The sequence below is a fragment of the Tachyglossus aculeatus genome, chromosome 25, assembly GCF_015852505.1.
Source record: "Tachyglossus aculeatus isolate mTacAcu1 chromosome 25, mTacAcu1.pri, whole genome shotgun sequence".
Classification (NCBI taxonomy): domain Eukaryota; kingdom Metazoa; phylum Chordata; class Mammalia; order Monotremata; family Tachyglossidae; genus Tachyglossus; species Tachyglossus aculeatus.
The window spans coordinates 17420023-17564201 of record NC_052090.1 but is presented as its reverse complement, the minus strand read 5'-3'; the positions used below and the strand labels follow the sequence as shown (position 1 = coordinate 17564201).

At 43.7% G+C, this 144179-nt stretch overlaps 1 protein-coding gene across 1 annotated transcript; it reads right to left on the bottom strand.

Annotated features, from left to right (window-relative positions):
- Window positions 1-56129: 56129 nt before the first annotated feature.
- On the bottom strand, window positions 56130-130077 carry LOC119945434. Its single transcript, XM_038766525.1, is given in 14 exon segments — window positions 56130-56986; window positions 71688-71946; window positions 86347-86486; window positions 86786-87055; window positions 92012-92198; window positions 94784-94876; window positions 95868-95927; window positions 97380-97427; window positions 98144-98221; window positions 99037-99053; window positions 99696-99727; window positions 101045-101180; window positions 129601-129698; window positions 129700-130077. Coding segments are annotated over 14 exon segments (1701 nt in total). The 5' UTR covers window positions 129852-130077; the 3' UTR covers window positions 56130-56855.
- Window positions 130078-144179: the final 14102 nt, after the last annotated feature.

The following is a 144179-nucleotide window of genomic DNA, read 5'->3' as shown; positions in this document are numbered from 1 at the left end:
TATATGTTGTTAGTGTGAGTTTACATATGGTAGTGATGGAAGTCTCTCTCTCCCTCATAATTTCCTTTAGAAAATGCTCTTCTAATTCTAAATTAGGCCCTCAGATCCATCCTTATTACACTTTGATGCTCAATTATTTGTGGGTCGAAAATGTACACATACATCAGTAAGGTATATAAGGTATACCTTGCTCAATTTATCACTTTCTCATTCTTTTCAATCACAGTTATATTTACTTAGTGCAGAGCCCTATACTAAGCACTTCAAAGAGTACAATAGTATAGGTAAACGCAATCCCTGTCTTTAAGGATTTTATAATCTAGCTGGGGAAATGGACCTCAAAATAAATTACAGGTAGGGGAAGCAACAAAGTATAAGGCTATAAGCATAAGTGCTTTGAGGGAGGGGGTACCGATTTAAATGCCTGGGTTATGCAGAAGGGAGGGAGACTAAGGTGGGGAGATGAGAGGTTAATCAGGGAAGGCCTGAAAACATTTTTGCATTTCTTTTCCAAATTTTCTGTAATCCAAGGACACCTTTCTGGCTATAAAGTAATCAGGATTGTGCAGAAAGATCGTGGTGTTAGTGAGGCAATTCAATTGGAACTTTGGCTTAGTTTTTTCCATTTTCTTATATTTGCCTGCATCTCTTTTCATCCTGATGTGCTTTATAAAGGACATTCAAACAAATGTCTAAAGATCTAGTGAAACACATTTTCAAATAATATGGGGGCGGGGGGGGGGGGGGAACTATAGCAAACAGGTGAGACTGCAGTAATCAGGAGAGGGATTGTTGTCCTTAAGCGAAGATTTAGGGAGATGGGAGAGATTGAGACAGATCCCTGCAAATGGCACATCTTGGTATGTGGCAAGGTGAAAGACCTTACCACTGGCTTAAAGGCTGTCTCCTACTTACCCACTTTCTTCTCCCTCAACACTTCAGCTCTCACCCTTTGTTCCTTTCAAGCTAACATGATCATTAAACTTCATTCTTGGCTCTCCTTCCTCTGAGCCCTTGCTCACTCTCTTCTTCCCATGCGGAATTTCCTCCCTCTTCAAATCTCCCAAACCACATCCCTCCCCAGTTTCAAAGCGTTCTTAAATCACATCCACTCCAGGATCTTCCCTTAATCATTTCTCCTCCTATTTGTTAATTATTTTAGTGCCCGTCTCTCCTGCTAGATGGTATTGTGTGTACTAACTGTATTGTGTTCTCCCAAGTACAGATTAGAACGCAACCCACACAATAAGTGCTCCCTAAAAATGCTATTGATTGATAAATAGTAGAGCCTTTACTTGCACACAGTGGAATGTGGGTGACACCAACTTCTTTCAGCCACACACAAATACACATACAGCTACGATTTAATAATAATAATAATGTGGTATTTTTTAAGCGCTTACTAGGTGCCAAGCACTGTTCTAAGCACTGGGATAGGTACAGGGTAATCAAGGTTGTCCCACGTGGGGCTCACAGTCTTAATCCCCATTTTACAGTTGAGGGAACTGAGGCCCAGAGAAGTTAATTGACTTGCCCAAAGTCACACAACTGACAAGTGGCAGAGCCGGGATTAGAACCCACAGCCTCTGACTCCCAAGCCCGGGCTCTTTCCACTGAGCCACGCTGCTTCTCTACCACCACTAGCATAATCACGAAGCAGCTAGGCACACGGACTCATAAAAATCTCTCTCACTGCCTTAAATCCTCAACTAGAAAGCCTGGCAGGATGTTTAAATGGAAAATAAGAAAACGTCTTGAAGAGTGTGATGGTCATATCACCACATTCCACCTGCTGTATGATTAGATGTGCGCACTGAGCTTCTCGCTTGTTTTTCTTTCCAAGCAAAATCACCCATGCGTTATGAGTCTGGAGGGGCATAAACACTTTTTTTTTTTTTCAGTGCCAAGCTGCCCTTTCCCCAATTCAAATCAGCACCTGACAGCACACAAACTACTCCGCCTAGCTGAAGCAAAACTACTTCAAAACAGCACCTACCTAAAGATTAGCCAGCACTCTAAGGTGCCTTGGGTAGCAGAAAGAAAATTGTAGGACTAATAAAGATTAGCAGAGGTTGACAGTTGGACAACCTCTCATCTTCCATGGAAAGCTGCTATAAAGTTACAGATTGAGTATGAATATAAGAGAAGAGTGTGGATCAGTGCTCTTACTGGGTCAGACAAATGCATATCCAGCCCTGTGCTTTGCCACTGCTTGGATGAACTGCGTGATGATAGTCCAGCCTGACGTACTAAGATTTATGGATTTGCCAGTAACATCCCCCTTTCTCTCTTCCTCCCCGCCTGCCTCTCCCCAGACCCCTCTTATATCCTTGACTTCGAGCTGCTCTATTTTCACTGGCTCTTTTTCTCCTGTGAAATAAAATGATCTTTGAGACACCTTTCGGGAATTGCCTCTGAAATATTCAGCCCATTCTTCTCAGCATAAACTCTATCTAAATTGCTGGTAATGTTATTTTAGGCCTGCTACCTTTAAAAAAATACAGTGCAAGCCGGTAGGGTATTAATAGAATGAGAATGGCAGACCCAAACCGTATTAACTTTCCCTCCGCTTTCCCCAGCCACAGAATTTACGAGAGCCCTGAACAAAAACTCCAAGGAGCAAATACGCTTCTAATCTGCACAGAACATGGTTGATGAGGGTGATAGAAAGTCATGCATATTTATAAAAAAAAAACTGCTTTGCTGGGTATACTGCCTTCCTAAGGCAAAAGCCATTTCTGCTCTTTCCAAATAAAATGCTAGCATTACGTAGGGAAAGTTGACAAGCGTACATTTGTATGGTTCTACTTGGAACCAACCGGTAATGAGAAACAGACTTTGTAGTTAAGAAAAGAAAGTGATTATTGGAAATTGACGAACTTGTCCTGGCTTCCTGCATGATCCTTTATCATTCTTCCCCAAGCCCTGTCACCTATTGTTGGGAGGGGGGAAGATGATCATCTGTTCTCTCCTGTCTACTGCCAGAGAAGCAGTGTGTCCTAGTGAAAAGAGCACAACTTGGGAGTCAGAAGATCTGATCTCCACCACTTGTCTACAGTGTCACCTTAGGCAAGCCACTTAACTTTCCTGTACCTCAGGTCCCTCATCTGGAAAATAGAGATTAAATATCTGTCTCCGTTCGCCTAAGACTGCAAGCCCCATGACTGCACTATATTAACCCCAAGCACTGTGCTAAACTCTGGGTTAAAGTAAGAACTTACCAACAACTCAACTATCATGATTATGATTATTATGAGCATTATTATTGCAGAAGGCCACCATAAGCGCTCAATAAATACGATTGAATGAATATACCTGGGGTAACCTGAAAGGAAATATGGGAATGGTGTGTTTCTTGGATTTGCTTAACTCCCATGTCTGGTGGACCACACAGTATAGTGTGTGTGTTTGTGTGTACGCACATGCACATTGTAGATCAGGGCAGATGTGCCCTTCCTCTTCAAACACTCAGGCATATTTACCGAGCGCTTACTGTGTGCAGAGCACTTTACTAAGTGCTTGGGAGAGTCCAACATCAATAAATGTGCAACGGCCAGGACACTGCCTGTTTTAACAACCCTGTTCTCATTCCCAATTTGAGGGAGAATTGCATTCATGCAAAGGGATAAATCATTTCCACCCATCCCTCACCTTTCTTTCAAGGATTTCCAGGTATTTTTTATGCATTAACCCTCCCAAGAATATTGGCCACAAAAATTTCAATATTATAAGTCTCATTGAGTAGGTGAGCAAAAAAAGGATTAAGGCTGCTTAAATAACAGTGTGTCCATACAAGCCAGGTGCAATTTTGAGCCAATCTGTGTCTGCACTTTTCACTCCTTCAGCAATATTGGAATTTTAGCTAAATTAAACTTTATCAAAAATAGGATAACTTTTTTATAAACCGGTTCCCATAAACCATTGTTCATCTTAAATCCATCATTTCGAAAGCAGACTTTGCCAATGAGCACTCCTTATGGTTTAAAATGGTGGTAGAAAAGCATGGGCCCTTTTTTAGTTTCCCTATCTTCAACAATGTCTTCCTTTCTTTGGTCTGTTTACCCATTCTTTCTTTTGTGGATCGTTTTCACTGCAGGGTGACAGAAGTGGCCCCAACTATAAAGAATTGGACCTCCTTGCTTTTTTGAAGGGCTGTAATAGATTCTTAAGCAATCCCGTTTATTAGAATGGCCATCCCATCTGCCTCTCAAATTCAATCAAATGATCAAACAGTTGGATTTCCAGGCTGGGTTTCAATCCTCTTCTAATACTGTATTTGTCAAGGATTTGGATATGTTAGCACTTCGATGACTCTTTGCTATTTGCTATCCTCAGCTATGTATTTTCTACTGTATTTTCTACTATATGTTGCCAACTTGTACTTCCCAAGTGCTTAGTACAGTGCTCTGCACACAGTAAGCACTCAATAAATACGATTGATTGATCGATTGATTATTGCTTCAAAAACAGGGTCATGACTTCAGAAAAAATACAAAATGAAATCCCCTTTCATTAATTTTGTTTCTTTCCTGTTGCATTGCATATTTGTATCTTTTCATTCATAATTTATAGTTAGGAGATTTTCTTTGAAGCGGGTTTTCCAGAACTCTTCCAAAATTAACTCAACCTTTGTTGACATTTATATCTTCTACAAACAGAGGAAGGGATATGAAATCAGGCATTTCTCCTTTGGCAAGTAAATATAGGATGACTATTTGTTTTTGAAAAAGGAGTTAAACAAGCCCTAGGAGAATTTTAGAAATATAGTTTAGTTTTTTCCACAAGCCTTCTGCTGGCCTTATTTCTAGAAAAAAAAAAAAGAAGTGGACTTCATCTTTTGGCTGTTGCATATTGCAGGCAGTGAACCTGCAGAATGGTTCTGGCCAAATCGGGTCACACCCCCAAAAGGATACTGTCTTTGCTTTCATTGAAAGAAAGTTGAGTTATGTTTTTAATCATTGGACGTATGACAGGAACATGAAACAGAAGCCTAGATTCCAGAGACGTCATGACATGGGGAAACTCTGCCTAATCATCTGCTGGCTTTGCCCTCTGTTCCTGGATCAATCAATCAATCAAATAATAGTCTATATTGAGCTCATATGATGTGCAGAGCGTACTGGATGGGCCTGGGGGTCAGAAGGTCATGAATTCTAATTCTGTCTCCACCACTTGTCTGCTGTGTGACCTTGGGCAAATCATTTCACTTCTCTTTGCCTGTTATCTCATCTGTAAAATGGCGATTGAGTTGATCGAATCATCTTTGATGATTATAAATGCTTGAGGGAATGGGCTTGTGTCTGATTCGATCAACTCAATCCCCCTTTTACAGCTGAGATAACAGGCAAAGAGAAGTGAAGTGATTTGTGTGCCGAAAGTCACACTGCTGATAAGTGGCGGAGCAGGATTAGAACCCACGACCTCTGACTCCCAAGCCCATGCTTGGGAGCCACACTGCTTAGTATAGTGCCTGGCACATAGTAAACACTTAACATATACCGTAACACAACAAAATGAGTTTACAGTCTAAAGAGGGAGACGGACATTAATATAAATAAATAGTTTATAATATATAATTTAACGATATGTATGACTACGTCATATAGAGATTTCCAGACCATGTCGGATCTTCTACGAAATATACAAAAAAAATACAAAATATGTAAACGGTCCCTCTGAGTTTGGGCAGACACCAGAAAGACATGCTATAGCATTATATTTTATGACAACTGATTCAGTAGTTTAGCCACTCTGCAAAATTGGGGTCAAGCCCAAGCTGATTGGGAAGCAAAATAAAATGAGGTCCCTCTGAGGAAAAAAGCCAGGCCTGCTGCTAAATGTTGTTCTGTTCCAATCTCGGTACATGGCTCCAAAAGTGGTTTGGGGGCTGAATGGTCCCCTACAGCTCAGCAATGGGGTTTTCTAGCCCACAAATCTAAAAAGTAATGACTTTTTATTGTAGTTTCCCAGTTTTCTGTAAATGGAAAACAAAACCCAAAGGAACTGGAGAAGCTTTTGTTTTGACTGGAAAGTTATTTGGCATTTTTTGCAAGTTGTAAGCACATTGGTTTTAGATCAGGATAGAAAAGTGTCTGAGATGGCTGATTATTTTGCTTTTATATAGTGTCTCCTCTGAGGGGCCCAGGGCCCCTCCTTGCAAATCCAAATGGGAAATCAGGCAGAGAGCACAGGCATTTGAAAAATCACAGCCCATTTCTAAGTAATAACCTATGCCTGCATCCTCAAAAAAGCCAGCCACTCCAGGCACTTGAATAGCTGTCTCACATGAGTGGATAAAATAGTAAGGCGGGGGACAAGGTTTTTGATGATTTTCCCATCTTTAAGGAGGATATCTTCCTCTGAGGTTGGGGATGAGGCAAAAAAGGATTTGGGAAATCAAATTTCCTGTCCTTTCCTCTGTCATTTTAGGTGTCAAGAATATCAAATAAATATTAAAAAGCACAAACAAGATCACTCAGAGAGTAGGGGAAAATAGTCAGTGGAGAGAGACTGGTCAGGTTTATATTAGCAGATTAAACCCATCTTCAAGAAAATTATTCCTTGGCCTAAATGATCTGGGTGGCTCATTGGAAATTGCTTATGGGCCTGAAATATTTGATAATTGACAGCAAAGAGTATTTTAGAGACATGAATCATCGAGAATGTTTTGCAGATGCAATGAATCCTCCAGCACTTATATCTCTGGGTACCATTTATTTGCAGTGTATGTCATTTGTGTCTTTTTAGTGATTTTTATCTCTTTGATATGTGTGGATCTTCATTTATTCTGTTTCACCCAAGTAGATTGTAAGTTTCTTGAAGGCCTGGAAAATGTTATCCATTTTTAATATCTTGCTTGCAAAATGTGTGGGTTCCTTTTACAGGCATAATGACAGTTAATTGGAAAGAATTTCCTTTCAGAAGTCTTCCCCTTTCCAACTCCCTTTAGTTTGACTGGAAATCTAAAATGCCAGTCCTACTCCTTGCAATCTGGTCCCTTTGACAAGAAAAACCAAGTGGTTGACCACTCTGAATCCAAAATGAAGTACTTTAACACTGAAAACAATGAAAAAAACTTTAAATGATAAACTACCAGATGGTCAAGGGACGTTTTCAGCAACTTAACAGCACTGGAGTGGAGTGTCAGCCGATACTTCCTCTATAATGTTCATGATCCACTTCTGCCCAACATATGCAGCAGTTATACAGGGCTTTAAATAACCTTTCAGTGTTTGTCCTTGCTGCTTCTGGTTTTTGCAGACATCGACATCTGGGTTCCAACTGTTGGCCCATCAGACCCTAAGTTTATATGGCACTAAAATGTGTTATTTCATGGCACAGATCAGTACACTAGCTTTCTAGAACAACGAGCTCTTATGACCTGCTCTGGGCAATAGATTGTTAAACAGTGCATTATAATACATCACATTTCTGTTTCTTTATCGTTTAGTCAGTCTTGGTAGAGATAGTCTTGGTTTTTATTCATTCATTCATTCAATCATATTGAGCGCTTACTGTGTGCAGAGCACTGTACTAAGCGCTTAGGAAGTACAAGTTGGCAACATGTAGAGACAGTCCCTACCCAACAACGGGCTCACAGTCTAGAAGGGGGAGACAGACAACAGAACAAACATGTAGACAGGTGTCAAAGTAGACAAATCAATCAATCAGTGGTATTCATTGAGTGCTTACTATGTGCAGAGCACTGTACTAAGTGCTTGGGAGAGTACAATAAAACAGAATTAACAGACACGTTCTCTGCTCATAATGAGCTTGATTGATCTAATTCTATGAGGACTGTTTCTTAGTTTTAAAGAGAAAGACTAACTCTACCAGAGACTATAAGCAGGCTGGTTAATGAGGCCGTGAGTTGGCAGAGCAATTGAACTGAGGAACAGGTAGGAGGGTTAAGGGGAAGGTTTGTTTTGAGGCCATTTTGGTTTGGGACTACATTTTCAAGAATCCCTTGATAACTGCAGAACAACACATCTCTACTCTCAGGTCCAACGTGATTTCTGAAAGAACACATCCCTTTGGAATACATCCCAGATCGTCTTGAACTTTAGTCCCTTCTCCTTTGTTCTCCCATATTCTCCTTCCCTCTTTCCACCTGCACATACTCTCAGGCAGTCCCGTTAGAAAGCTGGGATGAAACGCCAAGAAACCACAAGTTTCTGGCTCAGTCAAACTAGAATACATGGCCACTGTAAACGGACAGTCGAACTGGTACTTTTTGTTGTGCTCCTGCTGTTTACAGAGCTCTGTACTAAGTGCTAAAAAGAATACACCAGAAGCTGAAAACGCAATCCCTGCCCTCAAGCTGCTTGCAGTCTTGATCCCAAAGATAGTGTGTTGACTACGATGTAATAAGTAGAAACTTTAAGACTCTTTGACTCCAGGGCTAAAACATTCAGGAGTATTTAGTTCACCACCATCCTCCCAGTCCTAGAAGGTGTCACCTTTGACTCCTCATTGTCGTCATCTCCCACATTCAATCTACCTTTAAATCCTGCCACTCTTTCTTCTGCAGTATTTCCCAGATCCATTCCTTCCTCTCCCCTATGGCAACCACTACTCTGGTCCAAGCTCTTGTCACCTCCTAGTTAAACTACTGCCTCAGCCTCCTTACTGGCCTCCTTGCCTCCGGCTTCTCTTTTCCTCTGTCTATTCCACATTCAGCTTGCCCAGATCATCTTTCTAAGTTCCCATTCAGAACTCATCACTTCATTACCCCCAAAACACTGCTGCATCTCCTCCTTGCCTTTCCACTACCTTTTGCTGTTCCTAAACTCACACTTTTCTCCCCTTTCTAGATAACTTCCCAACGGTACTTTATTCTCCACTTTTCCTCGGCATGCTATTCTCTCTCAAATCAGCCAAATAGAAGCCCTCTCCACCTTCAAAACCCTCTTAAAAAGCCACTTTCTCTAGAAGGAATAATAATAATTATAGTAGTTGATAAACACTTACTCTGCCAAGCACTAAGCACTGGGGTACATACAAGTTAAACAGGTTAGACACAGTCCCTGAATCACATGGGGATTAACAATATGAGCCATCCCCATCTTAATCCCCTTTTTTCAGATAAGGGAACTGAGGGCCAGAGTAATTAAGTGACTTGCCCAAGGTCATATGTGGTGGAGCTGAGATTAGAACCTTGTTCCTTCTGACTTTCAGGCTTGTCAGAGCCTATCCACTAAGCCACACTGCTTCCCAGTCAGAATTATCTGAGTGATCCCCAGCTTCCTGATATATCAACCTATCAGCCACCCTGAGCACTGCTATATCTATCAGTTTACTTTGCCCACTTGTTCATCCAGTGCTTAGTACAGCGCTTGGCACACAGTAAGTGCTTAACAAATACCATTATTCATTTTTTGTTTACATTTTGTTTTTGGTTGTATCTGGCTTCTCTCTGGTACCACTGAGTGAATGTCTCTCCACCTCCTGCACCGATAGATTAAATCATAAGTTTCTTAAGTTTCTGGTGCTTGGCCAAAAGTAAAAACTTAATAAATAATAATCATTTATGGTGATAATAATAGTAATGCTTTTAATGGTATTTATTAACTGTTTATATTAAATGAAAGATATAAGAGGATCAGGTCCCACAGTCCTCATTACTTATGGGGCTTATGGAAGGAGAGCAATTATCCCCTAAAGATGAGGAAATTGGGGCACACAGTGATTAAATTATTTGCTCAAGGTAACAGAAGGGCAGGGACATACCTAGGTTAGATCCCAGGTCTCTTGATTACCTGTCCCGTGCTCTTTGCATTAGGTTATGCCGTCTCCCCTTTGTTGCTTCTTTAAAAAACCTAAACCAAAAGGAAGAAAGCAGAATAGAAAATTGCAGTGTAATTCACCATATGCTTATGAATGTCTGTGTACAGTTCCTCTGGAGAAGATGACTGCTGGAATCAGACGATCTTTGATCAGTAAAGGACCTCGAGGTCATTGATCTGAAATTGACTGAACTCCATGTGCAGACTTTCTGTGAGGTTTGATGATAAACTTCTCTGTGGGAGTACTGTAAAGAGAAAAGCCTCAATTTCTGGGTTAAACTTAAGAAATTAAGAAAGATGCGGAAGCAGATCCGTTAGAAGTTCCCTCCCCCAGCTCTCCTGCCAACTCTAACCTTTAATTAGAGTCTTCTGGTTTTGAGGCTATGCCTGAGGCTTATTTGTCAGAAAACTCTCATTTAAATTCTAATCATTGTAAGGTTGTCTCCAAACATGATAATGAATGATAACAATCTTGCATTTTTCTAATGCCTCTATCATAGGAATAGATATTTAAGGGCCCTGCAGATTTTTGCAAAACGCACATGTAAATAATATGCCCAGGTGTCACTTTGTCCTCTACTAAAGAAGGCCATACTGAGGGCAACAGGGCAGTGGTTAAACACTGCACTGAAATTCTGAGCAACAGGTCCAGGCAAAAAAAAAAGATTGGGTGGGAAATCTCACTGGAACATTTAAAAGGATTATTATTACAGATAGTCTTTTTTTGGCTAATCTAAGGAGTCAAAAAATACCAGTAAATTGTTTACTAACAATTTTCTCCTTTTGCATCTCTGTCAATTGGTTGCATTTTTTAAATGCCAGTGGTGTGCAGAGACTAGGAGTTTGGTATAGTAGAGATAGGAGACCTAGCCCCTAACCGGAGCTGACAGGGGTGGCAGACACATAATATTCAGTTAAATTAATGGTATGTATTGAGTGCCTACTTCAGACAAAGTGCTTGGGAAAGTACAATTCAACAGAATAGACACAATCCTACATTGAGGAGGGAGAAGTTCTTTAATCTGTCCATCTGTATTTACTGAGCACTCAGTGCATGCAGAGCACTGTACTAAATGCTTGATAAAGTACAATTCAGTAGAGTTGGTAGGGATGCTGCCTGCCCACAAGGGGTTTAAAGTTTAGTGGGGGAAAACACACATTAAAATGAATTAATGATATGTAAATAAGTATGGTGGGGCTGAGGGTGAGTTTAATATCAAGTACTAAAAGGGAACAGATCCAAGGGCATAGACACTGCAGAAAGGTGAGGACACAGAGGAAATGAGGGCGTAAGGGAAGGCCTCTTGGAGAAGGTGTGTTTTTTATAAAGTTTGAAGGTGGTAAGTGTGGTGGTCTGTCATATATGAAGGTGGAGGGAGTTATTTAGTATAGGTTATGTAATCAATACATGCAGGAGTGCCAAACTACTGAGATGATTCTTGGGAGGATAGTAATAATATTAAACATGGACTGTGTGCAGAGCTCTATAGTAAGCTCTTGCCAAGGGTTGTTGGGGGGAGGGAGGGATCTGGGGAGAAGAAAAATTAATTGGGGAAAGTTTCCTGAGGAAGATGGAACCTTTGAACTTGGAAAATGCCATGTACGGTCTAGCATATTTAAAGGGGCATGGAAGAAGAATGTGAGAAGCAGAGCGTAAGAGCTGGAAAGTATTGTTATTATTATTATTATTATTAGGTATTTGTTAAGCTCTTACTATGTGCCAAGCACTGTTCTAAACACTGGGGTAGATACAGGGTAATCAGGTTGTCCCATGTTGGGCTCACAGTTTTAGTCCCCAGTTCCCAGATGAGGTAACTGAGGAATGGAAAAGTTAGGTGGCTTGCCCAAGGTCACACAGCAGACAAGTGGCGGAGCCAGGATTAGAACCCATGTCCTCTGAATCCCAAGCCCGTGCTCTTTTCACTAAGCCACGCTGCTTCTCTAGAAAGTAGGAGCTAAGACGATCGGTAAGAGGGAAAGAGGTCTGATTGAGCACCTTAAAACCTCAACAGTTTCTGTTTTCAGTGGAGAGAAATAGATAACCATTGAAAGCTTTTGAGTCCAGGAGAGATGTTTGCAGAAGGATGTTTTAGAAAGATGATCTGAGCAGTAGAGTTACCATATAAACTGGAGAATGTAGAGGCTGGAGACAGGGAGACCAAGGACAATGCTGATGGAGTAGTCTAGCCAGGGTACAATAGATAGGGGAATATTGCGGATGAAAAGCTGATAGTATTTAGTGACAAATTGAATGAGAGAGTTGAAAGAAATTCTCTCTGCAGCTGGATTCCCAGATTTGCTCATCCCAAGTCTCTGACAAGACCTGAGCTTTTCCAATCCGAGCTGGGAAGACTCAAAATTGTGGCTTTCTCGATCACAAGATCTTTAAAACCTGTTTTTGTCCCCTAGTGTCTACTTTTTCTATCTTACTCTCCCATGTGCTTAGTCCAGGGCTCTGCACTGTGTAAGCAGCATGGCTTAATGATAGAGCACGGGCCTGGGAATCAGAAGGACCTGGGTTCTAATCCCGGATCCTCCACTTGTCTGCTTTGTGACCTTGGGCAGGTCACTTAACTTTTCTGTGCCTCAGTGACCTCATCTGAAAAATGGGGATCAAGATTATGAACCCCATGAGGGACAGGGATTATGTCCAACCTGAGCATCATCATCATCATCATCAATCATATTTATTGAGCGCTTACTGTGTGCAGAGCACTGTACTAAGCGCTTGGGAAGTACAAATTGGCAACATACAGAGACAGTCCCTACCCAACAGTGGGCTCACAGTCTAAAAGGGGGAGACAGAGAACAAAACCAAACATACTAACAAAATAAAATAAGTAGAATAGATATGTACAAGTAAAATAAATAGAGTAATAAATATGTACAAACATATATACATATATACAGGTGCTGTGGGGAAGGGAAGGAGGTAAGATGGGGGGAATGGAGAGGAGGATGAGGGGGAGAGGAAGGAAGGGGCTCAGTCTGAGAAGGCCTCCTGGAGGAGGTGAGCTCTCAGTAGGGCCTTGAAGGGAGGAAGAGAGCTAGCTTGGCGGATGGGCAGAGGGAGGGCATTCCAGGCCCGGGGGATGACTTGGGCCGGGAGTCGATGGCAGAACAGGCGAGAACGAGGTACGGTGAGGAGATTAGCGGCGAAGGAGCAGAGGGTGCAGGCTGGGCTGTAGAATCTGATTAGCTTGTATCTACACCAATGCTCAGAGCAGTGCTTGACTCATAGTAAGCACTTAACAAATGCCATCATTAAGCTCTCACCAAATACTGATTGATTCAGTCACATTTATGAAGAATATAATGTGGACACATCCTAGGGGATGACTAAAGGGAACATCCATGAGGAACTCTATCAGCCTTCAAAATACCTTGGAATAAAGAAGGCCTAATTGAAGTAGTGAGAAAATGTTAGCCAGAGGCCAGAAGGAACATGGAGAACTCATTCCATCTATTCCCCTACCTTCATGATTTTACTGTACAATACTGATTAGATAATAGTACACAGGTGCTAAATAAATACCAAAGATTGGTTCACTTACTTAAGAGTATGCCCATAAGAAGACTCTGGCTGTAAACTCGTCATGGGCAGGGAACGTGCCTGTTCATTGTCACTGGACTCTCCCAAGCACTTGGTACATTGCTGTGCCCACAGCGCTCAATAAATGTGATTGATGGAGATTCTTGTCCACTTGTTCAGCACCCTTCTCCTTCACCAAATCCTCTTCTATAATTCGTTGTTTGCTAGCTGATATTTCCTGATGGGTGAGTGACGACATATACATGGTATGAGGAGTGAGCAGTTTCTGTGTTCCAGAAATTTCTAGGTATTTTCCCCTTTCTGTGTGCATGGCCAACCTAAACTTGACCAGGATGTGTCAGGTATTTTTGATTGCCGTCAGTGACCACCCTACTCAAGGCCATCTTTCTCCCCTTCCCTTCCCCGTCATCCCAAGGGAAGAAGACCTTCACAAGATCCTGTCCGGCAAAATAGAGGGAAATCCCTTAATTCTCAACATGGTTCCTTTGAGGTTAAAGTCAGTGTCATTATCTAGCTCTCTTCCTCCCTTCAAAGCCCTACTGAGAGCTCACCTCCTCCAGGAGGCCTTCTCAGACTGAGCCCCCTTTTTCCTCTCCTCCTCCCCATCCCCCCCGCCCTACCTCGCCTTCCCAGACTGAGCCCCCTTTTTCCTCTCCTCCTCCCCATCCCCCCCGCCCTACCTCCTTCCCCTCCCCACAGCACCTGTATATATGTTTGTACAGATTTATCACTCTATTTATTTTACTTGTACATATTTACTCTTCTATTTATTTTGTTAATGATGTGCATCTAGCCTTATCTCTATTTATTCTGATGACTTGACACCTGTCCATATGTTTTGTTTTGTTCTCTGTCTCCCCCTTCTAGACTGTGAGCCCTTTGTTTGGTAGGGACAGTCTCTGTATGTTGCCAGCTTGTACTTCCCAAGGGCTTAGTACAGTGCTCTGCACATAGTGAGCACTCAATAAATACAATTGAATGAGTGAATGATCTTTAAGCTGTACAGTAATTTGTTCTTTCACTTCTTCTTACATCGCTTATCAGGAATTGTTAAGGAATCACCTTACAATGGATAGCCGTTATTTTTGCAATGATTTATGCAAGACAGCACCTCTAATTACTTCCTGAAAGTCCTTTCATTCCTTGGAATGATGATCATCTATTCCTCTCTCTGCAGCTGTCTGCTTTTGAATGGCCTCACATCACGGAAGAGATGGCAAGCCATAAATCTGCAGCCCTCCCCAGCTCCATCCAAAGAGTTATTGACTGACAAATTGCCACCTTATGGCAAGCTCCTCAGAAGAAAAGCATCAATTTTCACCCGGACCAGGAGTGGACTTTGGTAAGTAAACTTTCAACAATATTTTTAGAGCTCTGAGCAAAGGAAAACCCCTGCCATTTGAGCATGGGCTCTGAAGAGGCCAAAACATTCTGTCGAGGTGTTCCTCTTTGTTAAATTTCCAACGAGCTTGAGGTCTTTTGTCTTATATTTTTCTCCTACATCCTGTAGATTTCACAGAGTTGGTAGAGTCCACTGTAAGCTTATGGGTAGCTGGATTGCCCGAGACTCCCTGGTTAAATGTATCTCTGGCAAGGCAGAAAGGTCCACAGCTGCTACCCTCAATTAAGTTTGTCATTATTCCCCGGCCAAAATCCCGTTGGCTCATTAAGGGTAATTGGTAACGGCCTCCTGATTTCCTTGGTAGGCAGGCGTTGGGGGGTAATTTAAGCAGGAGCTGAACGAAGGTGAGAGATTGAGGCCAATCTGAGGGCGACAGAAACCACATGCCCGTAATTGACACAAAGGAAGTTCAATGGTTTTGTTTGAAGTTCCCAGAAGCTCAGTTTGGGGAGTTATGGGGACCCAGGCTTTTCAAGTATATGATTCTAGGCTGATCTAACTTGGAATTCCAGTTTGAACTCTGGCCAAAAGGCATCACTTCACATTTGAAGCTCAAATGAGTGATGTGGATTTTCAGTTTTATTTCAGTGCAATAAACGGTTCTCATAACCGCTGTGGCATACTGTTTTCTGCTTTCTCAAAACTGGAGGGGAGTGATTTTGAGAGAGCTGAGTGAAAGAATGGATCCCCGACAGCTGTGATCACCGTGATGTCTAAGTTTCTCTGGAGTAAATAGGGAATATTTTTTCAGTTGCGGGCAAGATTGCTTCTTCTGAAGTCGGTGTATGTTGGAAACACCTGATGGGTGTTTTTTAATTCCCTGTTCCCTCCTGTGGTCCAAAATATGTGGTTATCTTTTGTCTGAATCCCTAAGTACTTAGGGTGTTAAGTAATAGTGATTAAGCAGTCACAGATATTGCCTGTGCAGTGGAAAGAGATGGGGTTTCAAAAGAGATCGAGGGGGTGTGGAGTGGGTAAGTGTGTGTGAAGTCCTCCCATTCCCTTGCTTTTTGGAAATGAGCAGGCAAAATGTTTGTTTTCTGTCTACCTTTTTTATTGTTTGTCTTTAGACTTGAAGATGCTGAAAACCAGGATTGGGTCTATTCAGTTTACACACACATTGGCATGTGTGTGTGTTTGTAAATGGCATAGATTGTCATATACTGATATGTCAGTGCTTAGTACTGTGCCTGCACCTAGTAAGCACTTAACAAATACAATCGTTATTTGCAAGTATATGGAATGTATGTAAGTAAATGGAATAGGTAACTTATAAGCAGCATAAGTATCATATTGAAAAATGGTGCTACCAGTGTGGAGGTCCTATTCATGTGGGTGGATATGGCCAAAATAATAATAATAATAATGATAATGGCATTTATTAAGCGCTTACTATGTGCAAAGCACTGTTCTAAGTGCTGGGGAGGTTACAAGGTGATCAGGTTGTCCCACGGGAGGCTCACAGTCTTCATCCCCATTTTACAGATGAGGTAACTGAGGCACAGAGAAGTTAAGTGACTTGCCCAAAGTCACACAGCTGACAATTGGCAGAGCTAGGATTTGAACCCATGACCCCTGACTCCAAAACCCGTGCTCTTTCCACTGAGCCATGGATGGAAACACCTGCCCACATTGCTTACAAATAAGAATAAGCGGCTATTGCACTAATGGGTTTTTCCCTATATCAGACCTGTCTCTGCTTTTGACACCACTTTTTCCCATCCAGTCCTTTGTAAAATTTCTTTTCTAGGAGAGCAACACCTGTGCCAATTTCTGTGTGCCAAGATTGTCCGACTGCAGGAATGGTCTCCTAACGGTCCAGTGCCTTGTGCCTTTGAGGAGACAGTGCTTTATTTCTAAATAAAATCTAGTGAAGCACTGTGTTTGGAGGGCATTTCTGATTCTGCATTTCAAGGCAAACTACTCCAGGTCACCAGAACTGGAGCAGAGAGGACCTTGAAATCAACAGGAAGGACTTTTCTAGCTTTTGAGAGCAGGTGGGTCAGGGAAAGAAAATAAAGGTTGGTTTGGTGGTTTCATTTGTTGTTGTGGAACTTCAAAATCCTAGCTGTGATTTCCTATTCTTTCTTGTAGCAATTAGGAGATGCTTACATGGTCAAATCATCGTTTTCATAGAGATAGGAGTACCCAAAAGGGATAGTGTAGGGTCATGATGAAGCTAAACAGATACTAAACCAAAATAATTGATGACCAGGAAAGGCTAGTGGGTTATGGAATCTGTGACAACAGCTCCGGAGAGACAGATGTATTTATGAGGGAGAGCTAGAGCCTGGGAGGGTCTTTTGCGGAGAGGAAAGATGTCCAGAGAACCAGCGAGGGATCTAGTTGTAGGGAATCTAACTCTTCTGCACTCACCTTTTTTACCTGGCTGTCCACTACCAGATTAATTCCATCAGTTCCTAAATCCATTTCTTTGGGAGCAGCTGGGTGACAGTTTTTATTGGGAGTCTATAATCCTAGGAATTTCCTTCCACTTTTCATTCATTCAGTCATTCATTCATTCAATCTTATTTATTGAGTGCTTACTGTGTGCAGAGCACTGTACTAAGCGCTTGGGAAGTACAAATTGGTAGCATATAGAGAAGGTCCCTACCCAACAATAGGCTTACAGTCTAGAAGGAGGAGACAGACAACAAAACAAAACAAGTAGGCATGTGTCAATACCATCAGAATAAATAGAATTATAGCTATGTACACATCGTTAATAAAAGAGAGTAATAAATATGTATAAATAAAAGAGTAATAAATATGTACAAATATATACAAGTGCTGCGGGGAGGGGAAGGGGGTAGGGTAGAGGGAGGGAGTGGGGCAATGGGGAGGGGAGGAGGATAGGAAAAAGGAGGGTCTCAGTCTGGAAAGGCCTTCTGGAGGAGGTGAGCTCTCAGTAGGGCTTTGAAGGGAGGAAGAGAGCTAGTTTGGTGGATGTGTGGAGGGAGGGCATTCCGGGCCAGAGGTAGAACGTGGGACAGGGGTCGATGGCGGGACAGGCGAGAACGAGGCACAGGGAGGAGGTTAGTGGCAGAGGAGCGGAGGGTGCGGACTGGGCTGGAGAAGGAGAGAAGGGAGGTGAGGTAGGAGGGGGTGAGGTGATGGAGAGCTTTGAAGCTGAGAGTGAAGAGTTTTTCCTTGATTCGAAGGTTGATAGGCAACCACTGGAGATTTTTGAGGACGGGAGTGACATGTCCAGAGCATTTCTGTACAAAGATAATCCAGGCAGGAGAGTGAAGTATAGACTGAAGCGGGGAGAGACAGGAGGATGGGAGATCCAAAACGAGGCTGATGCAGTAATCCAGTCAGAATAGGGTGAGAGATTGAACCAGCAAGGAAGCGATTTGGATGGAGAGGAAAGTGTGGATCTTGCGATGTTGTGGAGGTGAGAATGGCAGGTTTTGGTGACGGATTGGATGTGTGGGGTGAATGAGAGAGCGGAGTCGAGGATGACACCATGTTTTCTGGCTTGTGAGATGGGAAAGTTGGTAGTGCCGTCCACAGTGACGGGAAAGTCAGGGAGAGGACAGGGTTTGGGAGAGACGATAAGGAGCTCAGTCTTGGACATGTTGAGTTTTAGATGGCAGGCAGACATCCAGATGGAGATGTCCTGAAGGCAGGAGGAGATACGAGACTGGAGGGAGGGAGAGAGAACAGGAGTGGAGATGTAGATTTGGGTGTCATCAGCATAGAGATGATAGTTGAAGCCGTGGGAGCAAATGAGTTCACCAAGAGAGTGAGTGTATGTGGAGAGTCACTTAATGGTCACTTTTTTTTGTGGCATTTATTAAGTGCTTAATCTGTGACCACTGCTTCATTGAGGTTTTTACATTTCTAAAAGAGGGGAAGAACACAAACAGGTGATGAAATGTGAGTTGCTCTGGGTAAAGCACATCTGAATCTCAATCTGCCACTTGTCATGAAGAAAGATTTCATTTTAAATTATTGGTAAAATTCAGGGCAGGTTCATTCTTTAAATTCAAAACTGATCAGCAGTGAATGTGGGCTGGGGCTCCCCTGTGGCTGGCACAGGGGCTTGGCCAGATCTCAGTAGTGTGGGTTGAGGTGAGGGCCACCCAGAGCCATGGTGCCACGCCTGGCTATGGGGTGCCAGTCCCCAGTTGGCCATGGGCAATGCTGTGAGCTCCTGTGGTAAGCCTGATGAGGGTTCAGGTGGGGCATAGGAGCCATTTTAGGGTGTGAAAGAGGTGTCTTGACCTCACCCCCTGTTTCCAGGTGAGTCAAGTCTAGCCTGAACATCTCTACCCATGAATCTCACCATAAGTATTCGAGTTTGCTTGCCTAGAACTAATTCAAGAAGAGCCCATTTGTTTTGCCACATTTAAACGCTCTCCAGGGTCGATGAGTTAGATGTAGAATTTGGCCCAGTTTTTATCAGATTTGGAAAGATGGCCCCTATCAAAGTGTCCCTTTTAAGAATAGACATTAAAAACCATTCTGAGAAAATGTGAACTGTGGCAAAGGTGTTCAGCGAGGAGAGAGATACTTGTAAAGTTCTTAACACTCTCAAAGAGCATTTTGGTAAGTGAGGAGAAGGTGACCAATAATGGATGGATAAGCATTTCCCCTAAGGGGTAGGAAGCAACTTGGTAGCATCAGGTATCAATGGACCCTGTTTTGTCCATTATCAGGAGAGTAGAGAAGAAAGGCATTGAACTCCTCATTCTTCAGGGACAGAATTTAATAAATATAGTGACCAAAAAAAGGAATGCAGGCACACCCAAGATCTTGCAAATCTGTCTCCCCAAGCTTACCTATTTCCAGAATATATAAACCCCCTTCTGGAAAACAAAAACATATAAAAGCTGTTGAAAGCAACTGTAGAATGCCATAAAAAGTAAATATGGCTCTTTATTTTTATCTCCATCCAGGGAAGTTAATATGAGTGAGAAGGTATTTTCTCAGGCAGGCCTCATCTTCAGACCTTTCTTCCTTTCTCTCTGGTTGACCCCCACAAATATCTCTGAATCCAAAATTCCTTTTTTTCATTAAAAAACTAGTACAGTGTTATCTCTCAGTGGCTAAGAATTACAAAAGAAGCACTTTTTTAAAGAAGGGGAGAAACTTTATTGATACTCCTTTTAGGGCATCTGGAAAAAAAATCGAACCCTTATTGTTTCACAAAACTCTCCCATGAAAAATGCCTCCTATCAATTTGCTAGTTATGATTAGCAGTGGGACAAACCATATCCCAATTCTAGTGCCTCTCAAAAAATGTCAAAACAAGCCTCCAATTGGTAATCAGAGAGAGAGTGTGTGCCTTTTTCCAATGAAATTTGATGAATTACTGAATGCCGTAAAACATTAGACTAGGCAATACTGTTCAGTGGAATATTTTACCCTAAATAAATCTTTATGAGTTTTGAGGAACAAATAATCGAGGTAATTTATATATTTCGCTTAGTGATCCCTTGCTGAGAAATTCCATTTGGAAATAATTGTCCTCATTTACAGGGTATGTATCAATTAATAATGATGGTATGGCATTTGATTAAATTAGTGTTGATATAGCAATGCCATGATATGCATTTATAAAATTAAAGTGATAATCAACACTTAAAATGCAATTTTATTAGTACAGCATGGATTCAGATGCAGCATTGAATCACAGGGATAAGACTGCTAATTGGCCCTTTAACAAACAAAGTGTAGACCATATTTTGTATTTTTAATTAGTATGCCATAATTTTTCCCTCATTTGTCTGGAAGGGAATCCATTCAGTTATTTTTTGCTCATTATCATCAATTGAAAAATAAAGCCCCGAAGTGAAAAAATGAGAATAAATCGCTCCCCCCTCCCACAGAGTGTTTCAGGAACTGATATTTTTTGGCATGGGTAGCTTGGAAGGTTTGAGTTTCCATTTTCTTTGAAAAGCAGTTTTCCTGGGCGTGTTTCTCATAGATTTTCTGAGTGGAAATCCCTGGGTGTGTTTAAATACTCCAATTCTGAGTTTGGGATATGGAGAGAGGAAGAAAAGAGTATTTTTTTTCCCAACAAGGAAAAATCACGTACGTCCTGCTGAGACTTTGACCTGAGTTCTGGTTCCAGTTTCAGACCTCACATTTGGGGGTGGATTAGAGGGGCTCTTGTGAAGAGAATACAACTACTATTGGGATCTAAAAAATGCCTAACCAAAATTAAACTGGGAGGAGGACAGAGGAATAGGTGACTGAATAATGAGAGACATGGTACCCTGCAACAAGCAGGGAAAAATTTGCTTTGTCGATAATGATCATCTTAATAATTGTAGCAATTATCGAGTGCCCGTTTGGTGCAAATCACCGTACTAGGTGCTTCGAAAGAACAGAATAATCAAGTGTCATGTTCCCTGCCCATGAGGAACTCACATTCTAGCAGGGGGAAGATGAACAGAAAAATATTTACAGTTATGAGAGTGGCCAAAATGAATAGAGAGAGCAGACATATAAATGAACATGTTGGTCTTTCTGTGCTACTGTAATGCAGTGGAAGGAAGTTAAACTTCAGGAAAATTGCTTTAGCAGTCATGAGTGAGGCAGTTTTCTCTGGGAGATTCACTTCTTGAGCTGTTTTGAAGACAGGTCAGAGAATGATAGGGGTACATTAGAATAGTTTTAATTGCACCTAAGCTGAGGCTGGGAGAGGGCTCCCAGGGCCTGAAAATAATAATAAAGATAATAATAACATTGGTATATGTTAGCTCTGACAATGTGCCAAACACCAAACTGGAGTGAATGCAATAGAATCAGATCAGGAATAGCCCAATTGCAATGGGGACTATAGAAATCTGTCATATTCTCATACCCTGTCTGTTAGGTTTTGTATTTGTTTTGTCAAGTTGATTTGGTAGATATAGAGGAACAAGAAAAGAAAAGAAAGTTTGTCTCACCAATTGAAAAAATATTTGAGACATAAAACACACAATCACACACACATACACACATATATGCACACACACAAATGTTAAATGCTACATCGTAGGATATTTTTAAAGGGATCTTAAGCTGTTGAGAAAAACAGCCTGTTGAGTTTCTTACAGATCATAGTAGAGTATTCAGTATGCATTGAGGCAGAATTAATTATAATAATAAAACCCTAAATCCATTTTTATTTTATTTTTCCTTGTGAATTTACAATCTGAAGCTCAGTGGTGGTGGGATATTTCAAATTATTTGTTAATTAAAATGGGATTTTTTTTTCCCCCCGGGACAGAACCAAAGTAGTAGTAGTTGCACACGTGTGTGTGTGTGTGTGTGTGTGTGTGTGTGTGTGTGTGTGTGTGTGTGTTACAGCTGGGGAAAGCCACAAGTACTTTACATCAAGTACGATGATTGGTTTGCGGGGTTTGAGAGAGAACTGAAGTGGTATCAGTAGGCATTTTATCCATTGTTTGTGGGAAGATAGATTTTGTTTTAATCATGCCCACTTAATGAGCTCTGACAAATTGGTGCAGTTTATAAAGTGTGAGCCGGCCCTCAGAGTTGAATTATTACCTCTCATGCATATTCATAAGATGGAACTTCTCTTCGTTATAACCCAGCCCGACTACTGAAACGATAGCCAACAAATACAAACACAGTCCTCTGAAGGGTGTGTTTATGGCCATCTTACTCTTTGCTGAGGGGGTGGAATGGTTGAGAATTCCTGGTGGTACTTGAATTTAATAAACAGCTTGTGAAAATGAATACAGTCGCTGAAGAAGTAGGCCACATCTGTGTTTTCCTGGCTAAAGAGAAAAGAGTAACTAAAGGCAGTAAGCCAGTAATGCAGGAAAAAGTAAATAGCAAAACAGATAAATCACTTTCCATAGAAGAGTAATTTGCTCAAGAAATGCTGAGATAAAAGGGCTAAAGTTTCTCAATGGGGAAAACGGCCATCATGAGTAACATTAATGAGAAGTGTGATTTATTAACAAACTCCACAGTTCACTGACCACTAATGGCAGTACAGTTGTATTGGTGAAAGAGAAATGCAGTCAGGTTCCTAGAGCTTTCTCTGCATTATGCTCCACTTCCTCTTTAGATGGTTTTCAGGAGTTTCCCAACCTCAAACAGGGACACTTATTTGTTCACCTGGGTGAACTGATTTTGGTGACTTTCTTTGCCCTTTGCTTAGTCGTTCCTGTATAAGTCTTTTTTGGGGTCAGTGCAGAATCTCTGCTGTACAAGATGTATCTGCATTTAGCCTTTGCTGCCTAGGCTAATGGGTTTTCTTGCCATTTGATTCTGGAGCATCAGGAGCCACTGAAAAATACATGATTCAATTTTTTTTTCAAATCAAGCTTCCAATATGTGCTTCACCTCCAGAAGCTGCCTCATAACTGTTCATTGGAACAGCCTTATGTATAATTCATCCATAGGTGCTGTTTCATTTTCAGTTTACATGTAAATCCCCAATATTTTATGCAAAAACGCATCAAATTTGGGAGCTTGGGGTCGCAGTCCCTGTCTGGTAGTTTGTGACCACGACACTCCCCAGCTTCTTCCTGCCTCGGGTAATTTGAGGATTTCTCTCTGCCCCGTTTACCCAAATTCTGGTCACAGGACTCTCTGGGTCACAAACAACTGTGTCATTTTCAGTGCGAATGCTTAGTGAGGACCCTTTCACTAAAATTTCTCAAGACATCAAACCCTGTTACAGGCTGAAAACTCCTCTTTCTAACCCTCTAATGGAAGTCACAGCCTTTCCAGAGTGTTTGTTCTGCAGAAGAGGGAGACATGTTCCTAGGTGTTGTTCCACCACAATTTGTATTCAAGATGAGTTTAGAAACTTACCTTTTTTTTTTTTTTAAGAAAAATGATTTGGCATCTGCCTATTTAAAAAAAAAAGATTCAAGAAATCAAGGCAGAACAGACGATTTAGAGGCAGCCCGTGCTATTAATGAACATCTAGTCCTGACCATCTATAAGCCTCTAGCATCAGAATCACACTCCTGCAGCACCTGGCAAAGTCAATTTGCAAATATCTTCAGCTCTCTGCTTAGACTCTCCCCTATGGCAGTCCAGCAGTGATGTTAGATTCAAAGCAAAAAAAAAAAAAAAAATCACAAAGAGATTTCAGTAGCCTGTAGGTAGAAAGAAGATTCTGTGTTGCATCTACTTGCCTTCTGGGAATGATGAACGAAGAGGGATTTGATTAATTGTGGCAAACTGGGACTAGAGGGTAAATGTCTTTTAATATACATGAAACTTCACGAATACCCACTTTGATGGATTGGGTGAGAAGTTAAAACTCAGACTCAACCCTCAAAATCTTCAAAAGTAGTTCGCCCATTAGTTTTCATTTAATCGGGTAGAGATGTCTTTTTATAATTTATATTCTTGTAAAGTTGTCTTCCCTTCGTTTAACATAACTAATTCTAAAATGGATTCATATTTTCAGTCCTCTCTTTTTGGAGAACTGTTTTGCCAGAGACATTTAGAGGTTTCATGAGACGAGTGAGTCTTGCATTTTAATTGCCATTTTATCTTTTTCATACACTTCAAGTGCTTGAATTTTCCCTTTTGATTCTTTTCATGGAGCCCTGCAAGTTGTGAAGTTAAATTTTAACATTAAAGCCTTTCTCCTAATTATTTATGTTGGCTCACTCGTTTAAGATCCTAATTCCCAAAAGACACGAGCATGTAGTACAGCCACAGTAAGGAAAGACCAATGAAACCTAGTTGAGATGTTATTTGACAGGGGGCCAGGCTCTCTTTTTCACATATCAACAGGATTTTTAATTACTCAAATGTGTGCATTGTTTACATTTCTCTTGATCTCTAAATCTTAACAGTTTTTTTTCTGTTAGAGCCTTCACTGTCATTTCTGGAGCCATATTTCAACAGCATGAAAAAACAGCTTGGAAAAGAGGTTCATATAGGGCCCAGTTACAACAGAATTTAATGAGCTCTTTCTCTTGACTGCCTCCATTCCTCAATTTGCCTAAACAGAATGAACTCAATTATCCTAAGCATTTTTTCTACTGGAGATGACAGCCCTATGTGAAAGGGGCAGAAACTGGCATCTTTCTGGGTTAACAACACTTCAGGGGTTTATTAAAGGGAAACATCCACACAGTAGTCTCCCGTTATAGTACCGATCAATCAATCGTATTTATTGAGTGCTTACTGTGTGCAGAGCATTTGTACTAAGTGCTTGGGAGAGTACACTGTAACAGACACATTCCCTGCCCACAAGTTTTCAGTCTAGAAGGGAAGACAGATGTTAATATAAATAGATTATGGATATGTACATTAGTGCAGTGGGGCTTCCCCAGCGCTTAGCACAGTGCTCTGCACACAGTAAGCGCTCAATAAATACGATTGAATGATTGAGTGAAGGGAGTAATGTCGGGGTTTTGTAAACTATTGGTGTCCTGAGATGAGGAATAATAATAATTGTGGTATTTGTTAAGCAGTTATTATATACCAAGCACTGAAGCATCCTGGGGCTTGCAGTCTAAGTAGGAGGGAGAACAGGTATTGAATCTTCATTTTTCAGGTGAAGGAACTGACGCATAGAGAAGTTAAGTGACCTACCCAAGATTAGTAAGGGTTAGAACCCAGGGCCCCTGACTCCCAATCCTGTGTTCTTTCAACTAATAATAATAATAATGATGGCGTTTATTAAGTGCTTACTGTGTGTAAAGCACTGTTCTAAGTGCTCTGGAGGATACAAGGTGATCAGTTTGTCACATGTGGGGCTCACAGTCTTCATCCCCATTTTACTGATGAGGGAACTGAGGCCCACAGAAGTTAAGTGACTTGCCCAAAGTCACACAGCTGACAATGGGCAGAGCTGGGATTTGCACCCATGACCTCTGACTCCAAAGCCCATGCTCTTTCCACTGAGCCATGCTGCTTCTCTAGAGTAATTGCTTAATAAATACCATTGATTGATGTCTCATCCTCTGGTTCTTGAGACAGCTCCTTAACTAGATCACACTGTTTCAGAAGACTGTTGTTGGTCTTTCTCAAAAAAGTTGCACTATAGTCAGTGTTGTTTGTAGGTTCCCCCTTCCCCATTGGAACTAAAGCCTCCTTAGTAGTAGTAGTGGTAATAATAATAATTATAGTGGTATTTGTCAAGCATTTAGTATGTGCCAGGCATGTGCTAAGTGCTGGGGTAGATACAAGATAATCAGGCCCTGACCTACTTGGAGCTCACAGTCTAAGTCTTGTCTGATGGCATGTCAAAACAGAAAACAAACCCAAGTGGTTGATACATAAGGTGATAGATGAATGCTGAAGAGACTGACGTGACTGGGATGGAAGAATTAACATTTTGTACGAGACTGACGGCAAATCGCCTACAATAAACCGCTTGAATGCCATCCACCAACAAATTGCAGTAGTCCATGATTCCAAAAATAGAAAGTGACTCATCCACAAGCTCAATCCCCGACACCCAACTCTTCTCCTCTCCAGCCCTCCTCTTGACACTTAGTCAGAACCCTGATCCATTCTAGGAATCTGCCCAGGGTGGTGGAGATTGAAGGTTGGCAATGTGTAACTCCAGCCTGCCTCTTGGCCAAGGACCAGTAAAGAAATTTCTATAAATCAGCTCTCAACCCATTCCCATATTTAGTCTAGGATCTGTCTACAGTTGCCCCATCCAAGATTGTATATTAGAGGATTGGTATGTTGATGTTCCACCTTCAGACTTGTAACTATTTTTTTACAATTTGTTGTCCATTAAATGTTTCCTATGATATGAAGCAAGGAGGGGTCTATAGAAGGGAAGTGATTTGTCCAAAGAGGATGAACCTGAGGGTCAGAAGGACCCGGGTTCTAATTCTGCTCCGCTACCTGTCTAATGTGTGACCTTGGTGCCACCTAACTTCTCTGTTCCTGAGTTACCTCATCTGTAAAATGGGGATTATGTGAGCCCCATCTGGGTCATGGACTGTGTTCAGTCTGATTAGCTTTTATCTTCCCCAGCGTTTAGTCCAATGCCTGGCTCATAGTAAGCACTTAACAAATACCATTAAAAAAAAATGGCCGCACCGCAGAACATGGAACACAGCAAAGTCACAGATAAAACTCGGTTTTTCAGATTACCAGGCCACAGTCTAAATGAAAAACACCCTGGATGAAACGGATTCTCATGGAAGTGCAGTGATATCAGTAGCCGTGGAAAATCTGGCCCAGATAGCACGAATCCTTTCTTTTCATATCCTCCGAGCTCAGCACTTCACTCGTTGCTGAATTGAGGAAAAGATCTGAAGCACAGGCACTTCCTGGGGGATGAGGATTGCCGATTCAGTGCTTCACTGAACTCATTCAGTTTGATTCATCAGGTCCTCCAGGCTCTCAAATCATGCACCTGACCTTCTTTAGCCCCCACTTCTCCCATCTGCATGCTCTTAGGATTTATTAGAGACTCACCAGCCAGGAGTTGGGCTGCTTCTAAAATTAATCCCATTCGGAATAAATTAGAGTGCATTCTAGCTGTTCTGGCCTCAAAGAAATGCATAACTGTGGTATTTGTTAAGTATGAACACAGTCCCTGTCCCACATGGAGCTCATAGTCTTACATTTTACAGATGAGGAAACAGGCACAGTGAAGTAACTCGCCCAAGTGACAGAGAAAAGTGGCAGAACCGGGAGTAGAACTCAGATCCTATGACTCCGAGGCTCGTGCTTTTCCCACTAAGCCATACTGCTTCTCACTACGTTCCATATCGCAGGGCTGCATCACCAAATGTCAGCCTGGACAGAAAGAACTGCATGTCAAGGGAGACCAGATGTCCTGCTGTATTTCAGACAGTCTGGTTTTTGGCTGGCCCATTCCCTGTCCAGTACAGATTTGGGACCCCATGTCTCCATGGATGTTATGTTTGTTTTCAATGTCCACCCTCCCTCCACCTTCATCATGTCCAGTTAATCAATCAGTGCTATTTATTGGGGATTGACTGTGAGCCCCCTGTGGGACAACCTGATCACCTTGTAACCTCTCCAGCGCTTAGAACAGTGCTTTGCACATAGTAAACGCTTAATAAATGTCATTATTATTATTATTATTATTGAGTGCTTCTTATGTGCAGAGCACTGTACTAAGCCCATGGGAGAGTGCAATACAGTAGAGGTGGTAGGTATTATCTATGCCTACAAGAAGCTTACAAGCTACAGGGGAGGACAGACACTATATAGATTAAGGTTAGGGAAGATAGTAGAGTGTAACAATACTTGTTGCCAAGTTGTGCAGCTCAGCTGCAGTGTTCATGTCCACACAGATCTGGAAGGGGACATAATTTTTTTGGAGCAAGTTGGAGGGGGTGGGAGGAGATGAGAAGTAGGATCAAGGACTTCCACTTCCCCAGAGAAACACTTGAGGATTCATACTTCCGTAAAATGATACATCTGGCAAAATCGAGTTATATTGTGTCCCCTGCCTGCTACGTCATATGTGCCTCAATTCTGGTTATCTCACATTCGCTGAGTGGCCACACACTGTATGCTCTGACTGTAAAAACTCCGCTCTGCCAGAGATACTTTTAAATGAGAACTCACTCTCCATTTCCTCAGGAAAAGTAGTAAAGCTTACCGTCACCTCCGCCCCCAGATTTCTTTGACTCATTTGAGAGGAAAATAGGCTGCACTGAAGCTGGATCTTTTGAGGTAGAGTGGAGTGGAAAAGTTAGGGGATTATCAGGTTAATTTGGATGAATGTAAAACAGAAACGCATATACCACAATAAGCATATTATTTGAAGCCAGAGTAGTGTTTTGACCTGTATGGTCAGGATAATTCTTAGCTCACCAATTCACTTTGCTTGTGAAAACCAGGCCTGAGTGGTTGCCAAGTGCTTTTTGGCAATAGGCAGAATAAATAGAGCACAGCCACAATTGTTTGCCCAGATGTTATGTCACAGCTGGAAATCCCCTACTCCCCAAAAAACCCTATCTACAAAAGGCTCTCCTCTTCTCATCTGAATGGGATTTAGCCCCCTCCTCCAATTTGTAAACAACCACCTGCCCCCCGACAAACTCTTGAGCAGCCCCATACCTTCTCACACTTTCCCCATGATCACCCTGGTCTCCGGTTTTCCATAATTTTGGTAGGATGCTCCCTGCTCCCTTCCCGCAGGAACAGCTCTGGACTGAGGTGGGTGTGACTGGATCCCTGGATCCCTGACTAGGCATTTGAAGTGGCGATCAAATGTTTTCATGAGACCTGGAGAGCTCTTGTCAATATTCACTTGCGTTCCCCTTCCCAAGAGCAGCATATGTTAAGGTGGAACATTTTCCAGTTTTCACCAGATTGTCAGAAGCACAGGTCTCTCAACAGTATCTCACATCGCGTTCTGGTATCTTGGAAAATGGGTCATCTTTTTGGCCAACTTTTGAGAAGCAGCATGGCTCTGTGGAAAGAGCAGGAGCCTAGGAGTCAGAGGACTTGGGTTCTAATCCCAGCTCCTCCAAGTCTATTTATTCATATTGATGCTATTGATTCCTGTTTACTTGTTTTGAGGTCTGTCTCCCCCCTTCTAGACTGTGAGCCCGTTGTTGGTCAGGGATTGTCTCTATTTGTTGCTGAATTGTACTTTCTAAGTTTAATACTATTGAGTGAATGAATGCTATGTGACCTCAGTCAAGTCACTTAACTTCCCTGTGCCTCAGTTACCTCATCTGTAAAATGGCGAGTCAGTATCTGTTCTCCTTCCTACTAAGGTTGTGAGCTCCTATATGGGACAGGGGTTGTGTCTGACCTGATCATCTTGTATCTATCTTCCCTAGTGCTTAGAACAGTGCTTTGCACTTAATAAGAACTTAACAAATACCGCAATTATATTAACCTTTATTCATTAAAATGAGCATACTCATCTCCAGATTCAGTAAGATGACCAAACAGGCAAGTTAATTAGCATTATGGGTTCTCCTACAGACCTTCCCAAATTGTATCTTAAGCTGAGGGGATATTTGAGATGGGAGATTCCCATCAAAAATGCTGAACCCTGCTGGTGTAGGCTGCCTATGAGCAGAGAATCATGTGAATTTCCATGTCAGAGAGCTAGGCAGACTTGCAAAAGCAGTTGTTCAATTAACATTGTTCAAAGGCAAATTGCCTCTTCTCCCCACTCCCCCCTACCCCCAATACAAGCAAAGATTCTATTGGAAAGCTACTAGAAGCAGCCTTGAGGTTGAATTGGAAGCAGGACTCATTAATTCCCCCTTTCAAAATGGGAGACTCAAGGACTGTAATGTCAGCACGCTGTATTCAGAAATCAACCAATCGATAGTATTTATTGACTGCTTTCTCTGTGCAGAACACTCAACCAGGTGCTTGGGAGAGTAGAAATGATCGATCCCCACCTTCAAAGAGTTTACAAGCTAGTAGGGGAGAAGACATTACAGCAAATTCTGGGGAAGCAGCATGACTTCCTTAAAAGAGCACAGATGTGGGACTTGGGAGCTGGGTTCCAATTCTGCTCGACCACTTGCTGCTGTGTCACCTTGGTCAAGTAGCTTAACTTTTCCAAGTGTGTTTCCTCCTCTGACTAACGGGGATTAAATACCTTTTCAGGGTCTTACTTAGACTACAAACTCTGTGTGTGTCAAGGACTGTTTCTGATCTGTTTATACTGTGCCTTCCCCAGTGTTTAGTGCAGTGCTTGGCACATAACAAGTCCGTAGCAACCATGTTATTATTATTATTTGTTCAAAAATGCAATGACAGGGGATAACACTGTATGTTTTGGCTTTGGAGAGTCTGAAGAAGTTTCATAGTGTACCTTTGCTGTGCAGACTTCAACAGCATTCAAAGTAGGATCTTGTTGAAATTTCCCCTGCACTTGGATTGCTATTCACGTATTCACAATAGCTACCAACTCAGGAACGTTCATGCTATTTTAGCATTTCAATCTCTTCCCCTTCTGGGTTTCCTCCTTGTCTAATTCTGTTGCACTTTCTCTCTCTCCCTCCCAAACTTCCCTCCTTAAATTCTCTGAGCCCCTTTCTTCTTCATCTTCATCTGTCCTTTCCTGGATCTTCCCTTCTCATCCTGGCCTCCTCCAGCAGCCCCCCTCAGGGTGAATCTCTAGTTCATTAATTGCTAGTTACGTGGGGCCCGAGAAAAGCCTTATTAAAATCACATCTCCTCCAAAAGGCTTTTCCTGATTAAGCCCTCATTTCTCCTGTTCCCTCTCCCTTGTCACCTATGCATTTTGATCTGTACCCTTTGAACACTGTTATTAACCTCACTCTTAGCCTCCCAGCACTCATGTTCATATCCATAACTTAGTTCAATGTCCATCTCTCCCTCTAGAACATGCCAATCAACTCTGTTGAATTGTAACAATAATAATAATTATTATTATGGTATTTGTTAAGTGCTTACTATGTGCCAGGCACTATACTAAGCATTAGAGTGGATACAAGCAAATCGGGTTGGAAACAATTCCTGTCTCACATGGGGCTCACAGCCTCAATCCCCATTTTACAGATGAGGTAACTGAGGCACAGAGAAATAAAGTGATTTGTCCAAGGCCACACAACAGACAAGTGCCAGAGCCGGGATAAGAACCCACAACCTTCTGAACTCCCGAGCCTGTGCTGTATCCATTATGCCATGCTGCTTCTCTATAATGATGGTATTTGTTAAGTGCCTACTATGTGCCAAGCACTGATCCCTCCAGGCTTGTATCTCCTCCCGCCTTCAGGACACCTCCACCTGGATGTCCGCCCGCCACCTGAAACTCAGTATGTCCAAGACTGAGCTCTTTAACTTCCCTCCCAAACCCTCTCCTCTCCCTGCCTTTCCCGTCAAGACTGAGCTCCTTATCTTCCCTCCCAAACCATGTCGTCTCCCTGACTTTCCCGTCACTGTGGACGACACTACCATCCTTCCCATCTCACAAGCCCACAACCTTGGTGTCATCCTTGACTCCACTCTCTCATTCACCCCACACTTCCAATCCATCACCAATACCTGCCGTTCTCACCTTCACAACATCGCCAAGATCCGCCCTTTCCTCTCTATCCAAACTGCCACCTTGTTGGTTCGGTCTCTCATCCTATCCTGACTGGATTACTGCATCAGCCTCCTTTCTGATCTCCCATCCTCCTGTCTCTCCCCTCTTCAGTCTATATTTCACTCTGCTGTCCGGATTATCTTTCTACAGAAACGCTCTGGGCATGTCACTGCCCTTGCCAGGTTCCTTCCCAGCCTCCCTGTGCCATTTGGACCTTTGTGGTTCTTTGCATTCTGCTTTAGGTAGACATGACTAACTTAATGAAGGCATTTGTAGCATAATGTCATGGTACTATTTTCTATCTGTGATTACTGAAACACAATTTTCCCGTAACATGAGGTTCTTCAAGAATAAAACCCCCACATTATAGAAGCACGCCCTTCACGGCAGTAGTAGAAATGCTTTGGAGAAGGGCAGTGAAGAGCTTTGGTTTCAAAATGACTGTGGAATAGGGTTCATGGCCATGAGGGAACTTTTCTAATTGCTCATTTAAAAGACATTTATTTCTAAGTGCCCTTTTGCACTGGCCCAGCGAGAGTGGGTGGCCAGAAACTCGATCTGTGACTTCAGAAAGGTGAAGAGAAAGGGCCTCTTTGTTTTCTTGAAGTGTAAAATATGTTGTTGGTATGAGGAGTGGAGTGGATCTTATTTCTAACCTTGTCGGCTGGAATATTCTACAACAATTAATGATTGCGCTATAAAAATTAGCACATGCTCAGCACCTTCAAGTAATCAGATCAAGGATTGTGGAAATCAGAAGGCAGACTAAAAGGAAGTTGATATGGTTTGGTTATCATTTGTTTGTGGTGAACTGTTTTGCTACGTTCTTTGAGTGCTCTTAGCTAGTGAAATGGGAAGCAGTTAGAATGATGATGATGATGGCATTTGTTAAGCGCTTACTACGTACAGAGCACTGTTCTAAGCGCTGGGGGGGAATACAAGGTGATCAAGTTGTCCCACGTGGGGCTCACAGTCTTAATCCCCATTTTCCAGATGAGGGAACTGAGGCTCAGTGAAGTGACTTGCCCAAGGTCACACAGCAGACGTGCTGCAGACATGCACACAGCAGACACCTAGAAATGGTAGGAAGGAGAGTTGACACTGGTAACCTCAAATCCTCCAGGCAATGACTTTCTCCCAGTTCGAAGCTTATTGAAGGCCCATCTCCTCCAAGAGGCCTTCCCAGACTAAGCCCCACTTTTCCTCATCTCCCACTCCCTTCTGCATCGCCCTGACTTGCTTCCTTTGCTCTTCTCCCTGCCCCCTTTCACAGCCCCACAACACTTATGTACATATCTGTAATTTTATTTGTTTGTATTGAAGTCTGTTTATTTGTACTGATGTCTGTCTCCCCCGCTCTAGACTGTAAGGTCATCGTGGGCAGGAATTGCCACTATTTACTGTTGTACTTTCCCAAGCGCTTAGTACAGTGCTCTGTACACAGGAAGAGCTTAATAAATATGATTGAATGAATGAAGTGGGGAGAGTAGACTGAATAGTGATTGTTGTAGGCATGGAGAGTTATGCAATCTGTCTGAAAGGGTGGATTAAATGAGTGGGATAGATTTACCCTTTTGGCCTTCTTTCATGCCTCTGGGCTGGAGAGAAGAATTTTGCCTGTCCCTCATTCATCCTGGCTATAACATCCCACTGGGAAGGTATCCTTCACATCCAAATTCGGAAAATCCCAACCATCTTGGCTCGCCTAGCAAATGGGAGCTTGGTCAGCAACATTTAATGAGGGATGAGTTTTCGAACTGCCTGTAAATCCCCTTGCTCTGGGGATGAACATGAGTATGTGAAGTAATCCTACAAATAATATTCCGAGTTGTTAGTTAACATTTACTAAATCTCCACAGTTTGTTAAGCAGACAAAACATGATTCAGTGCTTTGCACGTAGTAAGCGCTTAACAAATACCATTATTATTATTATTATATGATTCCTAATATGGTTGAATCAGAATGTATCAAAGAATAGCTTGAAGGAAATTCAATTGAATAAGGGCCCAAGTTGGGAAACATGATCCCTGTGTTGGGAAACACAATCCCCGTTTTAACCTAAATTCATCATTCATTCAATCGTATTTATTGAGCGCTTACTGTGTGACGAGTACTGTACTAAGCGCTAGGGAAGTACAAATTGGCAACATATATGGACGGTCCCTCCCCAACAATGGGCTCACAGTCTAGAAGGGCGAGACAGGCAACGAAACAAAGCCAGTAGACAGGTGTCAAAACCATCAGAATAGAAATATAGCTAGATGCATGTCATTAACAAAATAAATACAGTAGTAAATATGTACAAATAAAATAGAGTAATTAGTCTGTACAAATATATACAAGTGCTGTGGGGAGGGGGAAGAGGTAGGGCGGGGGGAAGGGGAGGAGGAGAGGAAAAAGAGGGCTCAGTCTGGGAAGGCCTCCTGGAGGAGGTGAGCTCTCAGTAGGGCTTGGAAGGGAGGAAGAGAGCTATCTTGGCGATAACACCAGCAATGGTGGAGAAGTGCTTCCCCCTACTCTTCCTTTATCTCAACTCCTCATTCCTTTTCCTCCAATCAGTTAATCAATCAGTGATATTTATTGAACACTTACAGTGCACAGAGCACTGTACTAGGTGCTTGGGAGAGTACAATATAATAATCCTCCCCCTCCTCTTGCTTTCTTTTCCCTCTCTCCCCAATTGTCTTTATTGTCACCTTCCCTCTCCTCTCTTTCTGCTCCCGCCCTCCCTTTCTCTCTCCTGCCATACTATGTCTTTTTCATTCCCTTTCTCCCTCTCTTGACTCTCTTTTCCCCCTCCTGACCCCCTGACTTCTTTCCATTTCCCTCCATCTCTCTGTCTTCCCCGCTGTTCTCCCTTTCTGGCCTTCCTCCGTGCCCGCAGCACAAGGCGGTCACGTGTGCGGCATGCAGCGGCCATGAGGGTGGCATGCCCTGGTCATGTGGTGGCCATGTGCGTGGCATGCACTGATCATGTGGTGGTCATGTGCGTGGCCCGGGGTCATCATGTGGTGATCATGTGCAGGGCAAGGGGCTAAATGTAAATATATAATTTCTGCCCAAATATTCCCAATGCAAACCCTGACTTACTTATGTATGCAAAAAACTGAGCTTTGACCCAAGGTGTATTTCCACAGCCAAGGATAAATTTGTCAAAATTAAGCTATTTCATGGAAATAAGGATGAGGAGAGCATCTGCATTTTTCTGGGCCAAATACTTGAGAGAACTGACTCTGACTTTAACCTCCGCTCCCCCCGCCACCACCACCACTTTTTTCCAGTTGACCTTTTGGGTATTTTAATTACAAAAGTTCCCAGGTTCAAAGGAGAGTGAACTTACATCCTTGTTTGTCATTAAATGTTCAGGACTGTTCTGTTCCCGTTAGTTGTTATGGGGACGATTGAAGGTTTCAAACATGCCAGGAAAATGGTAAAAAGTATTAGAGATTTGAATCTGATGGTCATTTTTCTCCACAGAACAATACAAAGTTCCCTAACGTTGGAGAGAAAATAGGAATTTTCACAATTGGATGTATATTTGAATTCTGTATTGAAAGGCAGCTCAGCAACATGGAAGAATTTATAGGTTTCAAAGAACTGGTCACAAGGCTAGATTCCCTGGGGTATTCAGACATGGAAATGCCATTTTCTGAAAACTTGTGTGGAAACTTAGCTCATGTTAACAGAATCTTTGTCTAGAGATTTCTGCTCTAAACTGTGTGAAAAGGACACCCCTATTTTCCATACAACTTCATCAAAGGATAAACGGATTTTTGCTTCCTTTAAAATGCCTATGCTGCAAAGTGCAAACCAAGTAGGCTAAACTACTTGCGCTCTAAGTGGGCCCCTCTTTTTTTTTTTCTTATGGCTTTTGTTAAGCTCTTACTATGTTCCAGGAACTGTACTAAATGCTGGAGTAGATACAAGCTAAGCAGGTTGAACATAGTCCTTGTCCTTCCAGGGCTTCACAGTCTTAATCCCCATTTTACAGATGCGGTAACTGAGGTACAGAGAAGTTAAGGGACTTGCCCAAAGTTCTACGTTAGACAAGTAAATACGATTGATTGATTGATTATTACTATTACACACTGGCTTGGGTTTCCCTCTGGGAGCCCGTTGGTGGGGAGGGACCGGCTCCATCTGCCACCCGCTTGGACTTCCCAAGCGCTTAGCCCAGTGCTCCGCACACAGGAAGCGCTCAATAAATACGACTGAATGAATGAAATGAACGCAGAGGCCTTAGGGACTGCGGGTAGGCCTCTGCGGGTAGGGACTGTCTTTATATGTTGCCAATTTGTACTTCCCAAGCGCTTAGTACAGTGCTCTGTACACAGTAAGCGCTCAATAAATACGATTGATTGATTGTCTCTATATGTTGCCAACTTGTACTTCCCAAGCGCTTAGTACAGTGCTCTGCACACAGTTAGCGCTCAATAAATACGATTGATTGATTGATTGACAAGTGCTGGAATTAGGATTAGAATCCAGGTCCTTCTGACTCACAGCCCGTGCTCTACCAATTAAGCCATGTTGTGTCTCTCCCTATTTCCACTGCTTCTGTATCAAAGTTCCTCACTTTGGGCAGACAGTGATGAAAGATAATGGTGTTGGTAATAGTGCTTGGACACCTCTACCCACTTCTCTACATCCTCCAGGATAGCCTCTGGTCATTCACTCCCAGCATTGCCTGCTCCCAATTGTCCTCCCATTTCTGCTTGTTTGGAGTTCCCGCCACCTGACCCTCAAGACTCACAATTCCTGTTCCAGAGCGGAGTGAAAAAACGACTGAGGAAAGACCTGAGAATACGTGGGATGGGGTTAGAAACGGATTGGGGAAGAGTTGATGAGAGATTACTTTAAGGGTAGACCTTGTCACGGCAGTAGGAGTCAATGTTGAAGATGGCGGGTGGGTTGAGGTGACAGGAAAATCCAACTGAATGCTGGCCTCAAGGGACGTGGCTCAAATGGTCACAGAAAAAGCCCAAAACCTCTCTAAATAAACACGCTATTGAAAACTTACCCTTGGAGAACAGGAGAAGACTTTGAAACATTTCTGTTGTATTCTCTAGTCAAATCGACATTCACTTAAAGCAACACCATCCTCTATAATGAGATAGATGATCAGGACGATCTGGATTTAACATTATGACCAAGGAAGGCACATTTATATCTGCGCTGCTCTGCGGTTCCTGCAGAATACGACTGTTTCTTTAGGTCTTTACTGCTCCTCCAAGCACTTACTAGACAGAGAATCGAAATGAAATGATCAAGACCAAGCTGCCGCTTTTCTATGGAGGTCACCATTTTCAAGGTGGAGCCAAACCCTTCCCTTCCTTCTTCAGTTTAGTCCTATTTGAGCTGGTTTCCCTTCTTAGGTGTTTCTCGGGGTCTACCCTGGTGACGTCACCACAGATGGCTGACACATCCAATTTATTACTGAAAAAGTAAAAGCCGCTGTCCTATCATGGAACATCTTAGATTCAGTACACATTTATTGATGTAGCTAAATTGCTCGTCTACAATTGACTACGTACACAAATTTGAGTGGTTGGTTAAAGAATGAGCTAAACAGCCTTAGTTTGAGAACTAATTCCCCATTTATATCTTGTTCCTGTAAGAAAATTGATTCCCACTTACAATACTTTGTCTTAAAATGAGGTTAAAACAGTGGTAATTGCTGAGCACTTACTATGTACAGAGCACTATATTAAGAGCTTGGGGGAGTACAGTACAACAGAACCAATTGTGTTGCACTCTGAGGACTGCCTTTTTCTAGGTAGAGCAAATATAACAAGGATGCAAATTCATAATTTCCAGTGCTGTTGTCACAAAACTCTTCCTATATACTGAGAAGTTAAAGTGTTTTGAACAAGTATGGTGAAGTCTTGAACTCTCTCCACCCTATTATACTCCCTGAGGGACTCCTTTGATAATAACTTAATAAAGGAGAACAGGAGGTACCCCTCCAAGCTTGATCTTGTTGGGAGCTCAATGCAGGATAAACATGGGATATTTTAAGATTAGGAATAGATGCTTTTTAAAGAAGTTGTGTATAATTTCACCTGGAAAAATGGGAGTTGCTCTATTTGCTTGTCGTGAAACAATATGGTTCCGCCTTTCCGCTAATGACTCTCTTTTCTTGGCTCTTCAATGTATAGTTGTCAGAACGTCATGGGTTTTTTTTTTTTTTGCCTGCTCTTTCTTTGAGAGAGTAAAATGTTTCAGAATAAAATCCTACTTCGTGCAAATGTTCTGCAGCTCATTTGCTTGCCACAGCTGGCTTCTGGGGGAACTATGTTCTGTGATTAGCTGCAACCAAAGGTTACTTCTCAAGGGGCGAGTTAGCTGGAAGGAGTCCAACCGGGCACAGAATGTTTGATTGTCAGTCCTAATGATTATCTGGGAAAGGAATCGCCTACAAGCCGGTATTGGATCGTCCATTTCCCTGTTAGAAATTAGAGACCTATAGACCTTTTAGGCTGTACGTGTGACTTAAGAGTTTGAAAAGCCTTTTCCTATATGAGAGATGGTTTCCCAGCCGTGAATTCTGTGGATTTCTGCCCTGTCATTACCTAAGCCTACCAGCTTAAAATAGTTCCTCTCCACTCGCGTCTACACTGAAGGCCAGCTCCCTGCCTAAAAGAGGAGACAACACCTACTTTCCAATGAGTAGCAGTCTTTAGATCCTGCCCCATTCATGTCGTTATGTACAGGTGACTGTCCAGAACTGGCATGGATGTCTATTTCCATTCAACCTGAGATGGGGAGGCAGCATCTTTGGATCTGTGGAAGCTTAGCTTGTTGGAGACACTATGGGATGTTTAGGGTAGTCGTCTTAGGAACCAAACCCTTCTTGGAAGAGGAGCCTGACTGCAGAAAAATGGAGGGATCCCCACCTCAAATGGCCTGCTCATCTCAATATTAGCAGCTCCCCCTTCGAGGTGAGAAAAGCAGAGGCCAAAAATCATGGGTGAAACTGAGACTGTCCAAACATTAAAAGCTTAGTACCATTTTCTGCAAATAATAAGCACTCAGTCAGTGCTGTTGATTGTTTGATCCCTCTTGTTTTCTGAATCCCCATGTCAAATACTGCCACTAGGTATAGGCTTCTTGCTTTGCAGCCCTGAATTTAATGAACTAATTTCGTACCCTGTGATTCTCTGCATTGAAAAGACAATTAGACATGAAATGTGTGCTCATTCCTAAGGTAGCCGTTGTTCGGTATACCTGACTTTCGTTTTAAATATTTCAGTAGAATTCCTTCACAAATTGTAAAAATAATTTCTCTGGCCATTTCTTTTTAGGCATCTTCTTTCTATCCATTCTGTCTTTATTTATGTTTGCTCATTGGGTTCAGTTTCTTGTACAGATGTAAAGATGGCTCTCATAATTATAATTTTCTCTAAACGTACCAAATATGTTTTTTGCAGAATGTCTTCTGAGTATTCTGTATTTCATCATTTCTCTAGGCTTGCAATCAAACATGCTTTAATTAAAAAAAAAGCTGGAGAATATACTGCATTTAAAAATATTCAAACAACGTATTTATGCCCCTTCCATTCTACACCTAGACTTCCAAAATCTGTTTTAAAAGGAAGGCATTCAAAGCAATGAAACATGATAGAGAAGCAGCTTGGCTCAGTGGGAAAGAGCACAGGCTTTGGAGTCAGAGGTCATGGGTTCAAATCCCGGCTCTGCCAATTAGCTGTGTGACTTTGGGCAAGTCACTTAACTTCTCTGGGCCTCAGTTACCTCATCTGTAAAATGGGGATGAAGACTGTGAGCCCCCCCGTAGGACAACCTGATCATCTTGTAATCTCTCCAGCGCTTAGAGCAGTGCTTTGCACATAGTAAGTGCTTAATAAATGCCATTATTATTATTATTATGATTGAAAAACAGAAAGAGGAGTATACTGTTTCTCGTTACTGAGTCCAACCTTCTTCCAAGGAGTATTATTGGTATTAAGAGAAATAGTAAATATTGATGGCCAAATGTTTTTCCAAGAATTCTTAAGAACATATAGGAGACGTGGAGTTTGTCCACTGGGTAATTGGATCAGATGATATGAGATGGAGTCTTCCATTCATCAGGAATGACGTATGAGCATCAGGACCAAGAGTCTTCACAGAGGAGTTGATTATAGGGGGAAAGTCTTGCCCAGGGCCATGCTTAGTGTCACTCATCCCTGCCTGACACATTCCTTCTGGGGCATGGGGGGCAATGAGTAAGTCAGCAGGCAGGAGCACAGCACCTTGTGAAATGTGAATATGTGGGAGGGGAAGCAGCGTGGCTCAATGGAAAGAGCCTGGGCTTTGGAGTCAGAGGTCATGGGTTCAAATCCCGGCTCCACCAACTGTCAGCTTTGGGCAAGTCACTTAACTTCTTTGTGCCTCAGTTACCTCACCTGTAAAATGGGGATGAAGACTGTGAGCCCCAAGTGGGGCAACCTGATCACCTTGTATCCTCCCCAGCCCTTAGAACAGTGCTTTGCACATAGTAAGCACTTAGTAAATGCCGTTATTATTATTATTATTATTATTATTATCACCTCAGACAATGTAACCCAGTTTACAAATCAAAATCGCACTGGTCGGATCTTCAGGGGCAAAGGTTTACAATATTAATTTTCATGTTCATAATTTCTTAGGATTGTAGTTAAAATAGTCTATTTCGGTAGTTATGACTCAGATGAAATGTAGCTAAGACAAGTGCTGTACATTGGAGGACTAGGTTTATTAAACACTTTAGGTAAAAAGTGTCAACTTTGTGAAATACCTAGGGTCATCAAATCACCCATTTATTCAATTCAATAATGCTTACTGAACACTTACTGTGTGCAGAGCGCTGTACTAAGCCTTGGAATAGTATAGTACAATAATAAACTGACACACTACCTGCCCACAACGACCTGTGACCCGTCGAAGGTCACACAGCAGACGACGAGCTTTCAGCCTACATTTCCTCAGAATTCCTTTCCACTTGCAGTGCAGGTGAGGCCCGAGAGCCTGTCAGAAGCCAGAACTCTGATCACCTCTCTCCTCTGCAAGTACCTTGTTCAAGTCCTTCCTTGGGATCTCCTGAAAGAATCAAATGTGTCACCCAACTGAGAGTGCATCAAACAGAAATCTCAACTGTTCCAACCAAAATAGCCACATAGGACTCTTGTGGAATCGCAATGCGGCAAGGCAGAATGCACAACTTGGACCTGAATTTTCTGGTTGGAACAGTTGAGATTTCTGTTTGATGCACTCTCAGCTGGGTGACACATTTGATTTCTTCAGGAGATCCCAAGGAAGGACTTGAACAAGGTACTCAAAGGCCTCCATCCCACCCCCTCAGCCAGAAGCGTGGGACTCTGGCCGAATTCACTGCCGGAGCTCCCGGCCATTTTCTGCCCCGCTCCCAGGCATGCCTCTCCTTCTGGAACCAATTGGAATTTCTGGCCCTAACCAAGGGAACCGCAGGACCCCCGGGGAGCTTGCAGCCAACCCAGCCAATTAATCCATGAGCAGGATTTGTGCTTTCTGGAAAATGACCTTTAATTGTCTGGCAGAACACTCTTCTGTGCACTTCAAAGGAGGGAACAGATCGTTTGATGGAGTTGTGATATGCTGTGGACTAATTTAGAAGGATTTGTGAAACTGCATGATGCTGTGGCCGATCGGCTTTCCCTTCTCCCGGACAAGGAATGTTTTCCCTTTTGCATTGGCTTTCCACAGGATAAGAGGCCGGCACCGTGCCCTCGCCCCTTCCCTCTCCCCCCACCTCCCTGCCCCACCCCTCAGGGGACAGGGACCAATTCCCTCTGTGTATCCTTTCTCTTCTCTTCCAGTACAAAATAAATATGTTTGTACATATTTATTACTCTATTTATTTATTTATTTATTTTACTTGTACATATCTATTCTATTTATTTTATTTTGTTGGTATGTTTGGTTTTGTTCTCTGTCTCCCCCTTTTCAACTGTGAGCCCACTGTTGGGTAGGGACTGTCTCTATATGTTGCCAACTTGTACTTCCCAAGCGCTTAGTACAGTGCTCTACACACAGTAAGCGCTCAATAAATACGATTGATTGATTGATTGATTCCAGTGCTTAGTACATTGCTCTGCACACAATACACGCTTATTACAGTCTATTATTACTGTAGTACAGAGTTCTATCATCCGAGGAGGGAAAAAAGCATTTGAGTGGGTGCAAAGGAACTTGAGGTCAAGCTACATTCGCTCTCTTGTTTGAAAGATCCATACCTGCTTCTGGGCCGGGAGGAACAGGACAGCTCGCCTCCTCCCCACACCCAGAAGGGCACTGGGTTTAGACCCTCCTGGGCAGAGTCACTGGAGTTTACCAAAAGCCACAAAATTGTAATGACATCAGCACTAGAAAAGGGATGAAGAATAAAGGAGGCAAATGCATTCTTTCCTGCAGAGCTACTGAAGAAAGACCCTGAACGTTTTCACGGTTAGGTATTTTCTTCACTTCCCCCCCTACCCCCAGGGGAAAACAAGCCTCATTCCTAGGATACACTCGAAAGAGACTCCAGCTGACACTTGTGGTTTTCCTACAGTAGGAAAAATAATGAAGATGAGACTCTGAAGGCAAAAAAAAATAAAAAAAACCCACACAAGGCATTGTCTAGTGGCACCACAAGGAGACAAGAATCTGTGTGGCTGTGAAGGCTGATGTATATGTAAGTCAGCCATGGTTTATAAAGGAGAGACTTTACAGGGTTGGAGTACCCCTGCCCTCATTCTGTGCTTCATTTTTCTTTGCTTTCCTCTGCTTTTTCTGCTCTCCCTCTCCATTTTCCTTGGGGTTTTGACTCCATTTTTTGTTGTTGTATTTGTTAAGTGCTGACTATGTACCAGGCACTGTACTAAGTGCTGGGGTAGATGATATGATGATGATAATGGTATTTGTTAAGTACTATGTGCTATGCACTGTACTGAGCGCCATGGTAGATGATAATAATAGAAATAATAATAACGGTATTAAGCGCATACTACGTAACAAGGGACTGTATTAATTGCTGGGATAGATACAAGCAAATCAAGTTGGGGCTCACAGTCTTAATCCCCATTTTACAGAAGAGGTAACTGAGACATAGAGGAGTTAAGTGACTTGTCCAAGGTCACATAGCAGACAAGTGGTGGAACCGAGATTAGAATGCGGGTCCTTTTGACTCCAAGGCCTGTGCTCTATCCACTAGGCCAAGCCCCCTCTCCGTCAAATAGGACACAGTCCATGTCCCATATCGGGCGCACCGTCTTAACCCCATTGTACAGATGAGGTAACTGAGGCACAGAGAAGTGAAGTGACTTGCCCAAGGTCATACAGCAGACAAATGGTGGAGCCAGGATTAGAACCAAGGTCCTTCATACTCCCAGGCACATGCTGCTGTATTCACTAGGCACAGTGTCTCTCAGGCCATGCTGTTTTTTCTCCTCTGACAGCTGCCCCCCTTGTTTTTATCTTCTCTTCTCTTCGCAACTTCATTCTCTGCCACTTGCTCCTCTTACCGTGGGGTCTGCTTTCCTGCCATTTGGTGTTGTATTAACTACGAGTATCCTGTCCATCAATCAGTCATTTATTGAGCACTTAGCACGGGCAGATCGCTATAATAAACACGTCGGAGAGTACGGTCCAACAGAATAGCGTTAGTATAGGGTGGATATGGGAATCCAGTCCACACTCCCATAGTGTGGGGTTGGGCTTGGCAGGGTAGAGCATTTGAGCACCATCTTGGTCAACATACTAAGTCCTGCGTGTCATCTCATTATGCCTGCCACTGGGTCATAATAATAATAATATTAATAATAATAATAATAATGATGATGATGGTATTTGTTAAGCGCTTACTATGTGCAAAGCACTGTTCTAAGCGCTGGGGGGATGAAGGGTAATCAGGTTGTCCCACGGGGGGCTCACAGTCTTAATCCCCGTTTTACAGATGAGGTAACTGAGGCACCGAGAAGTGAAGTGACTTGCCTAAAGTCACACAGCTGACAATTGGCAGAGCCAGGATTTGAACCCAGGACCTCTGATTCCAAAGCCTGGGCTCTTTCCACTGAGCCATGCTGCTTAATGGCATTTGTTAAGTGCTTACTATGTGCAAAGCACTGTTCTAAGTGCTGGAGGGATACAAGGTGATCAGGTTGTCCCACATGGGGCTCACAGTCTTAATCCCCATTTTCCGGATGAGGTAACTGAGGCTTAGAGAAGTTAAGTGAATTGCCCAAGGTCACAGAGCAGACGTGGCAGAGCCGGGATTCGAACCCACGACCTCTGACTCCAAAGCCCATGCTCTTTCCACTGAGCCACACTGCTTCATGTGCCATATACACATGGGTCATGTGTATATGGGACCAGTCAACCCAGTCATCACCCTTCTCTCCAAGCTTGCAATCCTCTAGAACTAATCAGTCACTCGATCCATGATATTTATTGAGTCTTTACTATGCACCATTATAAATAAGTGCTTAGAAGGCAAAATCCTGCAGGGAAAGCCCACCAATCGGTAGCAAAGGCATCGACACCTTCGTATCCCCAGGATAGTAATAGGTTCTCATCCTGATCCCTGTCTTCTTTTGCCCCAGGAAGAGAGTGAGAAGGCTAACCACTCTTCCACTTGTGTTTATAGTCAGTTTGTACATTTATCTGGGCAAGGTTGATAAGCGATACTGTTAGAGAGGTCTAATGGCCTTCTTCATCCACAACGAGCCTTTTACGGCAGTCAGAAGGACTTGTGCTGAGAAGCTGATTCCAAATTGTGGTTCCAGACTTGTGTTGCTTGCTTGTGTTGTACTTCACAAGTGGGTGCTCAGTGCATGCTATTATTACTACTACAGAAAGGAAATAAAAACCTTGAGAGCTTTAGAAGAAAATGAACTCTCATGTGGTTCTATAACCTGGGGATTAATTTCCACGAAAAATACTTTTATTCTTGTTGCCTGTAGCCGGAGCAAAAATTACAACTGCAGTAGCAGAATTTCCAGTCTTGTGGTTCTGCGATAAAGAGAGCCGTGTTCCTTAAGACAGCTGCATCTCTATAAAGGGAAAAAAACTTGCTACAATAGAAGACAACCTGATCGTTTAGAATGCGAATTTTCCGTTCTGAAATGTAGTAGGAAGATCAGGAACCCCAGGACCATGGGGGTGCCTAAACAGGTTTTCGGTCCCCGGCGGTGCCCAAATTGATTTTTGGCTGGTAAGTTGGTTTTCTTGACGGGACGATAAAGGATATCAATATTCTGGCTGTCCGGAGGCATTTGGATGTCGTCGGAAATCGACTCCTGGAAGGTTGGTCACATTGTTACTCTCTCCTTAGGGACTATCACTGTACTGGGATCCATCAGTCCGTCAAAGGTATTTGAGCTCTTACTGTGTGCAGAGCACTATACTACGTCCTTGGGAGAATACAGCACAACACAGTTGGTAGGCAATGTTCCCTCCTTACCGGGAGCTTACAGTCCAGAGCAAACGTACAGCCTACGTACACATTCACCTCTTTGAAGGGAAATGGTGTGCTATCACTAGCACACCACTTCTTCACACTTCTTCACACGCACACTTCTGTGTGCCCACAGTACTAATGGGCTGTGGAAAGCCCATTAGAAAAACACAGCCCCCAAATGGAATCCCTTGTTTCTGGAGCACGTCTGTGATGATTTAAAAGAGGTGGAAGGAGAGGGATGGGAATATGCCAAATCCAATTCTATACTGTGAGCCCACTGTTGGTAGGGATCATCTCTATATGTTGCCAACTTGTACTTCCCAAGTGCTTAGTACAGTGCTCTGCACACAGTAAGCGCTCAATAAATATGATTGAATTGAATGAATCACTAGTCAATAGTGTTTCTATGACTTTCTCCTTTTGTTTTCTTTGGGTCTGCATTTGTGGCTCTGTGGAGCAGCAAGGACTCTCAGTTCACTTGTGTGCCAGAGAGGACCTGGGAAGGCAGCAGACAAGGACATGGGATAAAGAAACATTTTCCTGTGTTATTTCCTTTGTTTTACTCTGCTTGGACAGAGTAAACACTGTTTTTCATCCTGACCTTGCCTAATGTGAAGAATTCTGTACAGTACTCAAATACAGCTTTTTATTACCCCAGGAGGTTGTAAAGGGCTACAAAAATTACTTCAGGATACGATACAGACTTGAAATCATGAGGCCATGTTTGAGAAACCCAAATTCATGGTGCAAATGGGAACTCAAAACTCTTGGGAGCAATTGATTAAAGTTATTTAGGGTAAATCCACTTTTCATGTAACTTTCTGGCCTTTTTGACAGTTTGTGCTCTCTGATCTAGTTGCTCAGTTAATGAAATGGCAGGCGGTGACATTTCGTGAAGCAATTTTGATCTTTTCAGCTCCTGAATTTAAACTTCTGCAGAAGAAAATAATTGATTTATAATCAAATTACCAGATGTGATGGATAGGTGCAACATTGTATGTGTGCATGTCTGTGTATGATACCTCTGGAAAAAAAATTACAATTCATAGTAAAATTCAGAGAATATGAAATAGATGTAAGCAGCCTGAGGTCAGGGAATGTGTCTACTGACTCTGTTGTAGTGTACGCTCCCAAGTACTTAGTACAAAGCTCTGAATACTGTAAGTGCTCAATAAATACCATTGATTGATTGATTTCCAGAAACCTGCTGCATTCAGGGTATTCCATTAGGGATGTTCTGAGATGTTATCTTTTTTTTTCTTTCTCTCCCCTTAAGGCTATGAAATTTAGGCTTAACATTATATTTCTTCACTACTGCCCTAGCTGACATTTAAAAAGAAAATGAAAACTCCATTTTATGAAGAGAGATATGGGCATAAACCTTTTTGTTTTTAGCTAAGCCAATATTTCACAGTAAAAATATTCTATTCAGTAGGGAAGAAAAATAGATTTTGCCAAAGAAGTTTTCACTTTTTTCATAGAAGTGTAGTTTGGATGAATTATGCACTTTGCAAACCATACTGCATGGAGGAGGTGGAGATGCTTAGCAAAAAAAAAAGGACCAATTTTGTCTTTACATAATCCTAGAGATATATTTCTTGCAGGAAAATCAACCTTATGGCTCTGTTGTGCTTGGCACATCATTAAACTGAGGAATTGGGGTGTCTATTAACAGGAATTACAGAGTGTCCTTTAAACACCTTGTTCTTTGTAAAAGGTGCACTATCACTTACTGCGGAAAGCCCATTAGAAAAACACAGCCCCCAAATGGAATCCCTTGTTTCTGGAGCACGTCTGTCATGATTTAAAAGAGGTGGAAGGAGAGGGATGGGAATATGCCAAATCCAATTCTATAAATTTGAAAATGGCCTTGTCACGTAGTGTATTTTCACTGTCAGCCTTTTACCTGGAGGCTCTTCTATCTGCATTGTAAGACAGCCATCTATCAAGGCCACCAAGTTCTTCAGCAGCACAGCCTAGGCCTCCAGCACACTCTCTTCTGCCTTCCCCTTTGCCTTTTGTGTTCCCAATGATTTGGAAAGATGTACCTAACTTTCGACTCTCCCACATCTGCCCCTTCACTCACACTGTTCCCCCACCTTGGAAATCCCCCCTGCTCCCCATAAATCCAACACCTTGTTCTTTGTAAAAGGTGAACTATCACTTACTGCGGAAAGCCCATTAGAAAAACACAGCCCCCAAATGGAATCCCTTGTTTCTGGAGCACGTCAGTGATGATTTTTAAGAGGTGGAAGGAGAGGGATGGGAATATGCCAAATCCAATTCTATACATTTGAAAGTGGCCTTGTCACGTAGTGTATTTTCACTGTCAGCCTTTTACCTGGAGGCTCTTCTATCTGCATTGTAAGACAGCCATCTATCAAGGCCACCAAGTTCTTCAGCAGCACAGCCTAGGCCTCCAGCACACTCTCTTCTGCCTTCCCCTTTGCCTTTTGTGTTCCCAATGATTTGGAAAGATGTACCTAACTTTCGACTCTCCCACATCTGCCCTTTCACTCACACTGTTCCCCCACCTTGGAAATCCCCCCTGCTCCCCACAAATCCAACAGGCCACAACCCTCCTGACAGCCCACCTCCTCCAAGTTGGCTCTCCTGATTGTGTCCCAGCATCCCAAGTTCAAAAAGCTCATCAGCTATCTCTAGCATTTACGAACCTAATTATACTCATCCTTAGGACTTATGTATGTTCAATTGAAAGTTCATTTATCTAGATTACTCCATCTGTCTTCTGCATTGGAGGGCAAACTCCCAGTGGACTGTGAATAATAATAATAATAATGGTATTTGTTCAGCGCTTACTATGTGCAAAACACTGTTCTAAGCACTTGGGGGATACAAGATGATCAGGTTGTCCCCCGTGGGGCTCACAGTCTTCACCCCCATTTTACAGATGAGGGAACTGAGGCCCAGAGAAGTTAAGTGGCTTGCCCAAGGTCACACAGCTGACAAGTGGCAGAGCCGGGATTCAAACCCATGACCTTTGATTCCCAAGCCCGTGCTCCTTCCACTAAGCCACACTGCTTCACAGTGTGAATGTGTTGCTTGCTTGTGTTGTACTTCACAAGTGGGTGCTCAGTGCATGCTGCTATTACTGCTACGGAAAGGAAATAAAAACCTTGAAAGCTTTAGAAGAAAATGAACTCTCATGTGGTTCTATAACCTGGGGATTAATTTCCAAGAAAAATACTTTTATTCTTGTTGCCTGTAGCCGGAGCAAAAATTACAACTGCAGTAGCAGAATTTCCAGTCTTGTAGTTCTGCGATAAAGAGAACCGTGTTCCTTAAGACAGCTGCATCCCTATAAAGGGTAAAAAACTTGCTACAATAGAAGACAAACTGATCTTCCTACTACATTTCAGAACAGAAAATTCACATTGTAAATGATCTACTCCCAAAGTCCAGAGATGTAGCCACAATGAAGAAAAACCATGTCAATGAGTTCTCTTTGTCAGCTAAACAGGGTTTTCAATCTCCAGTTAAACAATGCGAGGATCCATGATAGATACTAGAGGTAATGCCATTAGGAGCTACTATGTTGACATTTCTTTCTTCCCATCTTTTGTTAAAATGTGACTTTTGTCTGTGATTCTAAAAGGATGAAAAATTCAGACACAGTTTAGGAAATACTCCTCAAAAATAGGAATCATTCTTCAACTTGGTTTCACTTGAGGGTGGGCCAAAAAAAGTGCTGAGTAGAATTCATGCCACGATTCAATGGGCCAGTGGCTATTACTGTGAGGGCTGAAGATTAGCTATGATTCAGTCAGCCAAATAGCAATGATAAATGCCTAATGCAAGCAACTCCTGAAGAATTTATTTATAGATGACATTCCCCCTGTTCAGAAATTTAACATTTATTGAAATAAAGAAAATAAAGTCAAGCTCTATCAGTAACACAAAAGAAGACTGTGCATCACTTAGCAGCTTTTTTAATGCTTTTTGTTAAGCGCTTATTGTGTGCTAGGCACTGTTCTAAGAGCTAGGGTAGATACAAGGTAATCAGGTTGGACGTAGTCTATGTCCCAAGTGGGGCACACAGTCTTCATCCTATTTTTACAGATGAGGTAACTGAGGCCCAGGGAAGTTAAGTGACTTGCCCAGGGTCACACAGCAGAGAAGTGACGGAGTTGGGCTTAGAATCCAGGTCCTCTGATTCCCAGGCCCATGCAGTACCCATTAGACCATGCTGCTTCTGGTTAGCCAACATATATAAATTAGGATTAAGTATTAAGGCAGGCAGAGATGATTAGTGGGTGGCATATGTTCTGAGGGTGAGGCCCAGATTTATGTATTTTATTTGCTAGCCTAGAAATGCCACCTCAACCCATCAGTCTCTTGGTGTTTATTGAGCACTGAACTACGTTGTGGGGAGAATAATAATAATAATGGTATTTGTTGAGCGGTCACTATGTGCCAAGCACTGTTCTAAGCACTGGGGTAAATTCAAGGTAATCAGGTTGTCCCATGTAGGGCTCACAGTCTTAATCCCCATTTTACAGATGAGGTACCTGAGGCACAGAGAAGTTAAGTGGCTTGCCCGAGGTCACACAGCAGACAAGTGGTGGAGCCGGGATTAGAACCCACGTCCTCTGGCTCCCAAGCCCGTGCTCTTTCCGCTGAGCCTTACTGCTTCTCTACAGTACAATATGACAGAAGTGGTAGACACATTCCCTGCCCACAAGGAGTTCATCATGTAGAGGGAGGGACAGACATTAATATCAATCAGTAAATTTTGGATTTCCTACAGGAAATCTTCCCTTATATCACAGCTACTCTTGCCCATGTCAAAGGGAAATTTTTGGCTAAAGGAATTTAAAGTTCAGCTTCTTCTCTTCTACCCACAGTGTCCATGTATTATATTGTTTGCCGGTTGTGAGGTGGCTAATCTTAGAAGTGGGAGAAATGTCCTATCTCCTCAGAGAAATGCCAACCTTCTCAATTTGGCTGATGTGACTCAATATTCTTGAAGGTTTGCTAGTGCTGAAATTTTTTTTAATGTGGCCAAACCTTGGGCATTTCAAGTTTTTTTAATCTGTCCCTTCAGAGGCTCAGCTGCGGTCAGTTGTGTGGCCCTCCTCTCTCTCAATGTTGGTGACATTTGACCTTGAAAATTCTCACCAGGACCAGAGTCAAGGCCATCTGAGTAGCCTTCACGGACCTCAGGGTGTGGACAGAGGTTGCAAAATCATCTACCAACTTTAGGACAAGGGCACTTATAAACTATGCTCCCTGGGTTTTGGCTCCTTCCGAACAGTGCCTAATTTAAAGCTAATGTGACTCCGCGCACACTTAAATGTTTCAAACTAGATTTACGGATTAATTCAAAATCGATATTTCTAACCAGCATTTAACAAAATAGATCTGTATAGCCTGCCTGATTGGTTACCAATAGGGTAAGAGTCGGTGAAAGAGAAATAAGGCAGCTTTTCCCATGACCCCCTTCCTGTAGTAATAATTGTCGTATTTTTTATGGGCTTACAACATGTCAAGAACTCTGCTGAGCACTAGATACAGTACAATCAGATCAGACGCCGTCCCTTGTTCCACATATGACTCACAATATAGAGGGGAGGGAGAAAAAGTATTGGATCCGTATTTTACTGACAAGGAATCTGAAGCCCAGAAAAGTTAAGTGACTTGTCCAAGGTCACACTGTAGGTGAGCTAGGTCCTGCAGCTTTCTTAGGTGAGCCGCTAATCAAGGTGACTTTATTTGATAACATGCATAACTCTTCTTCTGGGAAAATGAGATACGGGATCACTTGAAGCGACTTGTCCCCCGAATTTCAAACTAAAGAAATATTTCCTGCAGTGTGGCTGTTAGAATCTTGATTTCTCCCTGCACGTCCTCAAATACGCTGGACTCCTTCCCAAGTGACTCTGCTGGATCTGCTTAGACTGTTACTCTGATTCCTTGATCATGGGGGTAAATCTCTCATTTTTACCCTTGTGAAGTTAGTTGCACTGCTTGTTAGCATGACTATTTAACAGCTTTGGTCATAAAAATGATACCTAACACCGTCTTGGTAAGGTATCCCAAGACAACTACGTATCACTTTTATTCAGATTTTTTATTTCACTTGTGCCTTCATCTTAACTTTTATCCCTTCTCTCTTGTTACCAACTCTTTTCAAACAGATATCCAAAATTGCTGCCATTCTGAAGATTCTGTTGTGCATTTCCAGAAGGGAGTTGCAACCTTTTCATGACCCAGTAAAGAAACTCTCCCTGAGGTATCATGCAAAAGGCAGAACCGGTTAAGTCTGGACTTTCTGCCCTTCCAGGCTTGTGTGTAGTTCTTATTAGGAGCACATATACACAAAATTAACTTGCTGAAAGCTGCAGGAATCTTTATTCTTGTGGGGGGCGGGGGTGTCACCCAGATCAACTGTACACTTGAGACTTTCAGTTCTGTATGACTGTGCCTATAGGATACCACTTAACGCCCACAAATAGCTCTGGCAGTAGCTTACACAAATATGAAACCAGCCAGCAAAGGGCACAGCAAGCATCTGTTGGGGGAATGGAACTGTGAAATAATAATAATAATAATGGCATTTATTAAGCGCTTACTATGTGCAAAGCACTGTTCTAAGCACTGCCTTCAGCATGGTTCTTAGTAGTACAGATGTTTGACTTCTCCTTTAGCTGAATTACTGATGGATCTGCAACTTGTGCTTTCTTTTGTGACTTAACAAAAAAACGAAATCCTTTTGGCTGAGATCCTACAGGGAGAAAATGGTTTGTTTGTTTTCCTGTGCGATTGTGTCCCTGAGCCTGGTAACCGGTTGGTCTGGGAGTTTGCCTCACAGACAGACAGCTAGAAAGGAGTGTGAATGGTTTGATACCGAGGTACTGGGCAGGGGGATTCTTCAAAAGAACCAGCAAGGGTTGGCAACAGGTTAAACCTCCACAGATGGGGTACCACAAGCCAGGTCTCCCTTGGAACCCCAAGCTCATTGAAATAAGCATCAGTCACCGAGGTTTCACAGTCTAGGTTAGAGGTTTGGTTCTCTAGCCTTTGAAATATTTCCCCTTAGCAGCCCTTAGCCTGTGAAACCTTAACCTGAAATCTATACCTAAAGAGTTTAGATCGATCTCAAACTCCGAACTTTCTCCCTCTCCTCATCACTTTCCACCACAGCTAGCCTCACAGAATGGAAGTTTAGGATTTGAATCTTCATCAGAGTGTTCTGAACACTTAATTGTGCTTTGTGCTTGGTGACACACGAAGAAATATCGGACACCTTCCCCTTGTTCGAGAGTTCACAGTCTAAGGGCCGTTGCTCATTTCAACCATGTTCATCAGTACCTTGGCCTGGATTTGATGATTATGATATTTGTCAAGCACTTAATACATGTCAAGTACTGTTCTGTGCTCTGGGTTAGATAAATGCAAATCAGATCAGACACTCTCACTGTCCCACAGCCTAAGCAGGAGGGAGAACTGGTATTGAATCCCTATTTTACAGTGAGAAAACTGTTACACAGAGAAGTTAAGTGACTTGCCCAAGGTCACACAGCAGGCAAATGACAGAGCTGGGATTAGAGAGCCCAGGTCCTCTGACCCCCAAACCTTGCTGTCCTTAAAGCAGGTCATTCCCTAACCTCTGCCCTTTGAAGCCTGTCAGTTGTCGGCCACCAGAACAGGTAGAGACTGTCCAGTCAGTCAGTCAGTGGTGTTTATTGAGTGCTTTCTATGTGCAGAGCACTGTACTAAGCTCTTGGGAGAGTTCAGTACAACAGAATTAGCAGACATGTTCCCTGCCCATATCGAGCTAAAGTCTAGAGGGGGAGACAGACATTTAATATGAATAAGTAAGAGTAGTCAGTGCTGTGGTTTGAATAGTTAGGTCCCAAGTATGGAACCAATAAGCCAGTGGTCACCTGGTAGCACTGTTCTTGGTCATTTAAGAGACTTGGCGGCCACCTCGTTTCCCTGAGTCTAGTACACAATTGGTTTGTCCGACGGTGGCTTGTGGCAGGGCCGCAACTTTAACTGGAGCAGTGGAAAGGCCCTCAAGTCAATTTCCGTGACAAATCTCACACTGCTGATTGCTGAAGTCACTTTTGTTTATGAGTAGCTGATGCTTCAAGGTGATAGTAATGATAATTACGGTATTTGTTATAGGTTTAGTATGTGCTGAGTGGTGTACTAAATGCTGATATAGATACAACATGAACTGATCAGATGCCGTCTCTGTCCTATATAGGGTTCATAGCCTAAAGGGGAGGGAGAACAAGTTTTTAATCCCCATTAGTTACCCATGAGGAAACTGAGGCACAGAGAAGTTAAGTGACTTGCCCCAGGTCACACATCAGGATTAGAACCCAGGTTCCACTGACTTTCAGACTTGTACATTTTCTGCTAGGCCACACTGCTTGTCATTGAAGTTTTTGTTTCCTGAGGCAGCTGCTTCAGGGATCCAGTCAGAGCGGGAGGCCATGGCTAAAAATCTGGAAGTGCCCAGCTCTCCTCTGCCCAAATCAGAAGCAGAGCCAGTATTAAAAGAGGTCTGAGAAGGGAACCCAGTGGCCGGAGAGCAAGATCGGGGATCAGGGGTCCTCACCCGGCCCGGAAAGACACTTAAGGCTTGGGCACTCTTCCGTGTGATGTTGAATGGACCAGAATGGGAAGGCAGACTTCTCCCTGCCCCAGCAGAGCCAAATGTTGGAAGGTGGCCCTGTTGTTCCCTCAGATTAAATTGCCGTTTGGCCTAACTATAAACCGGGGCATGGTTATTTCATAGATTCTGATTAAGAAATGATCACGCTGTCTGGCATTTGATTACCCCGGGATAAAAGACTCTTAGGTGACCTTGAAGCTCTGTAACAGCGCTGAGAATGTCAGGTCATGGAGGGCTCACGTCTGTCCACTCCCGAGGGCTTTCGGCAAAGACAGTTTGTTTTCTTGGGCCGACGTTCTCCTCTATTGCATTTACACTAACCTGTCTGGCGTTCTTGGCACTGGGTGGCATTCTGACTGCTGCGGCAGACACGTACCTCAGCAATGCTTCCCAGGATTAATGTTTCTCTGACCGAACCTCTCTCACTTCCTGTGAGAAACAAGCTGTGAAAAGGTTGCTGTGACCTGCCTGAATCCAGGGAGGCAAGCGCTCAGCATATTTTGCACAGCAGGGATGGGAGGAGAGTGAAGATGGGAGGGAAGGAATCAGCTAGATGTAGAGACAAGGGCTCAGTTCCAAGAAGAGTCATGCTGGGAACAGAGTCAACCAGAAGAGGAAATCCAGAAGGAGAGGCAGCAGTGTCACCAATGACCTCCTGCTTGCCAAATCCAACGGCTCATACTCTGTCCTAATCCTCCTCGACCTCTCAGCTGCCTTTGACACTGTGGACCACCCCCTTCTCCTCAACACGTTATCTGACCTTGGCTTCACTGACTCCGTCCTCTCCTGGTTCTCCTCTTATCTCTCCGGTCGTTCTTTCTCAGTCTCTTTTGCAGGCTCCTCCTCCCCCTCCCATCCTCTTACTGTGGGGGTTCCCCAAGGTTCAGTGCTTGGTCCCCTTCTGTTCTCAATCTACACTCACTCCCTTGGTGACCTCATTCGCTCCCACGGCTTCAACTATCATCTCTACGCTGATGACACCCAGATCTACATCTCTGCCCCTGCTCTCTCCCCCTCCCTCCAGGCTCGCATCTCCTCCTGCCTTCAGGACATCTCCATCTGGATGTCCGCCCGCCACCTAAAGCTCAACATGTCGAAGACTGAGCTCCTTGTCTTCCCTCCCAAACCTTGTCCTCTCCCTGACTTTCCCATCTCTGTTGACGGCACTACCATCCTTCCCGTCTCACAAGCCCGCAACCTTGGTGTCATCCTCGACTCCGCTCTCTCATTCACCCCTCACATCCAAGCCGTCACCAAAACCTGCCGGTCTCAGCTCCGCAACATTGCCAAGATCCGCCCTTTCCTCTCCATCCAAACCGCTACCCTGCTAATTCAAGCTCTCATCCTATCCCGTCTGGACTACTGCACTAGCCTTCTCTCTGATCTCCCATCCTCGTGTCTCTCTCCACTTCAATCCATACTTCATGCTGCGGCCCGGATTATCTTTGTCCAGAAACGCTCTGGACATATTACTCCCCTCCTCAAAAACCTCCAATGGCTACCGATCAATCTGCGCATCAAGCAGAAACTCCTCACCCTGGGCTTCAAGGCTCTCCATCACCTCGCCCCCTCCTACCTCACCTCCCTTCTCTCCTTCTACTGCCCAGCCCGCACCCTCCGCTCCTCCACCACTAATCTCCTCACTGTACCTCGCTCTCGCCTGTCCCGCCATCGACCCCCGGCCCACGTCATCCCCTGGGCCTGGAATGCCCTCCCTCTGCCCATCCGCCAAGCTAGCTCTCTTCCTCCCTTCAAGGCCCTGCTGAGAGCTCACCTCCTCCAGGAGGCCTTCCCAGACTGAGCCCCTTCTTTCCTCTCCCCTCGTCCCCCTCTCCATCCCCCCGTCTTACCTCCTTCCCTTCCCCACAGCACCTGTATATATGTATATATGGTTGTACATATTTATTACTCTATTTATTTATTTATTTATTTTACTTGTACATTTCTATCCTACTTATTTTATTTTGTTGGTATGTTTGGTTCTGTTCTCTGTCTCCCCCTTTTAGACTGTGAGCCCACTGTTGGGTAGGGACTGTCTCTATGTGATGCCAATTTGTACTTCCCAAGCGCTTAGTACAGTGCTCTGCACATAGTAAGCGCTCAATAAATACGATTGATTGATTGATGCGACCATGAATGGGTTAGTGGTGGGTTTCCCGTGAGACTAGGCAAAGCCTAAAGCTTCCGTCATGTCCAGCCTCTCGCTGGGGGGCATTTTGATCTTGGTTGTGTGGGAGGGGGGTTGCCAAATCTTTATCCCTTGACCAACTCTGTTATATTGAATGCTCCCAGGTGCTTAGTACAAAGCTCGGCACGCAGTAAACGCACAATAAAGACCATTTATTGATCGATTCCCCTCTACCTTCTCTAGACTGGCTCCTGTAGCAGCCTCTCTTCTCATTCATTCCTGCCTCTGCCATGGTCAAGGTAACTCTTAAAGCATCTCTACCATTTTCCACTAGATTGTAAGCCCCTTGAGGGCAGGGATCCTGTCTACCAACTTTACTGTATTGCACTCTCCCAAGCCCTTAATACAGTGCTCTGCACACAGTAAGTGCTCAATAAATACTTACAGCTTTGGTCATAAAAATGATAAAAATGATTGATTGTTCCTTAAGGACTGGTAGCTGTCTGCTAGATAAAGCACTCTCTCCCCCTTCTGACAAAGATGCTTGGGTTAGTCATCCGCTGGCACGGATCTTGACTGGGAGGCAAATCAACAGTTGGAATTCTAGAATGCAACAGATAGTAGGGGGCACATATGGAACAAAGATATAGTGCTATCTGGGAGGCAAAGGGAATAGATTTACCACAGAAGAGCAGATATACTACACCCAACGTGACTCAGTCACATCTTGGACTTGACATTTGGAACCAAAGCGAGGACTGACACCTTCCACACTATTGCTCTGGAACAAGAAGTTCAGTGGTGGATTGAAAAACATGGGTCTTTACAGTTACACCTGTTTGTCATTCACACATATTGCATGAAAGAACAAAAGGATCACTTCCATTCTGCAAGAATCTTCTAGGACAGTAGGTCAGGTTTCAGGAGGATTTCTGCAAGGAGTTTTTCAGATCCCGCCGGGCGTTGCATATCTTGGCCCTGAATTTTCTCTGAAACTCAGTTTGGCTTGGCTCTTTCCAGCCTTCCTTGGTGCAGGTTTGCCTCAGAAATGCTGGAATAGAAAAGGAGATGAGGAAAAAAGGAATTAACTTTGTGTCCCATTGAATGAGTCTATATGAGAAGTGTTTCCACCACCCATTTTTTTTTGGGAGGCTCCCCATTATTTGTGAGAGTGACAGATATTTCAGGTTCTACTGCTGTGTGAGTCGTACTGTCCTTTTTGAAGAAAATATCCTTAAATGTGAGGGGAAAAGTCTTTAAAGGAATAACCTAAGGACTGCCGTGTATTTGCAGAACTTTTCAACAGCTGAAACATTTATGGTGTTTTCACTAAATTGGGATCTGCCACCATGAACCTGGATATGAGATCACTGCTGATTGCATGTGAAATTCAGAGACTGGAGGAAGCTGCCTGAGGAACTTGAAGTTCATGGGAGGAAAATCCATTCTGGACCTAGAACAAGTTTTTTACTGTAATTTCCTCGAGCCAAAGCCAATCACCAAATTCCTACTAAGAAAGATATCACACAGTACATTCTGGGACCATGGCAGTCTTGACAAACCAGAAAAAGGACTTGTATTTTGAAGATTGAGTCAAACTGATTATGTTTGTAACTCTTTTTTTAATCTCTGCAGTTGAGCCACACAATTGTCCGTGGTTATCTTTCCCCCAATGTTCATTTCCAAACCAGGGAAGAGCTGAAATAATAGAATAGTAGTAAGATGCACTCCTAACAGTGAAACTTTATATGCCCGCTTGGTTGCTATAGGGATGCAAGGACATGCTGGGAAAGGATGGGTTTGGCTTAATAACATTCATCTTTAGAAGTCTTAAGTCCCAGAAATTGGGTGGGCATAATTCTCCCCTCTTGGCTGAGCAGGGCTCATCAATGCAGTCTCCTATCTTCTGAGGGAAAGAAGAGCTTCTTTCCACTTCACTCTGATCCTTCAGCATTTTTGGTTTCCCCTGGCATCTTCCCCTGTCTGGGCAAGGGGGCCATGAACTACCAATTTGTTAAAAACTTAGGTAGGGAAAGGACAACTCCAGAATACACCGTATTGACACAGTAATTCTCTTCCTGGCATCCCAAGGGGCCTTTGCAACCTCAAAAACATGTGGAATTTACTAATGGAAAGCCAAGGCAAACCTGATTATCTTGTATTCATTCATTCAATCATATTTATTGAGCGCTTACTGTGTGCAGAGCACTGTACTAAGCGCTTGGGAAGTACAAGTTGGCAACATATAGAGACGGTCCCTACCTAACAGCGGGCTCACAGTCTAGAAGGGGGAGACAGGCAATCAATCAATCAATCAATCGTATTGAGCACTTACTGTGTGCAGAGCACAGTACTAAGTGCTTGGGAAGTATAAGTTGGCAACATATAGAGACGGTCCCTACCCAACAGCGGGCTCACAGTCTAGAAGGGGGAGACAGACTACAAAACAAAACATATTAACAAAATAAAATAAATAGAACAGTAAATATGTACAAGTAAAATAGAGTAATAAATCTGTACAAATATATATACAGGTGCTGTGGGGAGGGGAAGGAGGTAGGACGGGGGGATGGGGAGGGGGAGAGAAAGGAGGGGGCTCAGTCTGGGAAGGCCTCCTGGAGGAGGTGAGCTCTCAGTAGGGCTTTGAAGGGAGGAAGAGAGCTAGCACTTAATACAGTGTCTCACACATGAGTCGCTTAACAAATATTAAAAAAATCAATCAAAAGCAGATAGAGGGGTGTTCTCCTCACCCATGTAGGTTCACAGGGCAACTCAAAACCTGTTCTCCTGCTATAGGGGCAAAGCAGGCTGACTGGATTAGAGGTTTATGTTTGTCTCTCCTGTTAGAGAGTAAGTTCCTTGCATTTAACAAGCACTGTGCATTAAACTGAGGGGGGGATTTAATTAATGCTACTACTTCTACTGCTACTACTACTACTACTACCTCTACTATTACGTTCTACTGGAGTTAAGAAAAAGTCCACTACTGTCTGATATTTTCATGCAGAGACATTGGCTATGTCATAGCTGGACTGTGACCCCACTGACTGTGACCACCAGATTTGTCTCAGGACACATTGCCAGTGAGCTTAGTTGAAATAGGTTCTGGTGCATACACTTGCTGCAGCCTTGGAATTTGTTCCAGGACTTTATGTAGACACCATCCAAGGTAAAATATTTTTTGAGTCAGCTCGCTTACCAGAGATGCATCTTCACTGCATCCTGCCCTTTCCCTTTAAAACTTGGATTTCCTACTAATTCCTCTCAAAGGATTTTCACTGCTAAATTGAATTCTCCACCACCGAGTAGAAGTAGTACTATTCTAAATTTGTAGAGTGTTCTAATTCTTCCAGAGTGTTTTAACATCTGTTTTCATTTTGTCCTCACAACAACTTTGGGGCGGTAGGGAGAGGAGAGAAGAAGGTTCATTCATTCATTCAATCATATTTATTGAGCACTTACTGTGTGCAGAGCACTGTACTAAGCACCTAGGAGAGTACAATATAACAGTAAACAGACACATTCCCTGTCCACAACAAGCTTACAGTCTGACACCTTCCCCTGTCCTCCACCATTTACAGATGATCACTCTTTTCCTCAGTTTCCTCCTAGGTTCAGGCATTTTTGACTGGACTGTGCCTATTGGAGCTCGTGGCTGTGTGTTTTCACACTCTAGAAACCAGTGGTAGCTCAGTAGACTGCAAGCTCCTTGTGGGCAAGGATGGTGTCTCTCTACTCTATTACATTGACCTCTCTCAAGCACTTAGTACAGTGTTTTGCATACAGTTAGTGCTCAATAAGTACTATTGACTGATTAGATTGTGGGGCAGCCCAAGGAAACCTGCTGCGAATGCGTGAAGACAGGCAAAATTGCGGGGCAGAATCAATGTTCTGGTTGGAGACTTTTCAGTTCATGTTTCCATCTGTCATTTATGCTTCCTGAAATGGAATATCATTCTTTCACTCAATGACCTTACCTCATATTATAGAAATATTGCATTAAATAGTAATAAGAGATCACCTAAGGAATATAACTCAATTAAAGGCCTTCCCATTCACTAGAACTTTTGGTTCGGCCTCATTTCCACAGATTTTTGAATTTCCTCTTGAGTGATATTCAGGAGGGATTGAGTAAATTTTTAAGCATGTGTCTAAAATGTACTGTCCCACTAAGAACAAGGACAACAGCCCGGGCTGGGCGCTCACGTGACAGTGGTATTACCGTTTCAGCGCATGTTATGTCACTCAGTGAAACAAAGAGCTTTTGTCATAATGTTTTGGACCAATGACCACTACTGGAATACCCCAAATCACCATATGTTAATAATAGCTTGAATCGGTACGGTATTTTCACTGAAGCTATCTCAAAGGAAGCAGCGCGGCCTAGTGCTAAGTGTGTGGGCCTGGAAATCAAAGGACCTGGTTTCTAATCCCAACTCTGCTACTTGGCTGCTGTGTGACCTTTGACAAATCACTTAATTATTATTATCATCCCCATTTTACAGATGAGAATGAGAACTAAAAAGGTTAGGTGACTTTCCCCAGGTCCCTCAGCAGATCAGTAACAGAGCTGGGATAGGACCCAGGCTTCCTGACTCTGAGTCCCACGTCGTTAGACATTATCTGCATTATCTGGGCCGGTTGTCTCTGAAGTCCATGCAGCCAATCCCGGCTATCAAACAGCCAGCAGTTGACATATTTGCAAACCATCAACATCCCAGGCGAGGCTTTAAAATAATCATCAACACTAGATTGCAAATCAACAGAAACAAGAGCCCTGAGTGATGGAAAGGACACTAGCTCATTAAGATCCGGCAGCTCATCTGTCCCCTATTTGTATCTTCTAGAGTTTTTCCCCACGGTCGGGCCCAAGGCCTGCTCACAGATGGCAAAGTGGACCTTGTTCATCTGTTTGAGGTCGGATTTAGCCAAGGGTGTATTTTCCATGCTCTGAGCTTCTGTTACCTTTCGATAACCGATTGCATGTCTTAATTACCTTTGGCCCATGGCAAATCTCCTGGACCTCTTTATTGCTCAGTCCCATCGCAGCGCTTCGGTTCATTCCTTTCTTCCCCTTAATTATATCGAACTGATTTGTCAGTGGCATTAGGGCCCCCCCACCGCCGTCTCTCTTCCTCTCCCCACCCCATGTCCATCTCCCCCCACAGTTCTTCAGACCACCTTCCTCACAGAAGAGCTGCCAGAAGGACACAGACAGGCAGGATGAGGAGTTGACCCCATCTCGTCTAGACTGTGAGCTCGTTTTGGGCAGGAATGTATCTGTTTGTTGTTGCTATTGTACTCTCTCAAGTGCTTAGTACAGTGGTTTGCACACAGTAAGCACTCAATAAATACAATTGAATGAATGAATGAAAGCCAGAACCAGGAGGTTTGCAGAGGGGATGTGGTCTATGGTAAAGAAAGACATTTCATATTAAGGAAGAAGCAGCGTGGCCTAGTGGAAAAGGCATGGTGTGGGGAATCAGAGGACCTGGGTTCTAATCCCTGCTCTGCCACTTTTTTTTTTTTTTTTTGGTATTTGATAAGTGCTCATTATGTGCCAGGTACTATTCTAAGCACTGGGGTAGAGACAGGCTAATCAATTTGGACACAGTCCATGTCCCAAAGGGGGCTCACAGACTTAATCCCCATTTTACATAGGAGGTAACTGAGGAACAGAGCAGTGAAGTGACTTGCCCAAGATCACACAACAGACAAGAGGCTGAGCTGGGATTAGAACCCAGGGCCTTCTGACTCCCAAGCCTGCTATGCCTGCCATGTGGCCTAAGGCAATTAATTTCATTTATCTCTGCCTCGGTTCCCTCATCTGCACAATGGGAATTCAGTACCTGTTCATTCAGTCATATTTATTAAACGCTCACTGTGTGCATAACACTCTACTAAGCACTTGGGAGAATACAACAATAAAGAGTGACAATCCCTGCCCACAATGAGTTCACAGTCCAGCTGTTCCCTTTCCTGCTTAGCGTGTGAGTCCCGTGTGAGACCCGATGATCTAATATCTACCCCAGTGCTTAGTGCAGTGCTCGGCACACTTTAAAGGCTTAACAAATACCACAGTTATTATTATTAGGAAGAAGATATTTTAATCAAGAAATTACACTGAATTCACTTATTCAGGTGGCCAGCACCAACCTCCATATAAATATGTTTTTGAAGAGCTTAAAAAATAGCTTCTCTATTTGCCCAAATTACTAGAAACATTCCTCCTTGTGAGTCAGTCTCGGTGCTTTGAGTAAATATGTATTTAAACTTTTTTTTTCCTCCCACGGTCATTTTTTAATTCCAGAACACAAACTATATTATGTACTTTTGCCAAAAAAAGTCTTTCTTTCAATGAAAGGTGTTTTTTGACTTTTTTTATGAGTGCAGAAAAGCTTCACAATCTACGTCAATAGATTATTTTTTTAACCAATATAATCCTGAAATCGTAGGCCCAATTTTCTCCACTCCTTGGAAAAAAAAATGTTCCAACAGAGATCTTAGATGTCTAATTTTAGCCAAGAGTAAATGTTTAAGCCTGACTCAGAAACCTCTGATCAGAGGAGAGTGGATGGAAACCCAAATTCAACTGACAGCAAAACAGTGCTCCTTTGACACTGGTACTGGTCACCTCAAAATGTACTTGTGTTCGGATGTGTGCAGTCCTCTCTCGTTGGAACTGTATGAGCCTATTCTTCCTTTTCCTTTCCCTCCACATCCTCTGTGCAGAAGAGGAATGAGCTGTTTGTTACATGAGAACTTGCATGGCTGTTCATTCATTCAGTATTTAGTGGGCACTTACTGTGTGAAAACACTCTATTAAGTGCTCAGATGAGAGGAGTAGCAGGGAAAATCTGCTTGCGTGGGTTCTCTTTCAGTACTGCTAGATTGTAAGCTCCTTTAGGGTGGGAATCATGACTAGTAATTCTAATGCATTCTCCTAAATCCTTGGTACAGTGTTCTGCACACAGGAGCCCCACAAATATTATTGATTGAATGTCCTACCCAGGGGAAGAATGGGCTGCACATCCCCATAGTGGGTGTGCCCTGGAGAGCTAGACTATCTCTCTGTGTAAGCTTATTGAGGGCAAGGAACCTGTCCACCAACTCTGTTGTACTCTTCCGAGCACTTAATGCAGTGCTCTGCACACAGTAAGTGTTCAATAAATAGCATTGATGATGATTCTCCACTCCTTTAAGTTGCCCAGATGGGAATGTGTGAAGGCATGAAGAGTGAATCTCTGGGCCAGTCCCCATATACCTGGAGCCAGAATGGAGGGAAACAAGAATTCAGTGGGCAGAGGACTGTACGCAAGAGTACTGTGCTGAACCCTTTGGATAGTACACCAGAAGTATTTATTGTTCATCTCTCTTATCCGCTCCTCTATATAGCTCCTCAAGAACAGGGAACAAGACTTGAGCATAAGGGAAAGCTCTCCCATCAGTCTTTCAAAGGTATTTATTGAGTGTTTACCACGTGCAGCATACTGTACTGTAAGCTTGGGAGAGTACAATACAACAGCATGATCCCTACCCTCACGGAGTTTACAGTCCCCTTCAGCCGGTGACATAACTAATACGTGCCAGGCGCTGGGAAGTCAAATATGCATTGTCAGTGATGATGTGGAATCCGGTAGAATCGGAGCAGTAACTGAGAAAACTGGAAAATTTTCTGAAAACCATGACCAGAAAGCACGGAAAGGGAGGGACTGTTAGAGGAGAGACAAATCATCAAAAATGAAATATCCCCAGGGGAATAGTTTCGACACGGAAAAATCAAAATCCACCAGTCTTCCATCTAGGCTGACCGGGTCGCTCCCCAACTCGGCTGACTGCAATCAGGGCCCTGCACACATCAGTAAAGGAGGTGACCATTCATGTCCGTCTTCCCCTCTAGACTGTAAGCTTGTTGTGGGCAGGGAATGTGTCTGTTATATTGTTATAGTGTACTATCCCAAGTGTTTGGTACAGTGCTCTGCACACAGTAACTGTTCAATAAATGCAAATGACGGACTGACTATCCTGGAGAAGCCCCCCTCCAACCAGGCAAGGTCACAGATCTAAACCCAGGGCCAGTTCTATTGACAAATGGGATAGAAGGACAGACTTTTAGATGATTTTCAAGGCTGCCATTGTTTGTGTCTTGGTTTAATGGATTTGGGGACAAAGCCACAGCCAAGTTAAATGTCTTCCCAAGACCACACAGGAAGTTAGGGCTGAACAAGGCATAGTAACCCTCAGTTTCCTGGCCCTCGGTTATTTCACTGAATCCTGCCGGAGTCTTGTAGATAAGGAAAGAGAGAGCCAGTTGAGACACTCGTGTGAGAATCTGGACCCATGTGTTGTCTAGTAATTGATGTAACTGTGTGTAAAATGGAGATTTTACTCATCTATAAAATAGAGATTAAATACCTCTTCACCGTCCTACTTAAGTTTGAGCCCCATGTGGGACAGGGACTGTCTGGCCTGATTATCTTGTATCTACACAGGGCACAGCATAAGAGAAGCAGCATGGCTTAGTGGAAAGAGCCCAGGCCTAGGAGTCAGAGGTCATGGGTTCAAATCCTGGCTCTGCCAATTGTCAGCTCTGCGACTTTGGGCAAGTCACTTCACTTCTCTGTGCCTCAGTTACCTCATCTGTAAAATGGGGATTAAGACTGGGGACCCCACGTGTCACAACCTGATCACCTTGTATCCTCCCCAGCACTTAGAACAGTGCTTTGCAAATAGTAAGTGCTTAACAAATGCCATCATTATTATTATTATTATAATGCTTGGCACATAGTAAGCGATTAAGACATACCATAATTATTATTATAAGTCTTATTAATGCCATTTTTTTTCTTTCAGGGAATTCCTAGAAACCTATTCCCTGCCTTTACTTTCCATACCTGTATCACGAATTCTAGACTGTGAACCCACTGTTGGGTAGGGACCGTCTCTATATGTTGCCAATTTGTACTTCCCAAGCGCTTAGTACAGTGCTTTGCACACAGTAAGCACTCAATAAATATGATTGAATGAATGAATGAATCCATTCCAACTCCCTCCTTACAGTAGAGCAAACTATCTTAAATCATCAGAGCTAGACGTTGTCTTAGTTGCATTAGTTTTCCTAATGTGAATCAACTTTTGAGAATGGCCTTAGTCCCCAGGCTCAGCAACACTATAGGGTCAGAGCGGTCAGTCCGTCAGTCAATCAGGCACTGTACTAAGCGCTGGGGTGGACACACACAAATCGGGTTGGAAACAGTCCCTGTCCCACATGGGGCTCACAGTCTTGATCCCCATTTTACAAATGAGGTAACTGAAGCCCAGTGAAGTGACTTGCCCAAGGTCACACAGCAGACAAGTGGCATACATAAGTGCTGTGGGGTTGGGATGGGGTGAATATCAGAGTGTTTAAGGGATACAGACCCAAATGCATGGATGATGCAGAAGGTAAGGTAATTAAGTTCTCCCCCTTCTAGACAGTGAGCCCGTTGTTGGGTAGGAACCGTCTCTATAAGTTGCCAATTTGTACTTACCAAGTGCTTAGTACAGTGCTTAGCACACAGTAAGTGCACAATAAATACAACTGAATGAGTGAATGAATGAATAAGCTCTAGACAGCAAGTTCATTGGGAGGGAGTGTGTCTTCCAACTGTTATTTTGTACTCTCCCAAATGCTTAGTAAAGTGCTCTGTTCTGCAGTGCTCAATAAATTTGATTGATTGACGGGTGGTCGTGGGAAGGTTTCTTGGAGATGGACTGATTGGGATGTGGTTTTAGTAGGGCTGGAAGGGATCCCAGAGGCAGCAGTAGCGCAAACCCCATCTGCCGTCCCATCCCTCCTGCTCCCCAACGATTCCTCCAATGCCGGAAAGAGTTGACCATCCTCCTGAGTGCCTGACTGACTAGAAGGGGCACAGGGGAGGAGCCGGATCAATATCGTCTTACCGTGCGAAACTCTGTTTTAGCTTCCAGGCTATGATAAGCAATTGCGAGCCTTCTATTGATGGGAGGGGAAATACTGATGAGAGAGTTCTGACTAATCAAATGCAGGCTCTTCAAAATCAATAAGCATTCTAGATCAGGCTGGGCCAAAGAAGAGGTAGCGATTTATTGTCAGTTTGATGGATTTCATCAGCAAGGTGCTGCCAGGTGACCCGCTCCCAGGAGCCCGCAGATCTCCGCTCAGTTCTTGTCCATTTCAAAGCGAGGGGAGCTCAAAAGGACTGTTACGATGCCTACAGGGGCCGACTATAAGAAAAGTTGGGAGATAGCTGGCAGGAATTTGCAATGAAAAAGGGTAAAATGTGGTTTGGCAGGAAATGCCTGGAAAATGTGAAGAAAGGAAGGAGTGAGACAGTGTCGAAGCAAAGGCTGTGTTTATGAAACGAGGTCCAAATTATGGTTTCACCAACCCAATTGAACAAAGAGCCTGGAACAAAACTGGCTTCCAAAAGCTTTAAATACTCTGACTATCCTGGTAATAACTAGCTCTTCCAAGCTATTTCCATTCTGGAGCCTCAGGCTCACCTGCAGTGTTATTCACACATTTATATTATAATTTAGGTTTATTGCTTATTCTTAGATTTATTGCTACTTACTATAAAAATGAACAAAAATGAGTATGCATTTAACCACAGGGGAATGAAATTGGGCAATGGAGAGCATAAATAACAACACTGACTAGTATACAATAACTTCATTTATGCACCACTCAGTTTCTATGGAGTATGGAAAAAAAATAAAGCCCAAAACACTCTATGAATCTATTTTCCACAGTGATCGAAAAAGCTGTCTTATTTTTGACACATTTCTTGATGTGCCATGTAATTTGAAAGTCCTTATGAACAACTTCCAGGCCACACACCATCTGTCTGGGCAAGATTTAAGCAAACTACAGAGAAGGAGTTGGGATGCTTTTGAGAAGGGCCAGGACAAGAGAGTCTCTTGTAACTTGCTGCCTGACTGACAGACAGACTGACTGACCAACTGACTAGGATTGCCAGAGTTGGAGGCCGATATATCGGGGTGTGTCAGCTGAGAATTCATCTCCCAAACCCCATGAACACATAGGAGAGATCTTATTTCCTCTTCTCCCACTCCCTTCTATGTTGCCATTATGTTGGCCCATTAGGTTGGTAGACTGTTCAGCGCTTAGAACAGTGCTTGGCACATAGTAAGCATTTGTGCATATCTGTAATTTATTTATTTATACTAGTATCTGCTTCCCGCCCTTAACTGCAAGGGAGGGAACATGTCTACTAACTCTGTTATATCGTACTCTCCCAAGCGCTTAGTACAGTGTTCTGCCCACAATAAATGTGTTTGATTTGATCTATTGAGACAGTGACTGGCTAAAGTCCTCCTTTCCACAGCTAGCTATTAGCCCCATCCATGAAATGCCCTTACCGTTCTGCATCTATCAATCTTTTCCTCTTATAGCAGACAAGCAGTTCTTACAATGCCATCTCCAGGAAGCCCTCCCTGATTTATTAGAAGTGAAAATGTGTTTCCCCTGCTCACCCACTACCGAGTCAGTCAAAAACAAAGTAATGCACATACAGGATGTCTCTCCCCGCTTCCCCTTCCCTTCAAAAAAAATCACCTAACACACGGCCTAGTGGATACAGCACGGATTTGGGAGTCAGAAGGACATGGGTTCTAGTGCCGGCTTCACCACTTGTCTGCTGTGTGAACTTGGGCAAGTCATTCCACTTCTCTGTGCCTCGGTTATCTCATCTGCCATATGGGAATTAAGACTGTGAGCCTCATGGGTGACAGGGACTGTGTCCAGCACAATTTGTTTGTATCGACTCCAGCGCTTAGTACGTTACCCGGCACATAGTTAGCACTTAATAAATGCTACCATTACCACCATTATTATTTGGGGAATTATCGTGCCTCGAAGTGGTGGGATACTTTCGGTATAGCTGCTCAAGATAGGCTCACACTCCTCTTTGGAGATGTTAGCTTTGAAAACTACTGTTCTCTTTTGAGTGCCCCGACCAGCTGACATAGGCACAAGCAATTTTTAAACAATCAGTAGTGTTTAGTGAGAGCTTACTGTGGGCAGAGCACTGTTCTAAGGCTTGGAAGAGTATAATGCAATTGTGTTGGTAGACATGACCCCTGCCTTCAGGAAACTTTCAGTCTAGTGGGATTTCCAGGAGGAAAGTTTGGGCGACATCCCTTCTGTTTACCCCCATACTTCAAGGAACCAGTGTAATGTTTCTGAGATTTTTTTTTCTTAAAATGGTATTAGTTAAGCGCTTACTATCTGCCAAGCACTGTACTAGAGAAGCAGCATGGCTCAGTGGAAAGAGCCCAGGCTTTAGAGTCAGAGGTCATGGATTCAAATCCCAGCTCTGCCAATTGTCAGCTGTTTGACTTTGGGCAAGTCACTCTCTGTACCTCAGTTACCTCATCTGTAAAATGGGGATTAAGATTGTGAGCCCCCCGTGGGACAACCTGATCACCTTGTAACCTCCCCAGTGCTTAGAACAGTGCTCTGCACATAGAAGCACTTAATAAATGCCATTATTATTATTATTATTGTTACTACTAAGTCTGGGGTAGATAAAAGCTAATCAGGTTGGACACAGTTCATTTCCCATGTGGGGTTCATAGTCTTAATTCCCATTTGACAGATGAGGTAATTGAGACACAGAGAAGTGGAGTGACTTGCCCAAGGTCACACAGCATATAAGTGGCAGAGCTGGAATTAGAACTCAGGTCCTTCTGACTCCTAGGCCTGTTCTGTGTCCACTAGCTGAAGTTCATCTTAATCCACGATGACAAATCCAAATCTTTGGATCAGTAGCTTCAGCCTCCACTTCTCTTCAAGAAATCTCAATGCCAGTTCACCCTCCTGATTGACAGGTAAAATAAGGCTTTTCCATCAACACTTCCCAAGTCTGTTTATTCCCTGATGCCACTGCTGCCCTGGAGTAGTCTCTGGAATCAGGAAGGCTTTGTAGGAAGTTGAGAGTGAAGGGAAAGGAGAGGGAAAAATCAGGGCAGAAGGGAGGTTGAGGAGAACTGCTGGAACTCCTATCTTATTTCTTCTCTTTCCCAGTTTTTTATGATATTTGAAGCACTTACTATGTGGCAAACACTGTTCTAAGCACTGGGGAAGGTACAAGTTAATTAGGTCAGACACAGTTCCCGTCCTGCACAGTTGAGAGAACTGAGGCACAGAGAGGTTAAGTGACTTACCCAAGGTGACGCAGCAAGCAATTGACAGAGCCGGAATTAGAACCCAGGTTCTGTAACTACCAGCCCCGTGCTCTTTCCACTAGGCCAAACTGCTTCTCTAGTTAGAAAGGCAGGCTCCGGTACTCAGTCCTGATGGAAGGGACAATGGGGAGCTTGCACCCAAGTGTGTAAGCTCCTTGAGAACTGGGACCATACCTTCGAACTCTATCGTACCAAGCACTTAGTACTAAGCAGTACTACTGAGTACTTACTACTGCATCTCTCCACCCAGATGTTCGATAAATACTATTGCTGGGTTGATCACTGGATGATTAGCCAGGCTCCTTGGCCAGTGTTGGCTCTCTTACTGTGCCCAGATCCATAGCTGTTGGCTTTTTAGAGAGCGAGAAGGAGGAGTCCTTTTTCTTTCTGGAATGGTTTCTTTCTGCCGTTGGCTGGCACTTCCACCAGCCTTCCCTTTGGGTCTGCAGTGGAGGAGAATGGAATATGGCAAACCCAAAGAGTGATTTTCTGGTGTATTACCTCCCCTGGCTTTGCAATTGGGTGGGAGTTGAGAAATGTCTCTTTCCTCGTTTCTAGATGGAGATAGAGGATATCAGGGCCCATGTTTTCGAGCATAAATGAAATCAACCGGGGCGAGAGGGCTGGGGACCTGATAGAGGCGGGGCAGTGGGTAATAATAATAACTATTATTATGTTTGTTGAAGTGCTTACTATGTGATAAGCACTGAACTAAGCACTAGGGTAGATCCAAAAGATGAAATCAGACCCAATCCTTGTTCCGCACGGGTCTCACAATCCAAGTGGGAAGGACAGCGTGGCTCGGTGGAAAAGAGCCCAGGCTTTGGAGTCAGAGGTCATGGGTTTGAATCCCGGCTCCGCCACATGTCTGCTGTGTGACCTTGGGCAAGTCACTTAACTTCTCTAAGCCTCAGTTACCTCATCTGTAAAATGGGGATTAAGACTGTGAGCCCCATGTGGGACAACCTGATTACCTTGTATCCCCCCCAGCGCTTAGAACAGTGCTCTGCACATAGTAAGCGCTTAACAAATGCCATCATTATTATTATTATTATTATTTAATTCCCCATTTTACAGATAAGGAAACCGAGGCACAGAGAAGCTAGCTGACTTGCCCAAGGTCACACAGTAGCCAAATGAAGGGGTTGGGATTAGAACCCAGGTCCTCTGGCTCCCAGGCCTGTGCTGTTTCCACTTGGTCACACTGCTTCCCCATCACTGAATGCCCTGGCGTATGAGGGGAGAATTCTGCACATTGTTTCCTGGTTTCCACAGCAGACTTTTCCCATGCACCATAAACCTCATCCTATTTCTGTTTCCCCTCTTGGAGGAGCCTGAAAGCTCTATTGATTGAGTTGTTGAATCAGCGCTCCTTGTTTCTCTTGGGATTATATATGAATCTTCCCTTTACCTCAGCGCTCCCCCTTCCACTCCCAGGAGCATGAATAAACAGCTTTCTCCCCGCCCCCATTTCCCCTAACTAGGACACGCAACGCCATCTAATATGAAAATCATTTTTACTAATGTTTTTTCCAGAATGTGCACTGGAACAAAGCTTCCTTCGGTGAGGTCCAGTGAAAAATGTTCTTCATTAATTTGGTGTTTATCCGGTCCCATGTACTGAAAGACCCAAGCCAATGAAATGCAGAGTATCCGTAATGTGAATGAGAAATCCAGTTTTCGGGCCAGAATCCTCTAGTTCTACATGAAATATTTATTGGCTGGCTTATAATAACTTTATAAAAATACGAGAGTGCTCTCTGTCTCTATGCAATGAAGCAAGCCGATGATCTCTAGGCCTGGGAAACCTGTAACTGGCTTCTTGGTGGTGTTTGTTTAACTGCATTCCCGAGAGGCAGAATAATGGTTTGTGGTCCGACTCCCTAGCAACCCCTTTGGTCCTTCCTCCGGGCTGTGGAGTGATTCCGGGGAGCCTAAAGACAATGGCCTCTTGCTCCATGATCTTAAATCTTTCCCCCAAAGAGTTAAGTGCTGTCTCAATTCCGAATCTTTGCGATTCCTACTTGTTAGTAAGAGCTCAGTAAATACCTTTGATTGATTGATTGATTGATTGTTCAACCTATATGCCAGCTAACCCCTTCTCTATAACTGGGGGCCTGTTCTGTTTTCTCTCTGTTATCCATCCAGAACATCTTCTCAGGAGAAAGTCAAACAAACACCCAGAAAATGTTTCAAGAAAGAAATAATAAAGGAAGCCTCAGTGTGCTGTAATTTATAGAGCTAACTGTATTTGGTCCTAATGAAAACATTATGTGAGAGAGGAGAAAAACAAAGAAGAAGCATTGCATTATCTCAAAGAATGTGTTGATTTTTTCCTCATTGTTCCCAAACAGGACTGATTTTGACATATGGCCATCTTAGGGACATGGTGAGGATAATGTTAAAAGGAATATAATATGTATGTATCGACTTGCTTCTGCTTCACATTACCATACATCTGCTAGCATTTAAGGCCTGAAATACGAGAAAATTAAATCTTACTGTCTGAAAATCCCACTTACCTTCGCAGGCCGATACTTTAACCCTATCCAGGGCCTTTTCTTCTTTATCTTTCCCTTTCAGGCCCAGGCCGTGGTCTGTGGCAAGCTCCCGGGTGCTGAACACGAGGTCTATGAGTCCATTCAACAGAATGACTTCCTGATGGGATTTCTGCTTTTTGGCCTTTTTCACCACATTGTAGAGTTTATTAGGATCCACCATCACCTGGGAATATCTCTCTGGATTCTCAGGATCTGTGATCAAAGGCTTCATGTACTGAACCTAGACGAAAGATCAGAATATCGAGGAACCACAGTGAATTCAAAATTGATCACTCCCTTGAGTCACATTAGCAGATATCCTCATTCATTCATCCAATCGTATTTATTGAGCGCTTACTGTGTGCATATCTTCACACGTTCCTGTGGCTGTTACTATACTGATTTGGAGGTTTAAATAAAAAATGTGTAGAAGTATTACCCCCCCAAAAATAATCAAGAAACCTTAAAATAAAGGGAAGGTGTCGGTGGACGGCAGCAGCCTGGCAAAGTGGTTAGAGCACGGACCTGGGAGTTGGAAAGTCTTGGGTTCTAATCCTGGCTCTGTCCCTTGTCTGCTGTGTGATCTTGGCCAAGTCACTCCACTTCTCTTTGCCTCAGTTCCCTCATCTGTAAAATGAGGATTGAGACTGTGAGCCCTGTGTGAGATGGGGACTGTGTCCAACCCGATTTGCTTGTATCCACCCCAGTGCTTAGTGCAGTTCCTGGCACAGAGTAAGCACTTAACAAATACCACAATTATTATTATGATTGTTAGGACAGAACTGTGGTCAAAGAGGACTGAAGGAGGAGGAAGTCTTTTCCAATAGCCCTCACTTTCTGGGGACTGCAAGCCCCAGCAGCCAAAGGATTCTTAAAGCTGTCAGAACTTTCAGGATGAAACTTTGGGTAGGGACTGTCTCTATATGTTGCCAACTTGTACTTCCCAAGTGCTTAGTACAGTGCTCTGCACACAGTAAGCGCTCAGTAAATACGATTGATTGATTGATTGATTGATGAGTTGGATCCGACTAATGAGAGTCAGAATTTGGCCAAACAGTAAGGCAGGCAAAGTTTTTAAAATCCAAGAGATGAGCCTTCCCCCTTCTTTGGAGGGTTTGATTTGAAGAAGTGCTCTGCTTGCTCCATGTGGTTCATCTGGAGGTATTTGGACCTGAGAGGCATGTAGTCTAAAGGTAAATGTTTGGGGCTGGGAGTCAGGCCATCTGGGTTCTAGTCCCAGCCCTGCCCTTGGCCTGCTGTGCAATCTTGGGCCTCAGTATCTTCATCTATCAAATGCCCTGCCTCCCCTATTCCCAGGGATGATAGAGGGTAAAATCGAATGACTGATTTGAAAATGTTATTTGGGAAACAAGGGAGTATTTATTCGGGCACAAAAACAAACCAGGCTAAGGTAATTGCTTAATTTTAAAAATCTACATTTAACTCTCCTGGTTTGTTTTTTTTCCCCTCTCCACATTGAATTAGAATTCTCATATGATTTTTAAAATTCTGAGGGGACTCTGTCTTTTCCCTCAATAGAAATTATTAACCTCCTTTTACAAAATGCTACCTGGGTTGTCACCATTTTCCCATGGTGTAGAATCGCAAAGCGTGAGACTTTGAAAAATGTGAAGTGGAAGGGAGCGAAGAGCTAGTGTCTGGATTACTCAAGGGGGAAGTAAGGAGCTGAGGCAATTATTGGACTTTCAGGCACACAATGTACTAACAAGCTCAGGGGGTGTCAAGAAGAAGTTTTCAGCCTAATTGAAGACAAAAATCAAAACCATCTTGATAATGAAGGACAGTTTTATTGTGATTATCCATATGTTGCCTATAATCATCAAATTAATTGTCCAGTGACTTGAGTTTCCACTCCATTTTTGTCTCTATAGACCCAAAGTGCTTGGGTGGAAGCTTTAATTACTTCCATCATGTATATTTTTTAAGAAGATTTCAAAACGTACAGACCTTGAGTTGAGGGAACGTGTCTACCGATTCTATTATTTTGCACTCTTGCAAGCGCTTGATACAATCCTATGCACACAGTAAGCGCTCGATAAATATGACTACCCTCATCAATTTAATGAACGTAGAGCCATGGAAAACTACAATAAATTGCTGCAGCAATGGTCCCCCACTCCCTAATTGAACCATCCATGCATGCAAGAGAGCATCACTTGAGGCAGTGATGTAATGGGTGTGTGACTGTTGGCAGTGGGCACGCAAACCCTCCATGAATGCCTAAGAGTTGCTTCTCCCCACCCTGACACAAGGGAGGAAATAGTTTACGATAGCCACTAATCCAGTGTGGGGGGAGAGACGGGGAAGGTGGGGAGAGGGGGGCATTACACTATATTTGGAAAGATTTGCCACAACAATACCCCTACTGGCTCATTCCTAGTTTAAAGTAGCTGTTCAAAAATTTTGGTTGACTGACTTCACGTTACATAAACCAAGAACTGAGCAAAAGAGATAAAAAGTGTCATGATCCACGACACTAAGGAATCTTAAAAGAAAAGTTCCTGTTTACCCAGACTACAGAAAAAATGAAGTGAATCTTTCACTTCACCTCATGTTCCTAATGCACTATGAATACTAGTTACATTTCCCACTCTTTCAGAATATGATCTCTTGGGCCGAGTAATTCTGACCTTAGCTTCAGCCCCAGGGGAGATTTTTCCTGGGTAAGTTGGAACCATTAGAGAATTGGCAGATATGCAGAACACTTCTAGGATAATATACCGGTGAAGAACCTTTCAGATATTGACTCTGACTTGACACATAAATGAGTTTCAGGTTCAGTTAGTCCCAATTAGGATGACATGCCGTGGTTACTTAATATAAGGTACAGCTAAAGAACTCGGTGGCAATTGGAACAAGGCGCTTAATTCAGTATTTATCAGAACTTAAACGTTCTCTATTCAAATGGTTAAAGTTGGCTACGTTGGCTCTAGAAAATCCTAACCACCCAGATAAGTGAGGTTTGGCCCGCCAGTTGATCTTTTGATCTTTTAGACTGAGAGCCCACTGTTGGGTAGGGACTGTCTCTATATGTTGCCAATTTGTACTTCCCAAGCGCTTAGTACAGTGCTCTGCACATAGTAAGCGCTCAATAAATACGATTGATGATGATGATGATCTTCCCCAGCCCTGTTCTATGGCCAGCAAAGCTAGAACTCTATAAATCTTCTTGTGGGTAGGGATCATGTCTGTCAATTCTATTGTATTGTACTCTCCCAATCCCTTAGTTCAGTGTTCTGCTTACAGTAAACACTCGATAAATACTATAGATTGATTTTTAAAAATGCATGGCATGTCCACCAAAAGCTTCTCTACTTCCCCAAACTGGTCCATGAGTGTGTTCCACTATTGTCTCCACCAACTTGCCCCTGCCACTGTGTGTATGTGGTCAGTTATGCCCACATGGGAACTGTCCCAGCGGGAATTTGCCAGCATCCCGTGGGCCGGGTCATCCCCACACGGAGCAGAGTGTGAATTCAAATGGCCAATATGGATAATTGAGGATAGAAGTCTCTCTTCTAGTTTGGCTAGCTGTACAGCTCACAAACTATCCACACCTACCAGAAAACTGAGGCACAGCATGGCCTAATGTATAGAGCACAGGCCTGAGGCTCAGAAGGACTGGGTTCTAATTCCTGCTCTGCCACTTGTCTGCTATGTGACCTTGGGCAAGTCATTTAACTTCTTGGTGCCGCAGTTACCTCATCTGTAAAATGGGGATTAGTACTGTGGACCCCATGTGGGACACGGACCGTATGCACCCTGATTAACTTGTATCTATCTCAGCGCTTATTACAGTGCCTGGCACATAGTAAGTGCTTAACTTACCTGAAAAAAAAACTAGTAGACACCAGCACTGTGTGAACAAGGTAGGGGCTCCTTGTGGGCAGGGACCATATCTATCAGATCTATTATAATATTAGTAATTATAGTATTTGTTTCGCTCTTACTATATGCCAAACACTGTTCTAAGCACTGGGGTAGATAAAAGGTAATCAGGTGGGACACAGTCAACGGTCCCACATGGGGCTTACACGCTTAATCCCCATTGTACAGATGAGGTAACTGAGGCACAGAGAAGCTAAGTGATTCACCCAAGGTCACACAGCAAAAAGTGGTGGACCGGGGATTAGAACCCGAGGTCCTCTGACTCCTGACGCCGTGCTCTTGCTGCTAGGCCATGCTGCTTCTGTTATACTTTCTCAAGTGCTTACTGCAGTGCTGTGCAGAGTAACGTCTCAATAAACACCATTGGTTGAATGAGGGAAAGATTCTTGGGCTTTTGTTACTCTATTTATTTATTTATTTTACTTGTACATATCTATTCTATTTATTTTATTTTGTTAGTATGTTTGGTTTTGTTCTCTGTCTCCCCCTTTTAGACTGTGAGCCCACTGTTAGGTAGGGACTGTCTCCATATGTTGCCAACTTGTACTTCCCAAGCGCTTAGTACAGTGCTCTGCACAAAGTAAGCGCTCAATAAATACGATTGATGATGATGATGATGATGATGATGATGGTTGGTGCCAATGTCACTTCATTGCCTCACAAGCCAGGCTAGGCTGAAATGCAAAGCATGATGGTGATGATGATGTTGGTATTTGTTAAGCACTTACTGTGTGCCAAGCACCGTTTTAAGCATTGAGGTAGATACAAGGTAATTAGGTTGTATCTACAGCCTTAATCCCCATTTTATAGATGAGGAACAGAGAAGTTAAGTGACTTGCCCCAAGTCACACAGCTGATAAGTGGTGCAGTATGCCACCTCTTCAACACAACCCAAGTAAGTGTAATCAAGGAACCAGAATCTTTGAAGGGAATTGGACAGGCTACGGAATAGCAGACAACACTACAGTCTCCTGCCAAGCCCTCAAGCAGAACTCATGCCCCTTGTGAGACAGGGACTGTGTCCCCAACCTATCTTGTATCTACCCCAGTGCTTAGAACAGTGACTGGCACACAGTAAGTACTTAACAAATACCAGAAAAAAAAAACAAAACAAAGAACAGCTCATCTTCCATTGGCTTACCCCTTAGCAAAACATGTGAGATCATCAGGATAAACTCTGACTTTACAATGGACATGCCTTCACTTTGTAAATAAGGTATTTACAACATGTAAATAAGGTATTTACAACATGTAAATGAATAAAGTATTCAAACATGATGTTATCATGTTTAATTTTTAAATAGTTCTCTCTTTTGAGGAATCATGGTGGTTTGCAGCTTGGGATGATGCTACAAGTTATGAAGAAATAAGCCCTACAGGGAATAGGATCCTTTCATTTAATTCAAATGAACATTTTGTTTATAGCTGGAAGAGAGCATTCTCCATTTCCGTAGCTCAGAGTGTATTCCCTGAGGACTTCAGATAGGCCCCTCCTCCCCCTGTGATTTAATTAAAAGATAAATGAACAACTGTTGTTTTTTTATGAGAAAAATTGACAAAAAGGAAACTGCCAAAATGAGAAGGGAGGGCAGGGATGAAGAGGCAGCTAGAAAAAGGACAAAGAAGTAAACAAAGAAATTATTTAAATAAAAATAAGATACATCATTTAAGTCACCCAGAGGATAAAAAGGAAAGTAATCAACTACATATGGAAAACTGTTTAGATCTGAGTATAAAGCAGACTAAAAATCAATCTCATTGTGGCTTATTTTTCAAATTAATCTAACACATTTATCCAAGCTTTCATAGTTTCAATTCCTTTTTACTGCATTATTGTCTCCTTCTCCCACTCCAGATCAGTCAGCAGGTATCAAAAGTCTGAGATGCAATTATAAGTTCAATGACTGTATAAATTTCTTCAGTAAATTAGATAACTTGCTGTTGTCTATTTGAACCTGAATATTGGCAAAATATTCAGAACTGAGTGGAATTATCAAAGCTCTTCTTTTTTATGACATTTTTTGTATTTTCATACTAAGGTACCCAGATTGACACTTGGATTTCTTCCTTTGAAAGCTTGATATTGTTTTCAGTGTCTCTTTCACGTCTCAAAGTTGAGTCCGTCTCCTGCAATGCCCCTGTAAATGTCTCTGTCTCACAACCCAAGGTCAGAGGAATGAAACAAGAGGGTGAGCAACCACCTAGACCCTCAACTTGCCCTGTATGACCTAGGGCAAGTCTCTGTGACCTTGGACAAGTCACCCAATTCTCTATGCCTCATCTATCTCGTCTTTAAAATGGGAATTAAGGCTGTAAGCCTCATGTGGGACACAGATTACGCCCAACCTGATTAGCTTGTAACTACCCCAACACTTAGTAGGGTGCCTGGCATGTAGTAACCACTTCACAAATACAATTAAAAAAAATAAAGAAATGAAAACCAAAAAAAAAATTTAAAAAACCCCTATGGTTCTGGAGGAGTTCTGCAAGTTCCCTTGTGTTTAATGCTTTCATCCTTCCCAATTTCTTCAGAAATGGATCCAATTGAAGTTGTTATTATACTCATCATCATTAATAATAATAATAATAATTGTGGTATTTGTTAAGCGCTTACAATATGTTAAAGACTGTACTAAGTGCAAAATATTCAGGTCAGACATAGTCCCTGTCCCACATGGGACTCACTATCTAAGTAGGAGGGAGAACAGGTATTGAATTCCATTTTGCAGAAGAGGAAATCACGACACAAAGAAATGAAGTGGTTTGCCAAAGGTGAGTGTAGCAGAATGCCTTAGTGGAAAGAGCATGGGCTTGGGAGTTGGAGGACCTGTGTTCTAATCCTGTTTCTGTCAAATGCTTACTTTGTGACCCTGGGCAAGTCACTTCATTTCTATGTGCCTCAGTTCTCCTCCTCTTCCTCCTTCTTAGACTATGAGCCCCATGTGGGACAAAGATTGTGCCCAACCTATTTCACATGTTTTTACCCCATTGCTTAGAGCAGTATTTGATTCACAGTAAGCGTGTAACAAATACCATTTTTTTAAAAAAGGTGGAGCTGGGAATAGATCCCTGGTCCTCTGACTCCCCAGGCCCGTGGTCTTTCTACTAGGCAATGCCCACTGGCCTTCCTAGCATTATTTCCGACAAGTTTTACCAACTGGGTTCTTGAGGGAATCCTTTTGAGAGGAAGAAATGTCCTCTTCCAAGAAGCTAGGGTTGAGTTGGGGGCCCACGTATTCTTGCTTCAAATGTATTCTGAGTATCATCAAGCCAGATACATTACACCATTTTAAAGTGAATCTGAAGTGCTTTGTCTTTAACACGAGGAAAGGGTGCTTTGGGATGGATGAAGACCACCTGCTATAGTAAGCAACTGCATTTTTAGCTAGAAATGGATTTACTAAGTATAAGAAAGGGAGGCCTACCGGTTGGCTAAATCCTTTCAGACCTTAGACCTCAGTGGTATTAACTAAACGCTTAGTGTGTGCTGAGCACTGTTCTTCGTGCTTGGGGGTGTACAATGGCAGTTGGTAGAAACGATCTTACGGTCTGGAGAGGGAAACAGACATGGAAATAAATTACAGATAGAGGAAATGACAGGGTAAAAGGATATGTACTTAAGTGCTGTGGGGCTGAGGGTGGGTGGGTAGCATGAGCTTAAAGGATTTGTTAGGATTGGGTCCAAGGACAGTTTTCTCTGGCAAGGATGGCAGTTCGGTTGGTGGGCAAGCAAGCAAAGATGCAGTTCTGGTTCCTGCCCAGGCTGACTAGAATGTCAGAGTGGCTCAGTGGAAAGAGCCAGGGCATGGGATTCAGAGGTCATGGGTTCTAATCCTCGGCTGTGCCACTTGTCAGCTGTGTGACTTTGGGCAAGTCACTCCACTTCTCTGTGCCTCAGTGACCTCATCTGTAAAATGGAGATTAAGACTGTGAGCCCCACGTGGGACAACCTGGTTACCTTGTATCTCCCCTAGTGCTTAGTACAGTGCTTGGCACATAGTAAGCGCTTAAAAAATGCCACCATTATTGTTATTATTATTTCCCATTACACCCCAGCTCATACACTTAGTTCCTCTTAAACTCACCTTCTCATGGCTCTTTATCAACTCTCCTGCCTCTTTCCCCATACTCTCACCTTTCTTCCTGCCTGGAACCATCTTCCCCCTTCAAGCCATCAGACCAAAGCTCTCTCCAACTTCAATGCTCTTCAAAAATCCCACCTCCTCCAGGAGGGCTTCCCTGATTATTTTTTCTTCTTCTTGGCTCATATCCTCCCATCCACCACCTCAGGACTTTTCTCCCACTCCTACACTCACGTGTTTACAACCATCCCTAGCACAACTGTGTACATATTGCATGCTGTACTATTTACTACTTACTATTACTAATAATTTTCTTCTCATCCATTTTTCGCTCTCTCTTCCCTGCTGTCTGCAGTTACTTTGAATCTGTCTTTACCCTGCTAGATTGAAAGGTACTTGAAGGCAGGGATTTTATCTAAATCTGTTGTATTCTCCCAAATTATCTAGTAGCAGCAGTTTGTAGCGGCTAGAGCTCGGGCCTGAAGACGTGGGTTCTAATCCCGGATCCTCCTCTTGTCTGCTCTGTGACATTGGGCAAGTCACTTGACTTCTCTGTGTGTCAGTTTCCTCATCTATAAAGTGGGGATTAAGACTGTGAGCCCCACGTGGGGCAACCTGATCACCTTGTATCCCCCCCATTGCTTAGAGCAGTGCTTTGCACATAGTAAGCGCCTAACAAATGCCATCATCATCATGTGGGACAGGGACCATGTCCAACCCAATTTGCTTGTATCCACCCCAGCCCTTAGTACAGTACCTGACACATAGTAAGCGCTTAACAGTTACCATCATTATTATTAGTAGTAGTAGTAATAGCATTTATTCAGGGCTTATTATGTGTAGAGCACTGTAGGAAACACTGGGAAAGAATATAGTCTTGTGAATTAGGCACCATCCCTGACCCTTGGGGGACTCATGTAGTACAATGCTTTGCATACAGTAGGTGCTCGGTGCAGGAGGTGACGGCAAACTTCATCAGCTAGGTTCATCGCCCAGAAAAACATGTCATTTCAGGTTCTGTCGACATCAGTGGCTAGAACAAGTGTCTGTGGCTTTGGCTTTCGCATTTCCCTTCTGGCTGAGGCTCTACGGAGAATAATTAACACAGAAAGAAATCCTCTGCCCTGAAACCTTTAACACAAAATGTCTGCTACAATTTATGGCCTGTTGGAAAAGGGACAGAGAAGTGGAAATTCTTTACTGTAGGGTGTTGGGGCATATTGTCAGTGCCCAATGTACTTTAGAGAAGTGCCAGTAATATTCCATTTAAACCAAAACATAATTGGCCTAGATGTAATATTGCTGGCATGCATCATTTCCCAGAGAATAAGAGATTTAATAGCAGGATCTTGCTCTGCTTCCATAGTGAAAGTTTTTCCTAGCCCCAATCCATGAATTTTATTACATAAGACTTTAACCAGCTTTTCACTGTTGGACCCGGAGCAGATACATCCATTTTGAATTGCTCTTTTCAGGTTTTAGTTTCTGGAGAGAGAAGTATCGTTTTGAAAACCAAGGAGAAAGCTATTAAGTTATGATGCCCTAACATCTCTTGTGTCCCTCAGGGGAACAATGCCTTTACTTTTCAAAAGTAGTGGAGACCTAGATGTTCCTTGAGGTGTGATCGATGTGGGGCACAAAATCCAAAGTATTAAGTCATCATTTTAAATGGAAATGGGCTCCAATTCTCAATGATACCCAGAGGCTACCGTAGAAGGGAGTGCTAATTTGATAGGTATCGGACCAGGGTGATTCTGAAGACAGTCCAAGTGGGCTTCTCTTAGTACTGATTGCCCAACTCAGGGCAGCCATCCTGCATTTCAGCAGACCCCTCCCATGGGGGGTCATCCCACCCCTCACTCCACCCTCACTGGAGGGAGTGTAGCAGCTAGACCGAGGCAGGAGGCCTTGGCAACTCCAGAACCCTGGTTCCTGACTCTAGAAGGGGGATGGCCTCACCTGCTCCACCTCCAATAGCAAGTTGGAGGGTGAATTCCTTCTGAGGTAACATGGAGGCAGCCATGCTTTTTAATGAGGATCTGGGGCTCCTTGACCCAAATCTGCAAGGGGAAACCAACCTTTAAGCCCTAAGTCAGCAAGACTGGGGGCTGCCTTGGGCAGGTGAGAGCCATATCCCACTAGTCCTGTCCCAGAGTCCAGTCCAGAAGCCCGGCCGTCCATCTGGTAGGACATCAGTCTTTCCCAGCCCCTTATCCTGCAGCCAACCACCATGGGGAGGACTGTGGTGGGGGTGAGGGGTGGATTTGAGAGCAGTCTTCAGGGTCCAGTCAGCCTGGCGCTGTCAAAGGGAGACAACAGCCCAGCACCATCTAAGCCCTTTGGGTACCAGCTGTTAATCAGGCAGATGCACAGGTCACTCAGAAGGTCACATGAGGGTGTAATCTTACCCTCAAAAAACTCTTGCCTGCACAACCTCAATCCAATTACTTTCAGTCTTAATTGTGACACGCAGCACTGGAAACAAATCCCTCCCCTCAGTCTAGAGCTGGCTAACGAGGCAGATTGTTGGCAGGGTCGTTCACAAGCATACGGATCCTGAAAAATCTGATTTCAAAATATTAGGCTCGCTCTATGCAGGTTCTTCTTATGAGTTCCTTGGAAGGACAGTGCTACTTATATTTAAGGTCTTATTGCTTGAAGTTAAGCCAGGTCCAGGATGGCATTGCATTAGATTTCCGATGGGGAGGTGTGGACAGATTTTTTGATTTAAGGTGACGCGATCCAGGGCAAACTGAATTTGAATAATGCACACTATCTCTCAACCTCCTGCCGAAGATGAATGATGATGACACGCTGCAGCGGTTCAAGAGGCTAGAAAAGTTTGACTTACTGGTCGGGTGCCTCTAAAACCAGTATTAGTCATTGTGTTTTGAGAGGCTAAATCCTATAGAGTTGCCTGATAAAGACAACATAATTAATCTAACCTTGTCCACTCACTCTCCACATCCATGTGCGCCCTCCTTCCTGGGGACAAATCTTCAACCATTTTAACTACTTTGCTCAAATTAAACAAATGTACACTGTTTCTGAGATCACTTAACAGAAATTTAATATTCCTTTGCTTAAAATAGTTCCCTTCTCACCTAAGGCCAAACCAAGGAGGAATAGGGTTACACAGGAGAATTGAGCAATTTGTTCCTCTTGGGAACAAATGGTGCGACTGGACATTTCATATTCGCCCCAACCCTAAACCCCAGAGTATTTAGGTACATTTCTTTAAATTGTATATTATAAATTACTTATTCATATTAATGTCTGTCTCCACCTCTAGACTGTAAGTTTGTAATGGGCAGCGAATATGTCTGCTAATTCTATTTGTATTCTACTCTCCCAAGAGCCTAGTACAGTGCTCTTGGTACAAAATAAGCGCTCCATAAATACCATTTATGTATTGAGAGGGGAAAAAGACCCTAAAGCTCCTGGCACCCGAAACGGGTCCCATTTCTAGAACCACAAGCGATTTTACTTAGAAAACGAATGCAGAGTTGTCTTGGAATGTGACTCTCTCAGAGCTTAGTGTGTGCTAAAAATTAGCTACCTAATCTTCCTCTTGCCCCATCAAAATCACGATTTGGACCTCAATTATCTGGATATTTTAATGATAAAGTTCCCTGCCTTGAGTATCATGGTAACTGAGGGCAAAATTGTGTCCTCTGCATCTTGTCTGGTTTTCCTTCACTCACCAATTTGCCTCTCCCCTGCGTAGAGGAGCCCGGGTTTAATCCCAGAGGTCGAATCTGCTCATTTCTTCACGGCCATCATTCCTGGAGGTCATCTCAGCAGGCGTGGGCCTGATGAGAGAACGGAACTGCCCTGCTTAAGCGGAGATGGCTCAGTTCCCAGAGTTTGGCAGTCTGAGGCTTGGCTAGATGCAGCTCTGTTTCTGTCACACCCGACATGAAACCTGGCCATCAAAGTCAGAACCGTATGGCTCCAGGAGGGTTACTGGAATGCCCTTTTCCAGAATTGGAACTGTCCTAGGAATCCATCCTTTCCCTGAAGGGCAAGCTCTGATTTTTCTGCTCGGTAATTAGGCTGAATCAGTCTGGAAAACAATGAGAGACAGTAATCATGAGCCCTGCTTCTTGAAGTTGTTCAACTAAATCTCCAGGAAAGTTGGGGGCAGTTTTACAGAGCACAACAAATGTATCTAAATATTCCTCAGGAAGAAATGAGAAATCTAGCCCGATAAGTGAGTAATTCCTATGAGCAATTAGTGATCAGCTGCAGCTGGAGGCAGAGATGTGTTGAGATGAGGAATGCAGCAAATAGGTAAGTCAAAGATAGCACCTCGAGTGGAGGCAGAGATCATTTGACAAGTGGTGAGTTTATGGATCTGGTGATTTAAGCAGATATTTGTGGATCTCTGTAGACCAAAAGCATTGCCATCATCATTGAGTATTTGTGGAATGCCTGCAGGATGCTTTGCATCATGTGGACACTCTACAGACAAGGTGGAATGCAATCCTTCCAGAAACCGACTTGGTTTGCTCAAACACAACCTTTCTTGCACATGTCATAAACTGCTGGCTCTTCAATGATGCCATTCCCACCCACAGAAATGATGGGCAGAAACAGAAAATCCATTTATAAAAGAATCAAGCAAATGTGGGCAGTTAGACACTCGTTGCTTTGAGATCTTCAGGTTAATGTTTTGTATTTTACCTTCCTAAGACCCTAAGTGGGTCTGTTCTGGTTTTCTCCACTTGCTGTGGCCGGGATTTATACCTTTTATTGCCATCTGCTTGGGATTGCCATATCACGCTGAAGGCCCGATTCCATGAGTGAGCTATGCAGGTCATAATAAAAATCCATTCCACTTCCATCACGACCAAATGACAAAAACAAAAAATTTCTTTTGTTGGCTATCTGCTGGTCTCATTCCACTTTTCCTCTCCGAAAGACAGTGGCAACCATGGAAACAAAAGTTTGAGAGTTGGGCATCCCTTTCAAAAGACAGCATACAACGCAGTGTGATTTTAGATTGTCTACCTAGGTTTTCATTAGTACGCACTAGGTGTTTCAGTGACTTTTTTTATCCTCTTTTCCTTTACCTTCGGTTTTGCCCAAATGCACATTTTCAGTGCTCATTTGGCACATTTTCAGTGCTCATTTGGCTAGAACACTTACGGAGTTGGGGAATGTTTGAGAACGTGATCCCGTTTGGATTCTTTTCAGCAAGGTTTTGGAAGAAGCAGTCCGGGTGCATGGCATGCAGATGGCACTGGACCTGGAGAATATGCAGAGTGAATAATAATCATAATAATTTTGGTATTTGCTAAGCACTTACTATCTTCCAGGCACTGTACTGAGCACTCAGGTGGGTACAAGCAAATCGGGTGGGACATAATCCCTATCACACTTGGGGCTCACATTCTTTAATCCCCATTTTACAGATGAGGTAACTGAGGCATAGAGAAGTGAAGTGACTTGCCCCAGGTCATACGTGGCAGAACCAGGATTAGAACCCAGATCCTTCTAACTCCCCGGCCTGTGCTCTATCCACTAGGCCAAACATAACACCAGTTATAGAAAAACCAAGTGTTATCAAAATCAAGGCTTGTAGGATTTGGCTACTTGTGTGGAGCAAAGATATAAAATAATAATTGTGGTATTTGCTAAGCATTTACTATTGTGTCAAGGACCGCACTAAGTGCTCTGTAGATACAGTATAATCGGATTGGACACAGTCCCCGTCACATGTAGGATTCACAATTTTAATCCCCATCTTACAGGTGAAGTAATTGAGGCACAGAGATGTTAAGTGACTTGCCCAAAGTCACATAGCAGACAGGTGGTGGAGCTAGGATTAGAACCCAGGTCCTTTGACTCCCAGGCACAGGCTCTTTCTGCTTGGCCACGCTGCTTTCCTCTAATTTCATTTCATTTCCACGTTCAGTTATGCGGCTCTGAGCATCTATTCCCTTTGAGAAGGGGGGGAAATCAAGCTTATTTGAATGCTTTGTGTTACTTGTCCAGTTGTCCTCTTGGCAATGGGGAAATTAGAAACAGCAGGCCCTGCCAAGGAAATCCTCTCTGAATCCCCATGCCGGCTTCTTTCTGGGCAGCTTCCAGGCTCCGTGGCTTCCAGGCTCCGTGGCCCTTGGCAATATCACTTCCTGTTTCTGCTTGGAAAGCAGAAAAGCTTATACAGGAGAAGGGCAATGATGGCTGACCATCTGGAAGAATTGTCACCTGTTCATCACACGAATATTGCCAAGCCCAGTTCAGATCACTGACCCATCCAGCCCAAGGTTCTGGCTCCTACTGTTGGCAACAGGTTGTTTGTAGTAACCATGGGATGTCAGCTCCCCAGGACCGGTCTCCTAACGTCTGGTGATGCACCGTGGAACATCCCCACGGCGCATCATCAATATCCATGTTCCTCCCTCAAAGTGAGGATTCTTCGCCCCCCGCCAGAGGAGCTTACGTTGCGGAGGATCGGGCTCACGGTCTGAAAGAAAAGTCATTATTCCCCCTCTCCCGTGTTTTCTACTGAACTGCCGCTAATTCAGTAATACTACCAAACATTTCATATAAGAATCCTGTTTCACTGAAATGAATGCTAAATTGGCAGGACGCAGTGACTGAGTTCTGCAGACACCAGATCCTGTTCTTGATTTCATTACCTTACTGACTGCATTTTGGTTCACTGTCATCCGGGGAGGAGAAGAATCTGCGGTTACCGTTTTTTCCAAGTTTTCTAGAGCCAGACGCAGGTAGTAGGCGGCAGAGTCCCGGACCTCCTGAGGAAACTCCCTGAATGGGGCTTAAAGCAGACAGAAGATGATTCCACGGTTTCCTGCTTTTAAAAGTAACATCAATGAATAGTTTTAGTTGCTCTAGGAGGAGAAAAGCTGGAGATGGCAATGTTCTTTATGCATAGTATGCAATTGATAGGTATAGGTTCTATAGGTATTATAGTGTTTCAGTATATATATGTTATACACACAAACACACACACACACACACACACACACATATCCCATCCTTCACATGTGGTTCTAATATGTCCATGTGTGATTGATCTTTTTTTCTTGTTATCCCTATGCCTTTCTCCTTCCTCACACCCAGTCTTTCTTAATGGTGGTCTCTCCTCCGTAATTTTTTCCTCTTCTGCTTTTCTGGGCTCTCTGATTTGAAGTTTCCCTGCAAATATTCTGTTGCAGGTCTTTGTCACTAGCTCTTTTCCTGCCTTGCTTTCCTCTCTCGTGTTTCCCCGCCCCTTTTCTAGCCTGGCGGCTTTGCAGGCGTAGAGTTCTCTTCTCCTGAGCAGCTCAAAAGGACTGAAATGAGAAAAGTGTTCCCCCGTGACTTTATCAAAGGGAAACAGCAGCACTAAAATTACAAGTGGATTTTAAAAATTAATTTTCTAAAGCTGCTGCCAACTGGAAAAGGGCAGCACTGCATGACCCAAGTGATGTTTTTCCCCTTCCCAGAGAAGAAATTAAGTCTCTAGCTTTAATTTCTCCGGGGAGGAAGAGGGCACACCTTGCCAGATCCGAGCTCTCACATCTCATGCCAGAACAACGAGGATGCCCTAGAGCATCCTGGAAACAGGTGGTCTGTGGTAGCATCCAACTGTTCACACAATTCCCTACTGGCTGCACGGCATCTGCTGACTTTTCAATTGGTGAGGAACGAAGCCCAGGTGAAAGCTGGGAGGTGTGAGAGCCAGCAGATGACGTTCTCAGAATCTCCACTTGCCAGTTGGGCCAGAAGGGGAGGGGACTTTTTTTGTGATTGCTGGAGAGGCTGGGAAAAAGGTGGATGATGAAGAAATAATAATTAAAAAAACCATCATCTGTTAAAATGACTTCACCTAGAGAGAAACTAAAGATTAAAAAGTCAGTGGCCCTTCATCTCTTCCTTGGTGCTACTGATAATCTTTCTGGCCCCAGAGGAGAAGTGGAAGCATTAGCCTTGCCCTCCAGTCCCTATCCAGCTGACCTGAGGAGAATTCAGGGATGGAAGTTATCATTATTACTATTATTGTTATTAATTGGAAACAGCATGGAGTGAGAGGACCAGGGTTCTAATCCCATCTCTGCCACTTGTCTGCCATGTGATTTTGTGGTCAAGTCACTTAATTTCTCTGTGCCTCAGTTTCCTCATTTTTACAATGGACATTAAATCCTACTTCCTCTGAGTTAGATTGTGAACCCCACATGGGACAGGTACGGCATCCAACCTGAATATCTCAGTACCCAGATCCTCTGAGCTTCCAGCCCCAGGCTTTTTCCACAAGGTCACGCGGCTTCTCCATCATTGAGAAGCAGCGTGGCTCAGTGGAAAGACCCCGGGCTTTGAAGTCAGAGGTCATGGGTTCAAATCCCGGCTCTGCCAATTGTCAGCTGTGTGACTTTGGGCAAGTCACTTTACTTCTTTGTGCCTCAGTTACCTCATCTGTAAAATGGGGATTAAGACTGTGTGCTCCATGTGGGAAAACCTGATCACCTTGTAACCTCCCCAGCTCTTAGAACAGTGCTTTGCACATAGTAAGCACTTAATAAATGCCATCATTATTATTATTGAACATCCTGGCCCATGAGAGAAGAAGGCTGCACCTCATTTCTTGGTATCCACAGCAAATTTTTCCACTAGGCCCCGCTGCTACTCTAGGCATCCTGTTCTCCAGCTTTGCCATGAGATTGAAGAGCGAAACATTGTTCCCAACTGGAGGGAAGTACAGATTGTCCGAGAAGCCTCTTAGAGTCTAGTGTTCAGGGGATAGAATCGTCCTGCGTCTGCTGCAGTGACTCTTCCTCGAATGGCTGCGGATGGGCCCCAGGCTACGTTGGTGGGTTCAGTTGCATGGACCACACCCATGACAGACAGCAGAGTTGGCGGGGGGGGGGGGGGGGCAGGTGGAGGGTTGGAAGCATTTTAGTGCCCCAGAAAGGTAGTCTCCCCTTGCCCCTGAGGTGCCCTTCTGCTAAACTGCTCCTCATCCCTTATCAACAAAAACGTTCATGTCTGCCCACTCCCCAAGCTCCGATGGTTACCCATTCACTCTCCGCATCATACAGAAACTCCCACCATCAGCTTTAAAGCACTCAATCAGCTCGCCCCACCATACCTCAGCTCGCTAATCTCCTACTGTAGTCCAGCCTGCACACTCCGCTCCTCTAGAGCCAGCTTACGGTACCCCGATCTCATCTATCTCCCCGACGACCCCTTTTCCCTGCCATCCCCCTATCCTGGAACTCCCTCATCCTCCATATACACCAGACCACCACTCTCTCCACCTTCAAACCATTACCAAGGGCACATCTCCTCCAAGAGGCCTTCCCCAATTCAGCCCTCATTTCCCCGGCTCACTATCCCTTGTGCAACATCTGTGCACTTCAATCTGTGACCTTTGGACGCTTAATATTCTCCCCAACCCCACAGCACTTATGAATTGTGTATTATAAATAACTTATTCATATTAATATCTGTCTCCCGGCTCAACTGTGGACAGGAGAGCAGGTCTGCTAATTCTGTTGTATTGTACGCTCCCAAACGCTCAGTAATAATAATAATGATAATGGCATTTATTAAGTGCTTACTGTGTGCAAAGCACTGTTCTAAGCACTGAGAAGGTTACAAGGTGATTAGGTTGTCCCACGGGGGGCTCAGTCTTAATCCCGAGGCCCAAAGAAGTGAAGTGACTTGCCCAAAGTCACCCAGCTGACAATTGGCGGAGCCGGGACTTGAACCCTTGACCTCTGACTCCAAAGCCCGTGCTCTTTCCACTAAGCCACGCTGCTTCTCTACAATGCTCTGCCTGGCTCCGCCACTTGTCTGCTGTGTGACCTTGGGCAAGTCACTTCATGTCTCTGGGCCTCAGTTACCTCATCTGTAAAATGGAGATCAAGACTGTGTACCTACCCCAGTGCTCAGAACAGTGCTTGGCATGTAGTAAGGGCTTAACACAAACCATAATTATTATTAGTAGTAGTAGTAAGCACTCAATAAATATGTTGACTGACCCCTGGTTTTATTGTGCAGGGATTCTTAACCCTAACCACATAGCCTTTTCTTTATTGCCCCAAGTGGCAACATAATAATAATAATAATAATAATAATAATAATAATGGCATTTATTAAGCACTTACTATGTGCAAAGCACTGTTCTAAGCGCTGAGGAGGTTACAAGGTGATCAGGTTGTCCCATGGAGGGCTCACAGTCTTAATCCCCATTTTACAGATGAAGGAACTGAGGCACAGAGAAGTTAAGTGACTTGCCCAAGGTCACACAGCAGGTAATTGGCGGAGTCAGGATTTGAACCCGTGACCTCTGACTCCAAAGCCCAGGCTCTTTCCACTGAGCCACGACATAAGTGCTTCCTATCCTTCTGGCAGTGGGTGGAGAGGGAACAACTCTCTCTTCCCCAAGCGTGGGCGGCAGTATGCCACGGGAGGACCTACTGCCTATGGGTTACCCCAGGTGCACATCCCCTAAATGGATGCAACTTGGGAGAGGCGGAAGCCTGCTGTGTGACCTTTGACAAATCACTTAACTTCCCTGTGCCTCAGTTATCTCATCTATAAAATGGGGATTAAGACTGTGAACCCCATGTGGGACAGGGGCTGTGTCCGATCTGATTAGCTTGTATCCACCCCCAGCACTTGGAGCAGTGTTTGACACATAGTAAGCGCTTAACAAATACAATTATTATTATTATTTTCAGGCAGCTATGGGGTGGTGGGCAGAAGGAACTAGTTGCACTAGAGTAGCAAATGTAAGATGCTAAGAAAATCCATCCAAAACTGCACTGTTTCTCAGATAGTGGCACCAAGATGTGTAAGGGAGCAGTGTGACGGTTGGTTGCCCTTCTCAACAACCTCTTGATTAGAAGCTCCTCATGGGCAGGGATTACCAACTCTATTGTATTGTACTCTCCCAAGTGCTTAGTACAGTACTTAGCACACAGTAAGCACTCAACAATTTGTGTTGATTAGATCACTTATTCTGTACGGGATGCTATACTAAGCACTTAGTAGAATATAGTAGACTCAGTGGATGTGATCCTTTCCCTCATGGAGTTTACAGTCTGATGAGGAATGATAATAATAATAATGTTGGTATTTGTTAAGCGCTTACTAAGTGCCAAGCACGGTTCTAAGCACTGGGGTTGATACAAGGTAATCAGATTGTCCCACGTGGGGCTTCATCCCCATTTTACAGATGAGGGAACTGAGGCCCAGGGAAGTTCAGTGACTTGCCTAAAGTCACACAGCTGATAAGCCATAGTAAGCACTCAATAAATACGATTGATGATGATGATGATAAGCGGCGGAGCTGGGATTCGAATCCATGACAACCTATGCGCTTGCCACTAAGCCATGCTGCTTGAGTGATCTTGACAGAGGCTAAAAGACGTACAGGTGGGGAAAGCAACAGAGTTGAAAGCTAGGTACATGAGAGGTAAGGTGGGGAATGGTTGGAGTGAACCCCCGAGCATTTAGGCGGGGAGTACTCAAACATACAGGTGACAAGGAAATGTTGACGTGCCAGCAGAGAGGGAAATAAGAAGGAGAAAAGAAATTTTAATCTGATTTTAATAAGATTTTTGGAGGGCTCTGAACATGGGAAGAGCAGTGCTGTGTACTCCCCTGAGCACTTATTACAGTGCTCCACACTCAATAAATACTATTGATTGACTCCTCTCTCCCCTAGCTGAATCGGGAAAATCGAACCCCTCAGGTTACCGTGTCCAAGCTGACAAACACCAACAACCGTTAGTAGTCACATTCTTGGACTCAAACTAGCCGATCCGCCCGGGTAGAGTCAGCGGCTCTTCCCTTCCTCAACCGACTGAATGAACCACCCCGCTTTTCCCACTGAGAGCGCTTTATTTCGCGTAGTCTTACTAGGGAACACACAAATGCTATTGCCCATAACGGAAATGAGTATCAACTTGTAGGCATTCATTACAAATGCCTCCCTCTCACCGTTGCCGTGGAAACAGCAGTCTCCTAGTGCCTAAGCAGTTTATTCTGTGGGTTCATGGCACTGCAGTCAGGATGCTCTCTGTAAATACTCTGTGTTTGCATGATGCAGCTTGGACCAGACGTTCTTGGCAGTCCGAACCAGAGGGTTGGGTTTTAGTATGTGTCATTTGTCCCGAGAAGCAGAAAAATACTTGCATATGTAACAGGCTGAATAGCCCCAAAAGCTTAGCTCTGGGGAATCTTTTTTGAACCCAGACGTTAGGGGAAGTGAAGCCAAAAGTGGGGAAAGAGTGGCAGGAAATCTAAACCAGCAGCTCTTTGTTTTTTAGGGTGCTAAAATACAGCCATTCTTACCTTTGTTCTGAAACTCATTGCTATTAATCTCGGAGCTCTGTTCCACACAGCCACAAATAGCAGCCAATAGGACTCTGCTGAATTTGTCACCGAGGGAGACGGGGAGTGCAAAAGCTCTGTTTTGGAACAGTCTAAGAACCATAATCTTCTGAGAGTGTGATACACTTGAAAAATCCAGGGGCTGTTTCTGGTTAGCATGTAGGGATTTTTTTTAAAAAAACAGCTGATTCAGAAGTGTCAGCCTTGAAGACTCCAACGATAACAAATGTTTGACTCCAGAGGGTTCCGATGGATATATTTTCTCTTGAAAAAGAGGGATCTACTTTATGGACCAGATAGTTGTTCAAGTAATTGCTTCCCGCAACATTACATTGCCATCTCAAAAACTGGCAGCGTCTTCTCCTTTAATCGCTACTTAATATCTACGTATAGCTGGGCAAGCCATTGTCTGGTGAGCAAATCACTCTCTAGGTGAAACTCTGTTCCATTGTGGATTTGAGATTCATGAGCACATTTATGCCAGCATGCAAGCACTTTAAAGGAGGCAGAGTGGCCTAGTGGAAAGAGTGTGGGACTAAGAGGAATCCTGAGTTCTAATCCTGTCACTGACCTGCTGTGTGACCATGGACAAGTCACTTAACTTCTTTGGGCCTCCTTTTCTCTATCTGTAAAGTATCTACTATTTCTCTATCTGCTCTCCCTTCCTCTCAGACTTTGAACTCCAGTGCATCAGGAACTCTAATCTGGTTACCTTAGATCCACCCCACTGTTTGGCACAGAGTAAGTGCTTGATAAATATGATTATTGCTGTTGTCAGTAGTAATAAATGTGTTCTGAAACAGTAGAATAGAATATTAACAGGTTTCCAATTATTTTGAAAAAAGGGAGTGCACCTTTCAAAATGATTTTCGTCTGGATGATGAATCTCTTACCTGGAACCACCTCCAGAGGAACAAAAGATCAATAAGCCCCTTCTAGAATGTAAGCTCGTGGTGGGCAGAGATCGTGTGTGCCAACTCTGTTGTATTCTTCCAAGTACCTCATGCAATGTTCTGCACACAGTTAAGCACTTAATAAATACCATTGATGATGGTTATTTGGGAACATTCCTCTGGGCAGTTCAGTCAATTGTATTTGTTGAGTGCTTTCTGTGTGCAAATCACTGTACTAAGCATTTGGCAGAGTACAGTATAACAGAGTTGGTAGAGACATTCCCTGCCAATGGGGTTTGAGCACCTCCTGAGTGTGGGGCTCTGAATCAGAGGGTAAGGGATGTATAGAATAATAATAATAATAATAATAATGGCATTTATTAAGCACTTACTATGTGCAAAGCATTGTTCTAAGTGCTGGGGAGGTTACAAGGTGATCAGGTTGTCCCACCTGGGGCTCACAGTCTTAATCCCCATTTTACAGATGAGGTCACTGAGGCACAGAGAAGTTAAGTGACTTGCCCAAAGTCACACAGCTGACAATTGGCGGGGCTGGGATTTGAACCCATGGCCTCTGACTCCAAAGCCCGGGCTCTTTCCATTGAGCCACGCTGCTTCGCGTGAAGGAAGGGACACGATCCTGTCCAGTAAGTTACAGTTGAATGAGAAGGCTGGCAGACATAAGCTGATGAACAAACCATCCCTGAAAGGGTGTGAGAGTAAATATGAAAAACAAGCACAAGTGGAAACATCAATCAATAACAAATAAGGAGATAAAGGCATGATGTTGAGGTGGCTGAGAAATGGCAAGAGAGCACAGCTGGGAAAACCACATTAACCACATTTTGTTTCCTAGAAACCACATTGAAGGGCGAGATCACCTATTTTAAAAATTATTGGAGTTTCGGGGCCGGGATTGATGATGATGAATCTTCAGCCCCAAGGGAGGATGGTCTCAAAGTCCATCATCTGGTTTTTTTTTTTTAATGCCCCTCCTCCACCCCCCCCCCCCCCCCAGTGTTTAATCCAGAATCCCAGAATTCTGGTTCTATAAGGCAACTATTGGCTGAATTTCTGTATTATCATTGTTGTTATTATTATCATCATTAATCCCCATGGAATTTGTTAAGCGCAAACACTGTAGATTCGAAATAATCAAGCCTCACATGAGACAGGGACTAAGTGAGAGGGAGAACAAGTGTTCAATTCCTGTTTTCCAGATGAGTAAACTGAGGCTCAGAGAAGTTAAGTAATTTCCCCAAGGTCACATAACAGACAAGGGGCAGAGCTGGGATTAGAACCCAAGTCCTCTGATTCCCAGGCCCATCTTTTTCCATTAGACTACACTACCTCTCTAGCAAAGCTGGTCAAATAAGGACCAAAGCTAGGGGAAAAGTGACAGGACATTAGAAAGAAATCACATGAAGGAAAATATCTTTCCCCTCATCATTCTTCAACATAGAGTGACAATCATCACGTTGTTTAGCACTGTATAAGATCCTTTGGGGTTGCCCGGTTTGGGTTTGATATGATTGCAGCCTTCAACGTTAACAGTCTTGAGGGAGAGACAAATTGGATAAACACAGACACAGTAAAAATGCAAATAGATGGAATGGAACCCTTCATGGATTCGACAGAATCATGACTTTTGTTTCCTGGAGACATGCATCAAAATGGTTTTCCGTATCCCTGTTAATGGGGGTGGGGATATGCGTACAGCAGGCACACAGATGTTAACAGTCAACAGTAGAAGGAGATTCAGGACTGTAATTATATTTAAATCAACTGTGTTCATGTCAGCATCAATGTCCTCCCATGCTGCAGTCTCTGGCCCCTATACTTTATAGGTCCTAGAGGTTGTAATGAAAGGATTTGGCAGTGGAGTGCAGATCAGCGGGATGAAGGATAAAGTGGATTTAAATGTTAGTCCCCACTATGAAATCGAGACAAGTGGATAAGTGGATGCTAATAGGATTAAGACCTTATTTAAGTTAGGAAATCAGGAGGTAAAAGGTGTGGCATTCCTTCTGTCCTTCCCTCATTTGATTGAGCGGGTCAGCAGACAGTAAGCGCTCAATAAATACAATTGAATGAATGATATGATGGACCTTTTTTGGGAAGCTGAACTCCCAGCGTCGGGAGGCCAGTTCTTTCAGTGGACCTAGGGAATAATTTGAGAATGGACTGAAAGTGCTGAGGTCAGGAATGCCAGGAATGTCAAAGGGAATTGGCTTTAGGGATTCTGGAAGAATGTGGGTCTGCCAGCTCCATTGTATTGTACTCTCTCAAGTGCTTAATATAGTGTTCTGCACATAGTAAGTGTTCAATAAATACCACTGATGGCAATGTTAGAGAGCATGTCCTGCCTGCTAGAAGTAGAAAAGACGCCCTCCCCCATCCCCCCGGCCTTACCTCCTTCCCCTCCCCACAGCAGCTGTATATATGTATATATGTTTGTACAGATTTATTACTCTATTTATTTTACTTGTACATATTTATTCTATTTATTTTATTTGGTTTATATGTTTTGTTTTGTTGTCTGTCTCCCCCTTCTAGACTGTGAGCCCGCTGTTGGGTAGGGACTGTCTCTATATGTTGCAAACTTGTACTTCCCAAGCGCTTAGTACAGTGCTCTGCACACAGTAAGCGCTCAATAAATAAGATTGAATGAGTGAATGAATGAAAACAAATCAATGAATCAGTAGTATTTATTATGCACTTTTTGCACAACTCTCTAGTAAGTGTTTGGGGTAGTACAACTGAGTTACTGGACACAGTCTCTGCCCTCAAGCAGTTTACAATTTAGCAGGGGAGACAGGCACTAAAATAAATTAAAGGTAGGGGAAACAACCGAGTTTAAAGACATGCACCTGAAGGCTGTGCTGTGGAAAACATTCTAAGCCCCACTTTTTAAAATTAATTACACTTCTGGCCAAATCCACCAGCAACTGGGGATTTGCAGAGACGTAAGTATTTGCAAACACCTGGAATATTGGCTCTGAGATTCTCAAATAAGAAAATCAGAGGCCTGCTGCTGCTCTAGGTCCTGCTGGCCTTGTTCTTCTTGTAAACCCTGGCTCTCCACCAACCCCATTGAATGAAGAGCCTTTATATGCCTAACTGGCTGGTTACTTTGTCTGTCTGTCTGTCTCTCTGTCTTTCTCTTTTTTTGGTACTTGTTAAGCATGTATGTGCCAGGCACTATAAACCCAGATATAGATACAAGATAATCAGGTTTGACACAATCCCGATCTCACTTGGGGCTCACAGTCTCAGTTGGAGGAGGAAGGGTTCAACCTCCATTTAATCGATGAGGTAACTGAATTATAGAGCATTTAAGTGACTTCCCCAAGGTCATGTGGCTGAAAAGAGATGGAACTGGGATTAGAACCCAAGTCATATGATTCCCAAGCCTGTGCTCTTTCTCCTAGGCCACATTTTTCCTCTTCTAGCTGGGAGCTGGTCACACTGGATGATAATAATAATAATAATGATAATAATAATGGCATTTGGTAAGCGCTCAGTATTTGCAAAGCACTGTTCAAAGCGCTGGGGAAGTTACAAGGTGATCAGGTTGTCCCACGGGGGCTCACAGTCTTAATCCCCATTTTACAGATGAGGGAACTGAGGCACAGAGAAGTGAAGTGACTTGCCCAAAGTCACACAGCTGACAATTGGCGGAGCTAGGATTTGAACCCATGACCTCTGACTCCGAAACCCGTGCTCTTTTCCACTGAGCCACGCTGGATGGTTTGGGATTAGTATAAATAGAACCATCTTTCTCTTTGTATAGCCCTGAAGGAAGCTGAAAACTCACTGGAAATTATGGGGAAAATTTAGGTGTTCTGTGGCATTGAAGTGGACCCTCCTATTAAGACCTCCATCAAAAAGAAACAGCTTCACCCAAAACAGTGGGGATTGAGTTAATGATAGTGTCATCAGCAGAGCTTGATTATTCACATACATATAAACCCTTCAGCTCAAACAGGGTGACTGACCAGCGAATGGTCAGTGATCTGTCTCTGATCCCGGGGTTCAGAATGCTTGGAAAGGGGAGTTGGTCAAAGACATTCACACTAGGAAACTGCCAGGCTGGACAAATCCTGGACAAATCAGAACGGATGAGGTTAGCACTTCCCAGCCAGGGCAACACATCTGCTCCGTCAGCCCAGGCTCCGAGCAAAATAAGTGACGGTTGTGGCCTTAATGAGTCCATGGGGGATGGTTGATTGTATCTAGCACTGATCCCCACCCTATTTGTTCCTAAAGACTGGGAACATCCTAACTTGTCCAGACCTGGGAGCTCTTTCCAAACTCAGGTACTGGAATGTCCCACCTCCCTCTTCCCTGATCCCACCCCTTGGCTGCTAGCAAACTAACATAGTTTAAAACATTTAGACAGTGGACGAGGTGGCTGCCGCAGCTTATCAGCTCACCTTGGAAGTTCGAAATGACGATAATCCTTTGTGGATCTCTGGAAACAACTGCAAGGGTCAGTGAGCAATATTTAGTGAGCGTCTTCTAGGAGTGGAGCGCTGTTCCAGATGCTGTAAAGAGGTAGAGTGAGACGTGGTCTCTTCCCAGGGAGATCTTTTAGTTTAAGGGAGACATTAAAAAAGTGCAAGTGGCAAGCAAAGAGGCCTAGATTGGACCAAACCCTAAATGTTCAGAGTTGGATATATAGCGTTGAGCAGTCTGGGATGAGAGAGGGAGGGAGATGTTGATAAAAATTGTGAGGTTTGTTACAGACCGGACATAGTCCCTACTCCACATGGGACTAGAGAAGTTAGAGTAATTAAAGTCAGATGAGGGGTAGTCTTATCCAGCCCACTGCCTTAATCAGTGGTATTTATTGAGCGCTTACTAAGTGCAGAGCACTGAACTAAGTGCTTGCTAGTATAGTGCCTGGCACATAGTGAGAGCTTGACAACTACCGTTATCATCATTACTATACAAAAGAATTAGAAGACACGTTCCCTGCCCATAACAAGCTTACAGTCTAGAGGGCCTCATCTGCTGAAGAGGACACCTGAGCCCCCTGTGAAAACACAGGACACAAATACAAGTAAAGGGACCTAACCCCCATCCCTAAGCAGTACAAAGGAACCAATCCGGACAGCCACGAAAATGCAGTTCAGGAAAACAGAAAAGCATTTAGAAACCTCAGGAGTGAAAGATCATGTTTTGGATCAAGATTTACTTTTCCAGGAATGGGGATGTGCATGTGACCAGTCGCTCCACCGACATCAATGACAGAACAGGAAACTCTCAAGACATTCTGAGAAACCCGGAACAAGATATTTGCAGTTCACTCTCATAGAGCAACAGGGACCAAAGTGGACTTTTTGGCACAACTCAAAGTATTTCACCCTGTAGGAATTTTCAAATTTACTGAGGGCCCTGCCTCTCCATCCCTCCCTCCAGTACTTAATTCAATTACTTTTTGATGTGAATTTACCAGAAATTATATGGATGTGTTATTTAGGGAAATTTAAACATGGGGAATTGATCTCCAGGAAAGCAAGGGCTGCATTGTAGCTGCCGCTTTCAATTTCACATCCCCGTACTTTCAGGAGTGGATACTATTGAAGACCTCTGAATGCCTTTTTTCTGGATGTAACAATAGTCCATCTTGCAAGATGAGTATCACCTGATTGAGTTCTACTGAGGAATAAATGAGTCATCATTGACTCTTCCACAGCTAATAGTAACCATTCTCATCGAATTCATAGTGGATCGTCATGCAGCATAATCAGTCTTCCAGAGTCTTCTCTGGTAATGGATGAGACATAATTATATTTCAAAATGGGAATCAGTTCGCTTTTTCTAATGTGAATACATGAGCAAAATGCAGCTGCTGAGCTCTTTGTCAAGTTGTAAGAAAGGAAATGATATAATGGGAAACCCTACGTGTCATCTTCGTGAACTTCTTTGAAGTTCATATTCATTTTATGTCTTCAGTGATCGCTGCTCATGGGTACAAGCAAAAAATTCATCCAATTTATTCACAGTAGGAAATATGAATTCTAATAAGGAAATTCCAATCAAACATTTCTACCATCCAGGTTTCATTATTACAGACCCTAAGGATACCACAACCACAGCAGCTGCTATGAAAATGCAAAACAAGATTTTTCAGAAAATAAAATCTAAGAAGGTGGCATATGCGAGGAACGTGTACAGTAAAAATAATAATAATAATAATAATAATGTGATGTTCGTTAAATGCTTACTATGTACCAAACATTGTTCTGAGTTCTGGGATAGATACAAGGTAATCAGCTTGGACACTGTCCCTGTCCCACATGGGGCTCACGTCTTGATCCCCATTTTGTAGATGAGGTAACTGAGGCACAAAGAAGTTAAGTGACTTGTCCAAGGTCCCGCAGCAGACATGTGGTAGAGCCAGGATTAGAACCCACATCCTCTGACTCCCAAGCCCCTTGATGCCAAGCTGGCCTTGAACCTTGTAAAAACGTTGGGTTGCACAGATTCCTGAATGATATTAGCTAAGAAGCAGCGTGGCCTAAGTGGAAAGACTTAGGTGTCAGTAAATGCTCACTAATTGAACTGCTCAGGGATCTCCATTACCTTTTGGGAGGAAAATTCAGCATATTAATAAAATAACTCTTCTGAACACATCGGCCATATCTGCCATCAATTTCTTGCCCGTGAAGTCCAATTGATTTGAAAAGTGTGGCCTGGTCCACCCCTGGGGGCGTGGAGAGAGAAGGGGAATGTGCATCCATTACTTGTGACTGAGCACAAATAAAACTCTAATACCCTTTAAAGATTTTATGGAGCTAACGGTTTAAAAACTAAATCTCAGTTGATGAATAAGGAGCTGAGGCTGTGAAGGCCGTTGACGTACACAAATAATTATGTACCGTCAACCTCCTGTTTTCTATTCTATAGAGAAGCAGCATGGCTTAGTGGAAAGAGCCCGGGCTTGGGAGTCAGAAGTCGTGGGTTCTAATCCCGCCTCCACCACTTGTCAGCTGTGTGACTTTGGGCAAGTCACTTCACTTCTCTGTGCCTCAGTTACCTCATCTGTAAAATGGGGATTTAGACTGTGATCCTCACGTGGGACAACCTGATAAACTTGTATGCACCCCAGTGCTTAGAACAGTGCTTGGCACATAGTAAGCGCTTAACAAAAACCATCATTATTATTATTATTCACATAGTCAATCCTATCTTTTCCTCTATTACACAAGCTCTACACATAACATTTCAATAACCTCCCCTTGCTCTTTAGACGCACCTTTTCTCTCCTTACTGAATCAGTAATGTTGCGCCTCACCCAGCCTCCTTGTAGAGATTTCTACAAGAAACTTCTCCACCCAAACCAAAACACCTAGATGTTAATATTGCCCGTCCTATCAGTCACCAAGTGAGGCCTGTAATAGAATAATAGCATTTATGAAACGCTACGTGTCAAGCATTGTACTAAGAGCTGTGGTCGATACAAGATAATCAGGTTGGACTCAGCCCCTGCTCCACAGAGGGCTCACCTCCACATCAAACAAAAACTCCTCAGCATTGGCTTTAAAGATTTCCTCCTTCTTGCCCCCTCCTACATCAATTCGCTTCTCTCCTTCTACAACGTAGCCCACACACTTTGCTGCTCTAGTGGTAACCGTCTCAACCGTGCCTCCATCTTGCCTAACTTGCCGCCCACCCCTAGCCCATATCCTGCCTCTGGCCTGGAAAGCCCTCCTTCCTCAAATCTGATAGACAATTACTCTCCCCACCCTTCAATGCCTTATTAAAGGCACATCTCCTCCAAGAAGGCTTCCCAGACTAACCCCCTCCCCCTTCTTCTCCCACGCCCTTCTGCATTGCCCTGACTTGCTCCTTTTTTTCTCCCCCCCCTCCCAGCCCCACAGAACTTAAGTACAAAGTGGTAATTTATTTATTTGTATTGATGTCTGTCTCACCACCTCTAGACTGTAAGCTTGCTGTGGACAGGGAATGTGTCTGTTTATTGTTGTACTCTTCCAAGTGCCTAGTTCAGTGCCCTGCACACAGTAAGTGCTCAGTAAGTGCGATTGAATGGATGAATGAAGTAGAAGGAAGTCGGATTAAATGGCAATTTTACGTGAGGACTTGAGGCGCAGAGAAGGTACGTTCACACAGCAGGCCGGCACGTATTTTTTCCACTGGGTAACACTGTCTTCGGTTCACTCTCCACATAACATTTGGAAACTTGCAAACTGGGTGCCAGGCGATTCCTTCTGTTCATGAAAAATATAAGCCGTTGAAAAGGGAACTAGAAAAGAGATGGCTGAAGACCTAAAGTATCTTCTCATATGCACCAGAACCCCTAGGACTATTTGGGGGAGTGGGCAAAACTGGGTTTGGAGTCCTTTGGGGAAAGTTATTCAAGCTCTATGTGCCTTAGTTTCGTCATCTGTAAAATGGGAATTCAATACTGTTCTCCCCCTTACGCATGTGGAACAGGGACTGTGTCTGACCTGATTATCTTATACCTATCCCAGCACTTAGAAGTGCTCGGTACATAGAGCCTTACAAATATAATAATTATGGTATTTGTTGAGTGCTTACTATGTGCCAGTCAATGTACTAAGCGCTGGTGATTATTATTCTACTTAGTTAACACAAGTTCCCACTGGGCTACTTTCTGCCGCCTGCCAGTGACTTGTCCTCATGTGAATCTGACTTAATCCCATTCAGATCCCTCCATCTCCAGCTGCCGTAGCCCTCTGACTCCTGGCATCAGGATATGGCCAGAAATGACTAAATTTCCCTCTATCCCTAGAATCAATGAGTGTAGCCCGAACTTTAGGAGCTGAAACCCTGCAAAGCCAGAAAACTTGGCTCAACATTGCAGAAAACCAGAGTTCTTTCTCCAGAAAGGAGAAGCGGAGAGAAAGAACATCCTATCCTCTCTGCCCCAAATGGGGCCAGAAAGTTCCAAAATAGAGCCAAATGATGGCTTACAAGGCAGAAAATATGTGGGAAGAAAGAAATTACATGGAAACCACACATCAGTGAGTTCCTGGCCAGAAGGGGAAAAAGGTGGGGAAGAGTCATGAAAGGGAGAGTGAAGCAACAAGAGGGTAAAAAATCTTTATGGATGGAGGTGTCAAATTCGAGAACGACTGCAGGAAAGGAGCTTTGCTGGCCCAGACAGCAGCTCGGAGTTGTTGGTTAGGGAGTTCTCATTCCTAATTGGTCTTGGCTCAGGTGGATGTTAAATAGGATTTTTCTTCCCAAGCTGAGCAAGAGAGAGAGATCCATAAATATATGTTCAAATAAATGCCTGGAGGTCCAAGTATGCTTATTTGTGAGTCCATATATAAAGATATGTGTACCTATAACTCCATTTATGTATTGTTGTCCATATTCAGAGATATCAATCAGTCAATCAGTGGCATTTATTGAGCACTTACTATGTGCAGAGCACTGTACTAAGCGCTTGGGAGAGTACAGTACAATACCTTACAAGAATACAACACCACTGATGGTGAAGTTCACCTGTGAATGTGTTTGTGGCTGAAATGGCCGACGCCAATTGAGGTCCACCCTGAAGTTGAGGGAAGACAATATTTAAAGTTATCTCATCTGAACCTGGGGATAAAATAGCTATTCTCCCTCCTTTTAAAACGGGATAGGGACTATTTCCGGATCTGCTTATACTGTATCTAGCCCAGCGCTTAAAACGGCGCTTGACACACAGGGAGAGTTTAACAACTACAACAATAATCATTCAAACTCAGCCTAGGTAATGGAGAATGCAGAAACCACTATCAATTCTTCTCAAAGTCTCTGCAGTTGGCTGCCATGCGGCTGCCCGCCTTGTTTTCCGAGTGGTATTCAGAGTCTCAGTTTGAGATTGAATACAAAAAACTCTCAATTAATCCGGGCATTTGGTTAATATTGACAGATTGCTTGAATGCTCTCAGTTAATTAGTCACTGTAGTTTTCCAATTCATCAAACCTGTTAGTCAATTAGGAGCGTAGCCTTTGTGCTTATGCAGATTTTCACAGAGTTTAATCAGTACAGTACAGAGTGAGGTATATTTGGGTGGGTAATGCCTTTTTAATTAATTTATTCACTTTACGTTTGCTCATCTCTGGAACATATTCTCCAACTCACAGCATTTCTAAAGGAGCTACACTGAAAACAGGGAGGAGATCCTCAGAATAGTCAGTTGAAATGATTTTTCACCTGATCTAGTACCTGGAACTAAAATCACCTGAAAAATTGGTTTCGTGTAGGGTTTTTTGTTTTGTTTTGTTTTTAGGGTTTTTGTTAAGCGCTCACTATGTGCCAGACACTCTACAAAGTACTGGGGTAGATACAAGCTAATCTGGTTGGACACAGTCCCTGTTCCACCTGGGACTCGTAGTCTTAATTCCCATTTTATAGATGAGGTAGCTGAGGCACAGAGAAGTCAAGTGGCTTGTCCAAGGTCACACAGCAGACAAGTGATAGAGCTGGGATTAGAACCCAGGTCCTTCTGATACCCAGGCACGGGCTCTATCCTTGCTGCTTCTCAGAGGTCATTTTGCTTCTCTCAGTCGATACTGCTTTCTGTGTTAATCAATCAATCAATCAATTAATCGTATTTATTGAGCACTTACTGTGTGCGGAACACTGTACTAAGCGCTTGGGAAGTACAAGTTGGCAACATATAGAGACGGTCCCTACCCAACAGTGGGCTCACAGTCTAGAAGGGGGCCGATGTGTTACCAACTAAGCCAGGAGAGAAGCAGTGTGGCCAGAGAAGCAGCATGGCCTAATGGTAGAGCATGGGCCTGAGAATCAGGAGGACCTGGGTTCTAATCCTGACTCTACTGCTTGTCTGCTGTGTGATTTAGGGTAAGTCATTTCACTTCTCCGTGCCTCGGTTACTTCATATGTAAAATGGGGGATTAAGACTGTGAGCCCCAAGTGGGAGAGAGACTGTGTCCAACCTGATTGGCTTGTATCTACCGCAGTAAATCTAGTACAGTGCCTGGCACATAGTAAGTGCTCAACAGATACAATTTAAAACATCCATTAAATATGCAACTTGGGGAACTGCCCAAAATGATAATAAATTAATTGTTTGTTGATTTAGCCTGGTGGATGGAGTCAGTTCACAGTCAAAAATTCCATGTGTCCAAAAAGAATTTGCTTTTGTTGCAGGGCACCTCCAGTAGCTGATAGTTCTGTAGCTTCACTCTTGTCCTGACTCCATCAACAAATTTCAAAAATATCAATCACAGCTACCAAACTACGGTTAAGCACTGAGGCGATGTTGCAATGTCAAACAATTTATTAAAAAACAATGCTGACATTTTGAAAAGTAGGTAAAGTTCAGCAACTATATTTTGCTGCATTATCTGTAAGAACCCTTTTGAGTTGCGCATGCTTGAAATGTCAAAAACATTAGGCAGGGCTCCCATGTAACAAAGGCAAAATGTTAACCCTTGAGCACTGCGGGTTCCATTTTAACACAATCACTTTCTGTGAAGAGTACAAGAGTGTGGTTAATAGCTAAGGGGCCTGGGGGAGCATGTGAGGGTATTAGTAGAGGGGAGAAGAGAGACCCATGGTGGGCAGGAGGGACCGCCAGAGGAGAGGAGCTTGAGGGTGGAGAGATGTGATGGTTGGTGAGGGCCTTGGTTGTGAGAATCCCAATCAATCAATCAATCAGTCATATTTATTGAGCGCTTACTGTGTGCAGAGCACTGTACTAAGCGAGCTCTGCTAGTCCCCCCTGAGCCCCAACTAGCTATGGCCAGGTATTTCCCCGCACCCCTACCACTCCTCCATGGTCCCATAGAAAGAGCACAGGCTTGAGAGTCAAAGGACCTGGGTTCTAATCCTGGCTCTGGCAACATGTCTGCTGTGTGATCTTGGGCGAGTCACTTAACTTATCTGTGCTTCAGCTTCCTTATCTGCAAAAAAAAAAAAAAACAGAGAAGCAGCGTGGCTCGGTGGAAAGAGCCCGGGCTTTGGAGTCAGAGGTCGTGGGTTCAAATCCTGGCTCTGCCAATAGCCAGCTGTGTGACTTTGGGCAAGTCACTTAACTTCTCTGGGCCTCAGTTACCTCATCTGTAAAATGGGGATTGACGGTGAGCTCCCCGTGGGGCAATCTGATCACCTTGTAACCTCCCCAGCGCTTAGAACAGTGCTTTGCACATAGTAAGTGCTTAATAAATGCTATCATTATTATTATTACTATTATTAAAATGGGGATCCGATACCTGTTCTCTCTCCTACTCAGACTGTGAGCCCCATGTGGGACCGGATTATCTTGGATCTACCCTAGTCATTGGTACACAGCATTTTTTAATGGCATTTATTAAGCGCTTACTAGGTGCCAGGCACTCTACTAAGTGCTGCGATAGAATCCAGGTCGTCGGGTCGGACACAGTCTCTGTCTCATGTGGGGCTCACAGGGAAGCAGCGTGTCTCAGTGGAAAGAGTACGGGCTTGGGAGTCTGAGTTCATGGGTTCGATTCCCGGCTCTGCCACTTGTCTGCTGTGTGACTTTGGGCAAGTCACTTCACTTCTCTGTGCCTCAGTTACCTCATCTGGAAAATGGGGATTAAGACTGTGAGCCCCACGTGGGACAACCTAATCACCTTTTACCCCCCCCAGGGCTTAGAACAGTGCTTTGCACATAGTAAGCACTTAACAAATGCCATCATTATTATTATTATTGTTATTATTAATCCCCATTTTACAGATGAGGTAATTGAGGCCCGAAGAAGTGAAGTAATTTGCCCAAGGTCACCCAGCAGACAAGTGGCAGAGCCAGGATTAGAACCTAGGTCCTTCTGACTCCCAGTTCCTTGCCTGACACGTAGGAAGCTCAAAACAAATACCTAAATTATTATTATCATTAATATTATTATTCTTACTGTATTAAAACTGCCTATCTGTGATCATTTCAATAGAAGGATTACAGGAGTCACAAAAATGAAAGGAATAAAACTGAGGCCTTCAATTTACTTTAGAAAAAGGTATGAATTGTTGCTTTAAATGAATCATGTTTAACGAATGCATCCTTCATCCTTTACAGTGTTCTAGGATGAGGGAATGTTAAGACTGTGGTGAAAATCATTCACTCAATAAATGAGCACCCATGGGGCTATTGAGAAGAGTCTTCACACCCTCTCAACTGGGGTCCAGTTTTTCTGAAGCACATCCTAACTCTTGTGCCTCAAACTTTCTAAAATCATGGGGCATCCATAAGTTCCTCAGAATAAAACAAAGTCTGGAAAATAATAAGCACCTGCATTTGAGGTGCTTATATTCAAAACACAAGAGAAGGGAAACAGTGTGGCCTCCTTGAAAAAGCGCAGGTGTATGAGTCAAGGGATCTGGGTTCTAATTCTAGCTCTGCCACTTGCCTGTTCCGTGGCCTCGGACAAGTCGCTTCAGTGTCTCAGTTGCCTCAGCTGTAAAATGGGGATCCAGTACTTAGGCTGTTAGCCCCATGTAGGCTATTTTGGTCACAATCACATGTCATCATCATCATCATCAATCGTATTTATTGAGCGCTTACTATGTGCAGAGCACTGTACTAAGCACTTGGGAAGTACAAATTGGCAACATATAGAGACAGTCCCTACCCAACAGTGGGCTCACAGTCTAAAAGGGGGAGACAGAGAACAAAACCAAACATACTAACAAAATAAAATGTCATCTTTTAACGCGTGAAGCAGTGACTGATGTGACTTGGTGTTTGCTAAACTTCCCAGTACAGCAAATTGCCAACAGGGCATGTGATGGCCTAGGAATGACTTGCCAGCAGAAGGGTTAGAAATAATAGTTCACGGTCTTGTCTCGTCTGAATGTACAAACATGCAGTCATCAGGACTGCCGATATAATCCAAAAGAGACAAATTCCTTCATTCCACTCGATCTCAGATTTTGGAAACATTTAAGTTACGGGATGATTTTGCAAGTACAAATCCAGGGAGGTAGATATTATTTTCAAATGGTTGATAAGAATATGTCCTATCTAAAATAACCACCTTATGCTTGAGAAAATGTACTGTCACGATTGGTTAAAATCTTCTTTTTCTGCTTCTCACTGGCAGCATTGCAGCGTATGAAATGTACCAAGGATCTTATTTTCAACCCCTTACACTTAACACTTAGCTAGTAATAAGTAACATCTGTTGAAGCTGACTTTATACCTTGAATAGTGCAGCTAAATACACATCGCGTGGGACAGAGAAATCTGATCTGTGACTTGATTTAAAGGCTGCCTGAATTGTGCTAAACTCCAAACTATCCGTTAATATCTGTAAATCCAGATTGCATAATAGCATACTTGATTTCATTTTGGAAGAGTTTTGGAGTGAGCTATTAGGTAGCTGACCTTAAGTGGCCTAGATTTTGAGTGAACTTTTCATGACTAAAGCTGAAAGTGAAATTTTTGTTTGTCGGAGTGACCCTTGTGAATATTTGTACCTGAAAAATCAACTGTGTAATTGATCAATGCTCCATTCAATCTGGCCTGAGCAGATCTAGTTCTCCTTTAATCTCTGGTAAGCTAACTGTTGTGTGGAGTTAAATGTTTCAGCTGTTAGATGCTATATTGAATACTGAAATGCACCCAAAGGCAAAATCAGATTTTGTGACATGGGTTCTTTTATCCCTTTTGGATTTGCCGCCGTTGACATTTACTGAACCTAACTGGAGCCTCACTTTCCCTGTATCCTGTTTTTATTTTTATACATTTTTTCCCCGTGGAATTCATCAGTGTTTATTGCTTCAACAAATAGGGTGCAAACTGGTGGGGGAAATGGTGATATTTCAGGATAAGCACTGGAATATATTTTGGTGCAGGGGAGGATGGAGTAAATTGCGGCTTCAATATACAAAGCTAAAACTGTTGTATTTAGTAAAAATAATAGGTATAACCAGTCAGTTCCCCAAGAAAAAATGCTGCATTGAATGTTGTTGACTATTTGACACTTACAATGATTAGATTCGTATTTACATCAGTAAGTGAAATTATTTTACAGCATTTATAGACTCACTGCTTTATATGCTGTCCTTCAATGTGATTTCCGAAAGTCCTGCCTAACATGGGCTTGCAGCCATCATTTTAGTTGAGCTTTACATTTCTTCTCATTTTAGCAGTTCTAATTTTGAATTGAATTTACCTGATTTACTGGTATCGACCCCAGTGCTTGAAAGTGCTTGGCACGTAGTAAACACTTAACAAATCCCGTTGTTGGGTAGGGACTGTCTCTGTTACCGAATTGCACTTTCCAATGACTTAGTACAGGGCTCTGCACACAGTAAGCGCTGAATAAATATGATTGAATGAATGAATGAACAAGTACTTAATTCAGTGCTTTGCACACAGTAAGTGCTCACCAAATACCATTGATGGAAGATGTTTTACATTCAGAACCCATTTACAGCCCACGTGACCAGAAGAATGCCAATATCTATGCCCTAGCGTGGCTAATTCAGTAAGAACTGCCATGGTTGAGGTTTCATTTCAAGGAAAGGAAAGTACAAGTGAAGTAACCAAAAGGGATAAGGTGAGGTCCAGTGGGTTGGATGGTCACAAACAAGAGTGAAGTGGCTCGTTGTTAAGAGTTGTCATTTGCTGAGCATTATCATTGGCGCTATCTCTGCAGGAGACTGTAAGACTCTAGACTGTAAACTTGTTGTGGGCAGGGAACGTGTCTACCAACTATAAATGCCATAATAATAATAATAATAATAATAATAATAAAACTCTGTTATATTGTACTCTCCCAAGTACTTACAACAGAGATCTGTGTTCAGTAAGCCTCAGTAAATACCATTGATGATTGGCGATGAGGAGTTTGATGGCAATACAAAGTAGAAGGACTTGAGAGGGAAGAGGGGAAGATGATGGGAAACTGCAACTGAGGGGTGGTCATCCTTTGGTTTCAGGCCTTTTCCACCCTTCACAGTGGGAGGGAGGTGGGAAGACCTTGTAGGAGTCACCGTGCCTCAGTGGCATGGCTTCAGGCTGCTACTGGGACAGGAAACTCCCCACTTTTACTTCCTCTAGACTATAAACTCACTGTGGGCAGGGAAAGTGTCTACCAACTCTCTTGTATTCTCCCAAGCTCTTAATGCCAGTGCTCTGCCTATGGTAAGCAAACCATAAAATACCACTGATTGATTGGTTGTGGTGTGGTTCATTCACCTTAGTAAACTGTTTAAGTTTTCCAGTCAGAAAAACAGAATCACCATGTGGCAAAAGCCTCTTAAAAAGCGTTTTTCCTGTCACAAGAAGAGAACAAGGCAAAGCCCTTGGTTCAGCTTTGCTAGCTTGTTGGGAGTGAGTAGCCAACATATAAAAAATTGCTAGTTTCAGTTTTTCACTACTGGTATGAGGGTGTCTTAGCTCAGCCTATTCTGACACTTCCTCAGCTACCTCTCATGTATTAGTTAACATGGGTTTCAAGATGGGAAATAAAAGAAATGTCCAGTCAGGCCCTGTGCTGAATAAGAGGGACAGCAGGCTCCCCCGGATGTGAAGATGAAGCCTACCTCTTCCAAAATTAAAGGTCAGACACACAAAGATAAGTGTGCTCATTCAGTCAGAGGTATCCGTTAAACACTTAGCGTGTAGTTGCATTTATTGAGAGGAATGCTGTACTAAGCACTTGGGAAATTACAGTGGTATTAGTAAATGTGACCCCTGTCCTCAAGAACCTTACAATCTAGTTTACAATCCAACCCTCTACTAAATGCTTGGGAGAGTAATAATAATAATAATAATAATAAATGTGACATTTAAGCACTTACTATATGCTTAACTATATGCCTGCCAGCCATGCTGATCGGACACAGTTCCTGTCCCACACAGTGCTCATAGTCTGAGTGCAACAGAAGCAAGAGCGTACAACAGGGGAATGCAGGATGAGCAAGACACACATCTTCCCTGTGGGACCCCTTTCTACTTCACCCTTCCAGCCTCTCCTGGTCTATCAGTTCCCATGCATGCTAAGCCTTTCCACCCAGGCTCTGCCACGACTCTGGCCTAGACAAGCACAATCCCTGTGCCCCCCCAAAAACTCACATCCAAACCAGCTCTACCCCAGATCCTCCCCACCCTTGTGTTTTCCCACTGGCTGGAGACCTCTTATTTATAAAATAAAGCACACTGGACACTCCCCCTCACACCTTCCTCTTCCTACCTTCCTTGAAAAGCAGTAATGTCTCTTTCTGGGCCCTGGAGTGAGGGCGGCCTTGTTAATCTTGTTAAGAGAAGCAGTGTGGCTTAGTGGATAGGGCACATGCCTGGGTGTCAGAAGGACCTGGGTTCTAATCCTGACTCTACTGTATGCTTGCTGTGTGACCTTGGGCAAATCACTTAGTTTCTCTGGGCCTCAGTTACCTCATCTGTAAAGTGGTGGTTAAGGCCGTGAGCACCATGTAGGACAGGGACTGTGTCCAATCTGATTAATTCATATCTACCTCAGCGCTTGACACATAGGAACTGCTAAAGAAGTACCATAATTATTATTAATCTGGAATTTCTGCAACTCTAGATCTCAGAGATAAGAAAGTCAGGTTGGGTACCTCCTAGAGGAAAGATGAATCTGGCCTGGGCTGTTTCATCAGGGCAAGGAAACGGGGCTTGTTTTCAAGGCTGAATTTTTTCACACAGAAAACTCTGCCTGGGGATGGAATGATTATGCTATTATCCCTCTAGCAGGCTGTGACAAAAGAATAAAACAAATTCATTTTCATCCACTGCATTGGTTGTGGCCCAGAGAGGATATAAAATAATGAGCCACATTCTCTTATCTGCACAGCTCCAGACAGAGTGCTGTTGGGCCTTCAGGCACTGCCCTGGAGACTTCAGGTCGAGAAGAGGAAAATGCTGCTCTCCTCATCTCGGGGCACAGACCCTGGGAGTCTGCAGCATGGGGTTAGGCTGGAGAATGATTCTCACCCCTGGGCTCAGCTGGTCCAGCTCAGAGGGGCCGGGGCTTGGGGGGAGAGGGTGGTAGTGGTGATGATGATGATGGTGACGGGGCTGAAATACCCTTGTGCAGCTCTCCACCAAAAAGTGTGGGGGGAAGCTCACAGCGGGAGGATTATGGTGGAAAGAGGAAGTCCACCCAAAGACACTTCTCTAGGATGGATTTGGGGGTGTCAGGATGCTTCCTGGAACACGGGCAGTAGAATAGGGCAGAAGGGGACTGCCAGGTGCTTTTCTGATGAAGCCAGGCCAGAGCTTAGGTGCACCAGATAGTTCTGTGGGTTGGGAAGAGGGTGTTTCTGAGAGAGAGAGAGAGAGAGCGAGAGAGCTAAAACACACTGATATTGCATAAAAGGAGGAAAACTTTCAAATGTTTGCCTCCAGCACTTTAAAATAATCCCTGCATATTTCAAGGATGCTGAGGTTGCTCCAGGGCTATTACATCAGAAACTGTACTGGCAGTGTAACTGGCAGTGCCGTGTCTGAAATGACAGACTTGAGGAGAGATTTCACTCTGCCCCAAATCGCCAGCGGGAGCAGAACCACTCCAGTTTGGGATTTCGGAGGTGACCCAGATGTTCCATTAAGCCAGAGAAGCAGCGTGGTCTCGTGGAAAGGGCATAGGCTTGGACATGAAAGGACATTACTCTATTATTATTATTATTATTATTACTCTATTTTACTTGTACATATTTATTCCATTTATTTTATTTTGTTAATATGTTTTGTTTTGTTCTCTGTCTCCCCCTTCTAGACTGTCAGCCCACTGTTGGGTAGGGACCGTCTCTATATGTTGCCAACTTGTACTTCCCAAGTGCTTAGTCCAGTGCTCTGCACACAGTAAGCGCTCAATAAATACGATTGAATGAATGAATGAAGGAATGAATGACATGCACTCCAATCCCGGCTCTGTCACATATCTGCTGTATGTCCTTGGGCAACTCACTTGACTTCTCAAAGCACTGTACTAAGCACTTGGCAGAGTACAATACAGTTGGTAGACCAAGTTCCTGTCCACAGGGAGTTCATTCATTCATTCAGTTGTATTTATTGAGCGCTTACTGTGTGCAGAGCACTGTACTAAGTGCTTGGGAAGTACAAGTTGGCAACATATAGAGACGGTCCCTACCCAACAATGGGCTCACAGTCTAGAAGAGGGGAGTTTACAGTCTTCTCCTCCCTTCCTCTTCTTCCTACCCCCGGCACCTCCCTCGGGAGTGTGGCAGAGCCAGGGACCTCTCAGTCAGAACCCCCATATCAGCCTCCCATTGATTTTGCCCCATGCCACTTCTTCCCGCAGGCAAGCACACCCAGGGCCGCACAGCAGAGCTGGAGGCCCAGTCTTCTGAGACCCTCCCCGTCCCCGGAAGCTCTGGGGAAAATCTTGCAAAGGGCCCTCATGCGACATCGACACAGTGGCTAGACACGACAGTTACATTTTTAGATTTTGCTGATTCATTCACCGTATTTCAAAAACAACCCTTATAAAAGTGTTAAATGGGAGCGACGGCTGGCTCGGGGCTGGAACCCTGGCTTTCCGGCCCACTCGAAATGATTTTCAGCACTGCAATGGAAGAACTCTTCTCGGTGGCTCGAAGCGTCATCACTCACATCACAAAATGTCACTTTGAATTTAGAAGCATGTTTTCCTGGCGTTACCCTTTGTCCTATCACTTCTTTGGCTTATGGAAGTGCTTGGAGCAGAGGGCTGTGAGACAGTTAATGCACCCTGAGCAGTCAATCTCATTTCACTTTACCCAACCTTTCTTCCTCAGCAACTTTGAGGAGCAGCTTGGCCTAGTGGAAAGAGCACAGGATTCTTTCTAATCTTGGCTCTGCCACGGGTGTGATGTGTGACCTTGGGCAAGTCCCTTAACTTTTCTTTAATGGTATTTGTTAAGGGCTTACTATGCGTCAGGCACTGCACTAAGCACTGGGGTAGATACAAGTTAATCAGGTTGACACAACCCCTGTCCCACATGGGGCTCACAGTCTTAACCCCATTTTACTGATGAGATCACTGAGGCATACAGAAGTTATGTGACGTGCCCAAAATCACGCAGCAGATAAATGGCAGATCCAGGATTAGAACCCATGTCCTTCTGACTCCCAAGCATGTGTGTTATCCACTAAGCCATGCTGCTTTTTAATTTCTCTGTGCTTCAGTTTCCTCACGTGTAAAATGTTTTCTGTCCCTATTAGACTGTGAGTCCTGTGGGGGACTTGTTCTCCCCCTTGATAGACTGTGAGCTCCATGTGGGACAGTGACAGTGTCTGATGTGATTGTACTATATCGGCCCCAGAACTTAGTATATTGTTTGTCACATAGTAAGCACTTAACAAACACAACAGTGATTATAGGGGTGGCATCCAATGATAAACTGAGGTAAAACAATAAACCCAATGGCGGAGAGAGAGATAATGCCCAGATTTTTATTTTCTAGTAGTGAAAACAATGGGTGAACTTTGAGGAATATAAGTCTCAGAGAGTAGGGGCTCAGAAGTTGAGAAGGATGAATCCATTGATGTCTTTAATAGCAAGTTTCACTTTTCCACAGAGCTCCTTGCGGTCACCTGTTTTGTTGTCTGTCTTCTGAGCAAATGCAAACCCTGTAACGGCAGGGTATTGAATAACCCTGCAGTAAACGGAGGGTCAGATTCCTGGCGCTGCTGGACTCTGTGCAAGTCACCCCGCAGAAACCTAATCCTGGTTTTACTCCTCTGTGGTTTAATACCTGGTGGGGCCGGGCCAGGATTGGTAAATCATGGCCGCATGGTTGCCTGACTGTGACCTCAAAATGGGGTCATGCTAGTCAGTTGTGTTGACCCAGGAATCTCTGCTCCATTCCCTGGTAGCCAAAACGCCGCAATTCTGGAAGGCGCAACCCTGGAAGGTAGTGTGGCCTAGGGGAATGACAGCATGGGACCAGGAACCAAGAGCCACTGTGGGCAGAGAATGTGTCTGTTGTCTCCCAAGCACTTAATATGGTGCTGTGCACACAGTAAGCACTCAATAAATACAATTGAATGCCTGACTGACTAACAGGAGCCCCTGGTTCTATTTCCAGCTCTGCCACTTGTTGGCTGTGTGACCTTGGGAAAGTCCCTTAACTTCTCTGTGCCTGTGGTTTCTGATCTAAATAAAAGGGACAAGAAAACTGCTCCACCTCTCTCTCTTAGATTCATTCAATTCATTCAATCGTATTTATTGACCACTTACTGAGTGCAGAGTACTGTACTAAGTGCTTAGATGAGAGAGGGTGGGTCCAATCTACTTATCTTTGGAACCCCAATGTTTAACACATAATAAGTGTTTAATAAATACCATAAATAACTGAGAAGCAGTAAGGCCAAATGGGAAGAGCACAGGCCTGGGAATCAGATGACCTGGGTGTAATCCCGGCTCCACCACTGGCTTCCGGTGTGACCTTGGGCAAACCACTTCACTCCTTTGTGCCTCACCTTCCTCATCTGTAAAATGGGGTTTCAACACCTCTTCTCCTTCCCACTTAGACTGTGAGCCTCGAGTGGGACAGGGACTGGGTCTTCTCCGATTATCTTGTTACCTCAGAGTCTGGTACTGAGATTGGGATGTAATAAGTGCTTAACAAATACCACAATTATGAATAAAATTATTCAGAAAAAGTAAAGCATCTAGAATACAGGCAGGCAAACACTCCTCGGAAGACCTGTTCAACACATTTAGTAGTTAAGCAAAGTAATAGGGAGTATGGAAGAGAACTGATTTCCTGAGGGGATTAGTACTCAATACATTTTTAATGCTTTTCTTATACCTAATATGTAAATACAGTCTCTGCCCTTTTCCAGTTACAAAAATTTGGAACAAATCCTGTCTTTCCCAATCTCGCAGTTGATACAGAATTACTTGGAAATAATCTATGGGCTAAGTGCAATGTCGAAGCCAAGGCTGATTTCTGTATTTGGGAAATGAAGGAAAGGTTAAGTAATGATGAAGTTTTGTAATTTGTCTGGCTTTCAGGTTGACATAATTGCTTTGATAAAGGAGCAGCATTTAAAACAGCCTTTGTTCAGACTAGCACACTTCATAGCAATGCATTAGACATATTTTACCAGCAATCAGGGTCCTAATATAGTGTTCTGTTCTTTTAAAGGCTTCCATCTTTTCCCATGCTTATCTGGAAATTGGGATCTATTTCTCTCTCCCTTCTTTCCCTCCCATTCCATTTCCCTCCTCTCCCCTATCCTTGCCTTCCTCCCCCCCTCACTCCCCCGCCCCTTCACCCTCTTCCCTCCCTTCCTCCCTCCCTTCTTCACTTTTTCTTACTTTTCCTTCCTCCTTCCTTCCTTCTTTCTGGTCATCAGCTCACTGCTCCAGGTCCCGACTGGCCCATCTGGCTTCCTACACTGTTATGCAAAAAAGCTGGAACTCCAGAAAGCTTCCTTTTTTATGATGAAAAGGTTTATTTAGTGAGAACTGAGATGTCACTTCTAGACTCTGAGCTCGCTGTTGGGTAGGGACCGTCTCTGTATGTTGCCAACTTGTACTTCCCAAGTGCTTAGTACAGTGCTCTGCACACAGTAAGCGCTCAATAAATACGATTGAATGAATGAACGAATGTCACTAGGGACTGTAAGCTTTCCAAAACATCTGTGTTCTTTAGTGTCATTTTTAGATCTTAAGTGAGGATTGGGATCAGGTTGAATCAAATTCACTGGGACGCTTTTAATACCAGGCAGCCGCAGGAAAGGAATAAACTGAGTTTGGTCTTAGAAACGATGAAAACTGTAGAAATTATTAACATAATTTCACAACTGTATTGTGCACAGTGAATCAGAAGTCTCTCAGGACTAGAGGACCGGAGGTAGAATGTGGTGTATGCGATCAACAGTATCTGTGCCCAACTATTCACTGAGAGACAAAAGATGTAGAAAAAGGGAATCATCAAGGCCTGAGGGCCCAGCGAGCCTGTCAGACAGGGTGGCACCAATAAGACAAGCGTCAAACTGTGACAAAGGTCGACCCAGCAGTTTTGAGCCTGCCACTCTTGGTGGCTGCCAAACCTAGAGAGGCCAGCCACATGTCCTTGTTGGCTTTGTGGAGTCCTCAGCCGTTCATCTATGTGCCAAATGGCAAGAGGGTCGCGGGCAGTGACACTGTGGAATGCAGGTCCACTCCCAAAGCATCCCTGCCAACCGAGCCACAGCAACACAACTGTGTGGGATGTGTGTGGAGAAACAAGGACCTGAAGTGGGAGCTTAAGGCAGGGAGGACCGGAGAAATATTTCAAAGACACCCTGAATCACCACCTCAGAGGACACGGCATGAATACACTCCAACAGGGGAAAGGCCGTCTTGGAGGCAGCCCTCAGGAAGGGTGAGAGACCACAAGTGACAGATTCAAAAACAGCACCAGACCCAACAGTGATCAATCAATTGCCCTTAGAGAGCACTTTCTCCGTGCAGAGCATGATACTAAATGCTTGGAAGAATAAAGTGGAGTAAGTAGACACCATTCCTGCCCGCGAGGAACTTACAATCTAGCAAGCTCAATAAGGTCCCTCAAGGGACCTTTTGTCACTTGTAACTACACAAAAAAAATTCCTCCCCTCCTTCAGAGGCCTCCTAAAAGTCTGAGGCATTCATTGCCCAATTAATCTCCCACCACCTTCCCATTCACCCTATCCCATCGGACTCCATAGTACTCATGTATTATGGGTGAGTTTATGTGGGATTTTTTTCAATCATACATTTATTTAGCCTATTATTTATATCTGATCTCTCTAATCTGTGATGTAGTCCTAAATTAATCTACTGCCTCCTCCTTTAGAGTGAGAGCTCCCTTGAGGGCAGGGACTGTAACTTTAACCTCTTTGGAATGCTGTCTAAGGGCCCAGCACAGTGTTTGAACCTACTAAGCATTTGGCAAATACCATTGTTATTACCATTAAAGAGCACAGGTTCTGTAGTCACGAAACACAAACTGTGTCCATTCTGCATCTATGAATCTACTCCAGAACTTGGTACAGTGCTGGGTACATAGTAAGCCCTTAACAGCTTCCACAGTGATCGCTATTATTATTATTATAGTCATCATCATCATTATTATTATCAGGCAGTGATGTACATGCCAAAGTGGGAGCCTGGACCAATTTGCCAAAGGACAATTTGGCTGTTCTCTTGAATGTAAAAAAAAAATCATCGAGGCCATTCATGAGTGCTACTTGTCATTCCAACTTTCTTCAGCCAAATCCAAGCTACATTGGATTTATACGGGTATTACATTGCCAGCAATAGAATTAAAATCCCAAGTTGGCACATAATTACTAATTATACGGGAACTACCCTGGCTCTTCTGGGTTTTTATTACTTCTCCACAATGTAGCCTCCCTTAATCAAATTACCGACTTGGATGGCCATCAACTCAAGGTTTTCTTTGTACCCTAGAAGGAGAGCTGGTATGTGCTGAAGAGGCCAACTGGCCGATACCGACTGTTGAGCTGGTCCTGTAGATCTTACATTTAATTGAACTTGAGGCACACTACTTTGAGAGAAATAGAATTCACACTGAAAGCTTGCTTATTCCCTTCTGAGTCTAGGTGAATTCTGAAGACATTTGCCAACTTGCTGAAATCCCCAGAGTCTGGGTCTCATGTGTCCTGGGACTGATAAATCCTATAACCCTTAGGCAGCTTGGTGCATTGCAGAGGGCTGGTGTTCTGGTGACTTTGAAGTGTCCACAACCATCTCGGGGAGCAGCTCACGATGTAGTCATCCAGGGTCACTTCTGATTTAGGGGCCCCGCAAGTTAGTGTGGTATTTATTGGTGCTCATGATGTGCTACACACTATAGTCAATGGCATTTACTGTGCTCAGAGCACATTACATCCCTAGCACGTCTTAATTTCCACTATAACCAACTAGACATAGTCTCTGCAGCGCACAGGATTCCCAGGTTAAGAGGGAGGGAGAGCAGATATCTTATTCCCATTTTAAAGGTGAGGAAACTGAGGGTACAAAGTTCAAGTGATTTTCCCAGGGTCTCAGAGAAGGACTCCCACCCCTTTCCGCTCTTCCCACTGGGCAACCCTGAATCACCTTCAGGGGAACCCCAGTGTTTCAATGGGCCCCTGGCCAGGGGACAGGGTTGGCATTTTGGTCCTTCAGCCTGGAAATCCTGCTAAAGAGATGGAGAGATGATTTGGGGCAGGAGAGGTTAAAGGGCTTTCGTTGGGGAGGTAGAATGGGTAAATTTGAGAAATAACGAACTAGACCGTTACCTTAAGAAACTCATGTCAGCTTGCTGTTTTCTGGCTAAGAAGTCACTTAGGGGACCTTGCTATTATTTAATCTTTCTGTAAAGACCCAGAGAACAGGCTCCAGACCCTCATTTATGAATATTCTAAAGCCATGTGTGACTTGTAACAAAAAAACCTGTTCAAAATTGCCTAGAGAAATTTCCAAAGGGGGAGGGAGAGGGCTTTTTACCAGTAAGAAAACTGGGGTACATCTTAATCCATGCAAATATATGTGACTCAATCAATCAGTGGATCTGTTTGTTGTTGTATTGTAGTCTCCCAATCACTTGGTACAGTGCTCGGCCCACAGTAAGCATTCAATAAATATGATTGAATGAATAAATAGCATTTATTGAATGCTTACTTTTTTTGTGTTATGCATTAAGCACTTACTAAGTACCAGGCACTGGGATAGATATAATTATGGTAATGATGGTACTTGTTAAGCACTTACTATGTGCCAAACACTGTTCTAAGTGCTGCGGTAGATTCCAGTTGAACAGGTTGGACACAGTCCCTGTCCGACATGGAGCTCACAGACTTAATCACCATTTTCCAGATGAGGTAAAATGAGGCCCAGAGAAGTGAAGTGACTTGCCCAAGGTCATGCAGCAGACAGGTAACAGAGCCGGGATTAGAACCCAGGTCCTTCTGACTCACGGGCCCGGGCTCTAACCCGTTAGGAAGCAGTGTGGCTCAGTGGAGAGAGCCCGGGCTTTGGAGTCTGAGGTCATGGGTTCAAATTCCGACTCCACCACTTGTCAGCCGTGTGACTTTGGACAAGTCACCTTCTCAGTAACCTCATCTGTAAAATGGGGATGAAGACTGTGAGCCCCCCGTGGGACAACCTGATCACCTTGTAACCTCCCCAGCGCTTAGAACAGTGCTTTGCACATAGTAAGTGCTTAATAAATGCTATCATTATTATTATTATTAGGCCAAGCTGCTCCTTCTACTTTAGTGACCTGAGAACACTGGGCAGCCAGGACTCCTGATTCTCCTTCTTCCCTGAGACCCCTCATCCATTCAGGTGCCCTTCAGTCAGCAGGTCCAGGACTGCGCCAAGGTGGATGCAGGGCTGGACTGACATGAGCTAGGAGTTTGCCTCACCTTTGCAGAGTGATGCAGTGAAAGTTATAAAATGTAAATATAAATATAAATTCCTAAAGCCCTCTCTCTGAATCAATCAATCGTATTTATTGAGCACTTACTGTGTGCAGAGCACTGTACTAAGTGCTTGGGAAGTACAAGTTGGCAACATATAGAGACAGTCCCTACCCAACAGTGGGCTCACAGTCTAAAAGGGGGAGACAGAGAACAAAACGAAACATACTAACAAAATAAAATAAATAGAATAGATATGTACAAGTAAAATAAATAAATAAATAAATAGAGTAATAAATATGTACAAACATATATACATATATACAGGTGCTGTGGGGAAGGGAAGGAGGTAAGATGGGGGGATGGAGAGGGGTACGAGGGAGAGAGGAAGGAAGGGGCTCAGTCTGGGAAGGCCTCCTGGAGGAGGTGAGCTCTCAGTAGGGCCTTGAAGGGAATCGTGAATCATGACTGTGGTTTTCTGCTACACCTTTTCCATCGCTGAAATGGTCTTTCAGCCACATAGTGATCAGCTTATTGTCACCCAGTGTCCAAATAAGTCTTCAGATTGATAGTTTCTCCATACACAAAGATGTGATTTGCATAACAATATGTATATATATGTATATATTTATATATATACATATATATATATATTTTCAACACTGAATTATTCAGGTGTTGGTTATTAAGTGTTCAGATTGTCCGCTCTCCCCCTCCCAACTAAGTTATGTGAGGTGGTGGGCAGAGAGAGAAAGCAATAAGGAACCAGTACTTCTGGCTAAAATGAGTTTTTCATTGTCTGACAGCGGGGCTTAGTGGTAAGAGCAGAGCTTGGGAGTCAGAGGACGTGGGTTCTAATCCCGGCTCTGCCGTTTGTCTGCTGTGTGGCTTTGGGCAAGCCACTAAACTTCTCTGTGCTTCAGTTACCTCATCTGGAAAATGGGGATGAAGACTGTGAGTCCCACGTGGGACAACCTGATTACTTTGTATCTACCCCAGTGCTTAGAACAGTGCTTGGCACAAGTAAGCACTTAACAAATACCATCATCATCATCATCATACAATTTTTTAGGGTATTTGCTATGCACTTACTTTGTACCAGGCACTGTACACTGTGCTAGGGTAGCATGGCGAGGTGGATAGAGCCTGAGGGTCAGAAGGTCATGGTTCTAATCCCAGCTATGCCGCTTGTCTGTTGTGTGACCTTGGAGAAGTCACTTCACTTCTCTGTGCCTCAGTTACGTCGTCCGTAAATGGGGATTGAGACTGTGAGCCCCACAAGGGACAGGGACTGTGTCCAGCCCCAGTTCATTGCATCCACCAGAGCGCTTAATACAGTACCTGGCACGTAGTAAGCGCTTAACAAATCCCACAGTTATTATTCCCCAGCTTAGTAGCCATGTCTGTGTTTGCGGACATGGGAAGACATAGGAAAGCAGCATGACTCAGTGGAAAGAGCCTGGGCTTTGGAGTCAGAGGTCAGGGGTTCAAATCCCGGCTCCGCCACTTGTCAGCTGTGTGACTTTGGGCAAGTCACTTAACTTCTCTGGGCCTCAGTTCCCTCATCTGTAAAATGGGAATTAAGACTGTGAGCCCCCCGTGGCACAACCCGATCACCTTGTAACCTCCCCAGTGCTTAGAACAGTGCTTTGCACGTAGTAAGCGCTTAATAAATGCCATCATTATTATTATTATTATTATTCGCAGGGACCTGGGAAAGGGGAGCACGAAAGCTCTGGGGCGAGTGTGTTTGGGGGTTGGGGGTGCTTAGGGGACTCCCTGAGACCACTGCTCAGGCAAAAACTGCAATTCTTGAAAATGGTGCAGGTGATTCATTCATTCATTCATTTAATCGTATTTATTGAGCGCTTACTGTGTGCAGAGCACTGGACTAAGCGCTTGGAAAGTACAAGTTGGCAACCTATAGCGACAGTCCCTAACCAACAGTGGGCTCACAGGCTAGAAGGTGATGACATTAGAATATGCTGTTTCTGTGGCTTTAGCCTGTAAGCTCACTGTGGGCGTGAAATGTGTCTACCAACTCATGGCTTAGTGGATAGAGACAAGCCTGGATGTCAGTAGGTGATGGGTTCTAATCCTGGCTCTGTCACTTGTCTGCTGCGTGACCTTGGGCAAGTTACTTTACTTCTCTGTGCTTCAGTTCCCTCATCTGTAAAACGGGGATTGAGACCGTGAGCCCCATGTGGGGCGGGGACTGTGTCCAACCTGATTTGCTTGTATCCACCCCAGCGCTTAGTTAAGTGCCTGACACTTAGTAAGCGATTTATAAGTACCGTTATTATCATCGTCATTATTATTAACTCTTTTATATCTGGGCAAGTTCACTTCACTTCTCTGGGCCTCAGTTTCCTCATCTGTAAAATGGGGATTACATCCTCCACCCTCCAATTTAGACTATGAGCCCCATGTATGGTAGGAACTGTGTCCAACCTCGTTATTGTGTGTCTACCCCAACTCTTAGTTCAGTGCTTGGCACGTAGTAGGGGCTTAGCAATTACCATAATAATAATAGTAGCAGGACTGAAATGTCATTTTGGGGTTTAAATTTTAATCCCAATTTGAATTACAATTAAGTTGTTTTTTTTTAAAATCACTTTAAGAATCTTTTACCTAGTTCCCTCCCCCTGGTTTCTCTGGCGTCTTTAAGCTTCGTCGATTTCCAAGAGTACTTTTAGAGTTGTTCTGATTTATGGCAACAAACTGCTTCAGTTTGAGACTACCCGTGAAACATTTGAGATGCTCTGGGTATTTTAATGTCTAGGAAATAGCAGGCATTTCCAGGGAGGTACTTGATGGCTTAGAGAGCAGCACGTTTACAACTACTAAAAAGGGATCCTCCAGAAATATGATACTTGAATGACCAGAACTCCATCTGACTCGGATGTACCTTCGCTTGTGTCTGGAGTTCTGTCTTCTGTCTGTTTTCTGATTCCTTTTCTTCCTGACCCTGAATCGCTTCTCCTGCTGCGATCCTTCCCGGCGGCTCGGTTCCCACCAGGCCCGCATGGGGCTAAACCAATTTACGCTTGGAAGAAAACCATACCGGAATCTCAGATTTCTCACCCTCAGAAATGCTCACAGCCTGGTTCTCAATGCAACGGAGTAGGCGTTTCAATCGTAGTAGCGGTAGTAGTATTTATTAATAATAGTAATGATGATGGTATTTGTTAAGTGCTTGCTATGTGCAAAGCACGGTTCAAAGCAATGGGGGGGATACAAGGTGATCAGGTGGTCCCACGTGGGGCTCACAATCTTAATCCCCATTTTACAGATGAGGTAACGGAAGCACAGAGAAGTTAAGTGACTTGCCCAAAGTCACACAGCTGACAAGTGGCGAAGTCGGGATTAATAATAATAATAATAACAATGGCATTTATTAAGTGCTTACTACGTGCAAAGCACTGTTCTAAGTGCTAGAACCCGTGACCTCTGACTCCCGAGCCCACGCTCTTTCCACTGAGCCACACTGCTTCTCTCTTTATTAAGCGTTTAATTGTTTACATACAATTAAATACATACACTCTCCCCCACTTCAAAGAATCATTGAAGGCCCATCTCCTCGAAAAGGCCTTCCCAAACTAAGTCCCATTTTTCCTCCTCTCCCACTTCCTTCTGCATCGCCCCGACTTGCTCCCTCTGCTCTCCCCTCCTCCCACCCCCACAGCACTTGTGTCCATATCTGTAATTTTATTTATTTGTATTGATGTCTGTCTCCCCTCTGCAGACTGTGAGCTCGCTGTGGGCAGGGAATGTCACTGTTGTTGTCTTGTACTTTCCCATGCACTTAATACAGTACTCTGCACACATTAAGTGCTCAACAAATACATTTTGAATGAATGAATGAATATGTGTGGGGCACTGTACTAAGCGCTGGGAGAGAATGCACCTGAGAGGATTGGTTGTGGTCCCTCTCCCTCGCAATGGGGGCTCGCAATTCCATAAGTGTTGAGAGGATGTGTCATTGGATCAGGGGAGCTCAAACAGCTGCATTTTGGGGGAGAAGAGGAAAATCCTAGTCAGATTCTCATCCCCTCTCATCACTTATCAATTACTGTGTGAATTGTTCAGCAATCTGCTGAAATGAGTGTCTGCTCCTTGCTTAAAAAGTTTTTGTGCCTCTAGCCACCCAATATATATATTCATTTATTCATTCAATTGTATTTATTGAGCACTCACTGTTTGCAGAGCACTGTACTAAGTGCTTGGGAAGCACAAGTTGGCAACATATAGAGACGGTCCCTACCCAACATTCATTCATTCATTCAATCGTATTTATTGAGCGCTTACTGTGTGCAGAGCACTGTACTAAGTGCTTGGGACGCACAAGTTGGCAACATATAGAGACGGTCCCTACCCAACAGTGGGCTCACAGTCTAGAAGGGGGAGACAGAGAACAAAACAAAACATATTAACAAAATAAAATAAATAGAATAAATGTGCACAAATAAAATAAATAAATAAATAGAGTAATAAATTCATACCAACATATACATGTATGTTGGCATATATATATGTATATACATATATATATTTGCATAGTAAATACCATATACACCTAGGTTCTATATAAATGCTGTATAGAACAGTGTTTGATGCATATTTATTATGCATTTACTGAAATGCATAATTTCCAAGTGCTGGAATAGGTACAGTTAGGTCAGATGCAGTATGTGTGTGGGCATGTGTATAGTGAATACTATATAAATATAATCATATCTAAGTGGTAGCCAATAAAAAAGTGTATTTTTCAGGCATCAGTGCATGGTGATAATTCAGGTCTCCTTGCAAATGCTTACCCAGGCATGTAGGTCATGTCACACCTCCCGTTTTACACAAAGTAACCTGTATTTAGGACATTAAAAAATTGGTCAGTGAAAATTATTTTATTTCAGCCAGATTTTTCAGATATTAAGCAGGAGTTTCACTACTGTCAGCTAGGTTAAGCTAACAGAATGCCGACATTCACCCCATCTTGGTTTTTTGTTTTATCTTGTTAATTTTTTTATGGTATTTGTTAAGTACTTTCTATGTGCCAGGCTCTGTACTAAGTGCTGGGGTGGATACAAACTAATCAAGTTTGATTCAGTCCCACACGCTGAGAAGCAGCGTGGCTCAGTGGAAAGAGCCCAGGCTTTGGAATCAGAGGTCATGGGTTCAAATCCCGGCTCTGCCAATTGTCAGCTGTGTGACTTTGGGCAAGTCACTCAACTTTTCTGTGCCTCAGTTACCTCATCTGTAAAATGGGGATTATGACTGTGAGCCCCCCGTGGGACAACCTGATCACCTTGTAACCTCCCCAGTGCTTAGAGCAGTGCTTTGCACATAAGAAGCACTTAATAAATGCCATCATTATTATTATCTGGGAAGCAGCGTGGCTCAGTGGAAAAGAGCACGGGCTTTGGAGTCAGAGGTCATGGGTTCTAATCCCGGCTCCGCCACTTATCGGCTGTGTGACTTTGGGCAAGTCACTTCACTTCTCTGTGCCTCAGTTCCCTCATCTGTAAAATGGGGATGAAGACTGTGAGCCCCCCCGTGGGACAACCTGATCACCTTGTAACCTCCCCAGCGCTTAGAACAGTGCTTTGCACATGGTAAGCGCTTAATAAATGCCATTATTATTATTATTATAGGACTCACAGCGTTAATCCCCATTTTACAGTTGAGGTAACTGAGGCACAGAGAAGTTAAGTGACTTGCCCAAGGTCACGGAGCAGACAAATGGTGGACCCAAGTCCTTCTGACTCCGAGGCCCATACCCTATCCATTAGGACACGCTGTTTTCTCAGCTCCTCGGTGTGGGGTGGATTTTCCCAATCAAAGGCACTGCCCTCTCCATTTTCATTCATTCAATCGTATTTATTGAGCACTTACTGTATGCAAAGCACTGTACTAAGTGCTTGGGAAGTACAAGTTGGCAATATATAGAGACAGTCCCTACCCAGCAGTGGGCTCACAGCCTAGAAGGGGGAGACAGAGAACAAAACATATTAACAGAATAAAATAAATAGAATAAATATGTACAAGTAAAATAAATAAATAAATAGAGTTGCATCGAGAACGAGGCTGCTGACTTTTCTGTCACTCGGAAACAGGGAGTTTGGGGCTTTTAATCCTCAAATGACCATAGGCTGTGACCCAGGTTAATTTGGCCTCACCATACTGAGGCCCGTTCTTTCACTGGGGTTGACAGGAGACGCTTGGCATTTCCAGACTGATGAAATTAGCCAGTTTCAAGGCACAGCCTACTCAGCTCTGTCTCTCTGTCTCTCTCTCTGTCTTTCTCTTCGTCTCTCTCTCCCCTTCTCGTTTAGAAGTTCTGTGTTGCGAGTGGTGAATGTAAGAGTCAGTGGTGGAGTTACAAACGTTTTAGGAAGAGAGACGAGTTGAAGAGACTGGAAGGAGGTCGTTGGTGCAAAGGGGGCAGAGCAAAGATCTAGAGGATAAAGGCCTTTTAGTGAATTTGAATAATAAGGATGTAAGAGGCCACTTGATAGCAGTAGACGGCAGGAAGTTTAGAGCAAATAAAAAAGGACCTTTCTGGGGAAAGTGTTTTAGTCCAATTGATGTTTCCCAATAAAAAGAGGTTACTCATTCAAAGCCTCTGCTAGGCAATTTCCCACATTTTTTTTTTCAGAGGGGTGGCTTTGATTAAGCACCTAGATGGTGCCAAACCCTTAACTATATCTAAGAGTAAATTCTCTACTTTTGTAAGCTATTAAGGGCCCTGCACATTTCAGTACCCGAAATTCCAAGTGAGTGAAATGGGAAAGGAATGGGCAAAACTGACTCCTGCAGTTCCTTAGGTTTGGAATTTGTCAGTTTAGAGACTTGAATTTAACATATTTCTGGAGCTGCTGAAATGCCACCCTTTCTGCTCCTTCTGAATCAGACCTATCTGTTCATGAGCACAGTCACCTGGTCGGAACGACGAGCTACCGGACACGGTCTTGGGATGGGACCGTGACAACGGTACAAAGCGATGGGAATGCTTGCAGTTCACTATTCCGCTAGTAAATAACTGTGGAGGAGCTTCATGGTTCACTTAATTCTGCTTGAGGAGATTCTACCAGTCCAGCCCGGTCTTATTCCTGAATGTTTTGCACTGATCAGTCAAGGAGATGAAAGATTCTGTATCTGAATGGACACGTGGCCTCGGTCCGGAATGGCATACGTTCATCTCAGAAGAGAGGCAGTGTTGCCTAATAGAAAAAGCCTGGTCTTGGGAGTCAAAAAAACTGGATTCTAATCCCAGCTCTGCCATTTTCCAGCTCTGCGACCCTAAGCAAATCGCTTCACTACTCTGTGCTTCAGCTACCTCATCTGTAAAATGGGAATAAAATACCCGTTCCCCTCCCCTCTTAGACTGTGTCTGCCCTTATATTGTATCAGTGCCAGTGCTTATTACAGTGTTGTGCATATAATAAGGGTTTAACAAATACCACAGTTATTATCTCAGTACCAGCACTACCTTCTCTTCTCACTTGAGTCCTGCATTTCCGCCCTCCTTCACTTCATTTGGAAGTCCCACTGCCACCCCAAACTAAACATGCCTAAAATAGAGTAAATCGGTGGGATTGAGCCTCCCTCCCCTTTCCTTGGAGTCTGCAAACAGTAAACGCTCAAGAAATACCACATTTATTGACTGATTGAAACTCTAGTCGTCACCTCCATGTAGCCTACGCAGATTAGCCCCAACTGGCTCCTGCAGGCTCTTCAAGAATCTGATCCAGTTGGGTTTGGCCAGTCTGTGGCCTGATCCGTTCCCACGGATAGAGTGGCCATTCATCCATTTTTTAGTTGGTCTGCCCATTGTCTGGACCCGATAGGCTGCTGGACGCCTTAAGTCCAGGGATTCCTGCCACGGCTCCGGATGCCAACTCCCACAACTCAGAAGCTGCACTCCTGCTCTCTGGAAGGGGAATGTAGCAGCTCGGTAGCAAAATTGTGGGGTGGTCAGGGTCCTTCCTTCTCTATACCCTGCGAACCCTCCTGTAAAAGGTTCTGCCTTATGTCATTACCTAGCATAGCGTGATGTACAAAGATGCATCTTATTTGTGAGTGGGCAGTGGAGATCCAGTATTTGTGAGTGCCATCCTTGGCCAGTGTAGATTCAGATCCTGTGATTCCCTCGGGCTTTTCTGAGCCGTCGTGGCTTCTTGCCCACAATGGGGGCTCATGTAAACTATTTTGGGGTCCTGGCCAGCCCCATCACACCACTTGGTAAAAGACTTGCTTTCCCAAGAGTGCAGGAAATAAGAAAGCGGGGACAGAAACTATTACTCCCTTTTTGTTTTCATAGTTACTATAACTTGTGGCATGTTTATGTGCACAGTCTATGTTAATGGAGTTGTGATACGCAAGGCCACAGGTTTCAGCTGGGACTCCTCACTAGCTTCAGTATTTTGTATTTCAGCTCCCCACACGCACTGCTTTTCTCCATTCGAGGGGAGCATGTCCAAGCCTGGATCGTAACAATCAAACAGTACTGCTGGCCAGTCAAAGAACAACAAAGCTGTAGGTTTCAGCACTGAGTGTGGAAAAAAAACTTTCCAATTCCTTAAAACCACTTTTCTGAAGAACCTTTCTTCAGTTCCTCTGGGAGAAAGTCTCCTCTCAACTTCTTACTATTCAGCCACTTGGCAGTATCGGATGCTATCATCATGCCACGCTACTGTTAAACGCAATCAGTGCTCAGAATTAATATTGTAGCTTTTTGTTGCCCCAAAGGAGTCTCCTTTGGGCTGAAACTAAGAAAAGAAAGGCTCAATTCCAGAGAATACTCTTTAGAGCATGGGTAGAAAAGAGAGCTTTATGTGATGTAACACACAACACATACACACACACACACGTGTGCTCTCTCTCTCTTTTCCCTTCCTCCTCTCTCTCCACATTCATTCAGCCCAAGCACCAGATGAAGCACCTTGCTAAGTCTGCCCAAATAGTTGACCCCATTATCATCATCATCATCATTATTATGTTCTCTACAGTTCTTGCCACTTATGAACTTCCACTCTGTCCCTTCTAAATCTCATTCTGGAGGAATATGTCAGAGGCTGAAGAAAATTCCAAGTGGAAGCGTATAGATTTCCCCTAAATCAAACCATATGAGAGAACTACATTTTGTTTTTTTCCCCGTAAATTATGCTAAAGATCAGCCTGAAAGCAGGGTAACGTACCTCCTCTGATCCATCACTCCACGTGAAGGATGATTTATCTGCTAACTCAGAGCAGTCCTGAGGGTCCCTCTGCTGACCCACGGAACTCAAAGTGCAAGAGGGGGAGCCAAATGCATCCGCTTCAGGTCTCAAAGAAAGTTAGTCTCCACCAACAGAAGCAGCATGGCTTGGTGAGAAGAGCCCGGGCTTGGGAATCAGAGGTCATGGGTTCTAATCCTGCCTCTGCCACTTGTCAGCTGTGTGACTTTGGGCAAGTCACTTAACTTCTCTGGGCCTCAGTTACTTTATTTGTACAATTGGGATTAAAAGCGTGAGCCCCACGTGAGACAACCTGACTACCTTGTACCCCCTTAGCGCTTAGAATAGTGCTTGGCACATAGTAAGCGCTTAACAAATGCCATCATTATTATTATTATTACCAGTAACGGAGTTTTCTTTCATGTGTGGCAGTCTCCATGGTTCTAGCCCCTAAGGAAAATTAAATCACCACAGAAATACATGGTTCCACGTGATCACATTATATTCAAGAGAAATTAGGAAAACATCCCCTAAGCCAGAAAAATTCCAATTCAGTCCCTCAATCCTTATTCCATCCCCCCTGCCACCCCTTCCCCGATTTCAGGTACGGCTGTCCTGTTTTCTGTGAGAAAACCAAGTTCCCCCACTGACTTAATTAGTGCTTACATTGACTATTAGAAAGAGTAAGCTCATTATGGGTAGGGAATGTATCTGCTATATTGTTCATTCATTCATTCAATCATATTTATTGAGCGCTTACTGTGCTCTGAGCACTGTACTAAGCCCTTGGGAGAGTACAATACAGCAATAAACAGGCAAATTCCCTGCCCACAGTGAGCTTATGGTCTAGATATATCGTACTCTCCCAAGTGGTTAGTACAGTACTCTGCACACAGTAAGTGCTCAGCAAATACAATTGACTGACTGACTGACACGTCTCCTGCTCCAGATTGTTGTGAAGCCCAATCTGCAGACGGATAAGAATTTAATTCAAAAGGATACATTCCTTCCTCTCTGAGTTTTCTGCGACTGTGACTGCGAGCACATGCCAGTCAGCCTTTGAGAGCTGAGCTGCTGCCTTCGAAAATCTGGTCAGCACATACCTGAAGCGTGAAAGAGGACCGTTCCCACGTATTCCTGCTCGCCCACAGGCACCTGCTGACCGCGGTTGTCAATGAGCCGGATTGGGAGGCTGAAGGACTTTACTTCCCACACGCACACCTGAGTTCCCAACGCCTCTCAGCTCACACACCTTCTTGGTCCAGATGGAAGAGTCGGACGTGATGAATACACACACGCACTGCCCTTCCGCGCTGCCCGGGGCTAACATTTGGCCACTAGACTGGCCACACATCCAACTCTTAATAGAGAGGGACCACTGGGCCTCCAAATGCTGCAGCTTGGGGCTTCGGAAGCCATGTAATCGGCCATCGATGGCATATCAGGAGTCTCTTCCTGGAACCGCTTTTCTGAGCTTGCCAGGGAAAGCTGGTTTTAAAAATAGGAGCCTGCGCCTTCTCAGTGAAGCACTTTTTAGGTAATGGTGCGCTGAATGGCTTCTGCATGCCTTCCGATGAAAATGCAGCTTAGGCCTCCCTTCTCTCTTCTAATCCATGATGTCATCCTGAGGATCTGGAGGGAGGGAAGGAAGGAGGCGCTTTAAACGGTTCCGCTCTTGAAGCTTTTGTATAAGACAGAGCAGGCCCTCTGCTGGCAGCGATACCTGATTTTGCCATATAATAAATTCCTTTATTGCCCGGATTGGAATCAATGATATGATTACAACTTTATCCTCGTCCTCTAATCCCGGAAGACCTCGTAATCCCAGTATCCCACCGCACTCCTCGAAATGGTCCATCTGTGCAACTACCTGGATGCAGCAGGTTTCTACTCCCAGAATTTTCACCTATCCTTGAGCACGTAGCACAAAAAGCGAGGAGATCAAGGGCAATGAAAACTTGAAGCTGCTGTTCCGGTGGTTCATCTTGCTCGGTAGTTCATTTGCCGAGTGACCTTGAATAAAGTAATTGCCGTTATTTGTCAGCGTAAGACCAATGCCAGCAGAGTTGGCTAATTGAACAGGCAATCATTTCCCGCCTGGTTTTGTAGACTTTGCAAACTCTTGCGCTTCAACGAGAGGAGAGGAGAGAAGGAAAGTTTTATCCTAGATTGATTGTAGTCATTAAAGGAAAAGTAAATCATTGCTACCGGTCACCCTTCTACAAGAAGGGTGTTTGGTGCCCTATTTAAACCATTTCAGTGATTGATTTTTTGCCTGAGCAAAAAAGCATCATGGATGCATATATTTCTGTTTATGGAAGAAAATAAAAGCTCGTGGGATGGAGCTTCATCTTCATTTACTTAATGGGTTCGGCTGTTTTTCCTGGATTTTTAACTATGCAGAGCACTGGTCTGCAGAGCTCTGAAAGAGTGAGTATGGAGCAAGAGAGAAGGTGATGTGAATTGTGAACCCTGAGGAAATCTGGAGCAGAATTGAGAAGGAAGTCTTCGTGATCTTTGTTTGTAACTTTGCTCATTCGAAATTTTCCAGAAGAGAAAGCCGGCTGGCACTGCCAAAAGCATAGTTGAGCTCCTTTTTTCTCACCTGATTTCTGATCTCCTTCCAGCCTTTGGAATTATTTATCCATCTTCATTTACATTCGTAGCAACTTTCAATTAAGCAGCATCTGCATGTTTTATTAGAAGCAATTTATTTCCTCTGTCGATCATGACCAAAGGAATTATACAAGGTCCTGTCTTGAAAACGTGATAAAAATTTACTTAATAACATCGGACGGTGAGCTGGTTGTCTTCCCTGACATTCACTCTCATAATAACAACACTAATTGAAGTTACGTTCCCAGTACTAGGATAGATAAAGATAATCAGTTCAGACAGAGCCCTTGTCCCACATGGGACTCCCAGTCTTAGGGGGAAAGAGACTATTTAATCTCCATTTTGCAGATGAGGAAACTGAGGCACAGAGAAGCAGCATGGCCTAGTGGAGCCAGAAGAATCTGGATTCTAATCCCGGCTCTGCTACTTGTCTGCTGTGTGAAGTTGGGCAAGTCACTTCCTTATCAGTACCTCAGTTACCTTATCTGTTAAATGTGAGGCCCATGTGGGACAGAGACTGTGTCCAACCTGATTACTTTGTATCTACCCCAGCACTAAATACAGTGCCTGGCACATAATAAGCGCTTAACAAATACCATAAAAAAGGTTGAGTGATGTTTTATCAATTATCTCAAATTTTTCTCTCTACGTTCCACCTAGATACCCACTGTGGACTGCTCTTTGATGAATTTAGCCAAACTCCTCATGAACCTACAGATAATTTCAGTCTGCACAGCTTCCTTTGCCTACAAATTCCATCTGCTTGCCACCTGCTGGGTGAAGTGTTTTGCTTTTGTTTGTTTTAAACCCACCACAACATGAGTCTGCAAGTCAGGAGGCCCAGTGTTAGTTCTAACACAGCTCCTGCTGGTGCCCCTGGGCAAGTCATTTAACCTCTCTGGGCCTCGATTTCCTCTCTTGTATAATGGCCATAAGATACCTGCTTCTCCTTCTCTGAAGGGCCTAAAATATTCTTCCTATCTACAGCAAATTAGGTTGCGTGAGGCAAGGTAATAATAATGATAATGATGGCATTTGTTAAGCACTTACTATGTGCAAAGCACTGTTCTAAGCGCTGAAGGTACTCTTCTTCCTTCCAGTCTGGATCTGGGGGAGAGAAAGGAAAGGGGAGAGGAGGAAGTATCCATTATCTTTAAGAAAATGCTGTCCAAGACTTCAGATATGAGGAGCAGGGAGGACTTCTTTGCCCTATTCTTCCTTCTTCCTGCATCACTATGCTTTTGAGTCTGTACCCTTTAATACTCACCCGAGTCCCAAAGAACTTTTGTATGTATCCGTAAACTCTGCTTCTTCCCCCAGATTTGAACGTCTGTCTCCTCCACTAGACAGTAAACCTCTTGAGGGTAGGGACCGTGTCTACCAACTCTTCCAAGCACTTAGTACAGTGCTCTACCCACAGTAAGCGCTTAATAAATCCATTGGTGGACTGATGTACTGGAACCGTGAGTTCTTTGGTTTGCAGTTAGAGTCTGAATCAGCAGCTGCATTGGGAGGTCCAGGCCTGGAGTCATTTAATAATAATAATAAGGATGGCATTTATTAAGCACTTACTATGTGCAAAGCACTGTTCTAAGCACTGGGGAGGTTACAAGGTGACCAGGTTGTCCCACGGGGGGCTCACAGTCTTAATCCCCATTTTACAGATGAGGTAACTGAGGCCCAGAGGAGTTAAATGACTTGCCCAAACCCACACAGCTGACAATTGGTGGAGCCGGGAATTGAATTTATGACCTCTGACTCCAAAGCCTGGGCTCTGACTCCAAAGCCTGGGCTCTTTTCCACTGAGCCAACTTATGTTGCCAGCTTGTACTTCCCAAGCGCTTAGTACAGTGCTCTGCACACAGTAAGCGCTCAATAAATGCGATTGATCGATTGATTGATTGAGCCACGCTGCTTCTTGTGTAGCTATTCAGGGAGCTACATCAGTTCTTTTGTCTGACAGGGAGAGTTACCCTCCTGACACAGTGATGCCAGTTACTCTCATGACCAGGGCTGTGACAACATACACGGAAGTGGGAAAAAATGTCTTAGAGGATGTAGAATGGCATTAAAGTGAAAAGAGCGGGTGTGTTTGCATGTAAGCGGCAAAGGCTACAGACACAGTCTCTCTAGGAGAAAGGTGTTTAAAGCCAAATGATGTCTGACAGCCTCGGAGGCCCCGTCGAATCATCAGTTGTATTTATTGAGCGCTTACTGTGTGCAGAGCACTGTACTAGGCGCTTGACTGTACTAGCTCTAGATTGCTCAGGTAAGGCAAGTGTTGGGTTCTCTGGGGAAAAAGGCTGTGAAGTTGTGACCACTCAAGTCAAGGATGAGGACCAGAGAGTTGGGCGGGAGAGGAGTCTCTGTTCACCCACTCAGTTCACCTCAGTCAGTCAATTGTATTTATTGAGGGCTAACTGTGTGCAGAGCACTGTACTAAGCATTTGGAAGAGTACAAGAGTACAAGAAGCAGCAAGGCTCAGTGGAAAGAGCATGGGCTTTGGAGTCAGAGGTCATGGGTTCGAATTCCAGCTCCACCACATGTCTGCTTTGTGAACTTGGGCAAGTCACTTAACTTCTCTGAGCCTCAGTTACCTCATCTGCAAAATGGGGATTAAGACTGTGAGCCCGCATGGGACAACGTGATCACCTTTTATTCCCCCCAGCGCTTAGAACAGTGCTTTGCACATAGTAAGCGCTTAACAAATGCCATCATTATTATTACAATATCGCAAAATAACAGATACATTCCCTGCTCACAGTGAGGTGTGTTGGAGTCTGTGCATCTTTGCAGAACCTGGGGTTTCCTACACCCCGTGTTGCGATACTCAGCGTATCTGATGCTACGTTCCCCGCTACACCATGTCACGCTGTACCCAGACAGACATGCAGAGTGGGAAGAAATCTCCCTGATTCCCTCATCACCCTCTAGCCCAAATGAAGGGGTGGAAATCAGCATTCCGGCCTCAACTGGGGTACTATTCGCTCCCAGCTATTGGTTCTGCTGTGCTTAATTTGATCGTTTTTGTTCAGTTTATGCTCAGCCTCATTCCCTAACCCTTCCTATACTTTGCTCTAAAATTTCCTCCCCTGTCCCTGGGAACAGCAAGACAGCGTGGCTCAGTGGAAAGAGCCCGGGCTTTGAAGTCAGAGGTTATGAGTTCAAATCCCGGCTCAGCCACTCGTCAGCGGTGTGACTTCGGGCAAGTCACTTAACTTCTCAGTGCCTCAGTCACCTCATCTGTAAAATGGGGATTAAGACTGTGAGCCCCACGTGGGACAACCTGGTCACCTTGTAAACTCCCCAACACTTAGAACAGTGCTTTGCACATAGCAAACGCTTAACAAATGCCAACATTATTATTATTATTTATTATTAAGTGGCCAAGACAGGCCCTTTAGCTGGAAATCTGCAGTGTGCTAAAATCCTTGAGGAATTGCATGTTCCATTGCTTTGTTTGACATAAGGCGTGACAGGAAACTCACACACAGAAATCTCTTGGTGTACACAGCTGCTCACTGATGAGCTGATATAGTGTAATAATTAAGTTTTTTTTTTATGGTACTGTTTGTCCCCTACCTCTAGACTGTAAGCTCCTTGTAGACAGGGAGTGTATCTGCCGGCTCGTTTGTATTGTACTCTTCTAAGCATTTATTACAGTGCTCGTCGCACAGTAAGTGCTTAATAAATGCCATCGATTGATTAAGCACTTGCTATGTGTCGAGCACTGTTCTGAGCACTGGGGTAGATACAAAATAATCAGGTTGGTTACAGTCCTTGTCCCACTTGGGGCTCACAATTAAGTAGGAGGGAGAACAGGTATTAAATCTCCATTCTACAGATGAGGAAACTGAGGTCCAGAAAAGTTAATCAATCAATCAATCAATTGTATTTATTGAGCGCTTACTGTGTGCAGAGCACTGTACTAAGCACTTGGGAAGTACAAGTTGGCAACATATAGAGACAGTCCCTACCCAACAGTGGGCTCACAGTCTAGAAGGGGGAGACAGAGAACAAAACCAAACATATTAACAAAATAAAATAAATAGAATAGATATGTACAAGTAAAATAAATACATAGATAAATAAATAAATAAATAAATAAATAAATAAGTTAAGTGACTTGCCCAAGGTCATACAGCAGGCAAATGGTATAGCAGGATTAGAGCCCAGGACCTCTGATTCCCAGGCCCGTACTCTTTCCACTGGGCCCTGCTTCTTCTATGAATTTGTGTATTTGTTCTGTGGACAGCATCCCAGCAGTGGAAAGAGGAATTACAGAGGTGTAACAAGAGGGGTCAGTCCCCTGTGGACTTCCTTGGGAATATTTAATACTGAAAAATCTGCCAGCAATAAGCAGCAGCAAATTGCCTTCCTGTCTAATCCTCCCTGGACCTCATCGCTGCAGCCAACTCTGGTTTATCTCTTAGGTGAATACAGCCGCCTGGTCTAAGTTTTATCGGGAGTTTAAGAGTTTGTGACAAGCAAAAAGCTTCTGTCACAATGTTCTGGTGAAGGTTTGTGGTAAGCATTCACCTGAGTATCTTAGATATCAATAGCCCCAAGGTTTGAACACAGAATTGGGATAAATCAAAGCCAGTTAATAGGCAAAGAATTCCCACAGCTTGAGCTGGAAATATCCGTGGCTGTAAACAGAATTAAATATTTTCCCTGAGCACCCAGGCCGTCCTGCTGCCAGCCAGAGCAGATGCACATCTGTACAGCTGTTACAAAGTCTAAAATTAAAGCCTCGGTTTATCCTACTAATCCTTTTTATACTCCATAACCTCTTAACGGGGAGGGAAGCATGGGGGCAAAATGATGTTGGGTTGAACTACTGCATAAAATCCATGTGCTTCTCAACCCGCACAAAATCCTCCCCTTCAACCCGCTCCCCTAGTCGCAGTGACTGCTCATCCCCTTCGCCACACTTCAATCAATCAGTGTTTATTTATTGAGCGTTTACTATGTGTAGAGCACTGTACTAAGCCCTTGTACTCTATTAAGCACTTCAGCATGGAAAGACTGGAGATCATGAGTTTGAGGTCAATCAGTGAGGGTTTTTTTCGGGGGGGAGGGAGGGTAAAATGGTGCCTTTGGGCAGGTCTGACAGTCCAATGTGTCCCCCCTCCCATCCCCGGCTAGATGGCTTACACCCCCAGAGACCCATATGAGAGGGACAGTGGGGAGCAGCTTAGGGTTGAGCGCTAGAAAGACACCCCCAACCCTCTCTCCCCAAAATGTGGACGTGCTAATCTCCGGGTTCAGAGGGCAAACTGCATGGAAGACTTAACGGGGTTGGGGCTTCTAGCTATTGGTAGTCTCCCAAACCTGCATTAAAGTGATCAACACACAACTGGCTTTCCAATTGGAGTAGGGTACTCCAGAAACATTCACCTTTTCTGCATTGGGTAGTTCTTACCTATATTCACCCCCTACAGATTTAAGCCCATCTAGAAAACACCCATCAAAAATATCCCCCTTGTCCCCAACAAGTAGAGATAAGTCTCCTGTGTTCCCTCCAACTGAGAGTAGAGGTAATGTTTCTTTTTTTAGGCCAGTGCCAAAACAGCAAGTAGATTAACAATGCAGACCATTTATGCAGATGATCTTGTGGCATTTACTTTTAGAAACACCCGAAATTAGTCCCCAAGGAACTGGTTCTGTATCTGGGCAGAAGGAGGTTAAATAATGGAATGAATTGTGCCTCAGTGCATAATTTTGCCCTAGAGATTCGAGAGCAAAGTCACACTCTTTATCTCCCTCAGTTTATTGTCTAGCCAGAGTAGAGTTCTGCTCGGTTTTCCTGAGTTCTGTTTTCCCAGTGAAAGAAAGGTGGAGGGAAGTGTGGAACCCACCAGAAGGAAAAGCAAAACAAAAGTGAGGTAGCTGGGTTGCCCCTCTTGGAAGGAAGGTTATGGAAGAAGATTGGTTCCATGAACTGTGCCTGGACATGGAAATTACATCTGGACAGCCTCCTCTAAGGACTGTTTGTTTGTTCATATATTTTTCTAATCCCTTTTCTGTTGACTCTCTCATTTTAAGGGAGAAGCAGTGTAACCTAGTGGATAGAGAATGGACCTTGTATTCTGAAGGACCTGAGTTCTAGCTCTGACTCTGCCATTTGTCTGTTGTGTGACCTTAGGCAAGTCACTTCACTTCTCTGGGCCTCATTTACCTCATCTGTAAAATGGGGATTAAGACTGTGAGCCCCATATGGGACAGGTACTGTGTCTGACCTGGTTAGTTTGTAACTTTCCTAACATGTAGTACATATTCATTCAATCATTAAATTGTATTTATTGAGGGCTTACTGTAACCAATACTGTTAAGTGTCCTCATTTGTCTGTGTCCTGTTCAAGCTTTAGTTCTCTTTTCTCTTTTAGTTCTCTTTTCTCTTTTCTACCCCTTCTAGTCTGTAAGCCTGTTGTTGGGTAGGGACCGTCTCTATATGTTTCTGACTTGTACTTCCCAAGCATTTAGTACAGTGCTCTGCACACAGTAAGTGCTCAATAAATACGATTGAATGAATGAATAAATGCCCATCTTCCCTCAGGTAGAATGCAAGCCCTTGTGAGACAGATACCTCATCAGAATTGGCTTATTTTGTATTCACTCCATAATGAGAATAATAGGAATATTTGTTAAACACTTACTATGTAGCTACAACGGTGCTTGGCGTATAGTAAGAGCGCTTAACAAATACCATTATTGTTATTATTATAAAGGATAATAAGAGTGGTCACAGTGTCCAGACCTTATGGGGGGGGGGGGGGTGTCACAGGATAACGGGGAAGGAGAAAAGATGTTTAACCCCCATTTTAGAGATGAGGAAACTGAGGACCAGGGAAGTTAGATGATTTGCTCAAGGTCACAGCAGGCGAATGACAGTTGGGATTGAAACCCAGGTCTCCCGACTCCCAGTCCTGAGCTCTTGACAAATCTTAATAGAGTGCTCAGCACAAAGTAAGGGCTCAGGAAATTCCAGGACTATTGGTGCTGATAGGAAATGCAGAGTTCTAGGGTGAGGGAAAAGTTCGGGGCAGGAAAGATCTGAATCACTTTGGGGACCCGGAGGAATGGAGTGTTGGAATTAGGCTCCACCCAATTCTGATGGAAATCGCTTTCCTCCACCACCTTCGACTTGTATTTTCAACCAGTGGGGTGACAAGTGGAGGGAGAAGTGGGAGCACAGCAGACTTGGTTGGTTCTTGATCCTCATAGCTGTGGACTGTTGTTTCCCTCCTTCCTGCCCAACCCAGATGGAAAGTCAGTATCAAGGCATCAGGTGTAGAATGCTTCAGAAGAACCTCTGGGATTAGACCCAAGTGGAAAATGTTCTTGTCCATTCAAGAACAGTTAGATACGAGGTTTGCATCCCTGCCTGATGCAGGCAAATATCCAAACTTAGACTGTACTCCAGTCGGGCCGTCTTGGTCCAAGCTGAACTCCAGGACCCCAGTGTCTAGATTTGATCCGCAGTTTGGTCAGGAAAGGAAAAAGGGGAGCAGCATAAATGCACAAACTAGAAGCTGACCTTATGTTGCATTTGGTTGGGACAGTCCCAAATCTCTGTAGGCTGATCTGGGCTGTTCTTGAAAAACAGATAAATGGCTCACAGTTAGGATTATCCTGGCAAAACTGGTCAACCTACCTGCGCTAACTTCAGCTGCTCTTTCCACTAAGTCACGCTGCTTCTCCAGTGAAGCTGTGGAAGCAGCGTGGCTCAGTGGAAAGAGTACAGGCATTGGAGTCAGAGGTCATGGGTTCAAATCCCGGCCCTGCCAATTGTCAGCTGTGTGACTTTGGGCAAGTCACTTAACTTCTTTGTGCCTCAGTTCCCTCACCGGTAAAATGGGGATTAAGATTGTGAGCCCCACGTGGGACAACCTGATCACCTTGTATCCCCCCCAGCGCTTAGAACAGTGCTTTGCACATAGTAAGTGCTTAACAAATACCATCATTATTATTATTGTTATTATTATTATCTGAATTTCATGTGAGACAACTGATTGATGTTAATGGAGTGTGAAGAAATACGAGAAAAGAAACAGAAAAAAGGAAACGGAATCAAATAAGTGATTCTGAGACTCTGGGGTGAAAACTTAACAAAAACAAGGAAGCTTCATTATAGTTTAATGGGAGAGACAATAATTCCATGTTTCTTGGGTTAAAATTTGAGTGTGGAATCCCCTACCCCTGGCCGTATTATCTGGGCAGGTTAGACATTTCCCAATGGCTGTACAAATGCTGCCTTATCCTTTGCTTCTGAAGCACCTTGTCATACCACAAAAGGCAGCTCAGTAGAAGGAAATGGAATTGGATGCTCAAATAAGTTACTTTTGATTTCAGATAGTAATAATAATAATGGCATTTTATTAAGTGTTTACTATGTGCAGAGCACTGTTCTAAGCACTGGGGGAGATACAAGGTAATCAGGTTGTCCTACGTGGGGCTCACAGTCTTAATCCCCATTTTACAAATGAGATAACTGAGGCACAGAGAAGTTAAGTGACTTGCCCAAAGTCACACAGCTGACAATTGGCGGAGCCAGGATTTGAACCCATGACCTCCGACTCCAAAGCCCGGGCTCTTTCCATTGAGCCACGCTGCTTCCCCATCACGCTGCTTAGCATCAGTTCTAATGATGTTAAGAAGAGCTCACTCAGCAGCTTCATGAGGCCAGAGTCATGACATCCTTCTTAACATGATTTCTCAGATAGTGAATGAAGATGGTAACAGTCAGGTTTTTTTGGCTTTGCAGATTGTTTATCAAACAGTGTAGGCTCTATGCCACTTTGGATTACGTGGTCTAGAATGGCCAGGTCTCAGTTTGGAGAAGGTAAAATACTACTCGTAGTCCAGCCTGGCATACTCTGTGTTCCTGAGTTGAAGGGCTTGGGAGTCAGAAGGACCTGGGTTCTAATTCAGACTCTGCCACTGTCAGATGTGTGAACTTGGGCAAGTCACTTCACTTCCCTATGTCTCAATTACCTCCTCTGTAAAATAGGGATTAAGACTGTGAGCCCAATGTGGGACAGGGACTGTGTCCAACCTGATTAGCTTGTATCTACCCCAGTGCTTGGTACAGTGCAGGGCACATAGTAAGCACTTAACAAATACATTGAAAAAAAGTCCAGCCATTTTGACCAGGCAGAGCCTTCTAGGAAAAAAAAATATAGTGAAATGGTAATGGCTCCTTGGGAAAGTTACATGAGAAGCCAGTCCATCCTCATTGTCCATGCAGTTGGATGGCCCAGCGTGAGAAATCCCATCTTCTGCTGAGGATTGAGCTCACAGTTAGATTTCGAAGAAATAACTGATTCCCTTCTTTCAGCCCAGCAATATTCAATCATTTCTGCCTGTTGCAAGCACAGCTCCTTGCACGTTTTCTTGAGAGGAAATCTCTCCCGTCTGGCTCAACTCCACCATGAACGGAGTTTGTTCTGCCACCAGAAGGAGCAGTTGTAATTCCCAAGATCGCTCCGAGCCAGATCCATCCAGCCATGCATATTTCAAAATGTTCCACTTTCTCCAGCCCCGAGGAACGCCAGAGATATTGCCCAGGAAGAGTAGAGCCAATTTATCTGATTGAAACCCTTTACGATCTGCTGTATCCTCCCAGGGCCTAAAGTGTGTGAACATCAGCAGAACTATATTCAAAACTCTCCAGCTTATGAAACTGGCCTGATTTCCCTTTATAGAGCAAGGTTGCACAAACACAAACCAACTCTTTACAAAAATAAAGAAAAAAAAACCACTCTCCTATGATCCAGTTGAAACCTTGCTTCTCCATTTAAAAAAAAAACTTCCAGAAAGGTGAGATTTAACACTACGAGCTCTAGAAGGTACAAACAAATAGCACCTCTCATGTTGTTTTCAGAGCTGGATCAAACCTGAAAAGTTTTCCTCTTCCCATCTCTGGTCAAAAACCACATTTTATACCTATAGGTATCTTTTCCAACCCTTGGAAATTCATCCCAAATGCATTCACATCCTCCCTGCAGGATGGATTTGTGGGTTTCTTTAGGATTAGGAATGTGGAAACTAATTGCTCTGTGGGGGTCAGGAGTCTGGGTTTGTAGATGTAAACTTAGTTGTGGGTTTAAGGCCCATCGTGGTGACAATCTTGGTATCTCTTTCTCAATACACAGTTCGTTGTCTTTGCTAAAGGATTCCCCATCCCCTGGGAAAGTGCAGATTCAAAATGCCCCCCACCAGCCAGAGCTTTGTAATTTTAAAAGAAAAGAAACCTGTTGGATAAGCGATTCTGTCCTCCAGTCCTAGAGCCATGAAGTCTGGAAGGGACAGCAAGGACTCTGCCCTACAAATTGCAGTTTTTAAAGGGAGTCGTTTTCAGGCAACACTTGAAGATTTCACTGAGGTACCATTTAAGAGTACATCTCATTGGGTCACATACAGCAGTACGGAATTGTTGACTTCTTAATGCCCTTTATAACATTTAACCTGCTAGTTACCCTAATATGTCTGGGTTTTTGTCTTTTAGGGGAAATAAATCAAAGTTATCCACTTGTCTTAAAGGGAGATGACAAACCTGTCATAAAAACCAGTTTTTGGAGCTTAATACTTAATACTGTTTCATCTATGATGTTTTCCTTTTGAAAGACAGCTCAAAGGTAGAAAGACCGTATATCCTGATTTAGCTAGGATCTTTGGGACTTTTGGAAGCTGTCCCTAGCCGTTTTAGAAAAATATGCAAATATAGAATTGGGACTGTTCCGTCTGTTCTGATCAGTATATCTTTCATTGACTTCCCAGCTTACTCTTGTTTATTTTAAATCCTTGAACTTCCTCAGGCGGGATGGCACATGCTTAATGAAGGTCCCACAGGAATCTGGGACTTGCCCGAACATTACAGAATTCTGGGGAACTTTATCCCCAAGTCTTCTCCCTGCCACTCTCACTCACAGTCACTGAAAGTCAAGGGGAAAGAGGTTTTTGGGGTTTTTTATGGCATTTGTTAAGTTCTTACTGGAAGCCAAGCACCGTTCTAAGTACTGGAGTAGATGCAAACTTAATCAGGTTGGACACAGCCCATGTCCCACACAAGGCTCGCAGTCTTAATCACCATTTTTTAGGTGAGGTAACTGAAACACAGAGAAATGCCCAAGGTCACACAGCAGACAAGTGGCAGAGCTGGGATTAGATGCTTGGTAGGTTTCAGGGTTCACAATTAACACAGGTGACCACAATTGCACTACACCTTCCTCATATTTAAAAGAAAAAAATTGCCTCATCTTCCCTTCTCATTGCGTCGCTTTAGGGTGACGGGAACAAAGTCAGTTTAGAGAATATAAATTAGATCCCATTGACTCATGAGTGAAACATACCAGCCAGGTTCCTGATTAACTGTCAGTCAGCATTTGGAACATGAATTCGAAGAGGAAGCCTAGCCCACCCACTTATTCGCTATATGCCATGAAAAGCACTTCATCTGTTTTGCACATTAACTACTTGCAGTAAATCAGAGAATTTCCATGGGCTATTTTTTACCTTAAATTTTAAAAAAATCCCTTGAGGAATGTACCTAAACTACTCATTTTTCCATTTTATTCCCTTTGCCACAATCGAGGCTTTACTCACCTAAGAAAAAGAAATGAAATCCATCAGCATCTCTCATTCCTCCAATTGAAGAAAGGACAATTTAAATAATCCAATCCCTTTTCTCCAGAAATTGCCTTTTTGCAGCTGAGCAGTCTCCAATGGTCTCCGCCACGTGTTCTCCCCACTCCCTCTGATGTCCTCGGCCCATTCGTGGAACCGAAGGCAATTCACCCCTCAGGCTCTTGAAAGGCTGGGCAGATGGTTTCAGCATTTGTGTGTAAGGGGGGTGGGCAAGGGAAAGGAGGCTCCCGGCCCCTGAAAGGACCACCTAGCCGGTCTTGAGTAAAGCTCACTGAAGTTATGCTTTTCTGGAAAAGTCCAAATGAATTAAGGAACCAAGGTGACTGATGGGTTGCCATGATCAGGAAGGTGGGGGAATTAAGGAATGCCCCCCAGGGAAAGAGGCTTTGAAAGAGGGAAGAGGGACGTGGTTTGGCAACACTAAAGAAAGTAGGCATTCCAGGCAAAGGGTGAGCCGGTGATTCTTCAGAGGCGGAAGAATCGATTGTGACAGTCAACCGTTTAGGAGGATCTTGCATGTCCCCAGACTGACTTTTCAAAATATGCCGAGGTATTTATCTGTGGACAGTGAATCCCTGATGAGTCGTTATTATTTAAACTTACCGATCTGCAATAGCCAAGACATTCTCCCATCTGATATTAATAATAATTGTGGTATTTGTTAAGGGCTTACCAAGCGCTGTACTAAGCTCTGAGGTAGATATGGTATATTCAGATGGGATATATAGTTCCTGTCCCACATGGAGCTCACAGTCCTTGTATTATTTGTATTCCTTTCAACTTGGTGGCCACCCCCTTGGCCATGCAGAAGCCCTTTCCAGGGTAAGACCATAAATGTCACTGTATTTGTAGAAAGTAAGCAAGAGGCAAGAAAAGAGCTTTGACCGTGACATAGGTAAACCTTAAGAGTGTGCCATATGAGGAAACACTGGTAACCTTTTGGTTTACTTAATAATAATAATAATAATGACATTTGTTAAGTGCTTACTATGTGCAAAGCACAGTTCTAAACACTGGGGAGGTTACAATAATAATAATAATAATAATGGCATTTATTAAGCACTTACTATATGCAAAGCACTGTTCTAAGCACTGGGGAGGTTCCAAGGTGATCAAGTTGTCCCACATGGGGCTCACAGTCTTAATCCCCATTTTCCAGATGAGGTAACTGAGGCCCAGAGAAGTGAAATGACTTGCCCAAAGTCATGCAGCTGACAATTGGCGGAGCTGGGATTTGAACCCATGACCACTGACTCCAAAGCCCGGGCTCTTTCCCCTGAGCCAAGCTGCTTCTCTAAAAAAATTCAGGCTGCATTGGCCGGGAATCGAATCCAGGTCTCCCATGTGGGAGGCGAGAATTCTACCACTGAACCACCAATTAAGAAACATACCTGGTCATTTGAGATGAATTTCTGT